Source organism: Anser brachyrhynchus (assembly GCF_964034855.1).
Source record: "Anser brachyrhynchus genome assembly, chromosome: Z".
Taxonomy (NCBI): Eukaryota; Metazoa; Chordata; class Aves; order Anseriformes; family Anatidae; genus Anser; species Anser brachyrhynchus.
The window spans coordinates 61,820,143-61,964,321 of NC_137697.1; the positions used below are offsets into that span (position 1 = coordinate 61,820,143).

The 144,179-nt window shown below is 38.0% G+C and overlaps 1 long non-coding RNA gene across 2 annotated transcripts; it reads right to left on the reverse strand.

The window, feature by feature from the left end:
• Positions 1-28,609: 28,609 nt before the first annotated feature.
• LOC308185463 lies at positions 28,610-101,602 on the reverse strand. 2 transcript variants are annotated; one of them, XR_013943398.1, is made up of 6 exons: positions 101,397-101,602; positions 100,338-100,571; positions 98,479-98,538; positions 58,836-58,882; positions 42,533-42,637; positions 28,610-31,817 (listed from the first exon to the last, which is right to left on the reverse strand). It is a non-coding gene; the product is annotated as an uncharacterized lncRNA (long non-coding RNA). The 2 variants fall into 2 exon arrangements; XR_013943399.1 differs by lacking the exons at positions 28,610-31,817; positions 42,533-42,637 and adding an exon at positions 56,689-57,868.
• Between the last annotated feature and the right edge of the window lie 42,577 nt (positions 101,603-144,179).

The window sequence follows — 144,179 nt, forward strand, 5'->3', positions numbered from 1 at the left end:
TGCAAGCTGTTCTTTTGGTGACTTCTCTAACTGTCTTTGTTATCCCATGGGAAAATCCAGTTCAGGTGTTCTGCTGAAAAGAAGTGGTGCAAAACTTATGGCCAATGCAACAGCTGTGTACATCTGTCAGTCATGAAGGTTTTTCCCCAGATAAATCTGAAACACACTTATTCATTTAAGGTTTCATTTTTCAAATTATATATTCTAATGAATAAAATAAGGCATGTAAAACATGATTTTCTAAACAAGAAGAAATGGTACACCGTTGTTTATCTGCATTTAGTGGTAAAACTTTTCCAAGATTTGATAGGGGTAAAAGTTTGAATGTCACCAAATGTTTGTTTGTTTTGTTTTATTTTTTATTTTTTGACAAACATACAAACATAATTTACAGTCTAAAATAAACACTGAATGAAAACACCCCAGCAATATAGAGCATTTTGGGAAAATGTTTGAATATTATAATAACAAATGTATTATGAGAATGCATCTGAGACTTAAAGGTTAGAAAGTGAATCATCTCTTTTACTGAAATTATCTAGAATTTGGCTCCGACTTGGCTGCCACAATGACTCCCAGTGTAACAGCCAAGATGTCCATGTCTTCACATGTTTAAATCATTGAGCTCCTTTTAGACAAAGCTGAAACTAGAAATGTTTACGAATTTCTCCAGCATTGTGGATTTGTCCATCAATCTGAAATGGCAAAAAGCATTGTGAATTTATAAAACAAACTGCTGAGGTCTTCACTCATCTATTACTCAAGGATTATGAGGATCTGAGATGATAATGTTTAGTTGGTTACACTCAAGAAAGATGACCTTGAAAAACTTTGGTTTTAAAAGAAGGTAATGAAACTAGAAGAATTGTTGTCCATAGGTTCATGCCTGGTGCACTCTGCCAATAAGCACACAGAGTCGGAATCCACACAAAGGCCTTTTAATTAATAATTAAATATATAACTCTTCTGAGTCAGGTGCTTGGTGATCTTTCGCAAAGCAAGCACACCTCTGTCTTGAATCACCATTGTTTATATATAGCAAACTTGTGAAAACTAATTCTGTGGCTGCTTAAGATTGGCTGTTAGAGCTCACCTAACTTATCTCTACCAAGTTTGCACATTACAAAGGACCGGGGGGGGGTGGGGGGGTGGAGGAGAGCAGGGTGGGGCAACAAATCTGACATTAGCATACATTAGCATTTTAATGGGTGTGATTTTTAATATTTTAATGACCCTTAATGAGCAAAAGGTTACCATAAGCCAGTCTGGAATCTTCCTGCAGCTGTTTTCTCCTTGTTTCTTACCTTTCATCCCTTATCTTCCTTGCTTCTGCTTGCTCAAGGCTACCAGTCCCTCCATTTCCTTTAACATTTCCTTATTTTCTCAGCTAAAGGCTACACAAGATACAAGCCTCCTTATTTTATTCAAGGTTTCCTTGCTTTTTTGTAGCATCATCATGAAAGGAAGTACATAGGCTGATAAAATCACAGGTCAGCTATTAAAGAGGAACAGATGAAATTTTGATGTTTAAATTTTAATGCTTCCTCTGAAATCATGAAGCAATTTTTAATGTTCTTAATCCATAAATATAGAGGAGAGATATTTTAAGTCCAAGGAAATGTTACTTCCTGTGTTGCTTTTGTTTCCAAATAGATAAACATGACACAAATTCAGCAAAACAGCTGCATGAGTCATGAGCCTACTTTGTAGTTTGTCTCTTTGCACTAAAAATTTCTACCTTGTCATTAAATTGAAAAAAGAAAGATAGATGTGGTAGAAAGAAGAGCACTAAAGTTTGGGACTTTATTTAATTATAGCTGAACAAAAACAGGTCAATGCTTGAGAGGTAGGCCTGTGTGAACATAATGGAATTCAATAAGGCCAAGTGCAAACTCCTGCATCTGGGTCAGGGCAGTCCCAAGCACAAATACAGTCAGGGGGGTGGGGGAGAATGGATTGAGAGCAGCTCTGAGGAGAAGGACTTGGGGGTGCTGGTTGATGAGAAACTTAACATGAGCTGTCAATTTGTGCTTGCAGCCCAGAAAGCCAACTTTATCCTGGGCTGCATCAAAAGCAGCGTGGCCAGCAGGTCAAGGGAGGTGATTGTCCTCCTCTGCTCTGCTCTTGTGAGCACTATGTTCAGCTCTGGAGCCCCCAACACAAGGATACGGACCTGTTGGAGAGGTCCAGAGGAGGGCCACATAAATGGTCTGAGGAGCACCTACCCTGTGAAGACAGGCTGAGAGAGCTGGGGTTGTTCAGCCTGGAAAAGAGAAGGCTGTAGGGAGACATAGCAGTCTTCCAGTACATATAGAGGGCCTACAGGAAAGCTGGGGAGGGACTCTTTGTCAGGGGGTGTAGTGATAGGACAAAGAGTAATGTTTTAAACTGGAAAAGTGTAGAGTTAAATTAGGTATAAGGAAGAAAATCTTTACTCAGATGGCAGTGAGGCACTGGACCAGGTTGCCCAGAGAAGTTGTGGATGCCCCATCCCTGGGAATGTTTAAGGAGAGGTTGGATGGGGTTTTAAGCAAACTGATCTAGAGGAAGGTGTCCCTGCCTACGGCAGTAGGGTTGGAATTAGATTATTTTTAAGGTCTCTTTCAACGCAAATTATTCTATGATTCTATAATAATTTCTCTGTAGGATCTACTACCTCCTGTGACTGTCAAACTTCATCAGCAAACTGAAAACCAAAGAAAGGGTATTCTACTTTTATTTTTCCCACTAAATTATCCACCAGACCAATTTGTAACTCCCAAAACATCGGTGCAAGTGTTTCAGTAAACCTCATAAGGATCAGCATGATGTATTTCATTCAGTAGTTAATCTCTGTACTTGATGAAGAAATGTCATTGTGAAAATGATGGCAGAGCCTTGGGAATTTGACAGTGAAAGTATTAGGTGAGAAAAATTCCCCTTATTACAAGAAATATAAATGGATGAAGAACCTTGGTTATAAAATTAAAGAAAATAAATAAATAAATTTAGAAAATACATTCTATGTTATATTTATTTCCTCCCCATCCTTTATACTGGAGAGGCTGTAGTGTAATATGGTGGTCTGTAAGTAGTTTCAGTTGTATCAGTGCTGAGGAATTTTGTTCTCCTTTTGACAAATGCTTTCTTATCCTTTTTGACCACATTTATTAAAATCACAACACATGGGGATTAGGATGAAGAAAATGTGTGGGATCTGAAACCACATCACATTCATCAAGGAAATAAAAACATTTCCTTGCTCAGTTCCAGAGTATTAAAGAGCCAGACAATATCTGGGAGAAAAGGAACAGTGGAATTGTTTAGAGAAACATTTAATTTATTAGAACCAACATAAAGCAGGCAAGAAAAGAAAAGAAAAGAGAAGAAAAGAGAAGAAAAGAGAAGAAAAGAGAAGAAAAGAGAAGAAAAGAGAAGAAAAGAGAAGAAAAGAAAAAAAGAAAAGAAAAGAAAAGAAAAGAAAAGAAAAGAAAAGAAAAGAAAAGAAAAGAAAAGAAAAGAAAAGAAAAGAAAAGAAAAGAAAAGAAAAGAAAAGAAAAGAAAAGAAAAGAAAAGAAAAGAAAAGAAAAGAAAAGAAAAGAAAAGAAAAGAAAAGAAAAGAAAAGAAAAGAAAAGAAAAGAAAAGAAAAGAAAAGAAAAGAAAAGAAAAGAAAAGAAAAGAAAAGAAAAGAAAAGAAAAGAAAAGAAAAGAAAAGAAAAGAAAAGAAAAGAAAAGAAAAGAAAAGAAAAGAAAAGAAAAGAAAAGAAAAGAAAAGAAAAGAAAAGAAAAGAAAAGAAAAGAAAAGAAAAGAAAAGAAAAGAAAAGAAAAGAAAAGAAAAGAAAAGAAAAGAAAAGAAAAGAAAAGAAAAGAAAAGAAAAGAAAAGAAAAGAAAAGAAAAGAAAAGAAAAGAAAAGAAAAGAAAAGAAAAGAAAAGAAAAGAAAAGAAAAGAAAAGAAAAGAAAAGAAAAGAAAAGAAAAGAAAAGAAAAGAAAAGAAAAGAAAAGAAAAGAAAAGAAAAAAAGAAAAGAAAAGAAGAAAGATTCCAGAGAGATTCATGTTACCAAATCAGAAAGAGACATGATTTTATTGTGGATAGGTTTACCAGGTATACTAGCCTGTTGAAAATTAACTCTATCCCTTAAAACAGGACATAGCTCAACTGCAAACAATAATAAACAAACAAACCAATAAATAAATAAATATATTTTTTATAAATTGAATTTAGAGTAATTTTGATTGTCACTTACTACACTATCTGTTTAAGGCATTTTCAGTCTGGATTCAAAGGCTATATCTGATTAAATAGAATGAAGAAATTATCTGGGGCAACAGATCTGGTTTAAGTATCACCATTTCTAGTTTGTGATTTTCACCTGCTGAGTCCCTCCTTGGTACTGCTCTCCTTTCTAGGGCCTTTCTAGGAAGAATATTAGGGACCAGATGAAATAGGAGTATCCCTTTCGTTGTTTTCCTCCTTTTCTGTCCAGGTTGTTTTTCAGGTGTAGTAATCCTAAAGCTGAGTGACCACGGGGGTCCTGCAAAGAACTGTGTAGAAGACAATGATCAAAGTTTCTTTTAAACTAGGAGGACTAGGAAATGTGGACTGTTATCCTGAGACCCAGGAAGTAGCTACAATCTGCTTCTGTGTTTATTGAATTTGTCAAGCTGGTACTTGAGTGTGTCTAGGGATGAGGAATGAAGATGCAAGTATTCTGATGTCCACTGAGCTAAGGTGCTGGTCTTGAGGGAACTACTGCTTCTGCTTCCTGGTGTTAAATATTCATGTCTTTGATCTCAGCTAATGGCAACTGCAGAAAGTCACTGAAGGTGGAAAGCAGATAGTATTGCAAGTTCAGTAGCAAAAAAGGCACAGAAAGCAAGTGAATGATTTTTTTAAAAAAAGAATCATGACTCAACACTTGCTGTTCTTGTCTGTGATTAATAAAACAACACTATTGAGCTTAATAATTGCCTTTATATTAAAAAAAAAAAATCAGACCCCTCAGCAGCATGTATTTTCCTTTTCATAAAGAAATGCTGTGCATTGCTAAAAACATCAACTTGAGTAGCTCTGTTTTGTTTCCATTAAGCACTATATATACTTTAAAGGAAACAAACAGAAGATATTGCCAAAGTTATTTCTTAAATGTCAGTAATCTGAAAATTCAACTGTACCTTGCTCCAAGTTTTCTCAAGTCTGAGAAGATAAATAGTTTTTGTAACAGTACTCATATTGTACCCCATAGAAATGAATTTCAGTTGCTTACGTTCATGATCCCATTCCAATACTAGAACTACACTAAAACAGTTCTTGGAAGGCTACATAACATATATTGCTTTTGTGATGAGAGCTGAGCATCTAGTTCTTCAAAGAGAAAATTAAAGTAGTTTTGAACACAGTGCTTAGACACAGAACTGTAAAAATGTTATCCTTTTCTCATATATGTTAGCTCAGAATAATATGCAGTCATACTACTTAAGTGTCTTTGAATTTTTCCAAGATTACTGACAAGGCCTTGAATACCTCAGATTTACTCAAAGTAAATATCTTTTGTTGTTGTTTTTTGGTTTTGTTTTATTTTTTTGTTTCCAAATCTAATGCTCATAAAGCCTCTTATAATAAACATTACATGATGTCTGAATATCCTTATGGGATTATTGTAGATAAAAATCAACTATCAAGATGGAAACTTTTAAGCAATAATTCCATGGAGAGCTCTTCACTGGTATGTAATCTATATTGAGGTATTTGGGATGTCATGATTTGGGAAGTTTAAAAAGTTAGCAAAATGTTAAAATTAGTGAAGAATATTGATCTGTAATTTCCAGAAGCTGGCTACTAGACAGAAAGACAGAGATATTTTGAGACTGCCAGTCAAACTTTTCTTTTTTTTTTTCTTTTTTCCCCCAACATCAAGTTGTGCAAAAAAGCGTGATGATGCTTTGATATCTCAGGGCTTACTGTGTTTCTGCATAGGTAGTGACTGCTGGTAAACCCCAAAGATGATGTGTGCAATGTGAGGTATTATGTAAAAAAGATATAAACTCTCTTCTCCCACATGACTGTAGCTAGGAAGACCTTGGATAGTCTGAACTGTTTCAATTGATTTGTCCTGGTTTTGAGCTTTTGGTTTTGATTTTGCTTTGCTTTTGTGTTTGTTGTTCGTTTGTTTGGAATGAAATACGACTTGAAGAAAAGAGTCTACCGTGGCCTGTTTCTGGGAGTTGTAATTTTTCTTCTCTGGTTCTTGGTTTTACATGAAAACCTTGAAATTCATTCAAGCGGAATGCATAGATCATTATTTTCATTATTAACAAAGTGTTCACATATATGAAATCATAGCCACTTACCTTGTTATTAAGTTCTTAATAAACTTCATATAACAAATGAAAGTTTTATACATTTATATAAAATCGTTGTCTTCCAGTAAGTCCTTGAAGGAATCGATATAACATTTTCTAAACCTCTAAGTTGCATTTAAAATTGTGATCTACTAGGTGGAAGGACTTGGTTTCCAGAGAATGACAGAAAATGCACTGAGTTTGACAAAGATATAGTTCTTATTGTAATTTATTGACTATTATGCTAACTAATTCTTCTGAAGATCATGTAATCAAACATATAATCAAAATTAGAAATTTAAAAAAAAAAAACATCATTTCCTCCAGCAACTGTCTTACAAAGCTGAAAATACAGATTAAATTGAGCGTCACCAGAACCCTTGCTTTAAAGCTGCATATTACTTACCCAATGACTAAATTGGAAGCCATAAAAATAGCCAAACTGTACCAAAACAAAGATTCATTTAGCCTAAGTATGTCTACAAAAGCAGGTCAGGTAAGTAACTGTGGTAAGCTCCAAATCTATACTATTTCTTTCTCAGCAGATTTCCTCATCTGAGCATAGGTTCTATCCATTAACATTATCTATTAAAAGCAGGTTACTTTTCCAAGAGTCCAATCTTTCCTCAATGTTCCATAATATTCTTTGACATTTAATTACATAGATATTCAGAGAATCATAGAACATTTTGCATTGAAAGAGACCTTAAAAATCATATTGACTCACCATGTCCCTGGCCGGATTTACTTCTAACAGGGCTTTAGCTTTCCTCACCTGATCGCTGGCTGCTCAGACAATGTCTCTGTATCCCTCCCAGGCTTGGGAGTCCTTGCTTCTACTCTCTGAAGGCTTCCTTCTTCTGTCTGAATTTGTCCAGGAGCTCTTTGTTCATCCATGCAGGCCTCCTTGCATTATTGCCCAACTTACTCTTTGTTGGGATGCAGAGTTCCTGAGATTGGAGGAGGTGATCCTAGAATATTTACTATCTTTTCTTGGGCACCTTTTCCCACCAGGGCTTTGTCCCATGGTACTCTACCAAGAAGATCCCTGAAGAGGCCAAAGTCTGCTCTCCCAAAATCCAGGGTAATGAGGTTGCTGTGCTCCTTGATCACTGCCCTCTGGATCCTAAACTGCACCATTTTGTGGTCAGTTTTATATTGAGTCATCTTATTTTGATTCAATAAAAAGAAAAACTGTGATGTCATAGTGGAATCATTCCTTGAATTTATAAATACTGTTATTTTTATCTCAAACCAGTCAAATAAAAAAGAAAAAAGAAAAGGTCAATTAAAACAAAGTGAAACAAACAAGTTTCAAGTTAGCATCTGCTTCTAAAGTAAGGATGTATTTTTTATGTGTATTTATGTTTGTACTTTAATAGATTGATACCTTCTTAGCGTGCTCAGTTGCTGAAAAATAAAAACTTTCTTTCTGACTCAGTATGTCATCTGTATTTCAAGATTTTGCAAGATCTTCATTGCCATATATGGAAATTTCAGCACAGCTGTTACAGTAGCAAAATCACCTGTAAGACATATATCTCCAAGCAGTCTCCTGGCATTTCTTCACAAGTATAAGTTAAATTATACAACTAGAGAATTTGGCCCAGCCTACAGCTGTCAAATCAGTATTTATTTATTTATTTATTTATTTATTTTCCAGATTCCTTGTTGTTTCCTGTATTTGGTTCAGGGAAAAAATAAATAAATAAATGAGAAATCCTAGAACAATTAGGTATGATCTACCAGAAACAGATGAGATCTGTTTTAAGGTCACAAAGAGACACAGAGAAAAGAAACAGCCGCCTGCCATTATCTTCATTTTGCAACATTCCATTTTGTTCTGCAAGTCTTGCATGCATCAAAATGAGGTGAATCTGCAGTTTACCACCTGGGTATATAATGTGTACACAACACATGTAGAGGGCATGTAGCATGCATCCAATATGCTGATCAGTCTAAAAGTGATAACAAATTAAATGTTTCCTTTTCAAATGATTTCACTTATTCAGCAGTTTAAGGTGCTAAACGTCCTCATTGTTTCAAAGCTTGACTGCAGTAAAAATCACATTGTTAATGTCAGATTGGTTTATGGGTACTTTTTGATAGTTGTCTCACCTTTACAGAAATACTAAATTATTTTTAATTAAGATACAAAGTACATCAGTAGAAATATCAACCATTACTTCATGGTTCTTTTTTTTTTTTTTTTTCCTATCACACATACTTTGCTGATTACAAACCTTCTTCTTTGTAAAACTATACTGTGTAGCTTTCAACAGTGTACACTTTTGTCAGCTATTTCAGTGAAATGTGAAGTTAAGAAATAATGTTCAAATTAATTTTTCTGGAAATGAGACTAGAAGATGATTACAGCAAATAGTATTTTAAACAACAAAACAGAATATTTAGTGTTGCACAGAATATACTGCCATTCATAAGTATGCTTTCTGAATTGCCTAAATCTGGCTTCAAAACTTACCATTCACATGAAATGTGCCAAAAAATCTCTTACCTACAAGTTTATATGAATAGAGACTTTTAATGTAGACAAAGCCAGTGAGCCTATTAGCTCTGAGCCACCTAAAGAGAATCCCTACATTTTCGACTCCTCGTCCATCATAAAAAGTACACATCATACATCCATTTGAAAGAAAGTTTCTTTTGCTATTTTGTGTCCTTTTCAACTTACAGCCTAAGAATATTGTCAAAGACTATCTGCCAGGAGATCTCTGCAAAGGTTGCCTGTATGGAGATGCTTATACAGAATGCTATTTACTTTGTGAGCAAATGATCAGTACAATCTTATTAACATAAATTTACTAAAATAAAGTATAAAAATAATGACTACACAGAGGAGAAAAGCATCATAACTAGCTCTAATTTAGCTGGTATAAATTATTCTGTATGGCTTTTGGGTATGTTCACGAGTCTCCAAATATCTTTCTATATTTCCCTTTCCCATTGCTATGATGTAAAATGGACTAGCAATTTGATTTAAAATTTATTGCAAGCCCAAAAAGGTCCATGAAAGATGGTGATGTATGGATGATGATGTCTCAAAAACAGATAAAACCTTATCACTTCTACTATTTCATTTCCTTTTAACTCTGTCATCATATGTTTGACATCCATATTGCTTGCATGGTAACAGACAGCAAAATTTTACCCATGGTTTACACAACAGATACTAAAAGAGCAAAAGAACAGATTATTACTTTTCATAGGACCAGCAGTTACCCACAAAAAGCTAGTAATAAAGAAGAGAACTTTAAATGTAACTCTCCAGCACGCCATCAGAGTAGTGAAGTCTTTAAAAAAATGAAGTATAAATAAAACATGCAGAATGCAGAGATAAAGAACTGGCATTTGACTTTGAGACCACATTGTTGTTGTTTAGCAGAGACAATTTCAAAAAGAGCATCATAAAATAAGTATCTAAACTGTAAAAGTTTCTACCACATGTAAAGTTGTTTAAAAGGGCTGGTATTATTGCTATTTTGTTTTTATTTTTTAATCATATGTTATTGCTTAAAGAAGCGCTCCTTCACTTCCTGCAGGAAGTAACCTAATCCAAGTGCAAAAGCACATTCATCAACTTGTGATCATCAATAGAGGGGAGGCAGATAGTTTTCATTAGATCACCACTACTGGTCTGCCAACACTCTCTTTTCTAGGCAATTTATTACAGTACTCAGTGGAAGATGTGTTATTTTTTTTCCTTCTGTTTTGTGGAATATTCAGTATTCTCAGACTGCATACAGGTCAGATGAATTCAAGTCTTCTTTCTTAGAGCTCTATTTGAGAGTTTTTTTAACACTAAGCAATCACTGCCAAATTTTTCTGAATACACAGTATTTGTAATGAGTCATTTTGCTCAACTGGGATCAGAAATGTCAAAAGGTACATCTGGACAACAGCAAGATTATTGGACGCAGTATTAAAATATATATTTCTTTGAATTGTAATGTGTAACACACCATCTGACTTCTGCACAGATCAGTACACCGTATTACTGAATTGTACAGTTTAACTCTTTCTGAAAGCAAGCACAGAATACACCATAATTGACCAATGCAAAACACCAGTTATATCTACAGAACTGAAAAAAATATTACGCGAGGCATAATTTACTCCATGTTAACATTTTAACAATTTTATTACTTCTTCTAAGAATTATGAGAATAGGTATTGTTTATGGACAGTATTCTACTCTAATGTACTTCAATCATTTTGGAGAAGTTTTGAACAGTTCTCTATAAACACATTTCAAGTCTTCATTGTTAGTTGTTGACTATTATCTGCAAGCTCAGGAGGGCAGGGGGCAGCTATCATTGATTCAGTCCAATTATACGAGAAGTGAGAAAAGTGGGATAAAAAGTTACCAATAAAGATGAGATAATTTGTCCTTTGACTGTGATGTGGTAGTTTTTGAAAGTATTTCCACAGTGGTGCAAAGGAGTACATGAATATCAACTGCTGCAAGAACATGGCATATATAACAACTTTGTTGTTCAGGGATTTGAGCAAGGCACACAACCCTAGACCCTCAGGATAGTACCAGATAGAACCAGAAGTCCAGAGATTACTTGGTGAGTGAAAGAGACTTCATAGTGCTTTTTCTTCAAAGCTCTGTCAGTGTGTAGTTCAGAGTGGAATGAGAAAGAACAAAGTGACTGTACATATTATTAATAGGAAACCTGAATTTGCTTCAGCAACTGAACCAAACAGGCTTTATCAGGACATGTTGTGCAGGAACGATGCTAAATAAAGCTACATATATGACGTGGATCAGCAAACATATGATTAAAGAGACAGGAAAAAAAAAAAACAAAAAAAGCTGTCAGATATGCTAAACAAGGAAAGATAATGGCCTGAAAAACATCAGTGAAACAGAAATATTTGCAAACATTCTGTTTTACTGTATCTTTTTGTTTCTCATGCATGCAATTTCATACAAAAAAAAAAAAAGCTTGTTTAAAAGCTGAAGCAATGATAACTGAAATAGACTCTAGTCTTTCTGATTTGCTCATTATAATTTTGAAAACTCTTAGCAAAGATTTTATTGTACAAAAACAATTATCTGCTATAATTTCTAGATTTGAGTTATGTAACTGGAACAATGCTACAAAGACCATCATTTAAACTAAACATGCAAGTAAAATAAGGAGTGGGATGAAAAATTACAAAAAAATAAAATAAAAAATAAGTCAATAATGGCTTACCATATAATTTTTTTTTATTATATCCTTTATAAATTCCTGGAAAAAGTACCTAAGAAAATGTAAAATGATATGCTGAGAGACAGCACAGCATAACAATTATTCTGATTTAGAGAGCCTGTCATGCAAAAAGGGCGTAATGTAAGCCATGGAGAGCCATGGAAAACAACTCTCCTAAAATGCCCCAGACTTCTATATATTTGATTTTTACATATGATATCTATGACTGAGGTTGTGTTCTGCTGTAGGAGTTTTCTTTTTTTTTTCAAATAAAGCCTTTTCCTTTTAAGTCTTCCATTTTAAACGGAAGTAGTGATGTTTATAGTACATTAAAACTCAAGTGATTTCCCTTCATTTGTGGAAACGTTATGTAACAAGGGATAACTACTAATTTGATTATCAAATAAATTAGGATAGATTGGTTTGTATTACCCAAAACTACAACCAACAATCATCAGTCATATAAGTACGAAATCATTCAGATAAGGTCATAGAAAAAGGACAGTTGTTTTTGTTTTTGTTTGTTTGTTTTTTACTTAGAGAAATATGGATAAAATATGAAAATAATATATGAAATATAACATAAAATATGGAAATATGTCAACTTGTAATGCTCACTTAGACTCTCACAGGTTTATTGAAGCTTTCTGAAATAATGTTTATGTAGCATCTTTCTGAGTAGAGTTCTCTCTTGCATCTTAAATAACATGTTTATTTCTACACCTCCAAAATATTTGATGCTTCTTCTGCATACCAGACCATGGACACAACATTACTACATTATTTTCCCCCTCTTTTCCTGGAGCAATTCAACAATCCTGCCTCTGACTTCTTCTTGAACTACCCTGACATGGAGAGAAAAACATTTGAAGTAGCTTCAAGCAACACCCATATTCTGAAAACGTTAACAGATTTAATAGTATGAACTCTGTCAGAAAATTCAGCAACAGGAAGCAGTTGATCTGAAAGTCCTAAAGCCAGAACCAAATGTAACAGGTAGCGCTGGCCGAAAAGATGAGGTCAGTAGACTCCTTCAGACAATTCAACAATAGCAAGGTCACCTAAAACATGAAGGTGCAGAACTACAAAGCATTTTTCTGTAAGTGTTTTTATGAAAACACTGTTTAAGAGAAGATCAATGTAACGTTTCCAACAAATTAGAAGAAATCTGTTTTGAATGTTTATTTTAAAAAGGAAATATTGCTACTGCGTCTAGACTTCATCCATCCCAGTAAATTGATTTGAAATTACCAAGTTATATCATCATGAAAAAATATTTTCTAGTCATTCTCCAACAGCAGAAGTAAGACTTTATCATTGCAAGATCTTTTTTAATCCAGATCATTCTTCATCTGTTTTATAATTTAACTCCAGAAGCAGTGGAAGCACAAGTGGAAGAATAGGAAGTTCATGCAGCTGTCTTAAAAACACCTTCACTGAGTTACATTCTTCAGCAGGTAAAACTTCAACACTGAATGTATAAGACAGTATTTCAAAGGTAGATTCACTTTGGTGGAGGTTTAGGTTGGATATTAGGAGAAATTTATTTTCTGAAAAGGTTGAGCAGCACTGGAATAGGCTGCCAGGGAAGCGATTGAGTCACCGTCCCTGGAAGTCTTCAAGAAACATGTAGATTTAAAACTTAGCAGTGTGGATTAATGGTGGACTTTAGAACTATGTTATTTTGGACTCTATGATTTTAGAGGTCTTTTCCAACCTGAATGATTCTATGATTCTATGAAATGTGCATTTACCTTTGAGTTACAGATGTGGGAAAGCAGCAAGAGTGGGGCCTGTGTTTCTGATCCTTCTGTGCCTTGGCAAGGTTATCTCACCATGTGAAGGGGGCAGAACAACATGCTCTGAGTGGAACAGTGCAATAGTCACAAAGATATTCCTGAGACCTGCTCCTGGTGTGATCAGGGACAGGGAAAAATGGGCTACCAAATTCCTTTGGGATAGGACTATCCACCTATAATAATAGCTCACAATTTCACACAAGGCCATAAGTTCCACTGTGCTGTAAATTATTACTATTCTCAGTGGTAAATTTTACCTCTGTAACAGTCAAATAGTAAATGACTGTTATATAACAACAAAATGTTAACACAAAAGATACATTCTTCATATCCTTAAATTCTGTGGTCTGTTAGAACACCAACAGTTCAAAACATTGAAGGGGTCCAAATCAAAAGCATTGTACTGGGGACAATGAAACAGCCTGTGTGATAGCTATGAGGGAAAATGTTTATATTGCACAGGTAAATAAAAACATGTTTTATGGGCATTTATTGTCAAATAATTCCATTCAGAGTCCTTTAGCCTTCATCATCCCAAATCAAGCCTACAGAACAGATAGGAAGAAGACCTGCCACAGACAGCAGACATAATATACCACATTATATTAACATTAGAAAAAGCGAAGTGAACCTGCAGCTGTTGAAAAACATAGGCAGCAATGCAGAACACAAGATATTCAACAATTTCTAATAACAAGAATGAAAAAAGGCATTTAGCTAGTGCTAGAGTGACAAATAGGTACTGCTGAGGCAAACACAAATGAAAACATGTCAGAAAAGTGCCTAAAGCATCTGTATTATGCTTCAAGTATTACCAAAGAATATGAAAACCCAGAGTGTCAAAGATGGATGAAAATCAAGGAGGATCAGAATTAGAATTTCTAGTACATTAAAATGCATTTAGTTTTACATAGGAAAGTCATCTTTTAATAAGAAATAACTTTCATCAAAATGGTCTCACAATGTCAGCATTAAGCCCAGTTCTTGGTATTTAAAAGATGAAAAATGTTTGGAGTTAAGTTTGTAATGCTTTTGTATGTTTTTATTTTCTGTTTCTGTTCTGAACTATCCCAGCAACACAGGGGTATCCTAAGTGAGACAGACGACCAGACACTCAGTAACTCCAGTTAAGGTGCCTGGTCACTTGCTATCTATTCAAAGAGAAATTGGTTGCCAACAGCTGTCACAACTTTCTCACATTGACACTGGTAACACCCACTTGAAAGACAGAGTTGCATTACTGCTATCAACACATCCCTAGAGCTGAAATTTCCAAGGAAGGCAGAAAAAGGAATGCATTTGAAACTGATTTGCAGTATCTTGTCAGCAGTTCTATGAATGCATTTATTATTAAATGAGAAAAAAAAATATTAGTGTTGGATTAAATCCTGACACACTCACACAATCCAATTTTCAGCAGCAATTCTGATTTCAAGTTCTCCCTAGAGACATCTTAATTCTGTCTTCTGCAGTGTGTGTATTTTTGATAGGACCAGCACATGTTCTGAGGCACCGATCTGAGAGGCAAACACCTGAAAAGGTGTTTTTTTTTCCAGACTGTGATTAAATTCTAATCTAATAAAATAGATGAGCCTGAGTAGTCCTATTGACTTCAGACTGCCCACCTACTCAGGGAAGTAAGTATTTCCTACTCTAAGGAAATACTCAGATATCAAAGAAAATAGATTATGGAGTGGTTTGCAAATATGGTAACAAGTTCAGTGTGCTACAAATTAAAGTGCAGCACACACTGAATATTTTGTCTTTGATCTGCACAAGTAGAATAGGAGTAGATTAAAACTTTCACTAAGATTAGCACAATGAAATATGCTCACATAGTTTACATCTTCATTCATTCTAACCATGGATTTCCATTTAGTTTTTGTTGTAGATGCTTTGTAATGTTTGGCTAATTCTTAGCATCTGAAAGCCCAGAATATTACATAAAGATACTACTATGGATTGAAAACTTTAATTGTCATTAGGTGACTATTCCAGAATCCAGTTTATTAGGTTGGAGAGCTCTATAAATGGATTCCTTAAACATGCTGGAAAGTATTCCTAAAAGACACTGACCCAGAAAATAAGAGCAATGTTGGATCAACTGAATAAATAAATAAATAAATAAAACTTTTTGGGGGGTAACCTGTATGCCAATGATGAAATCCAATCTGTTACTGTACTGCAAAAACAATTTCGAAGTATTGTGGTAAATGTCTGTGTATATGAACCCATACAAAGAAATTTTTAAAACGTCTTATTAATCTGATACCCTTTTCTTCCATGACACCAGTTTATCAAATGAATTATACTATACAATGGAGCATATAAATAGCATGATATACACAGAGGTGAATAATGTTCAGTCTTTATGAATCTTTGCTAGTGCCAATCATGTATATAGTCTTGCTTTGCTTTTTTACTATCTTTTTATATATATATATAAGATTGCTGTATCAATTTTACTGTTAGCTAAATGTTGATTAGTTCTTTCACTACTTTGTTTTGACATGTTAAAATCTGTCTGTAAATCTGGCATTTGTAAATTCACATTTCATTGATAAACTACTGGTAGGATATAGAAATTTTCTTCTAGACTAATTATGTCACCTGAAGAAAGCAGAGGAGGAGCTCATCTTGAAACCCCAATGTTCTTGAATTAATATAATGCCATCTACTTTCTGTGGGACTTAAGAATGATAATAAATGGATTATATTGCTTGTAGAAACAGGGCTTTTTTTTTCCCCATTTATGTGTTCAACTATAGTTTTCAATTGGTTTATGTCACACATCTAATGCTTTTCTATGGAAAAAGGCTGAATAAATCTGATCAGAGATTTCTACAGGCTTTTCTAAATACACCTATAAAACAACAAAAAAGAATAAAATTCAAACATAAATTTTAAGAGGGTGATTTCCTTAGCAAATGAGTTGCTCTAAACTGAAGGCATCATATCCCAATTGTCTTAGTTTCTGTAGCATTTACTTTTAATAAATTAACTAGATTAGGTAAATTCACCTTCCACTGATAAAATCCTAAGATGCTTCAGTACATAAAACTGTTTCCTGAATAGATGCTTGATGTAAAGTCATTTCTTTACCCATGCAGAGTGATTCAGCTATCAAATTTCTTTTGCTGCAATTTGTCAAATTGCTGAAAGATAACTCCTACTATTCTTGAGAGTAACATAATAATAACTGTTGTCCCAATACAGATTGCAGGACTGTAGTTGGAAAGTTCTCTCCTGTTTTATTATTGAGGGATGTCTTTGAAAGTCAGGAGGAAGAAGACAGACAAGAAAATATACGAAATTTTAAATTCTTGCAGGTTTAAAATCTGGTACAATGCTATTGGCTGTAACAAAGGCTATGTCAACATGCTTGTAACTAATTAAAAGGTTATATACTTTGTATACTATTCACCAAATGCATACATCCCATTAATTCAATGGAGGGATTTTTCAGAAGTGCATCTAGGAAAGAGTGATCTTGGTTCTGAGACTAATTATCTTCATATGATTTTCTGGACCTTGCTGAGACAACAGGATGATTACCCCAGCACAGGTGACAAAGAATCATACCTATATTAAGAAAAAGAATGAAGAAAAAAAAAAAAGCAAGAGGAAGTGATTCAAATGGATTATATAATCAAGTAATCAAGGCCAACTTAGCATAAAGACTAAGCTTCATCAATAATTTGAATTTAGACCTTCTAGCAACAAACTTTGTTTTTGCTTTTACCCCATACCTGGCATCACTGATATAAATAAACAATACTTTCAAGTTGACAAATTCACAGTTTTTCAGAGGGAAAGACCACATGTATGATCAGTATCAAGCCATCTGGTTATCAAGAGGAATGATGCAGTGGAGGCCCGTCTCCTGGTACACCATGCAAGTTTTGGCAAGAAGGACAAGAAGCACTGAGAGACACCTGGAAAATTCAGAAAGAGATGGGTGGATACAGAACTATATATTACAATATGCTTATTTCAAAGACTTTAAAATATTTGCCCACAGAGTTACTATTGTGAAGTTTTATTAAGACAAGGCAAAAACAAAAGCCTAGGTTAGAAGTAGAAATCCAAAATAAATAAAATGGTAAAAGAGACCTCTCAAAAGGTATTGATTTATTCCACATATGTAATAGCCACCAAGGCAGTAATAGTAAATTAAATAGTAAAGTAATTTTTAAATAGTAAAGTAATTGTGTCTTTTATTAAATATCATGAGTGAAGGTAAATTAGGAGAGGTCTATTCACACAGAATTAATTCCACCGTAGAAGGTATCACTTTGGATGGTTTTACTTTGTTTTGAGATTTTATTATTATCTTACTTAGCTCTTGATGTAATTAATAAAGCAGAGCAAACTATCTTCTCTCTATTGTGAATGATTTCTTCTTAAGTTAGTGGCAAAAGTGGGCTCATACAGGTCCAAAACTTCATATTATCCTCAGAATCACAACTCCACTGCCAAAGAGTCTTGCTTTCTTGTTACAAACATTTCATGCTAATATATAAACTGACACCTCTCTCTCTCTCTCTCTCTCTCTCTCTCTCTCCCTCTTTTACTTCTGTTGATTTCTAGACAGATGCACGCTGCTGCTTTCAGTATGTTACCATGGGTTGAGAAAGATGAACTTGCAGCAAATGTTTAAACTGCTTAATCTAACAGATATCCAGCTCAACAATTTCCTTAGACATAACCACTGGTCCTTTTGGAAATGAACAAATTTTGCTTCCCTAACAATCCTCGTCTCTTGCTGCTTATATGGCATATACAGCCATATTCCATATATATATGTAGCACACACCTATATTGCTGTTGTGCTCAGGAGCACAATGAACAATTCATACTACTTTCAGCTGTTTCAGTTCTGTCAGTGTAGCTGTAACTATGTCAGGTATGCTGAATACTTCCCACGCATCTGCGAGAGAGAAAAGATGAAACTTCGCAAGGAAGCAATTTAGTGAGATCACTTGCTAGCACAGATATTTCTTGATATAGTTCAAGAACTACAAAAGACTGGTGCATTAGTCAGTAGGACAGCACTTTTCACTGATACAAAGATGCACATAAAATTTAAGTATTTGGTTTAATTATTTTACATTTATTTCTGAGGTAGGATGTTTTACAGACACTTCACTGGACATTGGACACTAAATCAATATGATCACAATAAAGTTGCTTCTGCTTTCAAAGTACTAGACTACAGATAGAACAGATTGAGTCGGCCTGTAGCTGTTCTTTGGAAATAATTGACCTCTGCTGTTCAGGAGAAGATGAACAATATATAGTTAAATCTTGTGGATAGGGGGAAAATAGAATCTGCACTTACAGCGCATTGCCTTAAATTTGTTCAACATCTTCTTTATAAAAATAAAATAAAATAAAATAAAATAAAATAAAATAAAATAAAATAAAATAAAATAAAATAAAATAAAATAAATAAAATAAAATAATAAAATTCAATTCAATTCAATTCAATTCAATTCAATACAAGAAATGTTATTTTTCATCTACACAGTCCTGTTCTTTTAATAACGAATCAGAGCCAGGAAGGACAAACCATAGTGAACACCCTGTTTCAACTTCTGTTTTCATCCTTATACCATCAAAGCCAAAACATTCTGTAAGTTTTGAAAATAAATCCCAGTAAAGTCTGCCATATCTCCCTCTGAGGAAAAGGACCTAATAATTAGCTTTCATGTAGTGGTAAACTCTGTCTCTCCTGTCTCTCCCAGAGTGCTTATAAACAAAAAGAAGCATCAATATCTTTACCCTGAGAACAAAGACACAGAAGACTATTTACTTTTCTGCAAGCTAGTGACAGATCAGGAACAAATCTTTCACCTTCAAGTATAAGGTTTTATCCATCCAAAATGATAAAGTTTAGACAGCAGAAAATTTCAGAAGGGCTCTCCTGCTATGACTCACCTATTCTATAGCAATTCTTGTAGACAAATAAAAAGGGCAAGAATTCAAAAGCTGTTCCTTGGAACAGCCTTAATCCTACTTACTGTTAAATCATTTTCGTCACATCACAAACTTATTATTGTCTTGGTCCCACCCTCAAATACTCCATTTTATATTCCAGTTACAGTCTCATTCAAGAAAAGTATATTTTGACCATTGCCACCAAGTTACAAGGTTACCTTTATAACATAGAACAGTTCTCAGAACAGTTAAGTATTTACCTGTGAGACATATTTCTGAGAGGGTGTGTTTCATGTTTCTGAGAGGTTATATTTCTTAATCTAAATGTCTTGTCATCCCTCTCTTTCATTAGAGCCCAGGGCATTTTTTATTTTTTTTTTAATTAGGAAGCATGAACAGCAAGGAATTTCATTAGTTTCTTCTAAGGACCACTGCTCTGGTTAATTGTCTGGAGACAATTTGCAATCCCAGGTCCTTATATGTAACTAGTGAAATATTTTTCTGTGTAGCGAGGTGCTCTTGAGTCATCACTGGAAATTTAGTAAAAACTAAATGCCTACAGTGAATAAGTCCTGCTATAAGAATTATGGTATCTTTTGGTACTATGCACAATATCCATTCACCACATATTGTGAATGGATGCAGTAGAAGTTTACAGTCATTTTCACCTATCATTAAAAATGATATAAGCAGGTTAACCACACATCAAAACAACCTTGCTAGAATAGGCAATATCAAATTTATCTGAAATGAGCAGAGGACATTTCAGCTCCTTCCAAGTTGTTCCTCAGTTATGCATTGCAAGTAGCAGTGTATTTAATGCTTAATCCCTGTAAGAGCAATTATTGGAAAAAAAATACTGTTTAGAATATCAAGCTTTTTGTTGAACTGCCTGAGATTATTTCAAATTGTACACACGCAACCTGGGTCCGACAGATTATATATATATATAATCATTTAATTACTTTATAATCACAGAAGAAAATCCTTGGCAATCACAAAACTATTTTTGTATTTAAACAGTGACTAGACACTGCACCCCCAAAATGTCTCAGAAAATACTCAATAGAGATGGATGATCTCCAATATTTCAATGGATTACAGCTCTGCTTATAGTCCTGACACTATAGAAAATGTCTGAGAACTTCAGACTCTTGACAGATGCTGAAAATTCCTTCATCTTGTCTTGGGATCTTTATAAATATATAAGTGAAGGTTCTAACATCAGATAGCAATGTAGATTCCCTTGACATTATATGAAGAAGCTTCAGTAGGCAACGAATTCCATTCCTCTTAAATGTCTAGTTTAGGACAAAAGAAAGGTTCTTTGGAGACTATACTTCCTTTCCAAGATCTAGCAAGAAACTCTAAATCACAAGATCAGATTAAATACCTCTCTTTGTTAAAAATGGCTGAAGATAGATGTCATGATTCACAACCAGCATTTACAAGATATGAAACAGAATTTATTTCCTGAAGTTCTTTTTTCCCTTAAATTATACTCTCAAGTCATGTTCCTCTGATAATCAGTAACTCTTTGGGAGAGGTGAATTGTTTTTGAAATGGTCATCTATTTGAAAAAAAAAATGCTATATAGAAGCTATCACAACTGTCATTCTTTTCTCTTCCTTCTTTTATCCCCTTCACAATTCTCATTTTATTAGTTCTTTCAGTCATCTGCTATTTCTAATCGCAGTTTAACCCTGATGGTGCAAAAAAGACCTCTAAGTAATTTAATCTCTTTCCAAATGGGACTGGTCATATATTTTCAATTTAAGTATCTAGCATTAATGATTGACAATGATTGAGGAGAGAACTACGATTTTCTAGACATTTATTAGAGAAAAAGTGCTCTGATTCTTGCCTTCAGTGATGGAAACTGTTTAGTACAGCTAGCAACAGGTGTTTTAAATAAACATGTAAGTAGGAGTAGTTAGGTATTTAGGTTGTCTGAGTGTGACAGGAAAACATCACAATTAAGATTTTCATTTAAAATATGCTTTCATGCATTGATATGGTTGGTTAGATCCTTGGCTGCATTTATGCTCCACTTCTACAGACAATTGGGGATATTCAGTGTGTATGAAATAAAGATGTTAATGTAGAATGAGGACAGACATCCTCACAGCCAAGTAAAATTACAGAAAATAAACATATCTTTTGGCAAACAGATAATCTGCTAACAAGATCTGTTTCTGGCTTGTGATGGCTGCAAACCACCTAGTCAACCTACTACAAAGACAATGACAGATGGTAGGAAATATATGCCCTCGAAGTCAGAGCATTTGGCAAACATTTTGGCAGAACAGAAACTGCTAGGCAATCTACCAAACAAAAAGAGAAGTTCCTTCCCTGTACATGTGAATGAAACTAATGAAATTGGTTTTTGTTTGTGTGGTGGTTTTACTTGGCTGGGCAGCTGAGCTCCACCACAACCACCCTCTCGTTCCCCCTCCTCAAAGGGAAAGAGAGAGTAAATATGATGGAAAGGGCACTCAAGAATTGAGATAAGGCCAGAGATATCACTCAACAATTATCATCACAGGCAAAACAGATAGCATAGAAAGATTAATATAATTTATTATATAACGAGCTAGAGCAGTGAGAAACTAAAAACAAACTAAAACCACCTTCCCCCATCCATCCTCTTCCACCTCCTCCCCCAGAGCAGCGCAGGGGAACTGGGAATGGGGGCTGCGGTCAGCCCACAGTGCTTTGTCTCCGTTGCTCCTTCACAGTTCCTCTTTGCCTCTGCTCCAACATGGGGTCCCTCCCAAGGGATGCCGTCCTTCCCGAACTGAGCCTGCGGGGGCTGCCCACAGGCAGCAGCTCTTCAAGAACTGCTCCCACACGGCTCCGTACCACGGGGTCCATCCATCCCCCAGGAGCAAACTGCTCCAGCACGGGTCCCCCACGGGTGGGCGGCAGCTCCCCCCAGACCCCCTGCTCCTGCATGGGCTCCTGTCCACGGGCTGCAGCTCCGGCCCGGGGCCTGCTCCTGCGGGGGCTCTCCATGGGCCGCAGCCTCCTCCAGGCCACATCCACCTGCTCCACCGGGGGCTCCTCCACGGGGGGGCTGCAGCGTGGAGATCTGCTCCGTGTGGGACCCATGGGCTGCAGGGGGACAGCCTGCTCCACCAGGGGCCTCTTCACATGCTGCAGGGGAACTGCTGCTGCGTGCCTGGAGCACCGCCTGCCCTTCTTCTGCACTGGGCTGGTTCTCCTCTCTTTCCCAACTGCTGTTGTGAAGCAGTTTTTTCCCCTTTCTTAAACCTGCTCTCCCAGAGGTGCAAGCAATATCACTTATGGGCTCGGTCCTGGGCAGTAGTGGGTCCCTTTAGAGCTGGCTGAAACTGGTCCTTATCTAACATGAGGCAGCTTCTGGACAGTGCTCACAGAGGCCACCCCTCCAATGTCCCTCTACCAAAACCTTGCCCGGTTAAAACCACTACAGTTTGTTTTTCTAAGCCATGGTCAGTCGCAAGAGGAGTCTGTAATAAGCACTACATGAAGAGGACTAACATATTGGCAATTAATCCAGCTGTATGCTGTCATATTTATATATCAACTGACAGAAGCATAAATCTGATTTTTTTAGAGTGCTTGTACTCAGACATCAACACCATCTTCATATGTTCAGGTATCATGCAGGAACATGTAATCCTACTAAAAATATGACAGCAGACCAGAAGGGGTGGCTTTGTCAGATTCTGGACATCCCTGGAAAAGCCAATGTAGGAAGTGGCCATGAAGGACACCCAGTAACCCCAGTGTCTACAAAGGCATATAGTGTTGGAGCAGGCAGAGAGACCAACTGAACATGGGAGTTTCTTTGAGTAGCAATATCTTCCTCAACAGAGTATTTTGCTGCAATCATCATCATCATCATTATATGCAGCTCATGTTCTATATAGCTATGAACATCACCAACTATGAATTTCTTTGGAAAGTGAGAGTACATACCTCTCCCTGAGAAACATGCCATCAGTAGTCTCAGAGAGACCAGTCTAATAGTTGGAATCCATGAACAAACAGGTCTTATAGAAGCTGACTTGGGGATCCACGGAGCATTGAGTAACGCCTGTTTTTATGATCTGCAGGGCATTTCAATATCCAGGATACAGAAACATAATTGCAAGTGAAAGTGACAGCTGCTTCATCTGCAACACATCAATACCAACTGCCCATGATGAAATAACTTCCGAGCAGCAGGACCTTTGAAGTAAAACCATGTTTTATTAGCATATGCTGGATCAACAGGATGAAAAAATGTATTAGATTCTCAGTCACTCAATATAGAGTCACGGAGTCATAGAATAGTTTGGTCTAGTCCAACCCACCTGAAATGGGCAGAGATATCTCTCACTAGATCAGGTTGTTTATAGTCCCATTCAGCTTGATCTTGAACCCTTCCAGCGACGGGACATCCACAACCTCTCTGGGCAATGTGTTCCAGTGTCTCACCATGCTCATCATGAACATTTCTTCCTTATACCCAGTATAAATGTACCCTCTTTCAGTTTAAAACAATTACCACTTGTCCTGTCACTATAGACCCTGACAAATATATATATATATATTTCTCTCTTTTTCTTATAAACCTCCTGTAAGTATTGAAAGGCTACAATAAGCTGTCCCCAGAACCTTCTCTTTTCCAGGCTGAACAACCCCAACTCTCTCAGCCTGTCTTCATAGGAGAGGCTTTCCAGCCCTCAGATCATTTATGTGGCCCTCTCCTACAGGTCCATGCCTTTTTTGTGCTAGAGGTCCCAGAACTGGGTGTATTACTCCAGAGACTGGAGTAGAGGGGGAGAATCACCTCCATAGACCTGTTGGCCATGCTTCTTTTGATGCAGCCCAGGATAAGGTCGGTTTTCTGGGCTGCAGGCACACATTGTCAGTGCATATCCCACTTTTCATCCACCAGTACCCCCAGGCCCTTCTCTCTGGGGCTGCTTTCAATCATTTCATCCCCTCGACTCTACTGATATCGGTGACTACCCTGACTCAGGTGCACCACCTTGTACTTGGCCTTGTTGAACTTCATGAGGTTCACATGGGCCCACCACTCAAGCCCATCAAGGTTCCCATGGATGGCACTCCTTCCTTCTATCATATCAATTGCACCACTCAACTTGGTGTCATCCACAAACTTTCTGAAGGTGTACTCAATCCCCCTATCTATGTCACTGATGAAGGTATTAAATATTGTTGGTCCCAGTACAGACCCTTGAGGGATGCTTCTTGATTTCCATTTGGACATTGGACAGCTGAATACAACACTTTGGATGTGGCCATCTAGCCAATTCCTTATCCATCTAACAAATCCATATCTTTCCAATTTAGTGTTAAGAATGTTGTGTGGGACATTTTAAAAGGCTTTACAGAAGTCTAAGTAGATGACAACAGTTCTTCCTTGTCCCCTGATGCAGTCACTGCATCACAGAAGGCACAATTAGTCAGGCATAATTTGCACGAGGTGAAGCTATGGTAGCTATTTCTAATCACCTCTCTGTCTTCCATATGTTTTGACAAAACTTCCAGGAGGATCTGTTCCATATTCTTATGGGGTTCTGAGTTGAGGCTGGCTGGTCAGTACTTCCTAGGATCTTCCTTACTACCCTTTTTAAAAATGGGATCAACATTTCTTTTTCTCCAGTGACTTGGGTCTTCACCATGACTTTTCAAATATGATGGAGAGTGGTTTAAAGACTACATCAGCCAATTACCTGAGGACCTGGGTATATCTCATTGGGTCCCGTGGACCTGTGTATGTTAACGTTCCTCAAGTGTTCTCAAATCAGATCTTCTCTTATAAGGGGAAGAACATCTTTCTCCATCTCTTAAGTCCCTGCTTTAATTTTCAGGGACTTGAGAGCTGTTGTAAACTTCATTGGATTACCAGTGAAATGTAGGGCATATGAGTACTTAAGCCTTCTCCATGTCCTTTGTCATGTTCTCCCCTCTTATTTGTGGGGGAGAGGTGCGTTTTCTTTAATATTCCTTTTTTTTTTCAGCAACATACCTGTAGATATCTTTTTTACTATTTTTCGTATTTCTTGCCAAATTCAGCTCCAACTATGTCTTAACTTTCCTGACCTCATCCACAAACATCCAGGCAGAATCTCTACATTCCTCCAGGATACACATCCCTGCTTCCATGGCCTACGCATTTCTTTTTTACGCTTTAGTTTGATGAGGAGCTCCTTACACAGCTACGCTGGTGTCCTGCTTTCCTTACTTGTTTTTTTGTTTGTTTGTTTGTTTTTGTTTTTGTTTAAATGAGAATCAAAAGCTCTCATGCTCTTAGAAAAATGTCTTTAAAGAACTGCCATCTCTGTTCTGCTCCGTTATCCCTAAGGACAATTTTCCAGAAGGTCATAATCATGTTAAACAACTGGAATTTTACTCTTAAAATTCAGGGTCTTGATTTTATTTTTCACATGGTCCATATTCCTCAAGATCATGAATTTCCTGGGGACATGATCACTGCAATCCAGGGCATCACCAATCTGGGCCTCTCCAATTAGTTCATTCAATTAGTTCCAGTAATGCTTCTCTTCTGTCTAGATTATCATGTGGATTAATAAATAATATTTGATGCATTCAAAGAGTCTTCTGGACTGCTTACAGCATACAGTGCTGCTTTCCAATAGATGCCAGTGTGACTGAAGTTCCCCAGCAGGATCAGAGCCTGCAACTGTGATGCTTCCTGTAGTAAAAGTAAGAACACTTCATCAGCAGGCTCTCCTTGATCAGGCAGCCTGTAGTAAAAACCAACCACAAGGCTTCCTTTGTTGGCTTGAAACTTAATTTTTACCCATAAGATCTCAACCTGTTCATTGTTTTTTATCAAAGACAGTTTTGTGCAAACAATCCATTTTTTTTACATTGAGATCAGCCCTTCTGCCCCTTCCTCCTAGCCTGTCCCTTCTGAACAGTTTATAGCCACTGACTAAAGCAGGCAGGATTACAGACTGGGAGAAGAACTCATTGAGAGCGGCCCTGCAGAGAGAGACTTGGGGGTTCTGGTAGACGAAACACTCAACATGAGCCAGCAGTGTGCGCTTGTAGCCCAGAAGGCCAACTGCATCCTGGCTGCATCAACAGAGGGATGGGCAGCAGGTCAAGGGATGGGATTGTTGCCCTCTGCTCTGCCCTCCTGAGGCCCCACCTGGAGTATTGCATCCAGGTCTGGGGCCCCCAGCACAACAAAGGTGTGGACCTGTTAGAGCAAGTCCAGAGGAGAGCTACAAAGATGATCAGAGGGCTGGAGCACCTCTCCTGTGAAGAAAGGTTGAGAGAGCTGGGGATGTTCAGCCTGGAGAAGAGAAGGCTCCAGGGAGACCACATTGCAACCTTTCAGTACTTGAAGGGGGTTTATAAAAAATGTGGAGAAGGACTCTTTACTTGGGTGGGTAATGATAAGACAAGGGGGAATGGTCTTAAACTAAAAGAGGATAGATTTAGACTAGACATTAGGAGGAAATTCTTCACTGTAAGGGTAGTGAGGCGAGTTGCCCAGAGAAGCTGTGGATTCCCCATCCTTTGAGGTGTTCAAGACCAAGTTGGACAGGGCCTTGGCCAACCTGTTCTAGTGGGTGGCATCCCTACCTATGGCCCAGGGGGTTGGAGTTAGATGATCTTTAAGATCCCTTCCAAACCAAGACATTCTATGATTCTATGGCTCTACCACTCCAGTTTTGTGATTTGTCCCACTACGTTCCAGTGACAGCAATTAGATCATAGCTTTCTAGCTGCACAATAGCTTCCAAATTCTGTTTTTTACCCATGCTAGGTGCATTGGTATAGAGACACTTCAGCTGATCTACTGACCATATCTAGTGGTTAGAGGAACACACCCTAATTACTTTAAGACAATTCACAAGTGTTTGCCTGTTAGCTCCTAGTACATCAGCAGCCCCTGGCCTCTGTTACTCAGAACTCTAGCCCCTTCCCCATCTAGGTCTAGTTTAAAGCTCTCCTTATAAGTCTGTCCAGCTTGTTTGCAAAGACATACTTTCTCCAGTTCACCAAGTGAAACCTATCAGCTCCCAACAAACCTGGCTTTGCAAAGTTAGATCCATGATCACAGAAGACAAAACATTGAGTATGGCACCAGCCACACAGCCAGGCACTCAACTGATCGATTCATCTCCTGCTTCCTGAACTCATTCCTCTGGCTAGGAGGACAGAGAACACCATCTGTACTTCTGATCCTTTTAGCAATGCTTCAGGGGACATATGGTAGCTTTTGATGGTTCTAAGCTGTCTTGTCACAGTATCATTAGAATCTACATGGAAAAGTAGGAGCAGATGAAAATCTGTAGGATTAACCAGGATGGGCAGCCTGTCAGTGACATCATGAATATTAGCTCCTGGTAGGCAGCAAGCTTCTCTAGAGAAATTTACTAGACAATATGAAAGATCACGTACTAGAAAAACAGCAAGATAAAGCCATCCCTTGGCCTCACCTTTTCAAAGGTGTCTATTTTTCATGACAAATTCTGAATGCTCAAATTAAGTCACTGAAGACCCTGTTGTCAGAAGTGCTCATCTTCAGTTCTTACTGGAGCAAAAAATCAATCCAAATTTCAACCTCTGTAAAAGTCAGGACTATGTTTTAGAGCACAGGAAATGAAGGGTAGACCACTGTTGAATATCTGCCAAATAAGAATAATTCAGAAGTATATACATAAAACCAGCCTTGATTCCTTTTGGCAAAGTGAAGCTAAACATCATTGCTGAAGAGTCAAAAGAAGTAAAAGGACAAGAATTTTGAAAAAAAGTTTGTGACTGAACTACACTCCACAAGAGCCTCACGGATCTCACTGCTTGTGTAGACACTTGCATTCTCTGATGTTACCATAAACTGTTTGTTTGTTGGGGGGGGGGGGGGGGGGAAGCTAAGCCCATTGTATTATCTGTTTGTTTCTTTGGCCAGAAAGATATCAGGACTTCTACTGCATAGTGGAGATTTGTTTGGAGTCTTCCTAGCAGTAAAAATGACATATAGAAGCTTGAAACGGTGGACACACTTTTCACATGAGCTGTTCACATCATCACTGGCTGAGTTTCAAATTATTCATGCTGTGCAGATAAGTCTAACCCTTGTATAAATCTGTTGCTGCTGCTTTCCAACTTCATATGCTGTCATTTGAAAACCTAATGGTGTTGCTTGAATACCATTTAATTCAGGCAGTTTTAAAAGTCAGCAATGTGGAGAGTGAAATGGTGCCAGCAAGCTAGAGGAAACCAAATAACTCACAAGAAGATATTTTAGTACATTATTTAAATATATTCAGCATCCATAGAAATGTCACATTATTCCATGAGAAATTACTATGGTGATGTGAAAGAAAAAGGGACAAAAAGGATCACTTTATGTATACACGCAATTAATTCAAATCTTATGATACGCTTTAGGAAATGAACCTAAAATGTTGGAAAAAAAAAAAGGGAACATGAGCCCATATTTCCTTCTCTTTACTTAATATCTGTAATCCTATAAAATGTACAATAACAGCAAGAGAAGAGGTTATCTGTCTATAAAATAGCCTCTTTACTCATAGGAGAAAAAAGTACGTATCACTGTGTGCAATTTCAACCAAGATTTCACAAAGGGCTTCCATGATGGATTGAGCTGCTTTTATAAAGAGAATAAAGCTTTCTGAGTGCATGTTTCTTTCTAATAGATGGTTTAGAAATACATATGTTCTATATACTTCAGTAGCAGTATATGTAGTTTTGTTAACAACAGTTTTAAGTATTCATCCTCTCCCAAGAAAAATATATATTGTCATTCTCCTTTTTTTTTTTCTCTGTAAATTCTTTGATCTCTAAGGACTGTAAGAACAATGTATTGCTCATAAATTAAAATACACCCTTAAATGTATTTACAAATATGATCACTTGATCCTAAATATATTTATGATTTCATATTAAATACTTCACAGAGGTAAATTCAGTTGTAGAAGATGAGTCTATCCTTTATTTCATTTCATTTCATTTCATTTTTAACCTCAATTTCCAACTGAGAAATAATCTGAAAAAGCAAAGATCAAAGTATTCTCTTTACTTTTTCTCAAGAAAAAAATTGCCAGTTTGACTAAGTAACTGTTTCTCAGTCTTTGCAGGTTCAATCATAAGAAAATGAAATGTGGGTAATGACTATATTCTATCCTTAATTACTAAAAGACAAGTGTTTAACCAAGTGTGAGAAAACTAATATTCCTCCTTTCAAGAAATCTTAAGAATGGGATCCATAACAGCCTTCCTATTAATCTCTCTCTTTTTATTGCCATGAAAGGGCTTTTCACCCATGTTGCTATTATTTACATTCTGGGTTCTTAAGATCAGGGCTGGCTTTTATTTTATGTTGGAACTTTAAAAAATACAACAGAACCTTACTCATCTTAGTAATATTGGGTATCGGTGATATACATGTGCTATAAAGAAAGAAAAAGTGTTTAAATGCATAAGATATATATTTTCATAAATTAATATGTTATTAAATTCATTTATGGAAACAATGACTTGACCCAAAGCATATTTATGATTTAACATTATGACTTTCAGAGGGAAGTATAAGTAAATTGCAATATTTTTTACATATGTACCAGCCCATCAAAACATCCTTTTATATACCAGTGAAGTGAAAATCAACATATTCCACTAAAAAAATTGTGTGCCAGTAAAAGAGTTTCTTAAGCTTTTCTTAGCTCCATTTCCTTTTATATGATGTCAGTTTTTCTTTGAAACCTATGTGATTTTTTTTACATACTTTTGAATTAAATAACCAATTAAGGACAAAACTGTTCCTCTGCTTTCCCTCAAGCATGTTTTATGGCTTTGGCATAGCTCAGACAGATAAATAAAAGGAAAAAATAATGTATTATTATTATGTTAAGAAGTTAGTTTGAGTACAATGTATTTTTTACTAACTAAAACCTTGTTCAAAACTTGAGTGTAACAAAACAGAACATTTACTCAGTCGAAAAGATACAATGTTAAATATTTCAGAATTCCTCTGGATCAAGGATCTTGTCTGCCATATTGCACAACAGTCAGATTTTTCCCTTTTACATTGCATCATTATACTTCAGACACAAATTAAAGGAGCTGATTAACTTTGACTTCATACACTGAACTCCACTTAATCTTCACAGTACACTTTTCTCGAATCAAAGCCATATTCTAAGCTAGGATACTTGAATCTAAAGAAAATAAAACTGTTTTAACATGGTTTAGGCATCAATTCAATTATGTTTTAAAATCAGGGTCTATAAACTTGATCACAAAGCCAAAGAACCAATGGCATGTTACTTTGATTTAAATGGCCTTTGATCCAGACCAATTTTATTACATTAACTCAAATATGATTTTATACTCTTTGGTTAAATTTCTATAGATCAGAAAGCTTAAAAATGGAAGAGGAGAAATTGTATCATTCAGTATAGTGAATATTTCTTCAGAGTTAACCAAAAGCATAAAAAGATTTACCACAAATATTTATAGAGGCAAATGTAATTTTACTGTAGATGCAGTTAACAGCTTTAAAACCATGACCTGGATATTATTAACATCTCCCCAGGATTCCTGTCCACAAAGATGGTTTTTCCTCATATGAGTCATAGTTGAGTCCAAACTCAAAATAACCTGTCATTTTCTCTGCCATTGTTTGTGCACATGTAAATTCACCTCTCCACGACAAGAAAGCTGCTCCTGAGTAACTTTTTCCTGCTACGGTCTTCCCTGCAGACTCTGTAGGGAGGCTTGCTGTCTGACCAGTTTACTTCAGTATCAATCTACCTTAGGCATGATGGAATTTTCTAATGGAGCCTGTGATCTTTACCTTTCTGTGGAGCCAGAAGGTGATGCTTAATCTCAGTGTGCCAGATGACAAGACAGTTTTCTGGGTCATGTCATATTAGAAACAGAGGAAGGATATTGCTGCTGGCATGGCAAAAACAGAAGCTAATAAAACACTTTTCCTTCTGAACCACAAGATTTTTAAAAATGCTTAACTTGTAAGTAACTAGTTATACTTTCAATATGTGGGAAAAACTACATACCCTTAAAATTACAGGAGGAAGCACATTTATTGTTACGGTGGGAAACTGTGGCCCATTACATCTTCCTTGAAGCCCACGATCCATTGAGTCCATACACAGAGGAGATAAAATACAAAATACCATGTCCCTCCAGCTGGGAGAAATCACAGCTTTATGTTTTGTAACAAGGGTCTGCATTACCCTGGAAAACAAGATACTGTCTGGCAGATAAAATCTGTAGCATCTTTGCAATTTTTACTTATTTTGCGTTCACAGAGAACCAAGTTCCCTCCTAAATGAAGAGATGAGGGCAGATGTTACACATTGACATGTCAATGATACACATTGACAACTGTCAATGTGTAACTGTCTGAACAGGCCAGCTAGGTTCAACATGGAAAATGTCAGTTCATGAAGAAAGTTTTCTTCTACATTGATTTGTCCCTCTGGTTGCTCTTCATTTTCATCTTCCTGAGTTCTCTGGAAGAGAGAGAAAAAAATATTTTTAAACATGCTTTAAATCCCTTGTAATTTAGCAATTTTCTTCAAATAGATACAAACCTGATATGAAAGTTCAAGTACACTGAACAGTTGCATGTCAGTGATGCCTGAAGAGCTTTACACCTGTAACTATCTCATTTGCTTGAAAAACAGAAATATAGCTATGCTTAACAAGTTAAAAGCATGTGTCTCAGTATCTAAAAAAACAGCTAGGACTTCCATCCTTTCATTAAGTACATGGGTGCTCAAGAGTGCTGGAGAGAAGACAAAGCTTTTGTTCAGTGACAAGAAATTAAATACTGTAATGAACAAATAATTTGCTGCAAACAGCTGTTCCCATGTATGCAATTTTAAAGCTTGTGTGATTTATATATTACAAAAACATTTAAAGCCTACATAACCTCAGATCACATTCCCCAATTTGTGCAATGGGACATTCATCTTCTTCTTATGATCATGAATTTACAGATAATATTTCCCATCCTTTTTCATAACATAACAAAGAAGGAAACCAAAAAGCTCCCACTTCTTATAAACAATTCCCAGTTTTTCCACAATTTCTGCACAGTTCAATGTCTAAACCAAAAAAGTGTTCTCTCAGCAAACAGAAGTAAAAGGGTTTTTATAGGCAGGCAGACCTTGCAGATATTTTTTACTTATTCAATATTAGAGAATTATGCATTATGGTTTGATATTTGGGTGGTCCTGTGTGGAGCCAGCAGTTGGACTTGATGATCTTTGTGCATTCTTTACAACTCAGGATGTTCTATGATTCTATTATTCTATGTAATGCGAACACTTAAAATTCATTTTTTTCAGCCTATTTCCCTTCACAGTTTTACAGATAGCTGCCTGAGAACAGGAAATACTGATGTGCTAATATCCTGATCAAATGTAACTGAAGTCTTTTCTCAGAATGAGCTGTTGGCTGAATTATTGATTAAGAACTCCTCAGATTAAGAATCTTGGAGAAAACATCAGGTCAAGATAACATAGTAAGGACCCTTGCACTTGTCTCTTTAGCATCTATGAGTCAATGAATAACATTAATAAGCCACAGAAAGTCACAATCTTGTGACAGCCAAATCTTAAACAGAATAAAAAGCATGCACAGTTCTGGAGTGCAAGCTTTTCTCCTGGGGCCAGACAAATTATCATTTACAACTGGCAAGCAATTGCGAGGCACAGAAACCCTAGATTAGATTTACTAGTTTATTTACCTCATCAAAGACAGGAAAGTTTCATGATCTATAGGCTAATAATTATCATGCAACTAAATGTTCATTTGCTCAACCATTTTGCAAACATTTCTCATGAGGCAGATTACCAGCACAGTTTTTTCATAAGTTACCATGTCAATACACACAAATCAAGAACATGAAAGAACCCTGTCTAACACCTACTGCACTTAATTTGGCAATCTAACTTAACCACAGACTCACTGGAAATTTTGATACCTAGAAAAAAGCCTGGATATTATTGTTTTTTTTTTTTTTTTCAAATACAGCCACTTATGTTTTCTCTGCCCACAGTGACAGGTGCACATCCTTGAAAAGCATCAGAGGCAGCTCTGTACTGTTCAGCCTTGGCACTTCCCTCAGTCAGTCTCTTCCTTCCTCCTCTATACCCTGTACCATCCTTCCCATTACACATTTTAAGAGAAAAGCCAAGGCACTGAATTTAGCTGTCTTTCACACAGGAGAATTTAGGCTTCTTCAGCTGTTCGCAAGGCATCAAGCTTAATACAATGGTATGGTAATCATAGAATCATGGAATATGCTGAATGGGAAGGGATCCACGAGGATCATGAAGTCCAACTGATGTCTTCACACAGGGCCACCTAAAAGTTAAACAATACACCTAAGGGCATTGTCCAATCACTGCCTGAACACCAGCAGGCTCTGTGCTGTGACCCCTGCCCTGGGGAGCCTGTCCCAGTGCCCAACCACCCTCTGGGTGCAGAACCTTTCCCTAACACCCAGCCTGACCCTCCCCTGTCCCAGCTCCATGCCGTTCCCTCGGGTCCTGTCACTGTCCCCAGAGAGCAGAGCTCAGCGCCTGCCCCTCCGCTCCCCTCGTGAGGGAGCTGCAGGCCACCATGAGGCCTCCCCTCAGCCTGCTCTGCTATGGCCTGAACAAACCATGTGATTGTAGCCACTCCTGATAAGCCACGCTGTCCAGTGATTTCACCATCTTTGTTGCCCTCCTTTGAACACATCCTAATAGTTTTATGTCCTTATATTGTGTCACCCTAAACTGCACACAGTGCTCTCTCATTGCACTCACAGCACCCCTGCACCATGCAAGCTTCTGAGGTAGATGACCTGCCCAGATTGAAGAGGTCTCCACCCACAGAAACCTAGCTCCATGATATATCCTGAAAGATTGTATTTCCTTCTGAAGTTAAACTGCCAGGCAGCCAGAAAAAGGGAAATAGTCGGCCCTTCTTCCAGAAGGAAGAGAAACTTTGAGTACATTTAAAAGAGGACAGAACAGAGAATCTGGTTTCTGCTCCTATTATTTTGGGGGTAATGATATAGCCTAATGTGTCTTCTGTGCTCGTGCTGTTACCATCAGCACTCATTCCTTAGGGAAGTACTTCTCACTTAGACTGCCCTCTAGAAGTGACCATTATCACTTTTCATATACCTTCAGAACAACTACCTTTGCACCTGTCCCCCCCACACACTTTTTTTCTTTTCCTCTGAACAAGCAGTTGAGAGAAAGTATGAACAACTGAAGTGATAAATTAGAAGACAATCAAATCTCAGTTTTATACATACATTACATTCATATTGTTATATGTTGACCCATGTTTTTTATAGACTCATAGAGTCATTGAATATATCGAGTTGGTAGGGATCCACAAGGATCATCAAGTCCAACATGTAATTAATTTGATTCCTCTTGAGCTTAAGCAATTACCCAGTACTGATATTTCCTGTCTTACTTCCAGCTGTTGCAATTTTCATGTGAGATAGTGTAAATGGGATCTGTTAACTTTCCAGATTAATTCTCACCCATCACAATTTCACTATAGTATTGTACCTAAATGATGTTCTACAGCACTTCCTGATGCTTTAAGGACCATTGTCTTTTCGATAATATGGAATTAAGTCACTTGAAGAATGTCAAGCATCGTTGCTTTTATTCAGAATTTTGTGCTTGTTAAGAACTCTTTTCCTTTTTTTTTTTTCCCCCTCTGAAGACAATTTCAACTCATTCAGTCCAGAATGTTAATCTTAGTGCAATATTTCTTTAAAACAAGAGAGTTTAGTGAGAGTTTCTTGTTTCATCCTTTTTTTATTATATTCCTCTTTCATACATTTATCATTCAATTAGCAATGTGCGAAGACAATTAAACTATGATGAGTAATTTTTAATTCCAAAAAAGTGCTAGTTTTTGAAAGGAAAACTGTCAAAAGCTCATTCAAATATGTCTTAGACTGTCAGTAATCATCCATCACTATGAATCCTTGATTATGAGTATAGAATTTATATATATTTATGTATGTATATACATGTATTCTCAATAAAAACAGGAACTCATATTATTCAGATTGTTGATTACACATGTAGTTTAAGAAAAACTGAGCATATGCAAATTTAAATTTGCACAAATTTTGCTACATTTTGCGTAAATTTTACTACATCAGCTCTCAAAAAAGAAACAAAGGTTATTGTCATGGGGACTCCCTTTTGAAAGGGACAGAGGGCCCAATATGCTGACTGGACCCTACCCACAGGGAAGTCTGTTGCCTCCCTGGGGCTCGGGTGAGAGACTTCGCTAGGAAAGTCAAGTGCCTGGTATGGCCCACCGACTACTACCCGCTCTTGGTCTTTCAGGCTGGTAATGACGAGGTAGCAACGAGAAGTCTGAGAGCAATCAAAAGGGACTTTAGGGCTTTGGGGCGACTACTTAAAGGATCAGGGGCACAGGTTGTGTTTGCCTCTGTGCTTCCGATAGGAGGGATCGAAGCTGATAAGCAGACTTGTCACATTAACGCGTGGCTTCGGGACTGGTGCAACCGGCAGAATTTTGGGTTTTTCTGTCACGGGAAGGTGTACGCGACCCTGGGCCTGCTGGCACCAGATGGGATGTGCCTCTCTCAGAGAGGGGTGAGGATTTTTGCTCAGGAGTTGTCTGGGCTGATAGATAGGGCTTTAAACTAGAGTCGAAGGGGGAAGGGGATAGAACCAGGCACGCCGGTGACAAGCTAAGGGATGGTGTGCTAGAATCAGAGGGACTGTGTCCTAGTGAGGCCCTTCGGTCAGATACACAAGGTGCTGCATGTAGGGAGGTACATCTGAAGTGCTTCTACACAAACGCACACAGTATGAGGAATAAAATGGATGAGCTGGAAGTCTTGGCCGAATCCCACAGCTACGACATCATAGGCATAAGCGAAACCTGGTGGGATGAGTCCTGTGGCTGGTGTGTTGCAATAGATGGTTACAGGCTCTTCAGGAGGGACAGGCAGGGTAGGCGAGGTAGTGGGGTGGCGATGTATGTGAAGAATGGGCTGGACTGTGTGGAACTTCAAGTTGGCGATGGCAAAGTTGAGAGCCTCTGGATAAGGATTAAGGGACGAACAAATAAAGGGGATGTTGTTGTGGGAGTCTATTACAGACCACCTGGCCAGGACGACAATGCTGATGAATTATTCTTTGCAGAACTAAGAGATGCCTCAAGATCGACTCCTCTCGTACTAATGGGGGATTTTAACTTGCCAGACGTCAACTGGGATCACCACACGGCTGACACAAGCAAGTCCAGAAGGTTCATAAAGCACCTAGATGATAACTTCTTGGTGCAGGTGCTAAGTGAGCCAACTAGGAAAGGCGCCCTGCTAGATCTGTTGCTGGAGAACAGAGAGGGTCTTGTGGGAGATGTGGCAATTGGCAGCCGTCTCAGTCATAGTGACCATGAAGTGGTTGAGTTTAGAATTTATGGTGACAGAAGGAAAACAGCCACCAAAACTTCAGCCCTGGATGTGGGGAAAGCAGACTTCAGGCTGTTCAGGGAATTAGTCAGCAAGGTCCCCTGGGAAACTGCTTTTAAAGGCATTGGTGTCCATCAGTGCTGATCCATCTTTAAGCACTGCCTCCTAAAAGCTCAAGATCAGGCGATTCCAAAATATCGGAAGTCAGGCAAGTGGGGCAGAAGGCCAGCCTGGCTGACCAGGGATCTTCTACTGGAGCTAAGGCAAAAAAAGAAAGTGTACGGCTGCTGGAAGGAGGGTCAGTCAATGATGAAGGACTATAGGGATGCTGTTTGTGTTTGAAGGGAGAAAATTCGTGTGGCCAAAGCCCAACTAGAGTTGAAGCTGGCCATGTCTGTGGGAGACAATAAAAAAGGTTTGTTTAGATATGTGAACAGAAAAAGGAGAACCAAAGAAAACATAGGTCCGCTACTAGATGGGGAGGGTCTCCTCACAGACAATGACATAGGCAAAGCAGAGACGTTTAATGCCTTCTTCGCCTCTGTCTTCAATGCTGATGATGGGCTTCGGGACCCAGGGTACCCTGAGCTGGAGGACCATGACGGTGGGAAGGACAAACTCCCAACCGACCCTGAACGTGTGTGGGATTTGCTGCTCCACCTGGATCCATACAAGTCCATGGGTCCAGATGGGATTCATCCCACGGTGCTTAAAGAGCTGGCAGACATCATCGCGGGACCTCTCTCAATTATTTTTCAATGATCTTGGGAATCTGGTGAGGTCCCAGTGGACTGGAAGCTGGTAAATGTTGTGCCAATTTTCAAGAAGTTTAAGAAAGAAGACCCTAGCAATTACAGGCCTGTCAGTCTCACGTCAGTGCTTGGTAAAATTATGGAAAGGATGATCCTTGAAGTTATTGAAGCGCACCTGAGGGGCAATGCAGTCATTGGTCCCAGCCAACATGGGTTCATGAGGGGTAGGTCCTGCCTAACAAATTTGATTTCCTTTTATGATAAGATCACCCATCTAGTCGATCAAGGGAAACCAGCTGATGTGATCTTTTTGGACTTCAGCAAAGCTTTTGACACGGTTTCCCATAGGATCCTACTGGACAAAATGTCCAGCATACAGCTAAACAAAAACATCATACGGTAGGTGAGCAATTGGCTGACGGGCAGGGCTCAAAGGGTTATGGTAAATGGGGCCACATCTGGCTGGTGGATGGTCACTAGTGGGGTCCCCCAAGGCTCCATTTTAGGGCCAGTCCTCTTCAATGTTTTTATAAATGATTTGGATGTAGGACTAGAAGGTGTTCTGAGCAAATTTGCCGACGACACTAAACTTGGAGGAGTTGTGGACTCGGATGAGGGTGGAAAGGTCTTGCAGAGAGATCTGGACAGATTGCAGAGCTGGGCAATCTGGACAGATTGCAGAACTGGGCGATCACCAACCACATGAAGTTTAACAAAAGCAAGTGCCAGGTCCTGCACCTGGGACGGGGCAACCCTGGCTATACGTACAGACTGGGCAACTGGGCAGACGCTGGAGAGCAGCCCCGCAGAGAGGGATCTGGGGGTTGTGGTTGACAGCAAGTTGAATATGAGCCAGCAGTGTGCCCTGGCAGCCAGGAAGGCCAACCACATCCTGGGATGCATCAAGCACGACATTGCTAGTCGGTCGAGGGAAGTGATTGTCCTGCTCTACTCTGTGCTGGTGTGGCCTCACCTCGAGTACTGTGTGCAGTTCTGGGCACCACAGTACAAAAAGGACATTAAACTGTTGGAGAGTGTCCAGAGGAGGGCGACGAAGATGGTGAAGGGCCTAGAGGGGAAGACATATGAGGAGCGGCTGAGGTCACTTGGCCTGTTCAGCCTGGAGAAGAGGAGTCTGAGGGGGGGACCTCATCGCAGTCTACAACTTCCTCACGAGGGGGAGTGGAGAGGCAGGTGACCTATTCTCTGTTATCACCAGTGGCAGGACCCGTGGGAATGGTGTGAAGCTGAGGCAGGGGAAGTTTAGGCTGGACACAAGGAAGAGGTTCTTCACCGAAAGGGTGGTTGCACACTGGAACAGGCTCCCCAGTGAAGTAGTCACTGCACCAAGCCTGTCTGAATTTAAGAAGAGATTGGACTGTGCAATTAGTCACATGGTCTAAACTTTTGGGCAGACCTGTGCGGTGCCAGGAGTTGGACTTGATGATCCTTATGGGTCCCTTCCAACTCGGGATATTCTATGATTCTATGAATATGTATGTTCCTTATTATCTATGCATAAAGATCTTCACAGAAAGATACAAATCTTAACTTCGTGTATTTCAAAAAATGCTTGCGTTCGTAACTGATTGTGTGCAACAGTAATTCTGATCCATGAAATGATGTCTCCATAAACATGAAAGACAAAGTGAAAAATATATTTATTTGTAACTAAGAAAAACATCACTAGTGAAATTCACAACATGCCCAAGAATAATTGAAAAAGTCCATAATAAGGTCACAGAAATTTGCAGGGAGAAGTTGTTCATGATTTGGTTTGGCTTTTCTGGTTTCATCCAACAGCTTGAGAATTAGAGAACATCACTAAGACTGGTCTATTTCAAACACAGCTCTATAACAGAATTTTGAACCTGCTCTGAAGTAGCATACTTTCTCTAGTAAACTGCCCTCTTGTTCATATAGCAAATGGCATTCCTACCTCCCCAGTAATTTTTCTTATTCCTGGGCTTAGTCATTGTAATTTGCTATCTCAGCCTCGATGTTTGTCTGACTGTCTTTCTCAAATGTTGGAACAGCACCAAATAGTAATAATAAAGTATTGCATTAGCACATTTATATCAACAGATGGTTAACATATTTTGAAAGGCCTCAATACAAATCACTGTCATACCAGAAACAGAAAGGAACTGAGGAGGAATACTTGGGAATGTGTTGTCTGAGCAATGAGCACCCTACTAGCTGTATAGAAGATGCCCCTTTTTCTTTCAGAAATGTGACCCTTCGTAATAAAAGCAACTGAAATTTCCTCTTGAGGAAGAGAATTTGTGTAAACTAAAAAAATGTAAGAGCTACTTTTCAATGTCAGCCCTCGTGCCTATTTATCAGTCTGCATTAAAATAAACAGGTAGAGTGAGGAGAGTTTTTGTAAGAGAATCCACAACTGTTCTTACAAAACTTATGATTTTCCTTCAGCAGAAATCACAGAGATAGATGTGATGAAAAGATTTCCACATTAAAGAGCCAAACTGAAATCTTACTGACAACCATCGTACTTAAGAAAATAAAAATACTGTAATATAAAATAAAATAATGACCCCTGGTATGGAAATGAAGGTTCAGAAAATAGAGTATTCGTATTTAATGCAAGTATTTTCTATGGCTGTTCACTAGACTTCCATCACATGAGATTTAAAGGGTGCTTTTTTTCTTTACAAAAGGATGATAGGAGCATGATACAAAACAGAAGGAAAATTTCCAAGAACTATAAAATTCTGAAATCTGACCACCTTTTTGATATCACTGCTTATATGCTTAATGAAACTCACACAGTATAAAAGGGCCTCGTCAAATTAAATGACTTGCTTCCATCCCACACAATTCTTTTCTACAGATAAGGAAATTGTGTGCATGAAGAGAGTTAGCAGGGTAGGGGGTTAATAGGAGTCCATACACCATCTGCTTAATCAAACGAACACATAACGACACCCTTTAAAAGACTGGGGGGAGGGGGGGTGTTTGTTTTTATTTTTGTTTTAAACTGCAGAAACACTGTGATATGAATCACTTTGCTTAACTTCTGGCCTTTGCAAAGGATACCATGAAGGAAAAGTTGCGTGTAGCTTTTAATTGGAAATAGAAGCCTACCAAGGAAACTGCAAAACATTTTCATAGATTTTTTGAATACCAGGTTTTGTAAATTACAAGAAACATTACAAGATACTAAGAGGAATGAATCCTTCCTATGGCTAATGTAATGAAAGTTAAAATCGTGTTCAATTTATTCTCCCATTATAAACAAATTTTATGTAAGGGAAACTTCAGGTCACATTAGATGTGATGTTAAAAAAATATATCAGAGTATTTCAAAGTAATTATAGGATTTCAGAGGCTATTCTGCACAGCTCCACTCTATAGTTCTTCCTCCAAAATAAATTGATTTGGAAAGAAAACCTTGCACTGTGACTTCAGATTCCCTAAGAAATTAAGTGAGAAGGTGTCAGAGAAACCCAGAATTTTACTAAGAGAAGACTCAGAAAACCCAGCAACTGGTGAAAGGGGACAAAATGGGCATGAGGGGGATTTCATCCTTATGTCTTGAAAAGATATTTGAAATGCATTACAGCTGGCATGTCAAAAGCAGATTTCTCAAACTGAGAAACAATGACAGAGACATCTAGAAAAGTGGCCAGCTCTATAGACTTGAAACTTTGATTATCAGAATTTTTAAAAGTCTAAGTCAGGGTTTCTTGAGTTTGACTGTTCCTATGAGATGTAATGAAATCAACATGAGTGTATTAATTTAGCTGTAATGTATGTAAATTAAAATATTATCAGCAGATTCCCTGCTTACTGATGTCCTCAGCAAACATATCCTGGAGTCAAAGGTGTAATTGTGTTGTTAGAGTGATACAACTGAGAGAGTAATCAGGCATATGTTTTTCTAGCTCTCTTCAAATTTGCCATCAACATTCTTTCAGTTCCATTTTTCTAAAAGTAGAACCAATTCAGCCAAAACTATGGTACTGCACAGATTTAGATGTAATGGTATAGATTCATATGTGTAAACCGGTTTTTAAGAAGTTTCTTTCTTTATTTTTCATATAATTTTGGTAAAATGGAATACATCAGATTTCAACTGGTAAGGATGATCTAAATAGATATAATCTTCTCTTTAGTTTTATCAGTACTTTAGTAATTGAAAATTACTGTGAAAAATGTGTCGAGATTTTCATATGGTTACACTACCTAATAGATAAATGTATTCCAGTCCTCACAATAGAAGCATTTCAGAAATTATAATTAAATGACCTTAAAGTCTCAAAGACATGCCAAAGTTAGATCACCTGTTTTAACCCCCTGATTTATCATTTGCAGATTTACTTCTCTTTAAACAGAAGTTGTTTCTACAAGATATTGTCTTAGGATAAAATCCTAAATGTAATTTAACACTAGTCTGAATTATCACTGAAGAAATCATCATCCAATTAAGAGATTTATTTAATTTTTGTTAATGTGAAGCTTACTTTGAAAATATTTAAAGTAGCAGAACTGAGAAGAAAAATTACTGCAACAGATTTTTATTCTTGATTTTGAATTAGTGAAATGGTCAAAGGGAAAAAAAAAAAAAAGGTAGATTTTTATGTGGATCTTGTGACGTGCAGTACAAACTGCTGGTACTGCTGCTGAAAACTGAATGACAATGCACAATTTCAAAGAATGGGTTATAAATGTGCCTGAAGACTATAGGCATTGACCAACAATAGAGATACTTTGACTGGTGTGATCATGAAGTTATTTTGTTTGCAAATAACAAACCAGTTGTTACAATCATAATTTCTGCAGCATCAGAAGACTCTCCCTTTTAAAATCAAAGCAGAGAAATATAGTCAGTAAAAGGTACTTTCTTTAAATATTAAATATTAAAACATTCTGATTTGAGTGAGATTAAACGAGTGCCCAAAATTAAGAGTTTCCAAGCAAAACCAAACTTTTTCACATCCTTTTGAGATGACAAGTTTCAACACATTCTATAACTCACTTGATTTAGAAGAACTTCTTTTTCATTTTCTGGGCTTTTCTTTTAAATGTGGAACATCTCTGAAGAATTAACACCACAGTCTTCTCTTTTCCAGTACAACATTATCTATAAAAATAATTACATGCTAAAACAATATTAGTTCTGTTGAATGATAAGGATATGTTCTTCTGAGGTAATTTATACACCAAAGATCTTGCAAAATGTGAATACAGCAATATTTTATCCTGAATCCATAATCAAATAATTTTTATTTTGTTTTCAGTAATATAATAAAGTTTTGGATGCTCTAATGAGAAGCAAAAATATACAAGAAAGGAGAAAAACATCTATATTTCATCTAGACTATCTGAGCCCCAACATCAGGATTTTATCTTGCACACGTATGTACATAAGTGTTCTCTGAAGTTGCACTCCCACTGTAGTTACACATAAATAAGTTATCCCTGTCAGTGCCTATCCTTGTCCCTAATTTAAGGGTTCTGCAAAGAAAATTTTACTTTTTACACGGCCTTCTCTTATCACACAGTATCACAGATTTCTAGGTTGGAAGAGACCTCAAGATCATCGAGTCCAACCTCCGACCTAACACTAAGTACTCCACTAAACCATATCGCTAAGCTCTACATCTAAACGTCTTTTAAAGACCTCCAGGGATGGTGACTCCACCACCTCCCTGGGCAGCCCATTCCAATGCTTAATAACCCTTTCGGTAAAGAAGTACTTCCTAACATCCAACCTAAAACTCCCCTGTCCAACTTTCGCCCATTCCCCCTCGTCCTGTCACCAGGCACATAGGAGAACAGACCAACCCCCACCTCTTTACAGCCTCCTTTAAGGTAACTGTAGAGAGCGATAAGGTCACCCCTGAGCCTCCTCTTCTCCAGGCTGAACAAGCCCAGCTCCCTCAGCCGCTCCTCGTAAGACTTGTTCTCCAGACCCCTCACCAGCTTGGTCGCCCTTCTCTGGACTCGCTCGAGCACGTCCATGTCCTTCCTGTAGCAAGGGGCCCAAAACTGAACACAGTACTCGAGGTGCGGCCTCACCAGAGCCGAGTAAAGGGGCACAATCACTTCCCTAGACCTGCTGGCCACACTGCTTCTTATGCAGGCCAGGATGCTGTTGGCCTTCTTGGCCACCTGGGCACACTGCTGGCTCATATTCAGCCGACTATCAACCAATACTCCCAGGTCCCTCTCGGCCAGGCAGCTTTCCAGCCACTCATCTCCCAGCCTGTAGCTCTGCTTGGGGTTGTTGCGCCCCAGGTGCAGGACCCGGCACTTGGCCTTGTTGAACTTCATACAGTTGACCTCAGCCCATCGCTCCAGCCTATCCAGATCATCCTGCAGAGCCTTCCTGCCCTCGAGCAGATCGACACACGCACTTAGCTTGGTGTCATCTGCAAACTTACTGAGGGTGCACTAGACGCCCTCATCCAGATCATCGATAAAGATATTAAAGAGGACCGGCCCCAGTACCGAGCCCTGGGGGACACCACTAGTGACCGGCCTCCAACCAGATTTGACTCCATTCACCACAACTCTCTGAGCCCGGCTATCCAGCCAGTTTCTAACCCAGCGAAGCGTACGCCAGTCCAAGCCCCGAGCAGCCAGTTTCTTGAGGAGAATGTTGTGGGGAACTGTGTCAAAAGCCTTACTGAGGTCAAGGTAAACCACATCCACAGCCTTTCCCTCATCCACCAAGCGCGTCACTTGGTCATAGAAGGAGATCAGGTTCGTCAAGCAGGACCTGCCTTTCATAAACCCATGCTGACTGGGCCTGATCGCCTGCTTGCCCTGCAAGTGCCGCGTGATGACCCTCAAGATAATCTGCTCCATGAGCTTTCCTGGCACTGAGGTCAAACTGACAGGCCTATAGTTCCCCGGGTCTGCCCTGCGGCCCTTCTTATAGATGGGCGTCACATTGGCTAGCCGCCAGTCAACTGGGACCTCCCCCGATAGCCAGGACTTCCGATAAATGATGGAAAGCGGCTCGGCCAGCTCCTCCGCCAGTTCTTTCAGTACCCTCGGGTGCATCCCATCCGGCCCCATCGACTTGCGCACATCCAAGCTCCGTAGCAGGTCGCCAACCATTTCCTCATGGATAGCGAAGGCCACGTCCTGCTCCCCGTCCCCTTCCACCAGCTCAAGGCACTGGGTATCCAGAGAACAACCGGTATTGCCGCTAAAGACTGAGGCAAAGGCGGCATTAAGCACCTCAGCCTTTTCCTCATCCTTAGTAACTAGGTTTCCCTTCGCATCCAGTAAAGGATGGAGATTCTCCTTAGTCCTCCGTTTCGCGTTGATATATTTGTAAAAGGATTTTTTGTTGTCTTTAACGGCAGTAGCCAGGTTGAGCTCCAGATGAGCTTTGGCCTTTCTAATTTTCTCCCTGCACAGCCTCGCTACATCCTTGTAGTCCTCCTCAGTGGCCCGCCCTTTTTTCCAAAGATTATAAACCCTCTTTTTTCTGCTAAGCACAAGCCGCAACTCTCTGTTGAGCCAGGCCGGTCTTCTTCCACGCCGGCTCGTCTTTGGACACGTGGGGACGGACCGCTCCTGTGCCATCACGATTTCCTTCTTGAGGAGCGCCCAGCCTTCCTGGACTCCTCTGCCCTTCAGAACCGCCTCCCAAGGGACTCGGCCAACCAGCGTCCTGAGCAGCTCAAAGTCAGCCCTCCGGAAGTCCAATACAGCAGTTTTACTGGTCCCCTTCCCGGCCTCGCCAAGAATAGAGAACTCTACCATTTCGTGGTCACTCTGCCCAAGACAGTTTCTGACCACCACATCTCCCACCAGTCCTTCTCTGTTTGTGAAGAGAAGGTCTAGCGGGGCACCACCCCTGGTAGGTTCGCTGACCAGCTGCGTCAGGAAGCTATCTCCCACGCTCTCCAGAAACCTCCTAGACTGCTTTCTCTGTGCCGTGTTGTGTTTCCAGGATATGTCCGGGAAGTTGAAGTCCCCCACGAGGACAAGCGCCGACGATTTTGCAACTTCTGTCAGTTGCCTATAAAACTCCTCATCCGTCTCCTCATCCTGGTTCGGCGGTCTATAACAGACCCCGACGAGGAAGTTAGCCTTGCCGGCCTTCCCGCGGATCCTAACCCACAGGGATTCAACCTTATCATTCCCAGCCTGGAGTTCCACAACATCAACATCAAAAGATTCTCTAATGTAGAGAGCCACGCCACCACCCCCTCTGTGCTGCCTGTCCCTCCTGAAGAGCCGATAGCCAGGCATTGCAGCACTCCAGTCGTGGGAGCGGTCCCACCACGTCTCCGTGATGGCAACCAAGTCATAGCCTGCCTGCTGCACGATGGCTTCCAGCTCCTCCTGTTTGTTACCCATGCTGCGTGCATTAGTGTAGATGCACTTCAGCTGGGCCATCGCCTTCTTCCCCGGCCTAGCCATTGTTTCCCCCGGCACAGCTCCAACAAGCCTTGTTTGAGCCCCGTCCCCCTTCTTACCTAGTTTAAAGCGCTCTCTATGAGTCCCACCAGCTCCTGGCCTAGGATCCGTTTTCCCCTTGGAGATAGGGACCCGTCTGGGGCCATCAGGCCGGGTGCCGAGTAAAGCTCCCCATGGTGAAAAACCCAAAATTTTTGTGCTGGCACCAGCCTCTGAGCCACCTATTAACCACGTGAGCTTTCCATGTCCTCTCCGTGCCTCTCCCTTCCCCCGTAGGGATGGACGAAAACACCACCTGCACTCCCGCTCCCTCCACCAATCGTCCCAGCCCCCTATAGTCCTGTTTGATAGCCTTGAGGCTTCTCTTTTCAACATTGTCACTGCCAGCCTGGACTATCAAAAGCGGGTAATAGTCAGAGGGGCGAACCAGGTTTGGAAGCTTCCTGGTAATGTCTCTGACCCTGGCCCCAGGGAGGCAGCAGACTTCCCTATGTGTGGGGGCAGGCCGACAAATAGGGCCCTCCGTTCCCCTGAGGAGGGAGTCGCCCACAACAATCACCCTTCTTTCCTTCTTGGTGGAGGCAGTCCTGAGGCGTGGAGTCAACTTCCTCACCTCAGGCATCCTCCTGGGTAGGCTTCCTACCTCATCCTCACCCGCCGGTCTCTCCAGCTCCAGGGCCTCAAACCTATTGTTCAAGGGCACCTGGGAAGGGGGCACCGGAAGGGGAGGGCATCTCCTGCGAGGTCGAGCAGGGACCTGTCTCCATTCCTCCTCAACTCGCAGGTCCCCTCCCTCTGCCCGATGGCGACAGGGCAGGGGGTCCACCCCCCTTTGGAGCGTCTCACCCTGGTCCCTCTCCCTCCGGTCCTGCAGGGAGTCGCTCCACCAGTCTATCTCCCGCTCGCACTCCCTGATATCCCTCAACCTCTGCACCTCCTCCTGGAGCTCCGCCACCATGCGGACCAGGTCGTCCACCTGCTCGCACCTCACGCAAGCAGTCTCTCTGCCCCCCGCCGATGGCAGCAAGAGGCTCAGACACTCCCCGCATCCGGAGACCTGAACTGCCGCACGTCTGGGCGGGCAGTCGGTCTGGGTGTGCACTGACTTCCTAGAGAAAGCACCGTGCCTGATGGAGACCATCGCAGCCCAGCTGACGGGAGAGTGCCGTTGGAGGAGTTGTCCCTATGGGCGGGTGTGAGCGCTCCGCCTCTTAATTGTCAGCTGGTTCACTATATCCCATGGAATGCAACTAGTGTTTTTATAACACAAAGTATCTGCATGGATGCTATGAGGAAAATGAACGATATGAGGAGAGGCTGGGCTGAAGACAATTGGTTTATCTAGGCTGGAGAAAAGGAGACCAAGAAGTGACCTCATTGCTCTCCAGAGCTTCCTGAGGAGGAGGAAGCAAAGAGGGAGGTGGCAGTCTCTTCTCACTAGTACGCGATGACAGGATATGATAGAAGTGCACAAAGCTTCACCTTCGGAAAAATGTCTTTACTGTGAAGGTGGTTGAACACTGCAACAGGCTTCCTAGTGAGGTGGTTGATGCAACAGGCTTCCTAGTGAGGTGGTTGATATCCTGTGCCCATCTGTGCTCAAGAGGCATTTGGATAATATGTTTAATAATATGCCTGAAGTGGTCAGGCAGTTGGACTAGACAACCTTTGAATGTCCCTCCCATCTGAGCTGTTCTATTCTATTCTATTCTATTCTATTCTATTCTATTCTATTCTATTCTATTCTATTCTATTCTATTCTATTCTATTCTATTCTATTCTATTCTATTCTATTCTATTCTATTCTATTCTATTCTATTCTATTCTATTCTATTCTATTCTATTCTATTCTATTCTATTCTATTCTATTCTATTCTATTCTATTCTATTCTATTCTATTCTATTCTATTCTACTTTGAAGAATAAAACAGGGCTTTCTGCACCCTGAGTAAAAAATCATGAAAGTGAGTTAATTGGATATAAAGCCTTCTGAACATTTCACCATGAGCAGATGAGAGTAAATTAAGCAGAAGTGAATGTTTTTTTCTGCACAATGTCCCATATGTTCATTACATACAAATTTCAATCTGGTATATGGGCATTTCTCTAAAAAGTAAAAGAATTAGGGGCATAAAAATGTATGTCCCCAGATGTAATACATCTGGCCAAATAAAATAAAATAAATAAAATAGGACATGGAGACTCTAATTTTAATCATTTTAATGCAAGATCTTCTTAGAATTGCAGAGCTTTATTTTCTCCTGGCATTTATGTTTGTCATCCAAGATATAATTTTGTATTGAATTCAGGAGGCTAAAAAATGTAACTTACTTATCATAGCAGGATTAATTTTCCTTAATATAGAAAGAGGTATAAATAAATAAAACTTCCTTAATAAAGAAAGAGATATAAACAATTAGTCTTTTAATATCAGATTCCAGGCAATGTATTTATAAAATATGTATTATCAAAAAACAATTAACAGGTTGATACATATTTTCCTGATAAAAGTAAACAAAATGTGTGGAAATCATACTGAGAAATGTTAGATTAAGATGTCGTATTGTCACGTTTCAACATTTCATACACACTATACAAAGTCATACAAAGTTGCACAATAGTATCTCATAAAACTATAATATTTTACAAAGCCAGTTATTTCAGGAAACAGTCTTAAGATAGGATTTAGCTGTATGAACAAAAAATAAACTACAGGCTAAGGAAACATTGAGAAGGGCAGACCTAATCTACATTTACGTCTGAAACTTTAATTTAAAAATCAAGCTGCTATGTCTATCTTGGCATACTCTGGCAAATTTAATGGTCTTACATTGTAAATCATTCAGTAAAATATACTTGTGTTTCAGAAAAATCATGGAATAAATATGTGTTGATACCAGCATTGTGTCATTCTATGTTATTTGGATTGGTAAAATACATAGCTGACAGCCAAATTTTACAAAAGGACAAAAATTACACCTGGAACCCAGATGAGTTTCTTAATTGCCTAACAAAATAATCTTTAATTTTGATGTGACAAGACTATCTGTCCTCTCTATGTGCACACATCTGATTTTTTCAATGAGACAGGGCATAAGATGAGGCATGGATTTAAAAACAGGCCACAGCATTAAGAGGAGTTATTTTTGCCGTCCCACTCCTATGTCCCCTGTGTAGACTGAAATTTTGAGTGGTGAATGTGAGGCTGGGGCCCCATAGCTTTACCCTACAATGCCATGTACTAGAGTGGGAAGGAAGCATGATTTTGCTCCCAAGTTTTTTTCCATATCCCTGGTCTGGCAGAAAATGCATACATTTGAATCACATACTTTCAGAGTTTAGGGCACGTTGCTGGCAAGAATATTGTTTTATTTATAAACTGAATATTTTTAGCATAAATGTTATTAACCAGGAATAAATAGAAAAGACAAACACATAAAATTTATGGATGTGGGTAACAAACAGTTATGAGTACAAGGCATATCTCTAGAAGTTGAAAGCTGGTCTATTGAGTGTAGCTCAAAAAAAATAGCACTCTAATTAAAAGTTTAGGTCTTTGTATATTCAATAACATAGAAAATCACCACAACCAAACAAGATTGTTTTATGTTATGGTATGTTATGTTATGGTTATTACCAGCACTCTGACTGTTCTGTTTAATGGGAATTATGACACTGATTCTTTTTGTTGAATGCTTTAAAGATCTGTAGAACAAAAAGAAAAAAAGAAAAAGAAACTAAGCTTTATTGTAGAAGTAGATATCACAAATCTGCAAAATAAGCCCCAAGAGAATTAGACCTAAGAACATTGCCAAAAAAAGGTTCAGATCAACCTGAACCTACAATACATAGCAGTCCAAACCCGCAGAATTACTGAGGTTCAAAGGAAGTGACAGCTTGCTTTGTCAAACTGCACTATATTTCCCAGATCAACAAAGCTCCAGCTGACAGTTTGTCATTCCCAAACTCAGCAGCTGGAGAGCACCAAGGAGTACACAGCTTGAGTGGGGCAGCAGCTGAGTGTAAAAGAGCACAAGTTCAGTGCTGGAATAATATCAAAATCATGACACATCAGCATGCCATTTATCTGAGATTAAAGGTAACTCTTACGGAATATAATTAATGTACTTTTTTTTTTTTTTTTCAGACAGTTTTCCATTATTCTTGTAAACACTAAGCACCAGCAATTTAGGAAAAAGCCAAAAGCTTTATCGCTTCTTCCCTTCTTCTGTGTCAGTTAGCTGACCTTTCCCAAGAAGGCACCACTATGTATGAGATTGTTCTATTAGCAGAAGTTGAAGCAATACTGATTACTGAATATCCAAAGGCTGGAAATAGCAGTGAAGTTTTTCATGGACATTTGTAAGGATTTTCCAAGATGCATTGTGTATGAGACAGGTATTTCTCTCTTCACTGTACAGATTATGTGGCCTTCCTTACAGACCCTACATTGTCTATGCTGGCATTTTTGGTCAGAACCCACTTCTATTCCTTTTCTACAGCTTGTCTAAAAAGGCCACCCAAACTTCTGACTGTTGTCTGATAAACTACTAAAAATAAAGTAATCACATTGGGGGTCTTTTCTTCCTTTGAAACTGAGTTTGCAAAGATTTAGACATTGAATTTACTTTAGCATCTGTACTAATAGTCCTAAATAAAATAAATACCTGTATTTTATGAAACACCTTTGAAGACCAGCAACTTGGTTTGTGATCTGAAATGTTAGCTGAACTGAAACAAGACCTTACCAAACCACAAAAAAGAAATGTGTGAAAAGAGAGCTTGAGGCTGACACACGAGCAAATACATTCACTGAAAAAAAAAGTGAATTAAGTCTTAAAAAAACATCAGTCTGAAAACTAGGACCAGTGATGAAATTTTACTGATGGGTCAAACTGCTTTCATTTTCTCCTAGAAGTAAGTTGGTAAAGTACAAAAACAGGGTGAAAAAGTGAAGTGAAAAAAGTCACCAGACTGAAACAGGAAGGTGACAGATTTTGGGGGAAAAAACAAAATAAAAATAAATGAATAAAAATAATAAAAATAAATAAATAAATAAAATAAAACAAACACGTGCCAAAAAAAAAAAAATTAAGTGAGGATTTGTTGGAGAAGGCATGAATTAGAAGCTTTTTAGTCCACCACTGACATCAACAGAAATGTCCATGAAATCGTCGTAGCATAGCAAAAATTGGACTTTTAAAGGAGAAACTGAAAACAATAAAATAACTGATAAAAATTAAAAAAAAAATGCACATAAACTCAAACATTGGCAGAGATAACAGCTGGTCAATCAATTAATGATGAACTGAGCTGTTTATAGTAAATATAACCACAAACACAAAGCCACACTCATAAAGCCACAAACACAAAGTGAAAATTTCCTCTTGGCATGGGTGAGAAGGCTCATGAGTTTAAAAAAAAAAAGACAAAAAAAAAAAAAGTCTTTTGGCAAAGAAATCATAACAACACAAAACACAGACACAAAACACTTTAGAACAGTTATGGTAGGTTCTGCTGCTGAATAAGAACATAAATCCTGCCAGATTTTTAAAGTTTTGTAGGCACCTAGAGACTGAGGTAGAGATATGGGGAATGCTCAGAGGTGCTGAGTGTTGACATAAACCCCCCATTAAAACTGACAAAATAGCTTTTTAAATCTACCTGTTATCAGTATATCAAAATAGCTTTTTTAATCTACCTGTAATCAGTATATTTCTGCATTCAGAGGGTGACCATGAAATCAGAGAAAGTGTATCTTCCTCTACATTTGTATAAAACATAAAATTACTTGTTACAAACCTTCATAAGAAGCTGTTTTATAACAGAGTGTGGCCACATGGACTCAATCAACAGTAGGAAACCAAACACTACCATGACTTCAACATACAAATGCACATGGATCTAACTAAATATTTGTAGGGGCATTTTGCGTACTATAACAACAAGTCCTCAGCAAAGTGACCATTTTTCTCGTTTTCATCTCAGATTTACCTTTTCTTGGGTCATTTCAGTGTTAGGTCTGATGTACTTGCCCAGATTGGAAGAGTTTATGAAAACAAAAGGAACAATTGGAAACGCACCAACACCAGATCCTGCTGGATTCATGCCTTATTCTCATGAAAAACATGAGCTCTCATCTTTGTATCTTATTTACTGTCTCCTGTTTATAATAGTAGAGCTACTCATAGAAAAATCATAGTTTTTGGCTCTCAGGTTACTGTACAAGACAGTGTCAATGTCTCTGCCATGTATTATTTCTAAATCAATGTGACAAGTCAGAATATAAATGGAGTTACTCACATGGGATAAATAAAATTGGCAGAGTCAGGTGCTGTAAAACTAACCTGGAGAGGAATAGGGTAAGTGCCAAGCTGCAGCTCACTTACAGGACAAGATTTTCAATAGTTCTGAGTTCCTAAGGGAGCCTGTTATATTCAAATAGGTGTTAAAAAGAACTGAATGGTCTTGAATAACCTATTCCATATTGATTATATCAGCCAGGAGGGAAAGATAATTGATCTTCTCAAATGCCGTGCAGCTCCAGATAACAAGATTACTGAAACACGAGCCAAACTCATATAAAATCAAACCAGGGCAAACAAAATGATGCCTGCCTTCAAATGCTTATAAAACAAAAAGCTGTCTCTCTGGGAAGATGACTAGTAAAAGAAAATCAACTCTAACTGAAGACAAACAAAAGCATATTTATTCGGGTATCAGAATATTAAGTGTTAAAGAACTAGCCTGGGGATGACTTCTCAGCTTCTGCTGTGTGTCTGTAAGACTCCTGGTGGGTAGCCTGGGCCAAATTTTGGAGTTCTATAAGTACACTGTATCACACTCTTATATTATTCTTCATATAAGCATTCATACTAGCCTTAGTAATTACTGTGCAGCATTATGGTGAGTTCAGTGGCTTTGAAACTGATCAGATAACCAAGTTAATTAACTGCTTCACAACATTTTTGAAAAACCAAACACACACCGCTCCCATGTGCTGTTCCTTTCTGAATTTCAAGCTTAGCAGCATCCAACAAGCAAACAGGATGTATGATAAACTGGAAGTTTATGCTACTCTTCTCTTCCTGCATAAATTATCACAATTAATATATTAATTTCAAATCATTGTGCTAATATCTGTTTTTATTATGGCATGAATTAACCTAACTTTACACGAACAAGAAAAGCAAGCAACATCCATTACCCTCTATACATCTAAAACTGCACTGGAAGAGTGCCAGACCTACCCTTTCTCTCTGTAAACCAAATTTACATTTGTACTTGAAATATTGAAGTAATTGTTTAGACTTTATAAGGACTTGTAACTAAACCAGAATTTCAGTGATTGCAGATCAGATGCATGTTCATGATGGTACCGTTAGTTTCTCAGCATGAAATATCCATCTTGTATCTAAATGATGCTAATGTGAAGGATTATAGATTCATGATATCAGAAGGTTATTGTGCCCTTGGATTAAAAGCTCATTTTTGAATATCATTGAAGATCCAGAAGTTTTTTCTTCAATCATGATGACACTTTTTAGTTGAGAAGTGGACTTAGCCCATTAGCTCTTTCCATCTTGAGGTAGTCAGGATATAAAAGATTTCTGCTCTCTAGTCCAAAATTGACAACATTACATCCAGTATTCCAGAAGAAGAATATTCTGATATCTTTTCAATTGCCTTATATCTCCTGACAACACTTGTCAAATTTCCGTGGTCATTTCAGTTGCAGAGATTTTAAATAAGAGTAAAGACTCAAAGAAAAATAAACTTCAGGACAATGTTTATTGTGGTATAAAATAAATGAAAGAAAGATACCAATCCAGGCCAGGAAATACTCTAACAATTCAAACTGCTGGGTGGATTGACATTTACATTTGTAAAAAGCTTTATAAATGGAGATTCATTGATTTTTTTTTTTTTTATCTGTAACCTGTATAATAATCTTGCACATTTCTGTCATGTATATGATAATACATGTAATAAATTCTGCAAAAATAACCAGAGATAAAAGCAAATTTCTCTGTCTCATTAAATTTATATTATGTTTTTGGTTTTTTTTTCAGTTTAATCAGGTTTCACTATTTTTATTTGGTACGTGTCAAAAACGGTGGGTCTTCTGATTTACAGTTCTGTTTGTTGTTGCAAAGCATCTTACAGTACCTCCAGTGTAATATATGCATAGTAGAGTGTGATGTAATTGTATGTAAAATTTCTCTCTCTAACTTTCTAGAAGTGATAAAAAACATTTTAAGATCAAAGCTAGCTCAGTTAGTCTATAATAAAGTATACTTAGAATTAATATTGTTAGTCTTTTTTGCAGTTGAAAGAGTTTATAAAATAGCTATTCATAAAGACATGGAGACACTGAGATTAGTAATACCTGAGAAAAAGCAAAAATTTGGCACCCTTAATCATTAGTGTCATTAGCCTGTATAATAGATTAATTTGTTGCAAATAGGTCGTGATCCTGACTTTTCAATTACCTTTACAAAAGGCCAAATCTATTTCAGAGTTTAATTTTTCTTTTTTCTGTTCTACATGAAAAAAAGAAAAAAATCTTTTTAACTTCTGTTAATACTGGCCTTACCTGTACCAGAGTCACCCCAACTAATTCTATTGATTATATGAATTTACTCCTGATTTACAATTACTTCACAGAACAACAAAAAAAGGTTGGCATTCCTTGCTGTGGATGTGCCCATTGTAATGTTGTGCATTACATTACATTGTTCAAAAAACAGATGAAAACAAGAACGAGAAGGGAAAAACCCTAGCCAATATTTCCAAATTTTTCTTCAGGAAGATAGAAATAATTTAAATCGGTTTTACTCCATACGTAGCAACAATAATGGTTTAATACTTCTTCAGCTTCTAAGCTATCTCCATCAGGTAAAGCATATCAAGTTCAGGACCTGTTCCTGAGTGCAGTAAATTATCTGTAACACTTCCAACTCAGGAGGTAGGTGTTGGCCAACAGTTTCCAGTAATGAGTGACAAAACCAGTCCATGTTGATTTCTCATTTGTCATTGGACTCTGATGAACAATTACAGAGTCCCTTAAGGCCTCTGCTTTGTGGAACTCATTTCCTACCCAACTTATTTGTGTTTACAGATTTCAGGCAGCAGCTTTTGACACTCACTGTCTTCAAGCACTGTTCTCACTGCAGGGACAATTTTGCATCACGACAGAAAAAATAATTATATTCAATTAAAATAGTCGACGTTTGTATTTTTTTTTTAATGGAGTTTATACAGTTGTAGGAAATGCAGCTTTTACAAAAAGAAGTTGATTTTTTTTTTCAAGGCTTGTCAAAAGCTCACAGTTTCCCAATCTTTTCTTCTTTTTTTTTTTTCTTAAAAACAGAATACTTTTAAGCAAATATACATATCCTTTTGAAATTTAAATGTAGTATGAAGAGAGAATGGAAAATACTAAATAGCTCATTTTTGTAGAGATGGGACTACTGTTTTCTATTTAGGTCCTGTTGATGTAGCAAAATTCTTTCCTGAAATTTTTCCAAATTTACTTTTCTCTCTCCCTACAAAATCAGACAGAAGAACATCTCCCCATATTTCTTCATTTCACTTGTTTAAATTAAAAATAATTTTCTGCATCTTTGAAGTAGAAAATCATGGGATCTAGGTTTCATGATCAAATTTCATGTCGAAATAAGCTTTTTGCATTAGCTGGTTTTGTTTAGTGACTCACTGAACATTCATCTTTGTAATATTTACCTTTCTGTTGCGAAGAGAGCAAATTATTTTCCTTTGTTTTAACCAAGATATGGTTTTCATCTTTCATAAGTTCAATGAATTGACTGAAAACAGTTTCTTGATAACTTCCCATAAGGAGTTCCACTATTCATGTCACAAGGACCATAAGTATCTACTGTTATATCTATCCAAGGGAAATAAACAATGTTCAGGAATATTTTCATGTACCAGAATGCAGTTTTCTCTACAAGTGCAGGAAGAGTCCCTGGTATACTCTTGCTTGTGACAACTTACACACTAAAAAGTAATTTCTAAGAATGATTTGGGAGTTAGGTGTCCTGGTGACTTTCCAGCAGACAGCTGGTGCTCATCCACACTGTTTTGGGGCCTAAGAGCCCTTCCATGAATTCAGCCTCTCTGTAGGGAGCATCTTAAATTAATTTAAACATTAGTTTGCACTATGTCTGATTTTTTATTTAGGTAGATACTGTCAAGAAAACTGAGTCTGTACACTGGTGTGCTTTGTGAGCTACACGTGATGAAGTAAGATGGCTGTGTTTATGTTAAGTAGTATCCATTTCTGTCTCATAGAAAGCAATGTCTGACCAGATAAATACAGATAAATATCTATTCTTTCAAGGTAGGAAAGCTTTTTCTTTTTTCTTTTCTTTTCTTTTCTTTTCTTTTCTTTTCTTTTCTTTTCTTTTCTTTTCTTTTCTTTTCTTTTCTTTTCTTTTCTTTTCTTTTCTTTTCTTTTCTTTTCTTTTCTTTTCTTTTCTTTTCTTTTCTTTTCTTTTCTTTTCTTTCTTTTCTTTTCTTTTCTTTTCTTTTCTTTTCTTTTCTTTTCTTTTCTTTTCTTTTCTTTTCTTTTCTTTTCTTTTCTTTTCTTTTCTTTTCTTTTCTTTTCTTTTCTTTTCTTTTCTTTTCTTTTCTTTTCTTTTCTTTTCTTTTCTTTTCTTTTCTTTTCTTTTCTTTTCTTTTCTTTTCTTTTCTTTTCTTTTCTTTTCTTTATTGCAATTACACCATATTAATTTGTTTAATCTGTTTTTCTGTCTTCAGCTATTTCTTCCTTTTGAGATGGTTTATTTTAAATTTTTTTTCAGAAATCTTTCATGAGCTTTGGAGATGACCAGGACTGGCAGAAACAATGTTATAACCCATATGAACAGATACACGTCCTTTTCAGTTGTACTATATGCATACACGTTTTCACAGTGTATGGAGTTAGCCAGTATTCGTGGGTCTTCAAAGTATACCAGGTGTTTAGAAGCTATTCACAATGAGTTACAGCTTGGTTCTGCTTTTGAAAAGATGTAAGGGTAGTTTTAACTTAATTTTTTAGAAAAATGCTGTTATAACGATTATATCAGTTCTTTTACCTGCTTTCTTATCAAGGTAATTTGTTCAAGCACATTTCATGCTTGAGATTACTAAATTGTTTACCACTTTCATAATCTCTTCTGAGCATTCCATCCATCAAGTTTTTTAATACCCAATGTTTCTATTTCTGACTGCTGTAACTGGAATTTGATTTCAGTTTCATAGTTACTTTTTTTGCATTAAAAAATGTGCATATAATCAATGTAACAGTTCCTTTGTTTATGGAACTGTAAAGTAAGCAATGAAGCCAGAGCAAACTGTTGTTTTAGAGAACCATCCCAACAAAATGGATTAAGATTACCCAAATAACCTTTGTATATTTTGAGGTTGAGTTATGTTCCATGGTCCCTACTGGAACATGTAACACCACTGTTGTGGTTTAACCCAGCAGGCAGCTAACTACAACATAGCCATTTACTTGCTCCCCCACAGTGGATGGGGGAGAAAACTGGAATAAAAAAAAAAAAAAAGTAAAACTCATATGTTGAGATAAAGACAGCTTCATAGGACAGTAAAGGAAGAAAAAAAATAATACAGATAATAATAATAATTGTATATATTTATACACACACACAAAACAAGTCATACAAAATGCTCACCACCCACTGACTGATGCCAAGCCTGCTCTCAAGCAGCATTACGCACACCCCAACCAACCACCCTGTTTTTTATTGTTCTGCCTGACCCCCATATGGTATGGAACATCCCTTTGGCTAGTTTGGGTCAGCTCTCCTGGTTCTGTCCTTCCCCCAGCTTCTTGTGCATAGTCTCCTCACTGGCAGGGCAGTATGAGAATCTGAAAAGTTCTTGACTTAATGTAAGCACTCCTCTGTAAAAATTAAAACATCAGTGTGTTATCAAAATTATTTTTCTCCTAAATCAAAACCAAAGCACCATACCAGCTATTATGAAGAAAAATAACTCTATATCAGCTGAAACCAGGACAACCACACAGCAGAGAACTCAAATCTCTTTGTACAAGAGAGAAGCTTTGTATACAAAGAAGCTTCACTCTGTCTTCTCCTCAGAAAAAAAATGGCCTAATATTTCAAGGTACAGTTTCAAGAAGTAAAATCTTAACATAGTATCTAGATCCAGGGCAGCATAAGGAACAGATTTAGTTGCCTTTCTAACATCACTATTTTTTTACCAATATCATATATATCTTGGCTGAAATCATTTTTTACTAAATTCTGCATAAAGTACCAGGCAGAGAAAAAACTGAACACTGCAGAATCTGCAAGCAAGATTTAACATTGCACCCAAGTGTTGCAGGGACATTTCTTTTGTCAGGTGAATTGTACATTTCATGTTTAAAAAAAAAAAAAAAATAAGCTTTTGTGTCAAAAATTAAATTAAGAAATAAGACAAAGAGAATGGAAAAAGTCAGGGCCTTAGTGATAATTGTTTTGTTATGTGGTTGAGACTTAATAGCAGGATATGAAAGAAATATAATTTTTGTCATGTTTGACTGTAAAAGTGAAATACTCAAAGTGTATTTTCCTGTTTTTGTGGCTTCATGATAAATAAACCAATATTTGCCAACTGACTCCAAAGCCACTCCACAAAATACCTTCATGCCTATCTCAAAAATTATTCCCTTTATACCAAAGATAAAAATATTTAGAAGTGTGCTACAGAGTAGATTCTAGAAACTAATAAAAACCTGAGATGTCCCATTTAACAGTTTCACGGATACACAATCTGTGGGGTCAGAGTTATTGCTTCTCTTCTTCACCAACAGTAAATACACACGTTTTCCCACACATTACACATGCAAAGCATTAATAATTTACCTGCTTCTGGTCCTTTGCTTTCATTATTTACTTTCACTCTCTGAAACCTGTTTTAGAAAGATAAACAAAAGTATTGTTTTAAATAACAGATCAAGAAGTACTGCATACCATGCAGCTCAAACATGCCATTTATCTCTTTATCCAATAGTGGCCAAATGCCCATCAACTGGGTTGTAAGAAATTTTTTAAAACTACCAATTTCAAACTTAATATATGTGAAATCCACTAAGTATAATTTAAATTATCTTTTTAGTTAAATGCACAACTCCAAGTATTTTCTCCACCTTACATGGAAGAGAAATATTTTGTATGATAGTAACTCTGAATTCCAAAGAAACAAACCCACAGCTAAAGATAGTTCTGGAAATAGTAATCTTTCAACAAGCAGGTGGAAGCTCTCACTCTGTTCACTCTCGTAAAAGCAAATATCCATTAATATTTAAAATTTCAAAAAATATCAATGATTTATTGGGTGAGGAAGAAAGAGAATGATTCCAAAGCTTGATGGTTACAGTATTATCTGGGAGTCACAGCTGCAGTCCCAGCTCCAATAAATAAGTCAAGATTTTATAGCAGGTAGAAGCAGGTCAAGAAAAGAAAGCGACAGCCATTTTCCTGAGCACATTGTAATTCCCTGTGTTATGAAACTCCTCCACATGATAGGAGACTTTAGTTTAAAGCCCAAGAGAGACGGAAGAAGACAGAAGAGATCTGAAGTCAGGGTGTTAGAAAATAACAGGATAATTTGGGGAAACATTACTCCATTAAATAACCAAATATCACACACACAGATATATATATATATAGTCACACAACCCTATAACATATATAGATGATTCACACACAAATTTAGTTTATATACATTTATATTTTACATTTTATATATAAGTTATTTAAAATAATTCATTTATTTTTTATTATTTTATGTGATGTGCCAAGATGAGCAAACAAGATGAGAGACTTTGGCAAGAAAACTGCAGTGAAAAACAAAAGTTGAAAATGAACAGATCTCGGGTTGGGGTGAAAAGTAGTTGACAAAAGAGAACATTGATCTTTTGAGCATATTCAGTACTGGCTTCAGTCTCCTGTACTCCAGTGATCTTCATAGGGTGGTACACAGCTGTACATAGAAACATACAAACAAAAGTAATATTTCTCAGCTACAGTCTGCTATACAAAGACAAGTCAAACTCTATCCAAGGGCCCATAACTTAATGACCTAATGAACCTAAATCAAGTAACTTGACAGAAACCAAAGAAAAAGTGAACTGACCATATATGTTTTCACAAAGAACACAGTTTACTAAATCCACTTTTGAATGGAAAAGGAAAGCAGTCTGAAATACATTTGCATTCTCCAGTACCAAGCAAACTAAATTGAGTATGTATGATATGCTGTATAAGTTTATAATTGTTACTAGAAAGAGAAAGATGGGCAAGTCTAGAGATGCTACAGACCTGCTACAGACCTGAACATGCAGCAAGGACCATACCACTTGGCTGGTAAGCTTGTTGGATTTCTAAAAGTGACTGTTTTAAGAAATGTCAAATGCAGAAGAGAAGTATCATTCCCCAAAACATGAATCTATTTGCAGTATTACTTCTTTCTGACTTATTTTGTTTTTAATTTTTCCAAGCATTGCAAACATTGTTTTGCAGATATGCATTTAACTTGCATTGCAAATGGTTTAATGAACACAAAACCTAGCAAATGAACCCAGATTTTTTTTTCTCAAACACACAAATATTTGTTATTTTAAATTAAAAGTGTTGACTGTTATGTCTTAGCATCTTTTTCTCTGTTCTCTAGGCTGACTGTACTTTAAAGAAGCATGGTAAGGTACAGAAGTAGCCCTGGTAACAGAAACTGGTTGCAGGAGTAGCTGAATGAGGATACACTCATCAACATGGTTTGGACCTCACTGTTGACAAATCAATGGCAATATGGTGTGGAAGACCAGGCCAAGAGAACAAACTTATGGTAATATTTCATACCAAATCTTGCCAAGGAAGCAGAACGGCTAAGTTTCCCCCCTCTCCTAAGCCTAAACACCATAGTTGTGGCTCTTCTTGATGGGAGTGATCTCTGCCTCTTCTCTGAGAGCTATTCATCTTTACATTAGCGAATCTCAAAGTGAGGGGCTGGGGAAGACAGCACAATCTCTTGCTAGCCCTTTTAGGCAGCTAATAGTTAGCTAAATGTTTCTAACCAATCATTTTAGTTACACATACAAAAACTGATTTACACTATCTGATATAAATGGAAGTTTTTATATTATTTGATCACTAATGAATCAAAATATTCCATTTCTCCAAGTAAACATTCTCCAAATGCCTGTTAGGGTTCCCAGAAAAAAAAAAAAAAAAAAAGCAGTGTTCAGCATCTACTCCTGTATCATTGAGATAAGTAGGCCGAGCAAAATAGATGAGCAGTAGTCATCTAGCCAGCCAAAAGAGGAAGACAGATCATTAATGTAAAGTGAGCAGTGCTGTCAGAACCACAACAGGAGAACTAACTCAAGTGATATTGAAATTATGTGACTGAATGAAGGATTACATAAAAAAGCATTGCTGTGTAAGGATCGCACAAAAACACAAACCATTTTTACAAACCATTTTCTGTAGTAACAAAGCTGAAACTCCAATACTAGTTAAAGTTGGAAAACAGAAGGCAATTTTTTCATTTGAAGATGACAGAAATTTCTTCAAAGTCTATTTCAATTCTTTACAAACCAAATCCAACTGAACAAGAAAAGACTAAAAGCATGTATTTAATCAACAGCTTTCTTGTCTTTTTCAGATTTTCCTCATCTTTTTTAATATGCAAGAATCTTGTGTGTGTTTTTTTTTCCTCTAAAACCTTAATTTGTGAAAAAGGCACATATAAAAAAAATCAGAAAAAAAAGAAATATTTATTACTTGTGACAGTATTTTCCTGCCCCATTCTGTAATAACTTACAGAATAATAATATTCTTTATAAAAGAGAATAAGGGTTTAAAAACATATTTATAATATACTGCATCAATTGCAAGCCTGGAAACAATTTGTTGGGCTGAAAGCTGTTTCAGACTTGAAAACATAGATTGATAAACAGAAAACACTCTCAACATTTATCCAGAACATTTCATCCTTTGAAGGTCTTCTTACATTTCTTTGAATACAACTATAATTTTTTACACACATTCATCTTTTTTTTTTTTTCTTTTTTTCCCCAAACAAGATGAGCATTACAATTACGATTACAAATAAGTTTTAGAAGAATTATTTTCAGTTGTTACTAATATCCAAAAATAGAGTTCTAATATCATGCAGCATTAGGTCTAGAAACTGGAGAAAAACACTGATAGGTCTAATGAACAGCTAGCCTTATTACCCAAATTTTTGTCATGTATACAGTTTACCTGAAAAGACTGCCTGTCCGACTAAACTTCTGAGATGATCTGTCTTTAGCCAAGACAAGAACAAAATCAGACTATCCTTTCTAACAGCATTTGCATACAAGCATGAATTCAGAGCAGTACAACTATACACACAAATGAGAAACCAGTTGAGAATTTCCCTTCTGAGACATGTTGCCGGTGAAACAGGAGGCATCCCCAGAGGGCAGTTTGAAGCAGTACGTATAACCACTGTTTAAGTAGTACTCCCAAAACCTGGCCATGCGCTCTACAAGCAGAACAGTCCAATATTCTGTGTGTTAGGGAACAGAAAGGTATGGTGTGAATAAAAGCAGCTGAGATACATCAGGAAACATCCTCTACTCTCTACTTCAGCAGGTAATGCTGGGCATGCAGCTACATAGAGTGCACTTCCAGCTCTGGCTCTTTTTCTCCCACAGATAGTTGGGGATACACACTGTGGTGCCAGCCTGAGGATGCTTTGAATATGTGACCTTATGACAGTATTCATAAACTTTGTGGTTGAAAAAATATTTTCATTTTAAAAGTTCTGTGTCATTACTTCCATTACAGGGAAAAAAAAAAGGCAAATTATAACTATATTTAAGCATTTATAGACATATATGCATTCTGCAAATTTCAAGTTAATTTTAATTCACCTTGAGTTCAACTACCTAGGTTATTATCTTCCCATAATCTTTCTGCCAGTCTCTATCAGATAACGAAGTAATGAAGAAATGCCTGCAAACCTGTGTGTTAATCAATCACTGCAGTCTTAGTTTAAGAAACAATTTTCAACTCAATTCTTTTGCTAAGTTTCCAGCTGAGCCTCAGATTTTTGCTAATAGAAAATTTCCAGGCAATATTTGTAATATTGCCTTGAACAAATACCTGTGTCAAATCTTAGGCAGTACTTATCACTACAATATATATTACTTCTCCACAAAGAAAAGACTGACAGAAAGAAAATATAACTATTGCCCACCCTTATGTTTTTCCTGCTGAAAGAAGCTTGCTCTTTTTAGGGGTCATGAATACATACGATGCATATCAAGTATGGTGTACCCCTATTTGAGCTGTTTGATCTGCATTTCCATAACTTTTATCCTGTTTATTTTTGTTTAGGTTGAACAGATTTAAAACTGAATGGTGCTAAGCTGAATGCTGTAAGAGCCTCCAGCACTGTGTAAGTACTATGAAACAATGAAAGAAGCAACTACAGCCACCTATATTTAAGCAAACAACTTATTTGCCAAAGAATACAGCTTGATTACAACAGCTTGATAACAGCAGCCCTAAAATAGTTTTCTCCAGAAAGTCTTGAGATAAATTTGCTAAACTGGGATAGCAGGATTAACTCTTCTCTGGAGTGCTCCTGACTAACCACTCAGCATAGGAATAAGTAATGCAGGTTAAGTTCCAGTCTGCCATGCCATACTTAATGCCCCATAGTGCCATGAGGAATCCATAAAGGTAGGGTTCTCCTTCCCTTTCTCAGAGATGGTGCTCTGCCTCGTGCATAAAACTGGACTTTCATCATAGCAGGACTCAGAGCTTTAAAAAATGTGAGCATCCAGACTAGAGACCTCAAGCTTTATTTAACACTTTTTCCGTTTTCTTAATATATTGCTTCTCAGCATTACCCAAATTGAGTATTTTTATTTCTTTTATTACCATGGATCTGGGAAACAGAAACGTCCCAAAGCAAAGAATTTTCAAAAAGAACATTAGGTAAGAGCAAGGGCATTAGAAAATTCATAGTCTGAGTGACGCTGCAGATCTTATCTATGGCAATGTGCCATGGTGGAATACTTTCTGGTATGACGGTATCATCCCATTAAAGATTTTATAAGTCAATACCACTACCACATACAGAGATTTTAGTTTCCAACATAGATCATGCATACTTATCAGATACACCTTCAGTAAAATGTTAAACTAAGTGACAGAGCAACTGAATTCATGGCAGTTTTTAATGGATTTAATGTCATCAAAAGCAGATCATGTGCACAATCTACTTTCAAGATGCTGAACTGTAGCAATGCAAAGAAAAGCCTGCAATCTCCAAGCAAGCAGAAGAAATTAAAAAGAGCTCATTTAACAGTACTGCTATAACTCAGAACAGCTTAGAGTAGTGAAGGTCATTGTATCCTGAGGCATTTGCCAACAGAAATAGTAACTTTCTTTCTGTTTCTTCAACAAATATTGTCTTTGTTTACCAAGGGCTTTATGTGCCAGAAACAAAAGGCTTAAAATATGAAACTTCCCTGCATGCAATCAGTTAACTCAGTTACATTCTGAAAAGTATAAAAACCTTAATTGTTATTTATTAATAATTAATTAATATTGATCCTGAGAAGATAAACTTTTCTAGTATTTGTTTAAAATGTCTTGGTTAATTTTACAATATTCAGAAACACTTATATTGATCACTTCAGAAACACAAATAATTCAATTGAATTATTTGTGAATCTGAGCTAGAAATCAGGAAAAGCTGCATCAGAGAAAAAAAAAAAATCGTACTCAGATATGGAAGATATGCAAAACCTGTAAGTTGTCATATTCCTCTGAGATTTGCTCCTACATGTAAAACTGAATTTCTTGCAACTATTCTGTCTATGCATAAATTTTTAATTCCCATTACTTTTTTTTTACTTTATCTAAATGATAATAGATTTACCATTTCTTCTTTTTATCTGCATGTGGTATTCACCATAATTTTTATTCATTAAATTGCTCATTTTCAGTCATCTTTTATAGTTCCAATGATTTCTCACATGAAACAAACTTTATTTCTTCAAGATCTTTGTAAATGTATACTGTTTCTTACTTCTCTCTTGTAATATACTGGCTTCATAACAACGTATTCAACAATTCCTTGATATCCAAATTTTATTACCCAAGTAGTAACTAGCACTGGAATATTCGATATTTCTTGAAGACTACTGGCTAGAAAAGACAACACTAAAAGCATAAGATTGTTCATTTCTGTTAACTATTAAACCTCTCCCCCACCTCCCTAAAGAAAAAAAAATTAAGATAATTACTTTAATACATTTAAAATCATTAGTAAACTTTCGTAAGAATTCTTCTTAGCTATGTTTGTTTTGGGGAGGTTGCAAACATTGACTTTCATAGTAAAGCTTCTTGAAAAAGGCAGGGAAATAATTTGAATCACAGCAGGCAGTTAAAAAATTGCATTATCCTTGAGAGTTATATAACAACTGATAGTCAGAACCCTAGGTTTCTCCCTCACTATGTTTTATTATAGATTTTGACTGAATAAATTTATGATATACACCATCTGAAATAAAATGTCTAGGAGGGGTTAATTGAATTAATCTCTCATTATTCCAGGAGGGAAGATCACCCATATGGAAAGTCTCCTTTGGATGTCTGCCACAAAGCTGTTCTTTCAGAGTTCTCTGCAGCGTCAACAGCACATAATATCCTACACAATTTCTACAGAATCTAAAATGACAATAGCAAAGCCGGGGACAGAAGAGCTAATAAGTCAAGTGAACACCCCAAGAGTTTTAGAGATCAAAAGGTAACTGAAAACAGGTTTAATTAATTTGCAATTCTATTTGTCTTTAACAAAAATGTAGCTTACATAGAAAGGCTTCTCAGAAATTACAGCTAAAATCTTAAAAAGTGCTTCTTTCAATTGAATTTATATTCTGATACTAAATTTTATAGTTTCACAAATCAGCAATTTATTAATTTTTAGACCATTGTCAGATACTTATTTAAAAATAAAATGCTAGTGTATTTTTTAAAAAAAGAATATCAGAAATATATTTTCAAAATCTTAGTTGTAAATACAGGGCCTTCTACTATTTTATAAACATAAGACAAGTGGCACACTTTCAAATTATTCAGATATGACATAATTGAGAACTTTTGCATGCTAATTCCTTGATCTTTAACTCTTTTAACCACTTGAATTAACAGCACATACTTAACTGAGAAATATACTGTATGGAATTCTGCTCTTTTTTTATAACAAGATGGATTACATTTTCTTGTTAAACACAGAGAGGACAACAAATTTTCTTGCCTAGGGCATGTTATACACACAAAGTAGTTTAACACATGTTTGGCTGGTAGTCCCAATATACTTTTGTCTCAAGATCAGTCTAGATGTTTCAAGATGGAGCAAGACTAGCATGAATTGAGTCTGTTCTGTCGGATTTTTATTCAAGATGAAACAGACTACGTTTTCATACTTATTCATTTATTGTTTACGGTAAGCATGGGTTAGAAGGCTGTTGTTGAATGGATGGAAGAAGAAGACATTCCATTTCCTTTAAGTTTCATTTTAGGTGGAAGAATCATACCTGTAAAGAAACAAGATTTATTTTAATTAATTTAGTTTGTAAGGCTGAAGGGGTTTGTGTGTTTACTTGGAACCTGTCATCAAGACTTCAAAACAAAGCTTTGGAACATGTTAAGCCTTAGCAAACTGCTATATGTTCTGTAGCATTCATATATCCTATGAAAAGATCTATATATAATTGAAATAAGCTAAGTCACATGTTTACTAAACCAGCAGTTTTTGTGCTTGTGAAACCACCATCCCAAAAACTATTAGAGTATTCAGGGGTCAATACTTGGTCCAATCCATCTAACATCTTCTTTAATGACCTGAATGATGAGGCAGAATGTACCCTCAGCAAGTCTGCAGATGACACAAAACTGGGAGGAGCAGCTGATACAGCAGAAGGTCATGCTGCCATTCAAAGGAACCTAGAAAGGCTGGAGAAATGGGCTGACAGGAACTTCATGAGGTTCAACCAGGGCAAGTGAAGAGTCCTGCGCCTGGGGAAGAGCAACCCCAGGCACCAGCACATGCTGTGGGCAATACTTTGCCTAATGCAGCCCAGAATGCCTTTAGCCTTCTTTGTGGCAAGAGCACACTGTTAATTCGTGTTCAACTTGGTATCTACCAGGAATCTTGGGTCCTTTTTTTTTCAACTGAGGGTGAAAGTGCCTGTAAAAGGACATAAATATGTACCTGACGGTTGAGAAAAAAAATGCAGGCAAGTGGAAAAACAGAAATGAGCCCTTTCTGATCTCTATTTTAAAGTAAAACAGCAATTCCTGAAAGTGCTTCTGTTTGTGTGTATGTCAAAGATAGGACAAAACATGCACGGTGTCCTGGCTTTCACTAGGATAGATTAATTTTATTCCTAGTAGCTCACATGGTGCTGTATTTTGGTTTTAGGATGAAAATAACACTGATAACACACCAATGTTTTAGTTGTTACTGAGTAGAGCTTACACTAAGTGCTTACTGTGAGTCAAGGACAGCTTCTCATACTGCCCTTCCAGTGAGTAAGCTGATCCAAACTGACCAAAGAAATATTCCATAGCATATAACAGCATGTTGAACAATAACAACATTGTGGAGCTGGCCAGGGCAGGGCTGCCATTGCTCAGGGACTGACAGGGCACTGGTCTCTTGGTGGTGAGCAATTGTGTGCTTCATCCCTTCTTTTTTATTCTTGTTTATGTTGTTGTTTGTTGTTTTTTCTCCTTTCTTATTAAACTGTCCTTATCTCAACCCACGAGTTCTTGTACTTTTTACTTTTTTGATTCTCTCCCCCATACCAGTGTGGGGGAGTGAGCAAGCAGCTGTGTGGTACTTAGCTGCCTGTCAGGTTAAATAAACCACAACACACACAGTTTGTTAAAAAATCATTTTTCTACAGGTGTGGAGAACAAAGTTTATCATTACTTAAGGGTAGAAACTGCTAATAACAATCTGTGTATGACACTGGTGTCAGACATAAAATAGCCAGAACCAGGAGCAAGAAATAAGTCTTCTATAAACTGAAACTAAAAGTACAGTGTCTCTTGAGAATTTGATGGAGCAGCAGAATGAGTGAAGCATGAACTGCATACAATGTGCATTTCCAGAGACAGCGACAGTACTGTCAAGGTCCAGCTTAGCTGAAGTGGTTCTATCCCATTAGGCATGTGCAGGACACTCTTGACATGGGCTGTTTCCCCAGCTGCAAATAAGATGGCCTTCCCCAATAGCAGTAGAAGGTAAGGCTGTTTTTTGATTTGTAATTGCTCTGGCAGCATATGAGTCAGCTGATGATGACCCTAATATCGTTGCTGTGTAAAGGGAAAATGGCCTATACATTTATGAGATGAAGTGATGTCTAAAATGGGGGGGGGGGGGGGGGGGGGGAACGGACAACAGATGCCTCCAATTGGACAGATAAAGACTGCTTCCTGCTTGTGGAGGCTCTCTCCACAAGTCTCCTCAACAACAATCACAGAAAAGCAAAGAGACATAATAAGAATATGGAAGACAGTTCCCTCTAAGAAAAAATGCATGAAAATGCAAATTTTTCCCATTTTTCTGTTACTAGAAGGTCCCTGTTCAAGGCTGTAACAGCAACAAGAGAAACAATTGCAAAGCTTTCTAGCCAAGGTCCCTAAAATATGACAATGACTAATTCCTCCAGCTCCCTCACTCTCTGATGTGCCACGAGGGAGACAGTGAAGCTGGCTGTTGGTGTTCTGAATATTGCTTCACGCCAGAAAAGTAGGCATCTGCAGCTTTTATTGTCCCACATGCTTTATGCTACAAAAGATACTCTCAGAACATAAAGAACATACACACATCTTGTCTTTTGATACTAGTAACATCCCTTTAACCCTCATACTTTAAAAAAAAGGATCAGTAGATCTGTTAGAAAAACTGAAGTGTCATGAAAATTACAACAGCAGAAACAGTCAAGTTACCTCATAGCAGCTGAAACTGATATTAGACCTTATAAAAATTAAACATTACTGTTGATATTTCAGGGAAAAAGCTAGCTATTTTCTCCTAGTTCTGCTCACTTCAGGATTTACTTGCAATAAGCTTTTGGAAAAAAATCCCAATACTGCTTGTACTAGACCACACAGAATGCTCTCAGTCACAGCAACTTCTCTACATATCTTATCATTAAGTCACTTAAAGAGTGAACAGTCCAAAAGACTTTAAAAAAATGAAGAGAACTGCCAAAGGATTATAGGCTTACTGAAAAAAAAAAAAAAAGAAAGAAAAAACAAACAAACAAAACAAACAAACAAAAGAAATGTAAGTATCATTTGCTAGATCTATCTCTAGCTAGAGATTTCTGTGAAACTGAATATTTACATTCATGGGACAGCAGGAAGTAAAAGTAGAAATAGGACAAAACAAATACTTGAAATAAAAGGCAAAAAAATATATACACACAAAAGAGAGAACAGGTAGAAAAAATTGGACCGTGGGATCATAAAAAAAATTTCAAAGGTACAAATATGAACACTTACAAAGAATATATTCAAGACCAGAGGAAATTATAAATATGTAAACAGGAGCATGGAGTTTTCTCATCTGCTTAAGTATTGTTTAGAATCTAGTAATATCACAGAACCACAGAGTCACAGGATGGCCAAGGATGGAAGGGACTTCTGAAGATCATCTAATCCAACTCCCCTGCCGAGCAGAATCACCTAGAGCACATTGCACAGGATGACATCTGGGTGGGTTTTGAATATCTCCAGAGAAAGAGACTCCACAACCTCTCTGGGCAACCTGTTCCAGTGCTCTGTCACCCTCACAGTAAAGAAGTGCCCACTCCTGCACTTCAGTTTATGCCTGTTGCCTCTCGTCCTGTCTCTGGGCATAACTGAAAAGAGACTGGCTCCATCCTCTTGACATTCTCCCCTCAGATATGTATACACATTTATGAGGTCTCCCCTCAGAATTCCCTTTTCCAAGCCGAACAGGCCCAGTTCTCTCAGCCTGCCAACATATGGAGAGAAAAAATCAGGAAGCTCAAAGCCCAGCATGAGTTCAACCTGGACGCTATGGTTAAGGATAACAAAAAATGTTTTTATAAATATATTAATGTCAAGAAGAGAGCCAAGAGGAATCTCCATCCTTTACTGGACACAGGGGTGAACATGGCTACTGAGCATAAGGAAAAGACCAAGGTTCTTAATGCCTTATTTACATCTGCCATTATTAAATGTAAATAATGCCATTATTTACATCTAGCTAGACCACTTAAGTACCACTTGGGGTACTCAGCCTCCCAACCTGGAAGTCTCAGACAGGGAGCAGATGAAACCCCACACAGTTCAGGTAGAAACAGAGACCTGGTGCTCCAACTGGACTGTCACAAATCCATGGGGCCAGATGGGATCCACCTGAGGGTGCTAAGGGAGTTAACAGATGTGATTGTTGGGCCGCTTTCCATCATCTATCAGCGGTCATGGTCATCCAAAGAGGTCCCAGATGACTGGAGACTTGCTAATGTGATGCCCATCTATAAGAAGGGTTGTAAGGAGGACCCAGGGAACTACAGGCCTGTGTTGCGGTTTAACCCGGCCAGCAGCTAAACACCACACAGCTCACCCTCCCCCCTCCCTCTCTGGGATGGGGGAGAGAAATGGGAAAGTCAAGCCTGTGAGTTGAGATAAAGACAGTTTATTAAGACAGGAAAATAATAACAACAACTACAATAATAATAATGATAATAGTATTACTACTAATAATGTGTACGAAACAAGTGATGCACAATGCAATTGCTCACCACCCATCAACCGATGCCCAGCCTATCTCCAAGCAGCCGGACCCCCCTCCCCGACTAGCCACCCCTATATATTGTTTAGCATGACGTCAGATGGTATGGAATACCCCTTTGGCCAGTTTGGGTCAGCTGTCCTGGGTCTGTCCCCTCCCAGCTCCTGCTGCACCCCCAGCCTGCCCTCTGGCAGGACAGAGCGAGAAGCTGAAAAGTCCTTGGCTTGGTGTAAGCACTGCTCTGCAACAATTAAAACATCAGCATGTTATCAGCGCTCTTCTCATCCTAATCCAAAACATAGCACCCTACCAGCTACTAGGAGGAAAATTAACTCTGTCCTAACTGAAACCAGGACAGCCTGTCAGCCTGACCTTGGTGCCAGGAGAAGTGATGGAACAGGTCATCTTGAATGCAATCACACAATGTACGTAGGACCACTGGGGGATCAGACCAAGACAACATGAGTTCATGAAAGGCAAGTCCTGCCTGAGCAACCTTATCTGCTTCTATGGCCAGTTGACCTGCCTGGTGAATGTGGGAAAGGCTGTTGACGTAGTCTACCTAGACTTCAGCAAGGCCTTTGACACGGTCTCCCAGAGTACTTTCCTGGAGAAGCTGGCAGCCCATGGTTTGGACAGGTACACTCTTTGCTGGGTTAAAAACTGGATGGATGACCAGTCCCAGAGAGTAGTGGTGAATGGAGTGTAATCCAGCTGGTGACTGGTCACCAGTGGTATTCCCCAGGGGTCGGTGTTGGGGCCCATCCTCTTTAATATCTTTATTGATGACTTGGATGAGGGAATTGAGTGCACCCTCAGTAAGTTTGCAGATGACACCAAGTTGGGGGGAAGCGTCTATCTGCTGGAGGGTAGGAAGGCCCTGCAGAGGGACCTGGAGAAGATGGGTTGATGGGCAGAGGCCAGTGGGTTGAGGTTTAACACAGCTAAGTGCCGGGTCCAGCACTTGGGGCACAACAACCCCATGCAGTGCTACAGGCTTGGGGCAGAGTGGCTCAAAAGCTGTGCAGAGGAAAAGGATGTGTGGGGTCGATGCTCACCTGAACATGAGTCAGCAGTGTGCCCAGGTGGCCAAGAAGGCCAACGGCATCCTGGCTTGTATCAGGAATAGTGTAGCCATAGTGTAGGGAGGTGATTGTTCCCCTGTACTCTGCTGTGGTGAGGCCACACCTCGAGTACCGTGTTCAGGTTTGGGCCCCTCATTACAAGGACATCGAGGCCTTGGAGTATGAACTGAGCGTAGAAAGGCTACAAAGCTGGTGAAGGGCCTGGAACACAAGTCCTATGAGGAGCAGCTGAGGGAACTGGGGTTGTTTAGTCTGGAGAAGAGGAGGCTCAGGGGAGACCTTATTGCTCTCTACTACCTTCTACTGATAAGAAGTTGTGGAGAGCTGGGGGTCAGCCTCTTCTCACAGATAACTTGCAATAGTAGGACTAGGGGGAATGGCCTCAAGTTGCACCAGGGCCAGGTTGCACCAGGGGAGGTTTAGGTTGGAAATTAGGAGATATTTCTTCTCAGAAAGTGGTGGTCAGGCATTGGAATGGTTTGCTCAGGGAGGTGGTGGAGTCACCATCCCTGAGGGTGTTTAAGAAAAGGTTGGATGTGGTGCTTAGGGACCAGGTTTAGTGGGTAACATTAGTAATAGGGTGATGGTTGGACCAGATAATCTTGGAGGTCTTTTCCAACCTTAATGACTCTATGATTCTGTGATCTTCTGTCCACAAAACGAGCCTTCAGTAATTTGTTTGGTATATCCTGAGACCAAGTCTGACTACTTTTAAGCTTAGCTATTAACAGACCAAATGGCTATGATGCATCAGATACTGATGGTATCTGTTTAATAATCTGAATTATCTGAATAATCTGAATGATTCTGTCCTTATAGGACAGATGCTTCAGTCCTCTAATCATCTTAGTAGCCCTCCTCTGAACTCACTCCAGTAGTCCTATGTCCCTCTTGTACTGGGGAGCCCAGAATGGACACAATATGCCAGGTGTGGCCTCACGAGTGCTGAGTAGAGGGACAGGATCACCTCCCTTGACCTGCTGGCAACACTCTTCCAAATGCAGCCCAGGATATTGTTGGCCTTCTTGGCCACAAGGGCACATTGCTGGCTCATGGTCAGCCTGCTGTCCACCAGCACTCCCAGGTCCCTCTCTGCAGAGCTGCTCTCCAGCAGGTCAGCCCCCAGCCTGTACTGGTGCTTGGGGTTATTCCTCCCTGGGTGCAGGACCCTGCACTTGCCCTTGTTGAACTTCATGAGGTTCCTCTTGGCCCAGCCCTCCAGGCTGTCAAGGTCCCTCTGAATGGCAGCACAGTCCTCTGGGGTATCAGCCACCCCTCCCAGCTTTGTGTCATCAGCAAACTTGCTGAGGGTGCACTTCGTTCCATTGTCCAGGTCACTGATGAACAAGTTGAACAAGACTGGATGCAGTACTGACCTCTGGGGGACACCGCTAGCTACAGGCCTCCAATTAGGCTCCTCACGACTAAGCACAACCCTCTGAGCTCTGCCATCCAGCCAATTATTAATCCCCCTCACTGTCCACTCATCTAGGCCGCACTTCCTGAGCTTGTCTATGAGGATGTTATGGGACACAGTGTCAAAAGCCTTGCTGAAGTCAAGGTAGACTACATCTACCACTCTCCCCTCATCTACCCAGCCTGTCATCTCATCACAGAAGGCTTTCAGATTGGTTGAGCATGATTTCCCCGTGGTGAATCCATGCTGACTACTCCTGATCACTTTCTTATCCTCCACATGCTTGGAGATGACCTCCAGTACAAGCTGTTCCATCACTTTTCCAGGGATGGAGGCGAGGCTGAGTGACCTGGGTCCTCCTTCTTGCCCTTTTTGAAGACTGTAGTGACATTGACATTCTTCCGGTCCTCAGGAACCTCTCCTGTTCTCCAGGACCTTTCAAAGATGATGGAGGGTGGCCTAGCAATAACATCAGCCAGCTCCCTCAACACCTGTGAGTGCATTCCATCAGGGCCCATGGATATGTGGATGTCAAGTTTGCTTAAATGATCTCTGACACAATCCTCTTCAACCAAGGGAAAGTCCTCCTTTCTCTGGACTTCTTCCTTTGTCTCCCATGTCTGAGATTCCTGAGGGCTGATCTTAGCAGTAAAGATTGAATCAAAAAAAGGCATTCTACAATGCTGCTTTCTCTCTATCTTTTGTCACCAGGGCATCTGTCCCATTCAGCAGCGGGACGACATTTTCCCCAGTCTTCTTTTATCTATTGACGTATTTGAAGAAGCCCTTCTTGTTGTCCTTGACATCCCTTGACAGATTTAATTCCAAATGAGCCTTGGCCTTCCTTGTCACATCCCTGCATACTTTGGCACACACAGATCTCCAGTTCTTCCTGCTTCCCACACTACGTGCATTAGTATACAAGCATTTCAGGGATCTGAAATGCTTGTTTCTTGTGCTGCATGTGTATGTATAGAAACACTTCATGCAACTCAGCCCCTCGTGGGGCATATGGAAGGGCCTCACTAGCATGTAGTTCCTCAAAAATTGGCATGCAGTCCTATATCATTGATGGGCCTGGTTTTGTCTCTTTCCCACTTCAAATGTAGTTTAAAGCCCTATCAATCAGCCCTTCTAACTCCTGGGCAAAAATCCTTTTCCCCCTCAGAGAAAGGTGCTCCCCTCAGTCAGTAGGTCCGGTGTCAAGTAGACCTTCCCATGATCAAGAAACCTGAAACTGTGTCAGTGGCATCAGTCTTGGAGCCACGTATTGATCAGCTGGGTCTGCCTGTTCCCTTCAATATTGATCTGCACTACTGGAAGGATGGAAGAAAACACTACCTGTATATGTAGCCACGTGCCACTGGAGATGCCGGGGATTGAACCCAGGACCTCATACATGCGAAGCATGCGCTCTACCACTGAGCTACATCCCCTCTAATATATATATGTATATATATATATTTATATATATATATATATAAATATAAATCTGAAGTGTTTTTTGTTGCTGTTCTTTTTTTGTTTTGTTTCATTTTTTTTAAAAAAAGGTCCTTTAATAGGATGTATTTAAAGGTTCACTAGAATCTTAGCTGTTAGAAGCAAGCTTTTTTCAAACAGCTTTGTTGAGAGCAGTATTATGGCACGGTCCTGTACTATACTGTATATGGTATAGTAGACATTCAAAGAGGTATTTTAATCACAGAACCACAGAATCACAGAATTGTCTAGGTTAGAAGAGACCTCCAAGATCACCGAGTTCAACCTCTGACCTAACACTAACAAGTCCTCCACTAAACCACATCACTAAGTTCAACATCTAAACGTCTCTTAAAGACCTCCAGGGATGGTAACTCAACCACTTGCCTGGGCAGCCCATTCCAATGCCTAACAACCCTTTCAGTAAAGAAGTTCTTCCTAACATCCAACCTAAACCTCCCCTGGCGCAACTTTAGCCCATTCCCCCTCATCCTGTCACCAGGCACGTGGGAGAACAGACCAACCCCATCCTCGCTACAGCCTTCTTTAAGGTACCTATAGAGAGCGAATGATATGTAACATGCATGAATGGAGGTAAAATATGGCAGATCAGGTCCACAATAACAAATATAATTATTAAAACACACACTTTAATTCTAAAAGCTTTTGGAAGCAAACATTAAAATACTTTTAATCCAAATATATTAACTTTTTGCTTGTTAAGTGAAATCAGTTGTTCAAAGAAAACATCATTGTGAATCCTATAAATACAACATTACCAAGATGATGTTTAATATGGAAATATCAGTAAAAGTGTGCATCGTGCAATCTTACTTTTGTACATATTGTCATATCATAGTCATATCACAGAAAATCCATAGTCATTTCCTCTGGTGACATAAAAATAGGAGGAATCTAGCAGAATCTCCTAAATTATAAAAACCTTAACAGATATTTTATGAGCCTTTTACAATAATACACCTTTTCAATAAATTAAACATAAATGCCATGTGCCATGTAAGTACACTATATAACCTTCCCTTTTGTGAATCCTGTAAAAAAGACTCCAGAAAAACACACAGGGTCTGCATTAATTTTCTGTCTTTACCAGTGATAAGTGTATAGTTGGGAAAAGGTGCAGGGAAGATAATAAACCTAATTGATACTGTCCAAATAATAAATACAATCAACTTACTGAATGTTTTAAATTGTCCTGATTGTCTAGTATAGTGAAGAACAAAATCATATTACAGAATGAATCACTGAATCATAGAATAGGTTTGGGTTGGATGGAACAATAAAGATCATCTAATTCCCACCCCCCTGCCATGGACAGGGTCACCTCCCACAAGACCAGGTTGCTCAAAGCCCCATCCAACCTGGCCTTGAACACTTCCTGGGAGGGGGCACCCACAACTTCTCTGAACAACCCGGTCCAGTGCCTCACCACTCTCTGATTGAAGAATTTCTTCCTAATGTCTAATCTAAATCTGCCCTCTTTTAGTTTAAAACCATTTCCCTTTGTCCTATCTCTACAACCCCAACTCCCTCAGCCTGTCTTCATAGGAAAGGTGCTCCAGCACCCTGTGGCCCTCTTCCAGACTCACTCAAATAGGTTCATGTCCTTCTAATATTGGCAGGTCAAGGGCTGAATGCAGTACTCTAGACAGGGTCCCAGAAGAACTAAGTAGAGGGAGAGAATCACCTCTCTCGATCTGCTGGCCACACTGCTTTTGATGCAGCCCAGGACTGCATCTCTACTGGGCTCCAAGCTCATATTGCCAGCTCATGTTGAGCTTCTCATCAATCAGCACCCCCAGATCCTTCTCCTCCGAGCTGCTCTCAATCCATTCTTCCCCTCAGCCTGTACTTGTCCTTGGGATTGCCCTGACCCAGCTGCAGGACCTTGCACTTGGCCTTGCTGAACTCCATGATGTTTGCACAGGCCTACCTCGCAAGACTGTCCAGGTCCCTCTGGATGGCAGCACTTCCTGCCAGTATGTCAACCACACCACACAGCTTGGTTTCATTGGCAAATTTGCTGAAGTTGCACTCAATCCTACTGTCCATGTCACCAAGAAAGATGTTAAACAGCAACAGACCCAATAATGGTGTTCCCCTGAGGAACTGATCTCCCACATTGTAACTGATCTCCACTTGGACATTGCGCTGTTGACCACAACTCTTCAAGTGCAACCATCCAGCCAATTCCTTACCCACTGAGTGGTCTAACCATCATATCCATGTATCTCCAATTTAGAGACAAGATACCATGGGAGACAGTGTCAAATACTTTGCACACCCAGGTAGATGACATGTGTTACACTTCCCCTATCCACCAATGCTGTGACTCTGTCATATAGAAGGCCACCAGATTTGTCAGGCACCATCTTCTCTTAGTGAAGCCATGTTGGCTGCCACTAATCACCTTCTTATTTTCCATGTGCATTAGCAAAGTTTCCATGAGGATCTGCTCCATGATTCTGTATCCCTCCCAGGCTTGGAAGTCCTTGCTTCCACTCTCTGAAGGCTTCCTTTTCTGTCTGAGTTTGGCCAGGAGCTCTTTGTTCATCCATGTAGGCCTACTCGCTTTTTAGCCCAACTTGCTCTTTACTGGGATGCATAGTTCCTGAGCTTCCTTACTAACCATCTTCCTTGGACACCTCTTCCCTCCAGGGCTCTGTCCCATGGTACTCTATCAAGAAGATCCCTGACGAGGCCAAAGTCTGCTCTCCCAAAAACCAGGGTAGTGAGGTTGATGTGCTCCTTGCTGCCCTCGGGATCCTAAACTGCACCATTTCATGGTCACTGCAGCCAAGGCTGCCCTTGAGCTTCACATTCCCTACCAGCCCCTCTTTATTTGTGAGAACGAGGTCCAGCATAGCATCTCTCCTCGTTGGTTTCTCTATCACTTAGATGGAGAAGGAATTTATCAGTGCATTCCAGGAACCTCCTGGATTTCCTGTGCCCTGCTGTGCTGTCCCTCCAACAGATATCAGGGTGGTTGAAGTCCCTCAGGAGGACCAGGGCTTGTGAATGTGAGGCTGCTCCTATCTGCCTATAGAGGGCCTCATCTGCTTCATCTTCCTGATCCTGTGCCCCGTAGCATACCCCCACTATATTGTCACCTGTCTCTGCCCTCCCTTTAATCCTGATCCATAAACTCTCTCAGCTCCTCATCCACTCCCAGGCAGAGCTCCATGCACTACAGCTGCACACTGACGTAAAGAGTCATGCCCCCTCCTTGTCTCCCCTTCCTGTCCTTCTTAAAAAGCCTGTTGACTTCCATTCCAACACTCCAGTCACTCCAGCCATCTCACCACCTCTGTTATGTCAATGAGGTCTTAGCCCTGCAGGTACGAGTACATCTCTACTTCCTCTTGTTTATTCCTCATGCTATGAGCATTAGCCTAGAAACATTTAAGTTGGGCCACTGATGAAACTGACTTCTCAGCTGTAGTGGCTGGGATTCCTTTGTGCTGCTTGGAGTCTTTTTTGCACTGGACAGAATTATAGCACAAATCTTTTATTCACAGACAGATTGCCTAGAAAAATCTCTTCACATTACTTAGGTCTTGGTCTTTCAGAGTGGATTTGTGATGTGATTTGAATGACAATTGCATCTTTTTTCTTTTTTTTTTTTCAATAGAACAGATCATACTATAATGACAATTAACATTCAACAGTAATATCCATAGACTTTCTAACAAGATGGTAATGCGTCACCATCATGTAGAAATGCCTTAATTTCTACCAATCTTGTCTTTCTCTCTAAAGTTTGAAGCTATTTGACCTGTCTGCACTAGCTGTCAGGAAAACAAGAAAGGCCATGGTTTAGAAGCTGGCATGTGAGAGTTCAAACATGAAAGTGTAGAACTGGGGAAAATTGAAAACACAGCATAGGAAAAGCAACTGTATTCCCCTGGAGGTTTAATGGAAAACATTTGCCAGGTTGTGCCAAAAAGAGCACAGGAGAAAAGTACAAGAAAGTAGATGATAATGGCCATTCCTGTGTTCATTTCTCCAAAACTCACATCCTGTTTACAAGTTGTGCTGTAACATTTTTTTAACCTAGAGCATAATCATGACTTCATTCGGATTCTGTAAAACAAAATACAGAACAGATGTATGTTCCTAGGTAGGTGAAACTGTTAGTCTAGCATGGGCATATGGTTGGCAGCAAAGACTTAATACATTTTTCCTGACAATTAATACATTCTCTCTGTGTTTGCCACTTTCCCCTTTGATTAAATATCCTCCTGAAAATATTGCTTCAAGACATGAGGAACACAATCTGTTCCTTAAACAAAAGCAAGGTCTTAACCAGTTATATAAAAGGATGTTCAGGAAGCTAAGCTGCAAAATAAATGCACTGAGTCCTGCAAAACCTCCACCACTGTCCCAAATGTTCTATCATTTTACATATTTTCTCATACTTTGCTTTCTTGCCTACTTTTTCCTCTGTTCTCTTTCTGTGACAGTGCTTCTCACAGTAAAGACACAGGGATTCAGGACTGTTATTATGCCTCCAGCTTCATGTAAAACCCTTACACACATTGATAATTTTTGATGCACACTGAATAATGCACAGTTCACCACAGACCACCGATAAAAATCCAGTCCTATTCATTGTCATGATCACTAAAACACACAAACCACAAACTTTCAGTGGCACCATCTTCTAACTTCCAGTAAAATGAAAGGAAGTTGGGTGCTTAAAATCCCATTGGATACTATTAATATAAGTTCATTAATTCAAGCTGAATTCTAATGTTTCTTGGCAATTCCAGAAAAAAAAATCTTTAAGAAATATAAAAAGATACAAAAAAGGTATGATAATGAAATCAGGAAAGAAAAACATGGTATTCTATCTATAACAAATAATGAACTGTATTTAAATATGTAGTTATCCCGCAGTGCAAGAGACTACCTAGCACTAGAATGAAAATGGAATATGGTGGTTTGGTCATCACTTCAGTCACTTTCAAAGTCTATGTCCTTTTCATAGACTACTAGAATAATCATCTCTCTTAATTTTTCTTTCAAGAAATGTAGCTAAGAAACTTATGTCATTTGCAGTGCAGTACATCACTTTCAATCTATAGCTAATATGTTCTTCCAGTAGGGTGCCCATGAAGGATGTCAAACTCCAAGGAAGTGTTCATTTAACATCATTCATTTTTCAGGAAAAATGTATGATGATTATATAAGCTGCTATCAGTGCTAATAGCCAGATGGATAAATGTATTTTAAAAAGAGGTTAGAAGTTCTCATTTTCCTGTTTGCAGTTGTTGATTAATGTGGAATTTCTGTGCCTCAAATCTTCATTCTTGTTATTTTAAAATTATCTCTTGCCACTTTTAAGATTCAGAAACATTCAGACTTCTATATATGAATGAGTCTAATGCTCTCTCTCTCTCTCTCTCTTATGTAAAGGTTGACAGCTCATGGGGAAAAAAAGGTTACTAAGAATAAGCTACACCTTAGAGTGTCTTTAATGTGCTGTGGCTAGATCCATTTCTGTTTTGAAATGCCCTTTAAACACTGACAGCCAAGACCTTCCAGGCTTGCAAGAAGAGTCAAATCATTCATATCCCCATTGAAGTTAAGATTTCTATTTAAATGCGTATCTGTAAAACTCAATGAGTTGGCCAATTTTGTCTGGAAAATACCAGGTTTTTCAGACTATCACCAAACAGCGCTCTCCCATTGTATCACTCTCTCACTTTGAATGTGGCACAATTAACTTTTGGAGGACAAACACTTCCAAGGATTAGATTTTGACACTGTGACTCTCTCTCACTGCACTTTGGTAGCTCTACATCTCCTCATTTCAAATCTAGATGCACAAAGCTTAAGCAATTCCATGATTACATTGGTCCAGTGTACTAACCATAGTAGCAGCTAAAAAGCAGTACTTATCATTAAATTTAGATGCAAGGATACATCTAATGATCCATCTAAATACATCTAATTTTGAGATATACCACAAAAGTAAGAAAGGCTGGAATTAATATAATTGTAATTGTTTTTACCCTTTAGGTCAAAGCTTTATTTACTATCAATTCCATGATTTTTTGATGGAGATAATATGGTGACCAGATAAGAAAGACCCCAATGCATCTGTATAGCTATCCTAATGCTGCAAGGTCCACTCCTGGCCTTGTAGAATTTTTGAAGTCTAAAATAGTTCAGCATGGAAATGTGGGCCTGGAGAAAGAGAAGCCTTAAGAGCACATCCCTAAAAAGGGAAAAATAGTGCTGTAGAGAGTTGCGGTAGCACAGACATAGGAAGAAAAGAGCATCAATTTTAAATGGGAGATTCCACTTTTGACAGGAAGGTTAATAGTTTCACAGGGGAATCTCTTCTCTCAACATTTTCAGTTTTAGGGAGTGAGGGTTTAGACAATAGTCAAAATGAGGGTTTATTAATTCAATCTGAATTCTAAATCTTAGACAAGTCACCTACAACTTTGACACTTATCTTATTTGTATTCATTTCATATTCAGATTAACATGAAAAAAACTTACAACCATCCTACCTTATCTAAGTTTTTTTGTATTATGCTATTTAAACACGTAAGATTTACATTTGGATTAACACATGTTTCAGAAACAACATGCTTGTGCTTATGATTTTAGAAACCACTTGTCACTGAGAAAAATAGGTTATAATCAGAGAAAGATGAGTAACAAAAATATATTGACCATCTGTAGTGGGTGTACATGGCAAGGTTTGGGTAGCAGGGAGCCATAGAGGTGGCTACTGTGTGAAGGATCCGGAAGCTGCCGCATGTTAGATAAGGGCCCCAATGGTGGCCAGAGCCGAGCCAATAAGCAATGTTGTTTGTGCCTCTGTGAGAGCAGATTTAAGAAAGGTGGAAAAAAAAAAAACTGCTGGGAACAACAGCTGGGAGAGAGAGAGGGGTGAGAAACAGCCCTGCAGACGCCAAGATCACTGCAGAAGAAGGGTGAGGGCAGGAGGTGCTCCAGGCACGCAGCAGCAGATCCCCTGCGGCCTGTGGAGAGGCCCCTGGTGGAGCAGGCTGTCCCCCTGCAGCCCATGGGTCCCACACGGAGCAGATCTCCACGCTGCAGCCCGTGGAGGAGCCCCCGGTGGAGCAGGTGGATGTGGCCTGGAGGAGGCTGCGGCCCATGGAGAGCCCCCGCAGGAGCAGGCCCCGGGCCGGAGCTGCAGCCCGTGGAGAGGAGCCCACGCAGGAGCAGGGGGTCTGGGGGGAGCTGCCGCCCATGGGGGACCCGTGCTGGAGCAGTTTGCTCCTGGGGGATGGATGGACCCCGTGGTACGGAGCCATGTGGGAGCAGTTCTTGAAGAGCTGCTGCCTGTGAGCAGTCCCTGCAGGCTCAGTTCAGGAAGGACGGCATCCCGTGGGAGGGACCCCATGTTGGAGCAAAGGCAGAGAGTGACTGAGAAGGAGCAGTGGAGATGAAGTTATATAGACTGACTGCAATCCCCATTCCCCTGTTCCCCTGTGCTGCTCAGTGGGGAGGAGGTGGAAGAGGATGGATGGGGACAAGGTGTTTTTGTTTTCTTTCCTTTGTTTCTCACTTCTCTAGCTTGGCACTCTTTCATTTCCCAAAACTTTTTCACCTTTGTCTTCCTGCACTTTATTGCCTAGAACAAGCCTACTTCCTAACAGACTTTCTACTCCTTTTACCTCTGCTTTCCCCAAGCTTTTAGGAAGCACTTGGCATTTCTTTATTACAGGAATGATGAAGGAGGACTTTCTTCCTGCTTTTCTTCATCTTTGAAGACCTCAGGTATTCCCAGCTTCTGTAGGACAGTCAGAAGCTTCCTGTTCAATTTCTATTGAGTCATCCAATAGCTAAGATCTCAAACACGATGTTTGTTTTAGCCTTATGCTGCTGCTTTCACCAACAGAGTAACTAGGCCTATGAACGACATTATTATTTTTTTTATCATGAGGCAGGATTGGCTTATGCTGCTGAACCTTTAACTGGCAGTTTTATATCTGATGGGTTAAGCTACTAAAAGTATGTTCTTTGATAGTTCCTTTTTAAACTTTCATAAAAGAACTGTCCCAAACATATCCTCAAGTTCTAACATCATGTATCTGTTGTTAAACTGTTCAGAATATAGATACATTCTCACAGGGCTTGTTTCTTCTCCTACTTCAGTTTTTTCCAATGGGGACATGTATGGGGCACAATGTAGTTTCTTCCTAATCATTTATGTCTTATTATCATTTGGCATTATTAATAGTAGCAAATATAATTGTATTCAAATCATTCCGCGTGGTGTCTGAAGATTACATTGAAATAGTCTTCCTAAATTAGGTGATTTCTATTCCATACATTTTTTTTTTTCCAGTGATAAAAGATATCTCAGAACTTAATTTAACAATATGTTAAACATAATGGAAAGATACAGTAGGAGCACTCTTCCATGTAATTAAACAATAATGCCAATAATTAGATTTCATTTTGATGCTAAGAGAATTATCACATTTGCTTAGGCAGAAAAATGCAAAGCTCATTTGAATCCTGATACAATATTCTGCAAATATAAAAAGAAGTAAGATGACGTATTCAAAAAAATATGAAATATTCAATGTAATAAAACTGAAAGGAAAAACTCTTCTGTTGTGTCACGTTTTGCAATTTCTCATCAGTTCATCAAGTTGAGTAATAGAGGAAAATTACAGCAGAATATCTATTAAAATACTTAAGAAGTCAGTGGGAAAATATCATTATACTAAGCATAAGACTGAATGCCTTTTTTACACACACTGACAAGGTACAAATAGTAGAATAGAATTCTGCATAGAGACTGACATACACATTTCAGATCTAAGTATATAATACAAATCATAAGGAAGACTTGACTACACAAATGTAGTCCACGTAGATGACTGTATCTTGAAAGTATCATGAATCTTTCCTCAATAAATAAATAAATAAATAAATAAAATTAATAATAATAATAATAATAAAAATAAAAGAAATATTCCCTAAACCTCATTTTAATATTATGTGGTAAGGGTTCACATCCCTCTCCAATGCTGAGTCTGTTACTCACAGTCCAGCAGGAGGATAAGCTATTTAACTACCCTGAGAAACGCTTTATAATATTTTTCAGACTGATACTAGGGCATGATTTATGTAATGAAGTATATCTGCCTGGTAATTGTGGAGGGGGAGATTCAGGATCAATTACCATAATTTAAGCAGAAGAAGAATGAATTAAAAAGAGAGAAGAACAATGGCAGCAGAGAAAAAGTATCAAGAATTTCAATAGTGAACCAAACTGTATTTTTACATTTATATATTTAGATTAAAGGAAACTAAAATGTGCTAAACCAGCCACAGAAGTCTTGAAATACCATTTCAATGCTAGTTTGCTGAATGATATGTGAACAATGCTGGGAATATCAGAATGCAAACTGAGATGGGTTTGTTGTAATTATAGGGAAGTTAAGTAAATTGTTTGCTTTAGTTGATAATTACAGACTCTTTGAGTGTCTATGTACATTGCCTTACTTCTCATGTTATTGACTACTAACATGACTTCTGTACCTAGTTGCATGATTAATTTTTCCCAGGATTCATAGTACACAGAAAAGCTACATTCCTGTGACGATCAATGTCACTTATGTGCTCCAGTGATGGCAAATACTGCTAATATGGAGAGGGAGAGAGAAAAGGAGAGGAGAAGAGAAGAGAGGACAGGACCGGACAGGACAGGACAGGACAGGACAGGTCAGAAATAACAGTACTGCAGCCTAATGATTTCTCAATCTAAAACTGCCTGTCTTACAGCGAGATGGGATCTGCAAAGAAGACGGAGTTCAGCATGAGAAATTTCCATTGAGGAATAAGTAGAAGTTAAAAACCAAATTCAAAGGTGCTGGATCTAGCACTGGGAGAACAAGCACATCAGCTGTGCAGTTTGCAGGGAGGGAGAAAATCAGCAGTACAACCAGGAACATTTGAAGGAAAACAAGAGTCTGGAAGGGAGACTGCATGGGAAAATTTCATGTGGAGCTGCCTGCAGAGAAGCAGAAATGCACTCATGGATAAGGAATTAGAAGAGTATGATGAAGACAAATAAAATGTGAGGAACTAGAAAAATGAGTGTCAAGAGAATAATTAGCTCCTCGGGAGACATGTTGAAACAAAAGCAGCTGCAGAAAAAATATATATGTTTATTTATTTATTTATTTTTCTTTGAAAAGGGTGGGATGGAGTCTTCAGGCTCAGCCACTGCAGAGAAATCTGTGCTCAGCAGCAAAGAGCTGGGCAACACAGAACCACCACCATGGCAGGTTACTTCCAGCCAGGGTCTGAGCTGACACATATTGTTCAAAGGTGCTTGCACAGCTTTGTAGGAATGGGCCATGGCCCTCCGTCATTACTAAAACTGGTAACCTCTGCATCATCCTCTCCTAAGCACCCTGTAGATGCCTACTTTAATTGCTTTATTCTCCACTTTCTGGAATATCCCAGCCTCATGACAACAGATAATGAAGTGATGACAATGAAGTTCTGTTAAATCAGGTCAGCCTCCAAAATAAGAAAGAACAAACGCTTTGAGCCTATAGAAGGTGACCTTGATTTCGTGTGGCTTGTGAATCAAAGTACCTCCTGACATCACCACAAGAGATGCCTTAGGTACAGAAAGTATTATGCATTCTGTAGAATAATAAGAAATAATTGTGTAACTATGAGAGGAATTAAATTTCTGGAGTTGCATAACAGCAATCATTAAAGAACTTTCATAGTCAATATCTAAGCTTCAGTGTTAGGTTTTCCATGTCTACTCTGGATGCACAATGTTTTGGTACATTAGACAGGAGGAAGTGTTTAGATGTTTTATGTGACATTCATTTTACTTTATATTGCCTTTAATCCAATCTTTTGGAGTGTCTTATAGCACAAAAAGAGAATAGCGTATCAAATCAAATTACAACAATATTAATTAAATTCCCCATCAAAGAAAGATTTAAAAAAAAAGGCCAAACTTTTCACTTCTTAGTCATTCATTACCTAAGCAAAATATTTATAGCATCAATATGAATTGTTTGGCTAAACAACTCAAGATATGACACAAACAACGAAAATGAAAGTTAGACTTTCACTGTATTTTCTCCTGTAAAGCATTTTATCCAAATTAATTATTTACATTGTGAACACTTTTGGTGTAATGCTAAGATTTTTCACAACTCAGTGCAACACCTAACAGCTACACTACTTTCTAATATGGAAGAGAGCTTCCAGAGATGCTGTATGAAACAGCTAATAAAAAACATTATTTACAAACTAGAAGTTTTCCTGTGATGTAGTCAAGGCCCTGAGCTACAAGAGAGATCTTCATTTCTAGGAGAGGTCCCAGATGACTGGAAACTGGAAAATGTTGTTCCAGTTTTCAAGAAAAGCGAGAAAGAAGACCCTGGTGATTCCACACCTATTAGTGTTACTTTAGTGCCTGGTAAAAGCATGGAGAAGATTGTTGTGGGAGTTATTGAAAAACACATTCATTGTTCATAGCCAACACCAGTTCATGAGGGGAAAGTCTTATTTAACTAAGTTAATTTCCTTTAATTACAAGATTACCCATCTAGTTGACTAAAGGAAGCCAGCTGATGTAATCTTTTTGGATTTCAGAAAAGCTTTCAATACTGTTTCTCACAGTATCCTTATGGACAAAATGTCCAGCATACAGCTAGACAAATACATAATATGATGGGTAAACAATTGTCTGACGGGTCATGCTCAAAGGGTTATAGTAAATGGGGTTAAAACTGGGTGGTGGCCAGTTATGAGTGATGTTCTCCAGGGCTCCATTTTATGGCCAGTTCTCTTCAATGTTTTTATAAATGTCTTGGATACAGAACTCAAATGGATACTAAATGAGTTTGTGAGTGACACTAAATTAGGAGCAGCTGTTGACTCCCTCAAGAGTAGAGGAGAGCCTTGCAGAAAGTACTAGATAGAGTAGAGGGCTGGGCAATCATAAACTGAATAAAATTTAACAAAAGGAAGTGTCAGATTCTGCACCTGGGCAGCGGCAACCCTGGCTATACTTAAGGACCAGGGGACAAGAGGCTGGAAAGCAGACCTGTGGAAAGGGATATGGGGGTTTTGGCTGATAATAAGTTGAATATGAGTCAACAGTGTGCCCTTGCAGCCAGGATGGCCAACCATAAATTGACGTGCATCAGGTATGGCACTGCCAGCTGGTCAAGGGAAGGGATTGCCCGGCTCTACTCTGCACTGCTGCAGCCTCACCTTGGGTACTGTGGGTAGTTTGGGGCATCGTAATAAAATGAGGATATGAAACTATTAAAGTGTCCAAAGGAGGGCAGGAGGGCAGCAAAGATGTTGAAGAGTCTAGAGAGCAAGATTTATAAGGAGTCATTTGGTTTGTTCAGCCCAGAGCAGAGCAGGCTGAGGGGAGGCCTCATGGCAGCCTACAGCTTCCCCACGAGGGGAGCGGAGGGACAGGCGCTGAGCTCTGCTCTCTGGGGACAGCGACAGGACCCGAGGGAACAGCATGAAGATGTGTCAGGAGAGGTTCAGGTGTGGTATAAGAAACAGGTTCTTCACTGGGAGGGTGGTTGTGCACTGGAACATGCTCCCCAGGGAAATGGTCACAGCATAGAGCCTGCTGGTGTTTGTACAATGCTCTTAGACATGCAGTTTAATTTTTATGTTTTCCTGGAGCATGAAGACACAAGTTGTACTCAATGATCCTTGAGGGTCCCTTCCAACTTGGGATATTCTGTCCTGTTCTATTATAGAGCTTCACTGAAGAGCAGGCAGAAACAACATCAGGCAGTGAAAGGTATTTATAAAACTACTCGGTAGCTCACAGCTATCTGTTTCCAAAGCGGGAAACATGATAAAGTGCCACACTATTGGGTGCAGCTCTTTGAAGTGTGTAGGACTGCTATAGAGTTTAGGGTAGTTTTTGTTCTGCTATCATGCTTTAATGGTCTCCAGCACTAGAAAAGTCACAAAAGCCACTGGAATACGACCGTAGTAGGATTTTTCTATTATTATTAATTGTATTCACTATTATATCCAGCTAAAGAGATATTTATCAAAATCTCTTAGGTGTTCTGTCAACCTACTAGACTGACTAACATGCAACAGGAATAAATTTTAGATTCACTGAATAACTGGAACTTCTTTTTAAAGTTTATTTTGATCTGGAAAAAAAAAAAAAGTTGTCCAACTTACAAGAGTTTTAAAAGTCAACCAAGAATATGCCTAATTATTGAAGTACACAAGGAATACAAAGCTTTGCAGAAAAGTTTCAATTTTTTTCTTCACTTAAACCCTTCACTTTATTTTTTGCCCTGAAATTGTCACTGAGAATTTCACAGATTTCTTTTCCTGACTGATTACAAGTGATTCAAACCTAAGAAACTTGGAAGAATCATTGTTTTCCCTCATCTACATGCAAGAGGTATTTGCTAGTGATAGATTTCATTTGCTACAGTTAGTAATAACTTTGAACTTTTGTGTGTGTGTGTGTGCTGATTTTTTTGTGTATTGTTTAGCTGAATAATAAAACAAATCAACTGGCAAAAATTCCCAGTGTGGAAGCATTAAAACAAAAATGCTCAGGAGCCAGAATGTGTTCATAACCAAAGTATGGTTAACTTCTACCAAGAATCAATACAATGACAAAGCACAGACACTAAAGAATCAACATGGTATGACCATACTCAGATTACAAATAAAAAACTTAGTAATTACAAAGAACAATACATTAAAATAAATCATCTCTTCACCTGAGGGGCGAAAAAAAAAATCCCATCAAAACTAATATCCTTCGATGGTACAAATTATTTCTTAATGTAATTGGTACAATAGAATTCTGTCAGTATGTATCTGTTCACTCCAACTTAAAAAAAAAAAAAAGTTTATTAGAAAATGCTTTTTATACAAATTTGTTTCCTGTATCTATGGAGAAGTACAGCATTTTCGTTCTCTGAAAATGCTTTAACTGTTAACAGCTATTGGAGTTTAATTAACAAATCCTTACATTGTAACAGCTAAGAAGCAAAGGAATGAAAATGTTTTGGGGGGCAGTAACTGGTGTCCCAAAGTAAGTCATCTTCCAGTTCTCCATGGTTTTGTCAGCAGCCTCAGATATGCAGCTACACTTGTAGCCCATAGCATTGTCATCTTACCAGGTTGTGCCTACTTCTCTCCCTGTATTACAGTGCGGCAAGCACACAAAGAAAATGATACTCTCTGACAGCCTGGTCAAGGAAAACCTTCTTCATGACCCTATTGCTCCATTGTGGTACTATTATGTCAACTTCTAGCAAATTACATAATGGAAAAAGAGTGTTACGCTATAGCAATCCAATAAGCAGTCCAATAATAAATTGTTATTCTTTGGGTCCAAAAAAGCCTGTTCAACAATCATCCCTGGAAACCATACAAAGAATTAGTCAGAAGCTTAAATATTAACATTCTTCCTTATCAGAAAAAGTAATAATTCGTATGCTGTTAGGAGTTACGCATTGACAAAGAGGAGCACTAAATGTAGATTTTTTCCATATTTGTTACTGTTTTTTTTTCTTTGTACTAAATGAAAACTTTGAAACACAAGCAGTCACCCAGAACCTAAGAAAGCACCACCACCTAAGCATCAATACCAGTTTTTGTCAAAATTAATTTAATCTTACATCTCATTTACTGAAAGCTAGTCAATAGCTAGTTGTCACACATATTCAAAAAATACAAATTGTTTCATGCAATCATAATGAGTCACGTGAGTGAAAACTGCCATTTTCACATGTAGCTGAAAAAATGTAAAAGGTTGCAGGGAAGAAATCATGTGGCATTTTATACCCATCATCTGAAAGGCACTAACGATCCTTGTGGTTATTGCATAACCAGGGCTCATCAACCCTAATCAACTTCAGTTCTAAAAACCCTTCAGGACTAAACTGATGAGAGCAAGGTAAGCTTGGCTCAGAAGGAAGATTTCACAGGGAAAAGAGTCTGAGCAGCTGTACTTGAAGAGCAGTGCTACACTGGTGTGCTATAAGCTATTATACAGACTGAGAAATATGTAATCAGGAGACTCATGTTTGGCATAGCCTAGAGGGTTCACATTGCAGGAATGTAGGTAAAGGGATCCTCTTCCATGCCCACATGAAATGTGCAATTGCTAAACAAAAATGCCCTAGAACAGGCAGCAGAGCACTAGCCAGCAGGCTAGAGTAGTTAGCTGTGTTTTGCAAAACGAAGAAGCATTGGGGCTGCTTCCTTCTGCCTGGGAGTGCTGGCAGCCACTATTTATGTGTCTCCCTTTTTGTCCTAAGGCAAAGTGTCTCTGAACAGCTCCTGAGCTCAACATGGCATAGCTAAGGTCAGGATTTTAAAAGGTCATGTTTAATAGAATTTGAAATGTACATAGCATTCAACACTAGCACAATTAAAAAGTGTTCGGTTCTAGGCATGTTTCTGACACAGCATCCAGAGGAACGACGCCATCAAAGAGAGTGAACAGGTCTAATAGTCAAGGGTATTTTGCAGAACTCTTACTGCTGGGGACACAAGAGAGAAATTGTCTTTGAAAGTTTGGGGATTTTTAAAATAACCTAACATACTCATTTTAAATCATTTCTTAAAAATGTTCATATTTTACAAACCATATCTAAAGCTAAAAAAAAAAAAAAAAAAAAAAAGCTTGCACTCAAAGTGAGCCTTTATTTTTAGAGGCAGTGCAGGGAGAAAAAGTGAGAGGCAGTACCATTCCACATTCCTTTTTTTTTTTCTTTTTTTTTTCTTTTTTAAGCTTGGAGGGCTATTTTCTTTGTCATGTTTTCATAACATTGCGACTTTGTTCACTTTCAGAGAGTTATGCTAATGTTCAAATGAAACTATAGACTAGAAAATCAGACCCCTCTTCAATGTAAATGACTTGAATGAAAAGAAAGATACTCATTTTTTTTCATTTCACGCTCATTTCTGAAATTTACTTTCAGACCGGCAAGTCTAAAAAGGTTACAAAGTGATAAGCATTTCTTGCCAGTTAGAAACCATGAAAAATATTTAGAAAATTAGATTTAGTTTTCAGTTAAAGCTGGCGTTTTGTAGCATACTGTGGCTAACGTTCATCTTGCTGAACAGTGTAACTCAGAGTAACATATTTATTATGAATAAAGGCTCACCCTTCTTTCATTTTCTTTTTTCTTTTTTTTTTTTTTGGCAGAGTGGGAGTGGTTGTTCACATGCTGTCATTATCTGCAGAGAAGTATATAATTTTCAGTATTTTTATTATACTACTTTAATTATTTATTAATTAAATGTTTACTACTTTAATTATTAATTAAATGTTTTATTATTAATAATTGTATTTTTTCATATAAAATGACAGTTTGCTCTGATTATCAGTCAAAAGTGTTTGGTCATTTTTTACTTTGACACATCTCTGGAGCTGCACAGACATTTCAACCAAGACTCATTTTCTGCAAGTGTTCTAATGCAAACAGTATTTCAGGTAGATTGCAACTCCTTGTAATTCCGTAAGTCACACACTTCTTGGATAGTTGATTGTGTACACACTTAAGGCACAGGGATTTTAGCATATGCATATAAACATGCTTTTCTCCTTTCATGTATGTGGGCATAAGTGTAAACATTTGTTTGTAAATATACAGTGCTAAGCTATGTAAGAGATGGGAATTCTGGTGGATTTGGATGCATATAGGACAACACCAGACAGTAGGCATCCCTATAGATATCTACCCTTAGTATGGGGCCAGGGAAATTTGGTCAAAATTCCAGACATTTCTAGATCTGATACTTTAAGGATGATGCAGGCACATTTGGCTACAGCTTCGCCATGGGTACAGGGATGGCTCTTTGCTTTAAAAGTCACAACATAACACATTTCACAGATGAGCAATTGAATCTAGTATGGAGTAGTTTTGGATTTCCATGTCTCTAAACATTTGGCATTCAGAAGAGGAGTGTTAGACTACAGACTGTATCTGGAGACCCACTGTTAGAGCCTTCTTTTTGCCCTCAGAAGCACTGGCATCATAGTCCTCAGACATAACGGCATGGTTCTCCCAACCAGCCCAGTTCAGCTGGTCATCATTCTCCTTGACTGACAGGATAACACTGAGCGTTGACCTCTGTGCAGAGATATGGTGCTGATTGCATCCCTCTGCCCACTCTGATGTTCAGCAACACATTATAAACAGATGGCATATGCTATATGGCATAATTACAGATTCATTTCTTTCAGGACTTTTTATTTTTATTAGCTGTTTCATGACTTATTTTGCAAAATGCAAGAATCAATAACCACAATGCTAATTCTTCTGGTCCTCACTACAGTCTCTAATGATTAATGTATGATTTAGCTAATGTGCATTATAACATAAGATGATAAAATAAAACTGTAACATAATTCATAAAAACCTGGGTAAGAGAAGTCATTTTGATCAGTTATTTCTACCCATAAACTACCCTAAAAACTCTGTCCTAATTTGGTCAACCGCTGTTGAAAAGCTGTTCATGCAAAAGGCATAAAAAATCTGAAATGTGCTGTTACATTTCTTCTTTGAACTGATTGCCGCATTAGTTTATTTTGAAATCATTCAGACTATCCACCTTCATGAAAACATTTGCAGCACCGAGAAAATAAAAATGTTGGGATATATACCTTTTATATTCAGTAAGCAAAAGGTATTATTGATTCATTTAAAAATCGAGTATAAATTCTCTCTTCTTTCAATATCTGAAAGGATTGTTATAAACCTTTACTTAGAGCATCAGCTATGAAAAGCCTTCAGAATCCATTTTTAAACTGTAAGTGCTATAAAAACCCAGCATGTTTAAACACAATTAAACAGTACCCTGCCAATAGCTTGAAATAAAACATGGTTATTATTTACTGCTGTTTTGAAAGCTGTTCATTTTCTCGAGAAGAATGCACCATGTGTTTACAGTCAGAAACATATATTAGAATGTTTTATGCTAAAAAGTGTGTAGATTGCACTAAACAATAATCATAACTGATTTAGCAATTAACATCTAAGTTGCTAATTATATGACAACACATTTGCATAGAAATTTTAGCTGCATTACTACAAAGACTGACTGGGCCAATTTCCCCCCTCAGATTTCATCCATTCTTTCACATTCACTGTAGGCATTAGCTTAACCCTATAAAGACTATCAAGATAGTCTATCTTGACTATCTGTAAGACATGAACAGTATTCTTACACAAGGCTTTGTTTGACTTATTTGTTCACGTAGTAATAGCCGTAATGACATTATGTACTCTAAACAGGAAAACTGATTCCAATTTCATACATGAAGAAAAGATTAAGCTAAGTTAGCTATGTGTACAAAAATTTGTCTTTCAGATGGGGTACTGGAATCAGCAAGGCAAATCTTTTCATTCATTAAGCCCATCTAAGGACAGCTGCACTGTAAGTGAATCTACATGTTCTGCTTTTGTGGGCATATTAAAATGTTTTACAATTCCTGATGATCTTTAAGAAATCAAAGCTATCATACTCACACATAGAGTTTTGAAAGAACAAACTCTTAGCAAAGTCAGAGTTTGTAACATAGGTTATCAACTTGGATTCAAAGGCAAATGTTTTCACACACTTCTTGACCTAATAATAGATACAGTGGGATGCTATTTATGAGCACAGTAGCTCTAGTTAGTGAGAAACAGAATGGCCATGGATGTTTGCCTCATTAACATTTGCTTTAACTGTGCTTTAACTGTGCTTGACCAGAATAACATCCAGTTCAGGACCTGAGTCCTTTTTACCTTACCAAGGCACTGTAAGGAGTGCTAAAACTCTTGACCTTTGGCCATCTGCAAATATTGGGTCAACACCCACAATCAGACACTTCCATTGGTCTAATATTTTCACAGAAGCAGAGATCAAGTTCTGAAACTCTTACAAGCATAAATATTTTGAGGGGCCAAGGGCTATTATGTGGATATTCACTCACTGCTTGGTAGTAACTCAGATATTTACAGACAGAGGAGAAGACCTGCCTTTGTCCTTAGAGCAGTGTTGGTATTTTTTTGTATTTGCTCTGCTAAGATAATTATCTTCCACTGTAACCTTTGGAGACAAGCCTGGCTTGTAGCAATAAAGTTTCATTGGTTCAAACTAGTTTAAAATATTTATAGCTCTTGGAAGCATACAGTTAAGGTGATATAATTGTTTAACAATTCCAGTCTAGGGAGCAACTCATGGTTTCTCATAAACAATGTAAAATTGGAATGAAAACATTTCCACAGAAATCTTTTTCTATTGAAGCCTTTTTTTTTCAGAAAAGGCTAGCAGAGATATTACTAGTTCTGCTATAAACTCCATCACCAGATAAAAGCACACACACAGAAAAAAAAGAAATGCAGTGTATATATCACATACAGAAGCTACTCTTTTAGCATTTTTGTTGATAGCAACATTGCAGTTGCCAAGATCACCCACATTCTTTTTTCCTTTTTCTTTTTTTTTTAACCCATCATTCTACCCCATCAGCTTTCTTTTCACACTTCTAGTTGATTCAGGATTTCTCTCCTCTGCTTTGGGACCCCTTGCATATTTTCTTGATGAAAAATACACTTATTTTTAAAATGGTGTCAGATCAGTCACTCTCTCTTGTGCCACCTCAGTAACTCCAGCTTTCACAGGTTGATACAAGAATGTTTTCAAATGTACTTCTCAGCCTTATGGCGTACTCTCAACAGCCAGTAACCTTTGTGAAAATTGGTATCCCAGATTAACACTTCCCCTTCCCCCTCCCAATACTAAAATGAAACTATACTTTGCTGTGATGTGTAAAAATCCATTCTTAGGGGAGGTTGTTGGGACAAGTTTGTTTTTATTTAGCAATGTGAAAATGCTTCAAATTGATTTATTCTGGTGCATATGGTTTCCTCTACACTGGCCTTTTGTTCCACTCATCCTATCCCACTACTCATTTGCCACAAACTGTTTAAAATTAGATTTAAGTTTCTTGGAGTAGCAAATTTGTCTACCTATATGCTCATTCATATATGCTGTACCTACACGCTCTTTGAAAGGTGACTAAAACTTAGTTTAAGCCTTTAGACATTACTACAATAGAAGCAACGAAAAAGCAGCATGACATCAAAGGTCTGTTTGGTTTTCTTGTGAGAATGATTGTTAAACTGATCACGAAATGGAATGATTTTTTCTGTCTTTCTGGCAACACTATGAGTCATCTGTTCTCTTCCTGTCCCTTTCATTGACAACCTGCCTTGGCCACCATGTATCCAAGAGTAGTAACTCACCCCTGTGAATCACCATTCAGGATTTAGATGTTTCCAATGAGTCATACTTAACCTTATAGAAAGTAGAATACTTAGACTACATAGATTGTGCACTTTAACCATGGTGTGTTTAGAAGTCCCTGACTGGAACACAAAATTACATATTTCATTGACGGAAGCAAAATCAAGTGCTGAACCATTTCCCCTACTTTAAACTCTGCGTAAGCAAATCCAACTTTTTGTATTCGGTTAAATAGTGTTGGTCAAAGTATACATAACAGACAGCTCACTTACAATTTTTTTTCCCTCACTGCAATCAACTGCTTACCAAATTTAAGAACAAATATTCTACCATTGTATTTGCCATCTGAAAAGCCTGATAATATCAAAAAATACCAGCTACAAAACAACAGAATTCACATCCAGAGATTAAAAATTAATTAAGGGACTGCATTTCAGAAACTAGGCACACTGAAATCCACTGTTCGGGAAAATTTATTGCATTACATTTCTTTTTATCTGCTCTTCTTTGCACTGTGTTATTTGATGTTACATTTCTGCCTTCTGTTGCATAAGTTCCCTGTGAGGGAAAGTTATTCGTGATTAGCATTCACTGTTTCCTGCCTGCACAGTGCAGAGCACCTATAGTTAATGAGAAAATGGGGTAGTCTTTTTTTTTTTTTTCCTTCTTCCTTTTTTTTTTTTTTGGTTTAATTTCCATTCTTATTTAAGAAAGGATTTAGCTCTTCAGGACAATGAGTGTCAAAGAGATTGAGACACACACATGGAACAAAATTAGGCAAGATGGTTTGCAAGCTGTGCATTGTCAAAAGAATTTGTTGGCTCCAAATGGCCAATGTTTAAGGGAGATACTAAACTGAAGCTATCCCCATACACAGCAAACTCACCCTCTAAGCAGGAGGACTCTGGCTGTTCTAAACAAAACAGCTCCTGAAATTTGCCATAACTGGCTCCCTGACTGTGGAGAATAGTCAGACTTGTTAACATCACTGATAAGCACCAGCCTTGGGCAAAGGAGAGGGAGCGGTTTGTTCTTGTTTATCTCTTATACAAACTATGTGGATGGAGGCCTTGCAGGCTTGGTGTGAGAGGCTGCCAAAGGAACGAGTCTCGTGTTGGTGGGAATAACCGCATGTATCAGTACAGGCTGGGGGATGACCTGCTGGAGAAGAGCTCTGCGGAGAAGGACCTGGGGGTCCTGGTGGATGACAGGTTGACCATGAGCCAGCAGTGTACCCTGATGGTCAAGAAGGCCAATGGGATCCTGGCATACATAAAAAGAAGCGTGGCCAGCAGGTCAAGGGAGGTGATCCTTCCCCTCTACTCTGCCATGGTCAGGCCTCACCTGGAGTACTGTGTCCAGTTCTGGGCTCCCCGGTACAAAAAAGACAGGAAAGAGTCTAGAGGAGGGCCACAAAGATGACACAGTGCCTGGAGCATCTTCTCTATGAGGAAAGACTGAAAGACCTGGGTCTGTTCAGCCTGGAGAAAAGAAGACTGAGAGGGGATCTTATCAATGTTTATAAATATCTGAAGTGTGGGAGACAAAGGGATATGGCCAACCTCTTTTCAGTGGTTTGTGGGGACAGGACAAGGGGCAATGGCCACAAAATGGAACACAGGAAGTTCCACACCAATATGAAAAAGAACTTCTTCACAGTGAGGGTGACAGAGTACTGGAACAGGCTGCCCAGGGAGGTTGTGGAGTTTCTTCTCTGGAGATATTCAAGACCCATCTGGATGCCTATCTGTGCAACCTGCTCTGGGGAACCTGCTTTGGCAGGGAGGTTGGACCCAATGATCTCTGGAGGTCCCTTCAAACCCCTACAATTCTGTGATATATGACTATAGTACTCAACTCTTCATCCAAATCATGCTAAACATAACCACAGGGAGGGAAGAGATAAGGCTAGGATATAAAAGAATGTTAGGAGTTAGTTGGTGGGGAAAAAAAAAAAAAAGCTAGTGTTTGGAAAAAGATTTAGAAAAATGAGAGACAGCAGGAGAAAAAAGAAATTGGAAACCTAGACAAGGCAGTCAATGGGCTGTGTTCCTTCTCCTCAACCAAGACAGGGAGCCATCTTAGAAAGCTCTGCACCATCATCTCTGCACGGGTTGAGGAATACCCGGGATAGCATTTTGCTAGCACTATTATCATATGTTAGCGATATTGCATTAAGTGAAATTATCAATGGCAATTCTGAATCTGTTATATTTAACAGATTGTTGTAATATTATATATGTTTATATATTGTTAACAGATATATGTTATATGTTCAAGTTTGTGAAACCACCTCAGTGAAAGTCATTGGCAGGGCTCTGAAAGAGGGAAATGTTTGATAAGTCCCCTTTAACATGAGACTGACTAACTCTTCTTCTATAGCAGTGAGCACAGTGATGGCAAGCTCCGTCTATGTCCTCATCCTTTATTACTGAGACAACAAATACTAAGAAAAGTTACTTTTGTGAAAGAGAGAATGCAATAAAAACACAAAACAACAATATATAATACCTGCATCTGTGAGGTGTGCAAGCTTTAGTTTTGTTAGTTGTAATAAAACTTCAAACTGTATTGACAAATTTTATGTAAGATATTACTAACCACAACAATGTACAATGTCACTAAAATTCAGCTGTCTTCCTTTAAATCTCTCCTGAGATGTGAAAAGAGGCCACTGGTTTTTGTGCACATATTGCAGGATATCTGGATTAACAATGTGCAATTTGATAAGGTTTTAACATTCATAAGTGCTTTTCAGATCAAAACATTAAGAATTTATCTTTGCTACTCATGATTTTACTAACATTAAAAATTCTATATTCCTTTTTTAAGACACTGATACTGTAATGTCAAAGTGTTTTAACACCTTGTAGTTCACCCACTCATTTAAATTCCTTATTATGGGTGGAGGAAACTTGATGTATTCATGTTGATGTAAAACTTGCAACTACAAAACGTAACAATGGACAGAGCTTGCAGGTATGCCTGATGCAAAACACCAGTGGTGTACAAACCCTACAAAACCACTTTTTTTGCTCATATGGACTTTAAAATATATATGGACAGAATGAAAAGACAGTATGCTACTCCAAGCTGATGCACAACAGCACGTCTACGTAATGAACACAACAGAAAAAGGAATTAGTAAGTTCCTAGTATTCAAATCCAAGTCTGTAAATAGTTTTAAACATTCAGTAGATCACCATAAGGCAATATTTTATAATGCCACAATATTTCAACATCAAACAAAATACAATCATCCCAAGGTTTCTACAGTCCATTTTCCAAAATTATAAGTCACTACTTACTATGTTATGTATAGCACCTTGTAACTTAAATAGTAAGAGAAAAAAAAAAAAAAAAAGGAGTTACCTTGGATGCAATACTAGCTATCTGGAAATGCTCCTGTTTCTGAATAGATTCCTTAGACTCCTACAAAGAAGCAAGCAAATATTTTCTGTACAGTGAACTTTGTCACACAGGCAATATAGTAATACCACATAATTATAATACATATATTAGCAATTTTTATGTTAGGTTTTGATAGCGTATAGTGATTTCACACTGATGGGCAGCTAAGTTCCTCTGCACCATTCTCTCACCCTCTCTCCTCAAATGAAACGGGGGAGAAAATACGATGAAAAAAGTTTTATGCCTTTAGATAAGGACAGGGAGATGACCCACCAGTAACTGTCAGGGGCAAATCAGACTCAGCATAGGGAGATTAACAGAATTTATTAACTACTACAACTACAAATGCTATTAACTCTACAAGCTACAGCTATGAGAAATAAAATAATAATAATAATAATTAATAATAATAATAATAATAAACTAAAAGCTACTTCCCACCATCTACTCCGTTCTACGTCCTCTCCCCAAGAAGCACAGGGGAATGGGAAATGGAGGCTGTGGCCAGCCCATGATACTTCAGCTCCGCCACTCATTCACGGTCACTCTCTGCCCCTGCTTCACATGGGGTCCCTCCCACGGGATGCCGTCCTTCCCGAGCTGAGCCTGAGGGGGCTGCCCACACGCAGTAGCTCTTCAAGAACTGCTCCCACATGGCTCCATACCACGGGGTCCATCCATCCCCCAGAAGCAAACTGCTCCAGCACGGGTCCCCCCCGGGTGGGCGGCAGCTCCCCCCAGACCCCCTGCTCCTGCGTGGGCTCCTCTCCACGGGCTGCAGCTCCGGCCCGGGGCCTGCTCCTGCGGGGGCTCTCCATGGGCCGCAGCCTCCTCCAGGCAACATCCACCTGCTCCACCGGGGGCTCCTCCACGGGCTGCAGCGTGGAGATCTGCTCCGTGTGGGACCCATGGGCTGCAGGGGGACAGCCTGCTCCACCAGGGGCCTCTCCAGAGGCTGCAGGGGATCTGCTGCTGCGTGCCTGGAGCAGCTCCTGCCCTCCTTCTTCACTGACCTTGGGGGCTGCAGGGCTGGCTCTCACCTGAGCCTCCTCTTTTCCAGGCTGAACAATCCCAGCTCCCTCAGCCGCTCCTCGTAAGACTTGTCTTCCAGACCCTCACCAGCTTCATTGCCCTTCTCTGGAATCGCTCGAGCACCTCAATGTCCTTCTTGTAGAAAGGGGCCCAAAACTGAACACAGTAGTCGAGGTGCGGCCTCACCAGAGCTGAGTACAGGGGGACAATCACTTCCCTAGCCCTGCTGGCCACACTGTTTCTTATGCAAGCCAGGATGCTGTTGGCCTTCTTGGCCACCTGAGCACACTGCTGGCTCATATTCAGCCGACTGTCAACCAATACTCCCAGGTCCTTCTCTGCCAGGCAGCTTTCCAACCACTCATCTCCCAGCCTGTAGCGCTGCTTGGGGTTGTTGTGCCCCAGGTGCAGGACCCAGCATTTGGCCTTGTTGAACTTCACGCAGTTGACCTCAGCCCATCAGTCCAGCCTATCCAGATCCTCCTGCAGAGCCTTCCTACCCTTCCACCTAACTTGATGTCGTCTGCAAACTTACTGAGGGTGCACTCGATCCCCTCATCCGGATCATCAATAAAGATATTAAAGTGAATTGGCCCCAGGCTCAGCTCTGGCCAGCAGCAGGTCCCTTTTAGAGCAGCTGGGGCCAGTTCTGCTCTGACATGGGGCAGCTGCTGGGCCCTGCTCACAGAGGCCACCCCTCTAGCCCTGCCATTACCAAAACCTTGCCACATAAGCCCAATACACAGTGCAAGTCTGTATATTTACAGATCAAAAGGACAAATGCATACCTCTGTTTGTACAGAGTTGTCTGTTATGAAAACCTGACATAGCATATTCCTTTAATAAAAACTTCCTTCATAGCTGGACTGTTGTGGAGTGCTGTTCTCTCTCTGTTTTATGTGGCAAATAAAAGATAGACTCTAAACTATTTGCCAGCAGCCAAACTTGGACTGTGAACTGTCTGAGGGTCTTCCAAGTTGTGTATCAGTTGTACTCAGAACTCGTAGATACTCATTCTCAACCTGCACAATGTGAAAAAAAAAAAATCAGTGATCATCAAATTAATTTTTAAAAGATAAATCACACATAAGTGAGATGCATGACTGTGCTCATTACACTATTTATATAATCATTATGCTATTTATATAATCACACTGTAGTCATAAACTAAATAATTTGGTAAGTATCTCTAGTTGCCTCTTGTGTCAAACCACAACAACAAATCACCACCAACAAAGCAGAGGTTTACTAGTTGTTAGGAAATGGTCTAATGCTCCCCAGTATATTCCTCTTTGGTCTAGCATTTTAGCTTAATTGTCTATTTGTCTATACACCAAGGTTTGTGATGGAGATAAACAGTGTATTCCACTACCATGTGAAACAAAGTAGGACATGCCACTAAGCACAGGATAATAATTCACTTGTCTTCTGCTTCTGGAGGGCAAACCTGGCTCTAGCAAATTCAGCTGTACTGAATTATTTTTCATCTCTTAAAGAAGATCTCACAGGTGAAAGTCTTCTTAAGATACTGCCTTCATTTTCAGGACACTTTTAGGGTCAAATGTAGGACAGAGAAAAGCAACTTTGACCAAATATTCCCTGCAAAACAGTGTTCTGCCCTTGTATAACCAGACCAAATAAATAAATAAATAAATAATATGTCAAAAAGAATAGCATGTAAACATGACATTTAAGTAGAGAAAATAAATTGAAACTTAACAAAAAAATAATAATTCATACAGCATTTCAAACATACTCAGATCTTATTACATACCTACAGCCTATTAAATTCAAAATGTTTTCCAATCAAAAGATAAGAATTAGACAAATTTTAATATGCTACCTACCCTACCATTTCTTCTTATTATTGTTGCTGTAAATAATTTTCTTTTAGCACAACACAGAGATCTTTGTGTTTTCATGACCTTAATTAGAAGCAATGAGATTTGGACAGAAGAAATGACAAAATCTTACTTGTTTCTACAGACTGTAATATAAGAACACCACTATTTTGTGGGGGGTTTTTTGGTTGGTTGATTGCTTATTGTGTGTGTGTGTGTGGTTTGGGATTTGAGGGGTTTTTTTGGTTGGTTGGTTTATTTGGATTGTTTTGTTTTCAACACTCCCCTATGGGCAAAGGGAAAGGAAAAGGAAATGTGAATGCAAAAGCTAAGGTCAAAGCAAGATCAAAAGCTAAAGCAAAAGGAAAGAAAGACTGAGGAGAAAAAAATGAATGAAAAAGAAAACCAACTTGTGCTTTCAGTTTACTTTATCTATTCAACTTGGTGTTTCTCTGTTTTCTTTCTTTCTTTCCCTCACATTCCTAAGCCTTCAAAACAGGGCAGATCGGGTCCAGGTCTCAGTTATCAGTGCTTTCAGGTAGGTCTTCACTGTGACAAGTGTCTGTGCTTATTTATTTATTTATTTTTCCAGTGTACACTAGAACCAAGTTATCATTGAGGACTGGACAAACATAGTTCAAGATGTATCCTGTTTGAGCAGTGCTTTCAGATAGGAGCTTTCAACCCATAGAAAAATCTTTAATGACAATCATAGAATTATAGAATATAATCTAGAATAGAATATTATATAATATAATCTATAGAATATAATCTATAATCTAAAGATCATCTAGTTCCAACCCCCTGCCATGGACAGGGATGCCACCCATGATCTCTCTCTTCTTCAGCTGTACTGAACATTGCAGCTGAAAACCATCTTTCGTTTCCGTCATTTAAACCTGCTTGTTCATCTGTCGTAGACTCCCTAACTAATTTTATTTCCTACATCACAAGCAACTGCTTAACTGTTTTGAAAGAGTGCTTAAGCACCCAATACTGGGAATCAAATCACAGCCATGAATTTCTTTGCTGCCTACTAGTCACATGCCACCATAGGGACTGATTTTGCATTAGTCTCCAAGCTAGTATTTCAGGGTCAGTTCCACACTATGACAACCATTTACATAGCTTCCAGCAGTGTATGAGCTCATTTCCCTGCACCTGAGAGCTTTATGTGTTGTCTTCTGTTGGGCTGCCTAAACTGGAAGGGGCATGGTTTAAGCAATATGCAACACCTGTTGGTAGTTCATGCACAGAGGTCCCCCAAGTGTGACATGAATATAAATTGAAGGATAATACCTTTAGAAAAGAAACCACAGTTTAGTTTTTGTTTTGGGTAGATTAATTTTACTGTTTACTTCAAAAAAAAAAAAAAACTTGGGACTGTGAGTTTCACTAGCTAAACATGCCTCACATTAAGTATTGTCATTCTGCCACTCATAAATCCCTTCATGTTCCTAGTACTTTCTGTTCCCTTGTTCCCATAAAGGCATGCTTCACAGTAATCTCTGCTTTCATTTGTTCTAAGATTTTAAGTGCCTGTAAGGAAACAATTGTTGAAACAGCTATAGAGCTTTCCACCTAAATCTTAGCTCCCATTCTAGCTGACTAATATAAGTTTACTTTCTGTGCATGTATCACTTCTGGTCAAATAATCACAACACAATTTTAAAATACTGTTAGCTGAAGCACTGAATTCCAGCTGCAGCACTTGGAACAATTATAGCCAATTTGAATCCAATAATTTTACCACTGTCTAACTCAATACTCTAAATTGACAAGTATCACTTTGCAAATGCTAATGAAATTCATTTGACTGTGGTTGATAATGTTTAAGTTTGTGTCTAAGTCTGCTAGCAATAATGGCCCAGGCAAATACAGAATGAGGGGCTGTGTGCTTACTGTGAGGTTGTTTTGTTTTGTTTGTTCATTTGTTTGCTTGTTTGAAGGTTATTGTTATACAACTCAAAATCTTTTAGATAAAGATTTCTGATTTTATTTTCCCCAGTTTACATGAATTCTGATGCTCATAAATAGTACTACAAGTAAAGTGATAGAATCTCTATCCTGTTATAAAAAGATATGCAAAGCCGTTAATTTTCTTTTCTATTAAATTGGGTCAAAGGAGGAGCCATCCAAGTTTGAAAGAGGGAATTGCTTATCTACCATATCTGCACACCGTGTGTTTTTTTCCTAAACCTCCCTAAATTCCAAATCAAGCTAAGATTTCGTGAAGATACATACACATACTTTATACGACTCTGCTCAACTCTACCGACTTCTTTCATAATAAGGCATTTGGCATCTGTCAGGAAATGCTGGACAATGGCACTCTGAAATCAGCTTGAACATGAAAAGTTTTCTCATCCCATGGGGATAGTCTTCTGGAACGATTTCCTTGGGATGTGAATACCTTAGATCACCAGGTGGCTGGGATTCTTCATTCAACAACAACTTTCAACTGTCACATATCTGTGCACCATAAAGTGAGCAAATAATATGTTGCACATAGTCATTTCCTGGCTTTCTCTTTAATAGCAGTTTTTCTCACCATGAACTGTATTGGAACATCTAACAGGTGGCATGTTGTATGCAGGTTAAAAAATGGAGATCACTTAACTGCCAGATTTGCTGTGAGCTGAATGTGTTATTTATATGCCAGATTATTGGGAATGTGCACTCAACAGCAATAACATGAATGCTCTTAATCTCCCTGCTTGTTCAAATCTAGACTTAAAACACTTTTTTTTTATCACTAATTTTGAAATATACAATTGACCAACAAAAAAGACACTCTGCCTTTCAGTTATTTAAATTTAAAAATAAAAAGAGAAGGGAAGGGAAGGGAAGGGAAGGGAAGGGAAGGGAAGGGAAGGGAAGGGAAGGGAAGGGAAGGGAAGGGAAGGGAAGGGAAGGGAAGGGAAGGGAAGGGAAGGGAAGGGAAGGGAAGGGAAGGGAAGGGAAGGGAAGGGAAGGGAAGGGAAGGGAAGGGAAGGGAAGGGAAGGGAAGGGAAGGGAAGGGAAGGGAAGGGAAGGGAAGGGAAGGGAAGGGAAGGGAAGGGAAGGGAAGGGAAGGGAAGGGAAGGGAAGGGAAGGGAAGGGAAGGGAAGGGAAGGGAAGGGAAGGGAAGGGAAGGGAAGGGAAGGGAAGGGAAGGGAAGGGAAGGGAAGGGAAGGGAAGGGAAGGGAAGGGAAGGGAAGGGAAGGGAAGGGAAGGGAAGGGAAGGGAGAAGAGAGACTCGAGGAGACTCGAGGAGAGGAGACTCAAGGAGAGGAGACTCGAGGAGACTCGAGGAGAGGAGACTCAAGGAGAGGAGACTCGAGGAGACTCGAGGAGAGGAGACTCAAGGAGAGGAGACTCGAGGAGACTCGAGGAGAGGAGACTCGAGGAGAGGAGACTCGAGGAGAGGAGACTCGAGGAGAGGAGAGGAGACTCGAGGAGAGGAGAGGAGAGGAGAGGAGAGGAGAGGAGAGGAGAGGAGACTCAAGGAGACTCGAGGAGACTCGAGGAGAAGAGAGGAGAAGAGAGGAGAGGAGAGGAGAGGAGAGGAGAGGAGAGGAGAGGAGAGGAGAGGAGAGGAGAGGAGAGGAGAGGAGAGGAGAGGAGAGGAGAGGAGAGGAGAGGAGAGGAGAGGAGAGGAGAGGAGAGGAGAGGAGAGAATAAGAAACGAGAAATTCAAACAGTGGTTAGTTTCAAAAGCCCTTAAAAGAATTCAGGTCTCATCAAAGTAATATTGTTTATACAGCAAGGATTTTGTAAAAAATGTCTACTGTGACAAGAATGTCATGAATAAATTTGTATATCTAAACTCTGATTGCATGCTACCTGCATTCCTGCTACATAATTTTTTGTTATTAAAATCAAATACCTGTGAAACCTATAAACCTAACAAAATAGGACTTATAAGAGTAGATAACATCTAAATGAATAAACCAAGTTCCATACATGTAATTTTATCGACAAACACAGCATTCATAGACCTACATTATAGACTGTCTTCAAATTAATTTAAACACAGATTTTTAATCAATGTCATTTATAATTTTTCCAGATGGTGCCTCCTCTCCTTTTATTACTATGGAAAAAGATTCATAGAAGATCTGGCAGTGTTTAAATATTATGCTAGGAATCAGTCTTCTTTCCAAAAATGTGTATGACAAAATACCTCTCAAAAGCTACACAGTATATATTTGACATACTGCAGTATAGCATTTGCTTAGCAGTTGTTAGCAGCAATCTAAGAACCTCAGATTACCATGGTGATACAGACCTATACATTAGACCACCCTTTACTCCTAGATGCTGACAGCAGAACCATCTGTGTTGTATTTCCAGTACCAGGACCTGCTGTTACCCTTTTGTGGTGTTAAAATATTAAGGCAGGGAACTGCAGTTTCAACAAATCTCCTTACTACCTTTAATCTCCTCAGACTTTGGAAGATATCTGGTGAGCTCCTTGCAGCAGACCATCACCTCTTTCTCCCGGTACAGTCTGTGCTAGGAGATCAACAAGCACCTACACAATCCAGCACAGGGAAACAGGAACACTCATGCTCCAGCTACCCCCTAGCCCTGTTTCTTCATCAGCCAAATTCAGGGAAGATAGCAGCTAGGAATAGCTTCATAATGAGAATTTCAATCTTCTCTTTTTTGAGCCTGGAGAGTATAAACAAGTATATTTCAACAAGCCAGCCATTCAGGGAATTCACACCTGCAGAGAGAAAATACTGGGGGGAAACTTCTCATGGAGAACAAGCCAGTACTTACCTTCCAACTACAGAATTGGAAGAGAATTCCTTAGGAAGCAAATGAAGTGACATAAATCACAGATCATGACCCTGTCCTGAAATTTGGCTAATTTTGAACATGACAGATTCCATTTTAGAGATCCCATTGCAAGCTGCACATTGCTGTTTAGAAATGTATTTTGATTTGGAAGTCCATTAAAAAATCTTAATGTAAAATAAATAAATAAATAAATAAAATAGTTTATTGTCTTAATTTTTTTCTTCACTGGAAGAGGTAAAATATTGCCTGACAAATCATTTCCCTTCTCCCTAAGAACTGAGAAATTAGTGGATGAAAGCAATGCTATAGATTAAATAATTTTGACTTTTAATAGGACAACTATCTTCTGTTAAAAATGTTTTAGAACATAACATAACAAATTCTGACCTGTTTTTGTACACATTATATATTGTATTTATTGTCCAGGCACACCCATTTCTTTGATTTCTCATCTCAGCCTTTACAAATGAAAATTCTTCAGTAAAATTTTCGTGGTCTACGATGCTTCCTCCCACTTACCTCTTCTCCATGTGCTGCATTGCGCTATTGCACTTAGCAACTCTGTAGTCCACTGTTGTGATCCTCACCACAGATCATAATCCAGCTGCAACTTCCTGTTTATGTTAGTCTTCCTCCAGGGATGGCATAACTCCCAAGGTTCAGTTACAGAATTTTCCCTGCACATCAGGCTCTGCAATGGTTTTCTCCTCTAACACAAGATAACAAACTCCTTGGTGACTCACAGTCAACACTATCTGCCCGCAGCATTTTATTTTGTCTCCTTCTGATTTCCAGCTTTCTGGCTGACACATCTATCTTTCTCTTGCTGGACAGGGCAAAGTCTGTCCTGGTGTTGAATCCAGCACATTGCTTGTGCAGTTCCACCAGCCACTCAGGTCCTGACTAGTAATTCTGCTAGATTTTGCCTGCAATACAGGTAAGAAAAGAAACGTAGAAGTAAAAAATAAATAATGTTCCCAAAAGTGAACACTAAGCAGATGAAATGCACAACCAATAAACAACATAGTTGTATTTTGGAAATGACTGTGAATTTCCTCCCTGAACAAAGTCACATCCCAAACTGAACAGCTAAACTCGATAGGTGGCAAATGTACAACCAACCTTATAATCACAAATCTTTATATCAAAGAAATATGAAGAACTGTGAAAAAGTGGGAAGCCATATGCAATATTGCAGCATAAATAAAGCTGTTTAAATGAAGTTTCATGAAAAGCAGGATTAGGACTATGGCTAATTAGTATTTGCTTTAACTATCATAGGGCATAAAGCTTCTCACAAATGAAATATATCAGCAGTTGCATATAAAAATAAAAACAAAAAAAAACAGCAGTCTACAAAGATTGAAAACAATGTGTTGCTACAGGCTGCAATTTGATAACATTAGGGAGCGTGTATATAAAAATAAATGTGTTCTAATCAAGGCAGCACAGCTACAGCAAAATGGTGTGCATGTTTTACTAGTTCTTACACAGGATGAATGTCATTCAGCCTGGAGTCCTCTCCATGACTGCCCAAGACTTTCATTCTTGCACAGTGAAATTCTGACAATGGCTACATTTTCTGGAACAACCAGGAAAGTGATGGAGCAGTTTTAGCTTCATATTCCCACATCTAGCAGCCAAATTAAGGGGAAAGAAGAATAACATATTACTACAACTCAATTTCCCATCATGGGTTGAACTGTCTGGAAATTTCCCTACACAATATTATTCTAATGCTGCTTCTCTGAAATTAATACTTTTTTTTCAGGAAAATGTGGGTTTCATCAAAAGGTTTGGTGAATGATCACTGAAATATTTACCTTTTCACAATAGCACAGTCACTTCAGAATGAAATAACATCAGAACATAATGCTGCTGCCTGTAAATATTTCACATAAAAGAAATAGAATATGAATATTTTGATAGGGTCAAAATTATTTTTGGTACATTTTATTTCATACTGGAAGTCAGAAACTTTCCATTACTACTAAAGAAATAGCTGAGTTATCTTTCTCTCCAGACAACAAAAAATACTCATGGAGTTCATAATGTGGAAGAGTAACAAAAATGTGCAATGCAATACAAGTTTTCTAAACAAAGGCACACCTGTCACAGAATAGGACATAACAGGCACTTTCTGGAAGCTGTTGTGCAGTCTCTTCTGCAAACTATGACAACAAAGGTATCGGGAGAAATGAACTGAGTTATCCCCCTGAGAACAGAAAACCAATGAGGAGAGGGGGAGAATTATGTTACCTGTAGTTGTGCTGATGCTGGTATTAAGCCTTCACTACACCCACATAGGTGAATCAGAGCACACAAGAAAACTTAATGGAAAAGAAGCAGTTTCCTCCAGGGCAATAGAAAGTCAGTTGAGGTGTGACGTGCATCAATATCAAGGCACAAACCTTCTCTGCACTTTTGAGGGACTGAGGAGACCTGGAGCAGTTGTCTGCCCATCCCAATGGAAAGGGATCTATGCCAAGGAATAGTGTGCTGCAAACTCAGACTATATCTGACCTGATGCTCTTCTAAGCTGGTTGTTTTCTCCACTCCCAAGTTGTGTATCCACTTACTTCTTTGTGCTGAGCTCAAAAGAAAGCAACACAAATCTGTACTGGAGACTAAAATGTCCTGCAAGCATCTGTAACAGAACAATGGTAAAAAAAAAATAAATAAATAATAATAATAATAATAAAAAACAGATTTGAACTGTAAAGTTGTAGATATTGTATAAGTAACAACAGATTCGTCAAGAAAGACAACAGTGAAGTTTTTAATTGTGAGGAATGAATATAAATGAATTCTCATTTTAATCCTCCCACTGCTTCTTTGTCTGTGAATTATGAGGGTATGGATGATAACAGAGGAGAAGGGGGAAGGAAGGTAGAGGATGGCATTATATGCACACAGTAATAGGAAATATGTAAATAACATTCTGTTATCTCTTGAATCATCGTCATAAGACTTCATACAGTGATAAATGGGTGATTAGCTCAGAGGAAAAGAAGCTATCAAGGACTGTGGGAAGCAGAAAAATACATGCAAGTGGAATAGGGGGTTGGAAAGCAGAGAGAAATAAAGTCAATATTGAAGGTAATGTAAGAGGAGTCTTTTTCTGATGAAGAGATAGGTTTGCAAAGTTACACCTGAAGGACAGAAACCATTAGAAGAGCCCAGGTAAATAACCTACTTGCAGCTCATATCCATTCTTATATAAATCACATAAAAGAGATTGTTTTCTGGGCATGGTAAAAAATTAATATTGATGATATGTGAAGAAGTATTAATAGAAAAATCAAATATTAATAGCTAGTACTAACCCATGAGGGTAATGTGCATATTTATAATATATACAGCCATAACAACCTAAGACTTTTTAATGATATTCTGAATTAAATATGGTACTTGAATCAGTGCAAATATGTGTTCAGTTGTCATGTTTGCTCTTTGTAGACATTGTAGTACTGAGTTGTCTATAAGACGACAGAGTTCAGGGAAAATAATGCCAAAAAGATATTTTATTATTGAACTGTGATTCTCTCTTGATGTTTTCTATATCTCAGAAAGCAGACAGGTTCCATTTACAGACAGATGCTGCAGATAAAATATGTGTGTTTCCATTCCTGTTCACAGAGTTTTTCTTCAACTGAAGAGCAAAAGTTAACATTTGCAAAGCTTTAGTACAAATAAAAAAATGGCCATACAAAGGGCCAGTACATCAATACATAATAGTATCTCAAGACCTGTGCTCATGCTCTGAAGTTTTTAGTGCCTTTTGGGTTATTTGGGGCCATACATCTCTGGTATTGAGTTTGAGAACAGCCCCAGCTTCCAAGCTCTGAATGTCTGGATCACTCCAGACTCCCGCACCTGGGTGAGACCCAGATTCATGAGAGTATGGTGTTTTGCAGCTCCATAGTCCTTACAGTCATGGAGCCTGGGACTTTTGTGAGGTGCACCCCCCTATGCAGGAAATTACTCTTGTCAGTCAGAGACCCTCCAGAGGCTCAGGCAGCTGCTGGGAGGCAAGATCAGAGCAGGGGACAATTCCAGGCGTGTAGCTCCTGCTTGAGTCTCTAGGGACAGCCCAAACTGAAGAAGCTGCCCAGATAGGTAGGTTTACCCCTAGCAGGGAAGATTCAAGTGGTTGCAGATTTGCTTTATGGGAAATGTATAAATTACCATAAAACCTATTTACCTCTCCATCAGCACAACCTAAACAGCCCCTTAACAGAGACTTTTTATTCCCCTGACTAAATGGAGGTTTGTCCCATGGAGTCATCTGCATCCATCCCAAGTCCTCTTCAGCAGTCAGTGGAGATCTAGTCAGGTTGATCATCAGGGATTGGGGCACTCTTATCTTAGAAGCAGGCATGTAAAATAGATGAGTTAAATAGAACTTACTTCTTTCTATTAATAATGAAGCAAGCAATTATGCAATGACAAGTCTATGTGCAAATATCTGCACAGTACAATTGACTTTGAGTCAGTCTGATGCTCTGAGTTCAATAAAAGGTCAAGTTGTGTTTCAAAACACAGTTTGTGTTGCTTTGGTATCTATCACAGCCAGATATTACAAAAATAGTTCATGTTTCTTTCCCTACCTGATCTCTCTGTTCTGCTCCAGGGCAGACTCCTTCATCAGCAACCCTGTACAGGCTGCTTAGATTGACTGTGACCCTTAAGTATTCCAGAAAGCAGGGTTGAGTCTTTCACCCATCAGCATTGCCTGTATCTTTTCAGCTACAGGTCATTGTCTTTGCAGTCCTTCATAATTTCAAGATTTTTTTCCTGAGCAGTTATGTTTGGCATTTTACTGCTGATGTGTATATATATATATATATATTTACATAATATATAAATATATGTATATAGTCTGTAAGTGTATCTCAACATCTTGCTGTAGTAATTTTGTCAAATTTAACAAGTGGCATAGGTACATATGCAAATGTGCAGGAGAATATCATTAATAAATCCTTCATAATCCAATTTCCAAGGTAAAATATTTGAAATACACAGTAAGGGGGAAAAAAAAAAAAAAAAAAAAAAAGAAAAAAAAGAAAAAAAAAAGGAAACTAGTTAAAACATTAAAAAATGTAATATTATAAATGAAGAAATTAGATCTAGTAACATTTCATTATTAGCATACTAGTGTCACACTTCAGCTGTTCTTGTATTACCATGCAAGCTAATTAAAATTTGACTGCTCCAACTCTTTTTTTTTTACTTTTTTTTTTAACCTTTTCTGCTTTAATACCAATGCCAAATGCCCGTGAATGGAAGAAAAGTTGCAAACTTGTAAGAAAAAGGCTTTTATTCACTACCATTGTACTACCATTCCATGGTAGCGAATAAAAGAGCCTGAGTCAATCACATCATTTTGTTTAGGCCTGTTACTGTAATTTTTTTTTAGATATACCTCAGCTATGCTATTATATCTATACACTTATATTAACATGTTTTATATTAACTTCTAGACAGAAGATGTAGATATAGATTAGATATAGATGTAGATAGATATAGATATGACATACACATATATATACACACATAAATCGATACATATGTCTATGAACACGAATATGGTTGTTTTCAAATACTAGGTATAAATGTCACAGTTTCATATTCAGATTTACAGATACTCATTTTAACAGAAGTGAACAGGGCCAGTCAAGAAAACAAGACCTTATCTCCATGTTTACATCCCCCTCAGAATGTAAGTATGGAGGAGGAGGTAATTATGAAATGTCAGCTGTGCTCAGAAATCCCAGCATACACACAGTCTTTTTTTGATATGAACTTCAAATATAATAAGAGTCGGTTAGTTTTCAAAGGCCATAGGGCTACATTTTCTCCTGTCAACTCTCAGAAGTGTTCCAGGGTATTTGTTGTTGAGATGACTGAATATTTTCCTTTTTGTCAGTTATGGAATGAAAATGACATATACATGTGACCCCTTTGTATACATTCAATATTAACACCTTTAATGCATTACAAGTTGAGGATTTGAATTGGTCTTTATGTATCTCAGTCTCTTATAATCCTTTCTAGGTCTTACATGTAGCAAAATAAAAGTTTATAACATGCTTATAAATATATAATATATATAGACACATCTGTGTTATTGTTTGAACACATACACGCACCTGAAAGTTAAGGAAAAAAAATCTTTGTGAAAGTAAAAGCTTCAGCAAAGTGGTAGTGTAGATCTTAAAGATGATGCCTTTGCTAATAAACTGATTTTTAATCCATGCATGTTTATGTCCTACTGAAAAACGGAAGACTCACATTAGATTTAAGATTGCTTCCTGCACCAAACACCGTGTATTTAGTAATCATGTGAGAGGCATCTGAGTTCTCTATAATTGTATTATAAAGCCACCATACCAAATGATTTATTGTTTCCTTAAGTGAACTGATGAACTTTTTCTTATTTATGAATTAGAAAAACTTGGTATGATAATGGTTAGTTACCTTAATTTCTGCAGGGATGAAAAACCCCCAGAGTCCTGGGCCTTCAAGAATTCTGGTATAACTTCTGGAAACCTCAGCTTAGAAGTGGTGACCAACTTAGTAAATAAAATACATAAATTTCAAGAAATTCCAAGTGTGTTTTTCTCATCCTTGCTTAGGAAAAACTTTGTACATAACTGCTCAGGGAAAATAACACTGTTGAAAATGACATGCCTTCTTCTATATAGCTTGTGTTTTCTCTCAATTATCTAAACAATCCTTCTTTCTTAAACATTTAGGACAACAAACCTCTCCTGATATAACAAAGTTTATCTGAAGGCAAAATTTCATAACTTAAATTCTAATATTCTTCCGTGTTTACAGTTAAGTTTTGTATAACTTATAGCAGTACTATGTTATCAAACACTTCCTTAATTTAGATGATATTTTATCACTTAAACTTATGTTTGCATTAGGTGAGCGAGTCAACCCTGTAGTCATGCTAACAAAGCTGAAACTTCGACATGCATTACAAAGTACTGCAAAAAGTACAAGGTTTACACCTGGCTGAAATTGTTTCAATTGTTTCAATTGTCCTTTTAAGTACTTTGTCTAGATTAGAATTTTTTTTATTACACAGCTAAACAGATAGAAGTGATTTCCAGTTTTTAATATCCTTTGAAGCACACCTATTTTACAAAAAAAGTCAGGATCTATGAGGATTATTGAAAACACTGTCTCATGCAGACCTGGAGAGGGCAAAGGAAATGACCCTCTCCTTCCCTTAGGGCCTTTGTCTGGCTGTAAATTAAAACTTGGGGCATTTTTTCAAGACTCCTACATGTCAGGCAGCTGTCAGAGCAATACTTCCAAACTGAAGAGAAATGCCTAGAAGCAGCACTTCTGCCTCCCCAGCACCCAGCAGCCCACTCTTCTCTACACCCTGATGTTTTCAAAGCCCTCCCTTAACATTTACATCCTTTACAAGATCTTTGCTCTGGAATGATTTGGGGCTGCCCTGGTAAGTATATTGGCAGAAGGCATCTTAGTCTGCCTTAAGGAAGCTAGGAAGCGCTTTGGTCAGTCAGGACGTGCTGGTGATAGACAAATCTCATTATTGTTACCTACTACTCGGTCTTTTTTTATTATTTTCTCCTGAGGTATATTTTAACCTTTAAAAGGAATTTATATTTTTCTTTACTTAGTCATGCAGTAACCTGAGATTATTTTGGGATTTTATTAACCAACTGCTAAATAAAATAATAAAGGAACCTATACACTCTGAGGCTCACTGCCTGCTAAGAGGTTTTATTTTAACCAAAAGGGAGCAGTAAACAAATCATAAATTCCAGTTAAGATTTATTTATAACTTTGGTAGATATCTGTATATATGTTTTGCTATATTTTTCAGATAATACAAAAAAATAACCTCATTACTTTCATGAAACTTAATTTCTCAGTGAAAAAGCCTAGGGGAAATTGTGTACTGAATGGGAATTTGTCATTTTCTAATTATATTATTTTGATGATTCCAGCTAACCAAATTTACAAAATAAGTTACTGTGTTTACTATCATCATCTAAGACACTGCACCCCTGTGAATATGCTCATGTATAAATGCTTTGTAGTGAACATTACATGAACATAGCTCAAGTCTTGGTTCAGACAGTCTACAGGTTATTTCATCAACTTGATAACAATTTACAATTTTAAAAATATGTGTGTATACTTGAATCATATGGATTCCACGTGAACTATCCCTGGGAATATTTCATTGACAAGAAAATACCCAAAAACAAGATAGCTGGTCACTTAATTCAAATTATTTCTTACTGTTTCATGACTGCAGGCCAGGAAAAGTAGCTTAAATTTCATTCCAAATAATCTCTGTCTTTGACCGTTGAATGCAAAGCTCACCACAAAAGACCAGAGTTGTTTAAAATTTGTTAGATGTTTACCTGGCAACCTTGTTACTGTTTTGATGGCATGGTAGTCCCTTTGTTGGCTTCACTCAAATTCAAACTTTGTAGCTTAGTCTCTTTGCCCAGAAGTGGCCTGTACAGCACAGTACTTGCCTTTCTCCATGCCTTGTCTTCACTACACTCCCCAAGAGCTGGTACAACTATGTGCCACTGGCACCCACCAGGGATGGGATGTGTGCTGCATGTACACAGTGCTTGTTTCTCTAATTATACAGTCCTCAAAAGGCTTTGGAGATCAGTACTCCTGTGCTTGCCATGGGTGTTGAGGGAAAGTCTAAGTACATCATAGCCATGCAGGTAGCATTCGGGTATGAGTTTAATATTATCTGCTGTCCATAAAATTGTATTTATTTATATCAATGATAACTATATTCTTTAAATTTTTCTATGAATGGACTCACATTTACTTTTTGATGGCTATCTATTCTGACGTTCAACTAACTTGTCTATTCTTATCTGTATTGTTCCCATAGGTTTGGTTTGTTTTTTTTTTTTAGTATTAACAATCTCACTAGAAAGATAAGCTTTCCAAGTATTCCAAGATTCTGTGAAAACTGGCCAGCCAACTCTTTTAGAGTATCTTGTAAGTTGGTCAAGCTCAGTGAAATAAAAGTTTTGTTCATGTATATTTAAGTACATGCTCTTTAATGACTTCCAGGTTGCAAGGGGCTTAATGTACATTACCGATACCTTCTGATCCTTTTTTCAAGTGAAAAAGACGTATTCAGTGAAAACTTTTACTTTTTTTGTCAAGCAACCTGTAAGGACAAAACTGGTTGTGTTTTATGAGCTTATCAAATCCAACTCAATCCAATTATTAAGGCAAATGCATCTCAATCTTATGTTACAGTTTTTTCAGTTACTTTTCCACACACTTATATCTGTAGATGTTCACAATTCTTGCTGTTTCTATTTGTTTGTTTGTTTGCTTGTTCTTCTTTCCTTCTTCCTTTCTTTCCTGGCCTCTGGTCCTATCCTACCTTGGTGGCCATCTTCTCTTTTCTTATCAGTCTCCTTGAAGCTTTCACTTCTCTCCCTCTTGCTTAGTTCCTTACAGCCACCTCATTTGTTCCTCCTAGTTTCTCTCCCACTTGATGCTTTACTTCTTTCTGTAAGACAAGATTCCCACTGTGTCTTTTTGACTTTTTCCCTTGTCAAATGCCCTCAATGGTTTGGGGATTTCATGTCCTTCTCTGTCATGTGTTTATAAAAGGAAGACTCTGCATGAATTCTCAATATCTTCATGAAAGCAGTCTCAACAAAAACAAATGAGTGAAAATATGAACACAGATTCTTTATTGCCTCAAGTATCATATTTCTCATTCATGAGGGAAATAATATTATTCATTAAAAATATTATTAATTATTAATATAAAACCTGATTACTTAAAGTATATGCACTGTGTAGTCCTTTAATAGCAGAGCTCCTTTTCCCTTTTCCTGAAGATTTTAAAGGATCTGTATAATTATTTGTTATATTTGTATGCTGAACACTCTTTTGTATTAATTAATCTGCTCAGTTTCATTCCCACATAATAGTTCCCTGAAAGAATGTAAACATTAAAACATTAACAAATATTGTGTAGCTACTGTTGTTGAAGGAATTTCTTATCTCTATTTCATTTTTTTGTTTGAGAGTAGGCAGGCCATGGAGGTTCATCTTGCAAGTCTTTCACATTTCTGCTAATGTAAAATGACATAGTCTTTCATATTCCTGCCAAAACTTAAATTCCTTAGTCTATTAAAGACTAGGAGTTTCATCTGTATAAAATGACAAAATATATGACAATGAAATTGTCAGAATAACTATAATGCAAAGGAGATGTGGCTTAATTAGAGCCCTCTCCCTAGATAGACTGAGCTTGCCAATGTAATTTTAATTATTTCTGTCTATTAAATCTATGATCACCTATTACTATTGCTATATATCATATCAGAAAAGTACTTTCTTCAGGAAGACATTGTCATGTTTAACAAGAAAATATTACCATCTTAGTATGAATACCCTTATCATTAAAATTGTTTTCAATAAGTTAAATTCAATGTTAAATTCAAAAACTATTACCAAATAGAAATCTGCACCTGATAGTAAGTCGGGAATGGTTAAAGTATGCATATGGAAATATTGATTTGCTAACCAACCACTAGAAGGGAGAGGTCAGACTCTCCATACTCCAGAGAAACCCTCTGTGTTGCCTGTACTTAAACCAGTGAAGTATCTGAGTCATTGCCTTTGTTTTCTGACTCATCTTTTCTCATACTTCATGTAGAGGCTGACGCTATCTCATTCATTTCCTGTTCTGTTAATTTAATAGACACATTTCAATATCAGTTTACCTGCCGTTTTTATACTTTTACTTCAAAGTGCAAATATTCATACAGTATTAAAATTGATTCATACAACCAGAGCTAATGATTGCTGACAAGGACAAGCAAGAACAGTCAGAATCATTTCAAATGGTTACAACTCACACAGGACTGAGAGAATTTGCCTGTGTTTTCATAAGTGGTTGCTTGGATTTGGGCCCCATACCCAAAGAGTGCTTAAGTGTTATTTCTGTCTTCTGTTTACATAGTCATCAGGTTGTGCCCACCTTTTGTCAAGTAGCTGTTGATTTGTCAAAAATGAGAAGCCAACCAATACAGACAGCTGCTTTTTCATGCATCTTCCTGGGTACAGTGTCTCTTACTTCAACAATTATTTCCTTGAGCATGGAGTCAACTTTCTGCCTCAGATTTGGTGACACTAAGCTCTAACACTGTTGTTTTTAAGTAGTACAGAGAGTAATACCATAATAATAGCAATCATTTACATTATTAGTCCCAGCTCAGAGACCGTAAGTCCTATTATAAATGGATGTTCCAAGCTAGACAGAGAGGAGTATAAATTACAGAGCAATAAACTGAGAAATACTATAAACTGAGATCTGTGTAACTAGGATAAAATAATCACCACTATAAGTCAGATAATTTTTTTCAGAAGAAACACATAAAAAATACCATAGAATTTTTCAATCATTACTACCTGTGAAATATAGGACAGGAGTGAGAAGTAGTATGATCACAAAAAGAAAGCAGGGAAGAGGCATTACCATGGAGTTCCCCACTTGATGAGAATATTTACTTATCAAGGGAGATAACACAAGAAATAGGAACAGAAAATAATGTGGAGAGGAAAATAATTTTTAAAAACACCATTTATTGTGCTGTGGAATCACTTAATACTAGACTTACAAGGGTACTACTGGTTATATAACTCGGAGATTTTTCAGAAAGAGCACAGATGAATGAATGCCTTTAAAACACAGAGGATGATCACAATGTGCTTGCCAAAATCTTGCCACCTTTACTTACCATATCCTCGTGTATCATCCTGTTTTTCTGCATCCACACTGGAGATTCCAGGTAACAGAGAGAAATAATATTGTGTATTCCCATATGCACACATATTTACACCAGGTAATACACTCGTGTTAGAACTGCTGGTCTTTTGAGTCCTACAGAAGGTGGCTCCCCTTCTCCCCTTTCTGCTCCTTCAGCAGAGAAGAGACAAATTTGTTTGGTCAGGTTGAATTCTTTGCTCAAATATTTATCTTCTGAGAGAGAATACATAGGCCTAATCTGAGGTGTTTTGTGGGTTGGATTCGATACACAGATAGATGGTGAGGCCATGCTAGATTGTTTGGTTTAATTGAATTTCAGAGGGACTCTTTATGAAGCCCAGTGCCAGTTCAAGAAGGTGGCTTTATATATTTTTTTTAATTAAAGACTTTTTAAGTAGTAAACATAATATATATCAGAAAGCTTCAATCAAAGCAATTAATATTTTAAGTATTGTCTGACTTTGTTGCTGAATAATGAAATGAAAAACTATAATGTTTATTTCACTAGTTATGGGTATCAAAAGAAGAGGTAATTTGACAGAAGTTATTCAGATTTCATTGAGTGTGAGATTATTAAGCAATTAATAAAAGACAAAGACATAATTTTATGCTTTTGCAGATTAAAAAATGTGTAGTCAGTACAAGTTAACAATAAAACTTGCATAATATAATACTAGTATTTGATTTGAGGGGGAACTGAATAAAAACTTGAGGAATGTTAGAAAGTAAATAAGTAGAGGTCAGTATGACTTTTGCTAGTACTTTTTCATAACAATATTTGCTTTGCACATAAATACATTTCAGTTTTATTTTGACCAGTTAGATTACCTGGCAACACGTCTGACAGTGCAAGAAAGAAATTGAAATTAATGTCCAACGTCAAATAATGCCAGGAGAAATAAAAACAAGAAAGGACATAGCATGATACAGAAAGATTTGGACCACTGAATGGATAATAAATAAGAGTTCTGGTATGTAAGGTTAAACAAATATATTCTTCAGAAAGTTCTGAGATTCATTATTAGCAATGAAAATGATAATGAAAGTTCTCAATAAACAGACTTTACACTACCACCCTTGAATATATTTGACCTTGTGAAAGATTCAACGTCATGCATGTTGCACTTAGGTGACAGTGCTCAGTCTTCTATTCTCTTTCCAAATTTAAACCAATTTTGTAATGAAATGCATTTTCCGTATCTAAGACAATGGGTTACTTTTTTGGTTTTGGTTTGTTTTTTTCATGTGTTTTCCAAATAAGCAAATAATTTCAGGCACTGTGCCTGTTACAGTCTGAATTGGGACAATGATCCAGCAGCAGTGCAACAAGATTATTCTGCTTTTAGTGAGGATCCTCAATCTTCTTACTGATATTTTTCCATTTTGTGTCAATGAAACATGTACCAAAATTCAAATATAAGATAAAGACCCTAATCAATCTTTTGATTATTCTCTAACTCTCAAAGTCAAACAAAATTTCACAATCCTAGGGAAAAAAAGAAAAAAAAAGAAAAAAAAAAGGAAAAGGCAAAGGAAAAGAAACAGATTCACTAATACAATCAGCAAGTTTTCTGTAAGACCACCTCCAAAGGTCTGCATGCAGATTTATCCTAAGATCTAAAAGAGATGAAGTACCCTCAGACTGAGGAGGAAATCAGATCCAGATCTCCTTTACCTTGAGTGAATGTCTTTATGCAATGATTAAAAGCAACACCCCTTCCAGATTTTTGCCTTTTTGGGTTGTATCCATATTTTCTATCTTGTTATGTTTAAAAGCCAGTTTCTATTCAAATAGAATACAGCAACCAAAACCACAGGTTTGTAAATGCTACTGCTTTCTCTCTCTCTCTCTCTCTTTTTTTTTTTTTCAAATGTACCTAGTTACATCAGAAACTGGGAAAATATTACACAGCATACACACAAAACATGTTAATTCTGATAAGACTTCTTCCCAATACTTTATAAATGCCACAGTGAAACTGCGCCCTTCTGCAACCAATAGCATGAATAAAGGTACGATGCTTTGAATCACCCTTTGAGAAAGCAACCCAGAAATAAAAATAGCTGCTAAAAACCACTGGTGTCCAGCATAGAGCTGAGCAGGACATTCCCCCATATTTGTTAGGCTCCTGCTCTCACTATTTTATTATGCCATTATATGTAACTTTGAATTGTGTCATGTTATATTATTATACCCTGGTAATTGCATATAGAATATGTTGTATGTTCTCCATTCTAAAAAATGCATGTCAGTAGCTGAAGCCAACAAGCTCTTATTAACTAGGTGTTGGCACTTTGGTATTGCACTAGCAGCCTGCAATGGGGAGGATGTAGTGACCTCCTGAAGAACACCAGCAGATATGTAGCAATGCACAATTCCCCTGGCCAAAACTGTTGATCTATCTGTTGCTTCCCAACAGATGGGGAAGACTACAGCTCTCCACACTGTCACTTGGGTGACATCTGACAACAGCAATCTCTCCTGGGGTTATATCATGCGAGTCCATTGCCTGTGCAACAGCTTTTCTCCCGCATTAGTCCACACATACATGCTGAGATGTGCTTTACAGTTATAGCAGTAGCATTCACATGATGTGCAGACTTCAGCAGCAGCCTTCCGGGTCTCTGTTATCATGCAGGTCCACCAGCGTAAGGCAGGAAGTCACCCTGCTGGCTGCAGTAACAGTGCAACCTGGGACACTCTTGGAGCAGTGGAAAAGCATCTTGGAAGCAGACAGTGAATGTGCTTGGGGAATTTGACCTGGGATTGCCCCAGAGCACAGCCAAGCATCAAGATAGCTATATCATCAGTAATATGCCTTAAAGATAAATATGCATTACTTGCATTCATCTTTATCTTAAAAAGTACTTTACATTGTCAATTTTAAAAATACTATCAAACGAATGGTAGCCTTAAGCACATACCATTTTATAGGAGGCTGAGTAGACAAAATAGTTAATTTTTTAACGGTCTTCTAAAGACTCTACTAAAATCTAAAAATTCTACTAACATCCACACACTTGCTAAATATTCATCTTCTCCCAGTGGTATTTTTCACTTATCATGTTACAGAATATTTTAGTACAAAAGACAGATAAAGGATATACATCAAACATAAAATAACAACCATCATCTTATTATTTTCACTTGGTAACATTAATTATGGGACCAATAAATTCCATGTAGAAAGAAAAGAAATGTAAATTGCTTAAATTGTCAATCCATGCTACTTAATACACATGTAACAGATATTAGTCTGTAAAATTAAACCCCTTACAAACACAGAAGAAACTGATAGATGTAGTGAAAATGTGTGTAGTGAAAATTTGGTCAACCACATCATATTGATAAATTGCAGGAAAATTCAGCATGCACCATTTAATCTTTTCAGGTGATTTAAAATCCAGGTACGTTTCAAGACAAACAAATCAAGCTGTGTTCTGTATAACAAATTTTGTCACTGGGACACGGAAGTGGGGGGAAAAAGAGCAGAAAAAGCAACTGAGAGTCCAGGCTGGGGAAATATATCAAAGCTGAAGAGAGCCCACATACACCGAAAAGGCAAGTAATATTTGCAGCTAGTATTTCGTAACTTTTAATTGCTAAATCTGGATTTCTGTGAAGGCCTAAATAGAATTTGCACTTGTAAATCTCCTTCTGCTCTTCATAAATTTCCTTCTGCTATTGTATAAAATTGTATCTCAGAGATACTGGGCTTGCTATCATGTACAAATACCACACAATGGTAGCTGATATACCGCAATCAGTTCTTACTACAAGTAACATAAAACAAATGAAACCTAAATACAATTTTATAGTATTCATAAATAGTGAGTTTTGAAGTGGCCTCAACATGCTTTGTGAGCATGTGTATTTTCACGTACAGTTGAACCATTATTTGCAGCATAAATTTTTCTTTTCCAGAAATCCTCATTATCAAGGATTTTGTTTTCTCATATTGCTTCTGGTCAGTACAAGCAGTCCTCAGACCCACAAGGAAAACAGCTTTCTTGCCCTGTCCTGTGCAACAGCACTGCTCAAAAGGTAGGGAAACTACCAGCAGCCTGAGACATCCTTATATTGTTGTTGTTTTTTTAATGATTATGAACTTGCTAAACCAGTTATAGCCTGTGCAAAGCTTTACATCCCTTTTGTCTCTGTCCACCTCTTCCCTGTCTTCTCTTAGACTCCCATGCATTAGTTACAGGTGATTATAGGAGACAGGGTTATGTGTCCATACTTTGGAGATGATATTAGGCTCGGTCAAGTGGAGATATGAGGGACTCTAGCACACAAAGCCTCCTGGGACTAAGCAATGAGCCTTTTTACTGCAGAAGCTACATTATAAACCTTCACAGACACAGGAAGATGAATAGTTTAATTATCATTTAGTTTAGTTTAATTAACATGATACATTTTTAAAGCCTGCTCACATACATCCAGACGTGGCTTCACGAAGAGATAATGCAGAGGGGGTTTTAAAAAAAAAAAAAAAAAAGTACAGTTATTCAGTTATTAAAACCAGAACACTCTGGCTTATCAGCTAATGCAAAAAGGCCACTAAAAGACCTCTCTAAGCCCTGGACTCAGTGAAATTATATCATTTGCAGCTACATATTCCACATTAAGTTTAATTAAATAAATTTAATTAATTAAATAGTTGAATGAATTATATGTTGCTTAAGTGTAATCCTGATTTCCCTATTACATTCACAGTCTGTCAGATGTGGTTCAGATTATTTCATGAAAGTCCAGTATGAATTGTGTAGAAATGCTCTCCATGTTAAATACCTCAGCCAGTGGGGAAATATGCACAGAAAGAAAGATGGCTTGAAACAGCATAAGTTGCTACTGCTGATTATTAGATTTATTTATCCTAATATTCTTTCCTGATAAGAGAGAATTAACAAAATCATGCATTGTGGGTAACTGAATTCTAGCTACAAATACAGAGTACCATAAGGCCATATTTTACAAAATGAGTCTTTGTATAGATATGCAGTGATATGAAGATGAAAAAATAATGAATACTAGAAATGACATATTTATATGCCCACAAATAATTGGAACCAGAAAGCCACAAACACACAAACACGCAAAAATAATTCCAGCCCAACAGTCACATAATTTTCTGCTCAGTAAATATGCAATTATTCATTAATATTCATAAAATATATCTTATGGGTTAACACTTGACACTGTACAAAAAATAACTGTAATACTGTCCATTTGTTATATGGTTTGATGATGTTTTGAAGGTACCTACTTAATGTAATGTAGTTATAGAAATCACAGCAGAAACACTGAGAATGTTGAATCCAATTTCTTTGTGTTGGTGTTGAAATTGTGGAAAAAATTGTTAATTAGGTACTGACTTTTCCCGAGAAGGTGTAAATACATTTGATTCTGATGGCTGGTTGATTTCTGAAACTGGATTTATTCTAGAAAAGCACAATTACGCAGGTAGTAATCGCATTAATACCTGTATGATCTGTACTGTCAGAACAACAGCATAAACTCTTTTAAAATAACGGCATGATAGGTTCACACAGGTAAAACAGTAATTCAATCTTCCCATATGTCTACGCTAAAGAATTAGTTGCATCTCAGAGAAGTTGTACTGACAACAGTAGAGAAAACATTTAATTAAATCATAGCTGTATGTGCACTGTAATGTAATGATAATATTTCAGTTGGCTGTGCTGTTTGTGACTATCAGATGTGGTTGGCAATCACCTTAAATTAAAAAAAAAAAAGTTGAAAATACCTGTTAAAGATTCAGATGTTATCTCTCTCAGACGTTATTGTGGCAAATGATAACAAATATCTGAACTCATATTACCTGAAAATTATGCCCAGAAGTTCACGTACAACAAACTAATTGAGATCAGAACTCAGCCCATGTTTGGTGATTTTAAACAAGTTTTCTCAACTTTGGGAACAGTAAAACCCTAATCAACTTGACTTCACATTCTGTTTTATGTTCCTTTTTAGATATATAAAATACTATAAATTCCAACTGACTTGAAAATTTTCCAGGTCTGCTTTATCCAGCATACTCATTGGTATTTCCCAAATGTCAGAGATAATTGCAGGTATAAATATGTACTTGCAACTCTTTCATTTTTTTTAAGATGCAATTTCATCACTTGCGCAAATCGGAGCTGGGAATTTTCCAAGTGAGAACTCAAAATATTTGCAGATCATGATATTTACAAGACAAACAAAAAAAAAATTGTCCACAGCTATATCACGTACTAGCACCAGTAACCAAATTAACATAGTTGTTAAAATTGCAAGCATAATGCTGACAGCTGGCTGACAGCAGCTACTGATAATTTAGTATATACAGTTGCTGTTAGCTGCCCAAAGCAAAGAAACAGGTTCCACCAAACTTGGTAATAAATGAATGTATATTTAAAAAAAATAAAAATAAAAAATAAAATAAAAATTAACAAGCATTGTGAAATACCTAATAAATGTCTGCAGGCCACATCTTGCAATCAAATTACCATGCGAGGAATGGAGAAAATGTAAATAAGAGAAAGCTTACTGCTGCACAAGTGCAGGTGCTCTCTGCAGCACATGAAACAGTGCACTGCACCAGCAGCGGTCCTGCCCTCTTACATGCTGCACACAAGGGTGAGGTGAGCATGCATGGCTGCTGTAAGGTAGGTGCTGTGAAACGTCAGCTCACCAAGGTAAAAACAGCACATGCTCTCTGCCACCTTAACACCAACACCATGCAATGCAAAGCTTTGTTGGCCACATGTTTGGCAGTGTGGTAATCCCTTCTTGTTGAGTTCCCAGTCAGCACCCTGAAATGAATGCTCCTTCCAGATAGTCTACTGCAGTAATATGGCTAAACGTTTCCTAAAACCCATTTTTTACTACAATACCACTCAGTAAGTTGACAATGCAAAAGGAGGCATTCTTAGGGATCATGGGAGTTTAGCAGTAATTTCTGAAGTACTGTGTACTTACACGTTTGTTTGAAGAATGGTAATAGATTCTTGATGTGGTATATTTACCAAGACCATATAATGGCCAATGGGCATCAGCAATGTACCCACCAGGTAAAGGTCTCAGGCATATAAAAGAGACAACAAGAGATCAGCAGGCAAAGGTTTAAAAAAAAAAAAAGTGTAGAAGCTGACAGGTACTTGAACAGAGCAGCTGGCCTTTGCATCACTTTCTTAACATCTGCACCCAGATTTGCAAAGCTAATTTCATTTTGTGCACAAAAGCTGTTCATAAATGTTGGCAATCCATTTTCTTTCTCATCAGCTCAAATGTTTTTTTCAGTTTCAACAACAACACGGTTGTTCCTGCTTACAGTGCACAGTTAACATGGCACCCTTGTGTACTGTGTAAATTTGAAGACTTCCTTGGCCTGCCTCATGAATTCTGCATTTAGGGACATGCAAAAAAATCTTTCTGGGAGTGCTAACTGACAGCACTGTTAAAAATACTGCGTGAGTCTCTTGCTATAATTTAAGAGCTAAAGAGGTAGCATTGAAGAAATATCTTCTTTTTTCTCACTTTGTCAGCTCTGTAGCTGTCTCCTTCCCCAAGCACAGACCTGATCCTTCGTGCTGTAGCTGCATGATCACAACAGAATAGTAAATCTCCAAACCCTCTGCTTGTAAATGAAGAATGAGGGAACAATTTGCTCTGAATTATGTTTCTGTCTTGAGTTCAACTGCCAAGAACAAACTGGGAAGGTGTTCACTTTACAAAGAATAAAGGAAATTAAAGCAGCAAACATCAGATCATTTGAGAAGTCCACTAAGCCCAAGAAGAAAATAATATATATTCTCTGCTAATCTCATCTGGAGAGTTGTACATAGACATAGGTAGGTATACCAGCTGAAATTGAAAGAAATTCCATAAAAAATTAGTTACCAAAATTGAAGTCCAAAAGAGGTTACCTCAAGAGAGACAGCAATGGCCCAGCCTCTTGCAGTCACTGTTTGACAATTTTTTGTACACACAACTTTCTGAAGCGATTTGCAATTTTGTTGTTTTCTTCTCCTTTTATCTCAATCTTTTGTGAATGGATGCATCAGGAAAAAAAAAATTATTAATGCTTCTGAAAATATTGGGGCAATCTGTTACTTTACATCCATAGCAATACAGAAGACATCCATGGAAATTTTCCCAGGTATGCACATAACAGACAGAACTTTAATTAGTTTAAACTGGTGACAGTCTACTAAATCTATTGAAGCTAAAGTGATTCAACATCAGGCAAAAAGCTTGCAGCCAGGCCTGACACATCAAGTATAGTATGTCACCCATGCAGAGTATAATCCTGTCTCTTCATACTGCTGAATGGAAAATGTGGGATTTACAAAAGCTTTTTCAGGCTATTCTTGTATTCTGAAGGTCAGAAATCACTAATTTCTGATGTACCAACACAAAAGCTGTCTATCGGTGACTATCATATCTTCTGTCCCTCACTGCAGTACCTTATGAATTTCAGCCTTACAGAAAATTATTTCAGTTTCCCCTTATTTTAAATTTGAAACCAAGAAAGTCCTGTTGCTAGTTGCTATACCTTTCTTTCATTCCAGTGGTGTGCTAGAGATGCCAGACATCAGTGCATCTAATTTTCAGCCAGTGACCTTGCTGTTCTTTAGCCTGTACCTGTTCTGAGGACACAATCAGACTGCCAAGAAAAACTTACCTTATTTACCTTATTCTGGTAAGAATTTTACCTTTTCCTGGACCTAGATCCCGTGAAGTTGAAAAAATGTTTGGTGTGGTTTTTTTTTTGTTTGTTTGCTTTTTTGTTTTTTGTGGTTTTTTTTTCAATCTTACTTCTGACTAAAATTAAAAGCATACATGTGTGCATATGTATAGCTGATACTTCAGGCATATTATTCATTTTCCAATGAAAAATAAAACAATAAATAATGGATTACCACAGATCTTATCAGAATAGCTTTAAATAATGCTGAATGACAAAGAAGAACATGTACCTCATGGCATACGTTATCATGAGAAGATAAACATTGTACCACCTTGCCTGAAAAAAATGATTGTCTGTTTCATTTCATCCTTGGGGCACAGTATATTTTCCAGCTTGTTTTCAAAACTATTGGTCCTGAAAGAAAAAAAAAAATCTTCAGCACTAATATATAATATACAATCAATTGTTTTTACTGTATAAAGGAAAAATGTCTTAGCTCTTAGTTCATTAAAGAAGCAACCATGGTCTGACCAAGAATATTACCAAGAACAGCAAACTGTAAGATGCCTACTGATAAAGTATGACTTAAAATAAAGGCAAGAATAATTAATGACTGTGTTTAGTCTCTAGAAATATTTGCATTTACAGCCCAGGTTTTTGTTTTATCTACATGAATACCGTGTAAATACTTGACACATGATTTTAAGATAACCTTTTTTCCAGCACAGATGTTCCTCAATGAAATACTGGGCTATAAGTTCTTTCTTATCTCAAAGTAATCAGAAGCTGCTAATATTTCTCATGCCAAATGAAATCTGGTACAGAAATGTCTAGTTTTGTACTTCATGTCTTTCATACTGCCAGAGCAATTATTGGAGCTAAGAGTTAATCAGCAATGTTCCAGGTGAAAAAGCTGTCATTTCAGTAAAGAGTTCTGGTGACGTAACAAAATGCAAGGCAGTCATTTCATCAGAGAACACCTCTGCAATTCCATCCACTCAGGGTGTCAACTAAAACATTGTTTTACTGAATAACTGACACCAAATTCATAGAAAAGGAACTGTCTGACTTCAGATTCATTCTATTAAAAAATATTACTGGGTGACACTTTAACAAAAGGAATATTCTGGCACCTGTATATTGTCATCTTCAACATCAAATTGCATAATACTGCCACAAAAGTGCTGAAAAGTTCTGGTCACAATAATAGAAAATAGAAAATAGAAAAAACAAGAGCTGCTGGCTGTTTAGTTTAGACATGATTCTTGCACTTGATATATATAATATTGCCTAAAGATAGCTTGAAAGCCCACATTCAATACTTTACTTCCTCACAAGAAACAACCAGTCTGGGAATTTATTAGACTAATCCTGCCCTAAGTTACACAAACCTTCTGTGTGACTTCCCTCTCGGTGAAAAATGCCTGGCTAAGTAAGTTTAGCAATGTCTTTGTCCTCATTTTAACACTTGGGTGGAACAGAAGGTGAGTTGTTTGCAGGTTTGTTAGGATAAATGACCTCCTGTGTCACCTTGTTATGAATCCCAACCATTTGGTCCCAATAGATGTGTCTTCCCCAAATCATTTCAGAAAATAAATAAATAAATAATAATAATAATAATATTGACCAGATTAAGAGAAATCAGATATAAGTCAAGTAATTATAAAATAAACGACAAAATAAAGCCCACATTTTAAAAAGCCCAGCTGTTAAAATTGATCTTGTCTCAGACATAATTTTGAGAATTTATGAATCTGTACCTTTTTAAGATAAACTGTAAAAATGTCATTTTCATCTCTTAAAAATTAGAAAAGGAGCCTTAACATAAAAATGAGGTTTTAATTTCATTTTCTTGGCAATTACTTTTTCCAAATAGACCTAATCCTACATCACAGAAACAAACTGCAACTATTCGTGTTGCCGAATAAGATCATTATAGGCTTGTGTACTGGCAAAAAGAATAATGTTCAGACTATATATTACCATGTGCCCAACTCTTTTGGAAGCATATAGAAGAAAGAAAAAGTATTTTCCTAAATAAACTGCCTTTCTCATGGAATCAAAAGGAGATAAAAAATGTTATATAAGTTTTCAAAAATACACTTGAACGTCTAAAAAAAAAAAAAGAAAAAGAAAAACACAAGTTCTTATACATCCCCAAATAGTTATTTCTTGCAACTTTCAAGTGAAAGATTCATTTTTTTTTATGAAAGTTCCTTGAATCTTAGCTTGTTAGTAAGATTTTGTCCAAGTAACTTAAGCTCATTAATGGCTACTAATGAAGTCATTAACATACATAAAAGTTGTTTAGGTTGTTTAGAGTATGTACCTATGTACCTACCCAGACCTGAGAGTATGCTACAAAAAATAAATAAATAAATAAATAAATAAATAAAAATCTAAACCAAACCCAGTACATGTAAATACAGAAGGCTATTTATCTAATTTGCCACTGTGCTGTGCTGTAGAAAGCTCTCTGGTGAAAGACTAGTCAATGTAGAAAAATATCCCCTAAACCAACAAGGTTTTGATCTAAACAGTGATGAGAAAAGTCGAGATTTATCATTCATTCTGGTTCCTATTCTAAAGGTTTTACTGCAAAAAGTAAAAGCCTGACAATCGCAGAAGGATATGACCTATGAATTTTATCCTGAAGAAATTGTAGAAATGATTCTCATTACAAGACAATAAGACTATTATGCAAGATGGACTTTACATGTGCATAATGTTATAATAAAATTATACATGTGAACAACAAAGAAATCTTTTGGGATGCAAATCAAGAGCTATCCAGTCAATATAACCTAAATTTCAAGGAGGAGAAAAAGGTTTCTAGAACATAAGCCACTGGTGTTTTCTAATAAGAAGTCCAAAAGAATGTAAAGGCACCTTTGAAATACATGAACATCTGGACCTTGCTAATTGAAAACAATGTTACATAAACAAGAAATAAAAGTTTTCCTCTCTATCTCATATGTCTTTACTAAACAGAAATCAATTTTCTTGACACAAGTACATTGATGTAATTGATAAAAGGTTTAGCTCGCGTATTTCACCATATGTGCTTCTTGGATCTGATGAAGTTTCATCTGCAATAAAACAATAAAAGCTACACTCTGCCAAGGCTTTAGAGGGATGGCAAGTTCTAGGGCACTCTGCAGTTTTTTTGGTGAATCTCTGTATATTTGTGAGCCAAAAAATCACAGAGTAATATAGAGTGTTTCCTCTGAGTTCTGTCAGTAGTAGAGCTTGTGATACCCAGCAAAGAACTAGAGAGTGACCTACTCTCACTTCTGAGGCACTAAGTACTGTGAGTGGTGACAAAATAGGATCTTACAGTGAATTTTCTATACAATTTAGGGAAAAGAAAAAAAAGTGTTTCACACTCTGCAATAAGACCTTACAACTATTGCAAACAGATTCAAATTCCAGTCTCGAATGTGCACACTACATTCAAATCAGACATACAGATCTTCTGTACAAGGATTGGTTCCTTACTCTCCCCACTGAGTTGTAGATCTTCCCTGATGTCTTTTTTGCAGCTGTCAATTCTCAGTACATGTCTTTGCCAACTAACAGCCATGACTTGACCATCCCCACCTTCAACTTCTTTGGCCACTATGTCTTCACCATCCCATATTCTGTTAGTTATTCAACATTATAGTGATGGTCATTAACAGAGGTAGGAAAAGAACAACTTGAACAGGAGAATATGGCACGTAGATGCCATACAGGTCATTATCAGTGTATAGTCCATGACTGAAAAGACTGTATAGACTGCAATAAATACCAGTCAGTCTGCCAATGGTAATTAAATATTCATCAAATAAAAAGTACAAAAAAACACACCAATCCAGTACTGTTGAATTAATTTAAAATGTTGACGTGTACCCCTGTGTTGCCATGTAACTGTGGAAACTGAATAGTTTCACAGCATATTCTCCTTCTCAATGTTTTGCTTCTAAAGCAGCTCCCCAGAGTCAGGAGCTCCCACATCCAAGTCAGTTGAGCACCAGGCACAGGCAGAACTCAGTCTTTGGGAAACTGGGTTTGTAGCAAATCCATAAGGTGAAGAGTAAGAACCCACTACTGAAACTTTTCTCTAGGCTTCTCTTGGCCTTGTTTGTCTCAGACTCAATTAGAAGGAAGGAGCTCAACATTCCTGCTTCCTTCCACCAAGTTATCACTCTATTACCCATCTTTTTCACTTTGCAAAGGAGCAATAGCATTTACCTGTTTAGTAATTACATAATCAGAGGATGGCCCTCTGATTTAGCTTACTACTAGACTCTAGCCTGCTTGCTTAAAGGGGGGGGGGGGGGGGGGGGGAGCGGATAGCAACAAAACAGTAATTGTTTCTAATTTCCTTGTTTATGTTTTGAATGAAGACCACTCACAACTCCACCACTTCCTGTCAGCCAGAGAACAAGCCAATAACAAAAACAATGCTCTATTATTAAAAACAATAATCAGCTTTTAACTTTGAGAATCTGAGTAAGATTGTGTTAACAGCACTGTAGCTATGGAAATACACTGCTGTTCTTATTTAAAGATATTAATCTGCCCTAATTTTAAACAAGAGTTTGAATATCTATTTTGAGGAATTTATATAACTTCTGAAGAACAATAAATAACTCAGGTCAAGCAGAACATGTCAACAAGACAGTCAGCTAAGGATGAGTCAAATATCTACTAGTCATATTTGTATCATGGGACATTCCTGACATTATACCAGCTGCCAAAAGTGTATTGTATTTTAATCATAGAATCATAGAATGGCCTGGGTTGGAAGGAACTTCAAAGATCATCTAGTTTAAACTCCCCTGCCACAGGCAGGGATGCCACCCACTAGATCAGATTGCTCAGGGACTCATCTAACCTGGTCTTGAACACCTCCAGGGACAGGCCATCCACAACCTCTCTGGGCAACCTGTTCCAGTGCCTTGCCACCCTCTGAGTGAAGAATTTCCTCCTAACCTCTTATCCAAATCTCCCCTCTTTTATTTTAAAACAATTCCCCTTCATCTTGTCAATATCTGATTGAGCAAAGAGATGCTCTCCATATTTTTTATAAGCCCCCTTGTGAAAGGCCATAATGAGGTCACCCCAGAGACTTTTCTGTAGGCTGAACAGCCAACCGTATTTCCACAACCACGTACACAACTTTGTACCAACCATATTTCCACATATAGAGAACTACTATCATCCTGCAGATAACACCATGCTAAAGACATCAAATGTCATAAATGTTTAGAAATTTTGCTTGACTAGAAAATTAAGCAAAACTGCATCAGTTTTTTGGTTCTCAAATAGTATAATGCAAATTCATTTTTATGAAAGAACACTCCACTGTGAATAAAGAAATAGAATAATATCTAAGAATAAAGTTAAACCTGGTGTCTCACTAAAAAAAAACTTAGAAAAACTCTGTTTAAGCACACTTGCATTGATTTTGATACTCTTATTTATGTGGAATCAATATGAAGCATAGAGAAATATGAGTTTAAAAAAGAAGAATTTAAAATTAAAGGGTGGCTTCTTAATCATAAGATTCAGATAGAATTTAAAAATAAACATATTCTAAGTATTTAATGGAGGCTGAACTACATTTTAATTCTTGTTATATGAATACAAGTATCTTTTTTTTATTGGGATACTTACACAAGGTTTACAACATGTAAAGATGCAGTATTGTGGTTTCATTCAAAAGCAAATGCTGCACAATTCACATCTCAGCATGCATTGTGTATGATGTATAAGTAGTTTGAAGGAGCTGTTTCTAGCTTCAACAGTATGTCCCTATCCCTTTCTTCACTGCAGCTTAGCTCTGCTTCAATGCCAGTGACTGGGTGAAGGAGAAGATAGGCAAGAAGAGCTCTATAGGCTGTGTCTGATCTTATCTCCTTTCCTCATGACATTGCCAGGGGTTGTGTCAGCAGCTCTAGAATCTTCCTAAACACAAACACTGAATCTCAGCCTTTAGTGCAGACTAGAAATGTAAATAGCCTCCTTCGTCTTGGAAGGGGAAATGAAATAAAGATGCTTGCTCTCATACAAACAGAGTAACAAATCCTTTAGAAAAGCATTAGAATGGTGGAAAATTGGTGGAAAAAAAATAGTTTCCTGGTACTTCATACCTTCCTTTTTACTTGTTACTTTTGATCTAACATATTCTAACTTTGTTTTCCTTGTCTAACACTGCTACTGTAAAGGTGAATCTACTGTAAAGTAAATTACTTCTACTGTTTTCTTGTAGTAAGAAAAGTTAGAGTAACTGTACCAGATCAGAGTAAAGACCCAACTAGTGCCTCTCTTAGAAAAAGGATGGATGAAGATTACTAGAACAGCCTATTTCTCTGACTCCAGTCCTTTGATGTTTACAGACTTCCTTAGCTGAAATTCATGTATATTGAATTCAGTAGCTCTCAATGGACTGACATTCCTAACAATAAAAGTAAGTGTGAGTGTTTGTTTTCTTTTGTTTGGTTTGGTTTTGTTGGTTGGTTGGGTTTTGTTGTTGTTCTTGTTTTGGTTTTGTTTTGATTTTTTTTTTTTACTCTTTGTAAATCAACAAAACCCAGCATCCTGATCTTCTAGAATACCTGAAAATGTTATTCTCACACACCACCCAAGGTCTTTCAAAACTTCTGTTTATTTTCTGGTTGCTTTATACTTTATATATATATATATATAATTTCTGTTGTACAGTTTAATTTTGCAAATGGATTGCCAACCAATGACATTGTGGTGGGTTGGCCCAAGCAGGCAGACAAGCACCCACACAGATTCTAGTCACTCTGCCCCAGTGGGACAAGGAAAAAGTAAGAACAGGAACCAAAAAAGGTCATTATGTTTGCAGTCACAGGCAAAACAGACACAATTCCAGGTATTTGACTTAAACATTTAATTACTGAATTGGATATTGTAAACAAAGACAAGCATTTAAACACACCTTTCCTCCACTTTCCCAGGCTCGGCTTCATTCCAGACACCCTTTTCCCCCTTTCTTCATCTCCATAGCCCTTATTATCACCACAGGTTATGCACAGTCCCAGCGGTTATGGGTGACACTGGAGTTTGGGATCAGGGCACAGCAGTTTCTCTCTGCTCCTCTTTGTTTCTCAGTCTCTTTCTTTGTTGCTCGTTCGTTACTCATTTGGTCTTCTCCAGTATGAGTCCACAGGCTGCACAGTTCCTTTGGGTGTGCCTGTTCCACCATGGAGCACTTATTATTTGTCTGGTCTTGCTGTTCCTTTCTCTCAGTGTTTATCACCATTCCTTAGATGTGTTTTGATGCCACAGAGAAAGCTGATGGCCTCAGCTGTGTCCTGCAGTGGGCCTCCTGCAGAGCCAGTTGGAAGTGGCTGTGTGAGAAACACAGAAGATGAGGAAAACATTTCAAAAATGACCCCCAAAGTTCTTAAATTATTTCAGCAACTGCCCACACAGGAATATAGATGTCATTATAATTTGCAGCAGACTATTTCCACTAATTTCCATTCATCATATTTCTATAGCAATTTTTAAATGACACCTTTGAAATCACAGAACGGTTGAAGCTGGCAGGGATCTCTGGAGATCAACAGGTTCAACTACGCTACTCAATACAGATCACCTAGAGCCACTATCCAGAGAGCTTTTAACTCCAAGGATTCACTTCTCTGGGAAACCTGTGCAGAGCTCTGTTAAAATCTTCCAAAATATTGAGAGTTGTTTTTCTTCACGAAAACCCTACAATTTTACTTATTATCTATTCCAAAAATTCTAGAAGGCATTAATTAAGCAGTCCTGAGAGGCTTCTTCTCATCATACCTGTAGTAGCAACAAGTTTCAACTCCACAGCTCAGAACCTGCAATTCCATTGACCAGCCTACATTTCTACATGTGTTTTTGCCTCACATCTTATTTTGTCAATTGATCTGAAAGGACACACTTCTGTTTGGTGCTTTATGCATTGTGTCTATTTGAAGTGAGCTGATCTCTACAAAGAGTGCACTAGTAGTCTTTCTTAGAAGTGTATTATGTGTTTTTTTAACTTTCATCAGACCCTTACATAATAACAAAAAGACAGATGAATCATCTGTTTTCTAAGATTTGTAAGACTCCGAAGAGAGTTAGGGGCAATGACACTTTCTATGTTCTTACACAGCATATAATGCCTGTCAATATCTGTTCATGAACATCACTAATTCTTTTTGACCTTTATATTTGTTTCCTCTTGGCTGGCTCCCTGGAAACTATATGTATTTTTAATTCAAGTGCTGCAAAAGCTTTTGCAGCCACTCTGTTTATCATGATATACTTTATCATCTTAAAGATTTTCAGTTTATGTTGGTTTAACACAATACCTTGATGGTGTTACACCAGGAGACATGCTTTGTGTATTATAAACTTTTGTTTATTTTATCAAGAAGATATGCTGATTTAGCAGTGTTAGCTAGTAAAAATAAACTGAAGGAAATGTATTTTATTGGGGCTGTCAATAGTGAAAAAAATGAAGTCTTCTGAGTAGATCATATATTAATTTAACAGAACAGGGCCCATTAATCTCATAAAGCCACTAAAAGAAACATATTTAAACATACTGGTTCCTTGATACTAAGCCAAACTAATTTGAATATCTTTCTAAGTCACTTCTCTGATACTAGTACAAAAATTAGGTTTTATTGAGATCATATATTTTTGCATGTAATTCTTTAAGAGAACATCATGTATAGTTTAGTCAACACTGGACAGGAATTTTTTTCCAGTATGTTTGCCCTTTACAAGTCTTTAAACTATAAGTTTGGAGCTATGTAAATAATTTCACCTTGTGGTGTCAGGTTGGCAAGCCCAGGCAATACTCACCAAAATTATGAAAACATCCTCATTAATACAATATTTTTATTTTCCCATAATATGTGAACATTTTAAACTATACAAATGAACAAAAAGAAAACATTGGAAATATTGATACTCCCTTTACAGCAATGATCCATAGGACAATTTATCTTCTCAGGTATGCAAACCCAGAGCATGCAAAACGCAGGAGACTACAGATGGAGAAAAAAAATAAAATTACATAAACACATAGTTCAGCAAAATATTTCAGCAAATGCTGGCTTTTTCACAGTACATGTGTATAATACCAGAGAACATGACTGTCAGATTCCCAGCATGCTTACATTCCACACTATACACGACAAGATGTCAAGAGAAAGACTGCATTTTACAACTTGTTGTTTCTTGGATCTTTCAGATCAATTTCATCATACTAGCCCACACTTCCATTAATTCAGATTATTAAATAGATACCATCAGTATCTATTGCATCATAGCCATTTGGCCTGTTAATAGCTAAGCTTAAAGTAGTCAGGCTTGGTCTTAGGATATACCAAACAAATTAATGAAGGCCAATTTTGCAGATGGAAGATCATAAAATCATAGAATCATCAAGGTTGGAAAAGACCTCCAAGATCAGCTGGTCCAACCATCACCCTACCACCAGTATCACCCACTAAAGCAAGTCCCTAAGCACCACGTCCAACCTTTCCTTAAACAACCCTAGGGTCGGTGACTCCAACACCTCCCTGGGCAACACGTTCCAATGCCTGACTACTCTTTCTGAGAAGAAATGTCTCCTCATTTCCAACCTAAACCTCCCCTGGCACAACTTGAGGCCATTCCCTCTTGTCCTATCTCTAGTCATCTGTGAGAAGAGGCTGACCCCCAGCTCCCCACAACTTCTTTTCAGGTGGTTGTAGAGAGCAATGAGGTCTCCCCTGAGCCTCTTCTTCTCCAGACTAAGCAACCCCAGTTCCCTCAGCTGCTCCTCATAGGACTTGTGTTCCAGGCCCCTCATCAGCTTCATTGCCCTTCTCTGTTCAAGCTCCAGAGCCTTGATGTGCTTCTTGTAGTGAGGGGCCCAAATCTGAACACAGTACTTGAGGTGCGGTGTCACAAAAGCGGAGTACAAGCACCTTAGCATCCTCAGGTGGATCCCATCTGGCCCCATGGACTTTTGACAGTCCAGGTGGAGCAGCAGGTCTTTGTTTCCACCTGAACTGTGCGGGGGTTTCTTCTGCTCCCCATCCCAGAATTCCAGGTCAGGAGGCTGAGTACCCTGAGGATAAGTGGTCTGACTAGTAAAGACGGATGTAAAGAAGGCATTAAGAACCTCAGCCTTTTCCTTATCCTCAGTAGTCATGTTCCCCCCAGTGTCCAGCAAAGGATGGAGATTCGCCTTGGCCTTCCTCTTACCATTAATATATTCGTCAAAAGATTTTTTGTTACCTGTAACCATAGTGGCCAGGCTGAGCTCGTGCTGGGCTTTGGCCTTCCTGATTTTTTCTCTGCATATGCTGGCAACTTCCTTCTACTCTCCCCAAGTTGCCTGTCCCTTCTTCCACCAGACATAAATTCTCTTTTTCTCCCAGATATGGGAGAAAAATGGGTAACAAAGTTTTTACGCTTAACCTGATACTCTTCAATGCAGCATAAAACTGAGAGTCTAACTAGCTTATCATTTGTGCCCACTAAAACTTTGCTTTCAGAGGAACTGTATGGTTATTACTGAAGGATTGCTACAGTCCAGCAATGGTTTACATCTTGACAATTTCACATCATGATAATCAGTAACTGGTACTTGCATGACTCAGTATAGAATCGTTATATAATAACAGTTAGTATTTGCTTTTTTCACACACTCTTTATCACCCAAGGGAAACGCAGTCTGTTTTGAGCCTTCTCCCCTCAAGGATGATTCATCTTTTAAAGCAAAAACTGAATAGAATACTGCCACTTTTTCTTGTATATTTATAAACACTGGAATTTCTATTAGCTTATTCTAATCATTTCTTGTCCTATACAGCCATAGCTGGAGGCAAATAGACTACATTGCTGCTAAAGTATAAGGAGGCCAGTGCTTAAGACAACAGGGCCCTTCTACATTGCGAGAATGCAGTGCAATGTTATCTGTTATAAACAAAGTAATTACTGTTCCAGAAATAAATATTCATCTAGTGTTGTATTCTAAAATTTAACATCAGCAGACAGTATTACTGTAAAAAATTTAAAAATATGTAGGGGATAAAAGTTAAAAGACAGATTGTTAACAGTTCCTTTTACAGTTTTAAAATTAAATTACTGTAGTTAAAAACACTGACATTCTAGAAGTCTTCTAAGGGTATAAACACATTTAAACACTAGGATGAGAGTATTTGCTACTTTTTTCCTTTTTTCTGAAGCAAATTTTCCTAGTCCAGTAAATAATTTAAGAAGTATTATCAGCACAAGAAAAACAAATGCAAAATTTATTTGTGGCTTGTAAGATATTCTACTGGGTTTACATGGCAAGGTTTTGGTAGCAGGACACTGCAGGGGTGGCCTCTAAGATGAGCCCAGAAGCTATCCCATGTTAGGTATGAGCCAGTTTCAGCCAGCTCTAAAGGAACCCGCCACTGGCCAGAGCAGAGCCAATAAACAATGTTGGTTGTGTATCTGGGAGAGCAGATTTAAGAGAGGAGGAAAAATAAAAATTAAAAAATAAATAAATGAAAAAAAAAAAAAAACAACTGTCATGCAACAGCAGCTTGGACAGCAAGGAGTGAGGAACAGCCCTGCAGGCACCAAGGTCAGTGCAGCAGGAGGGCAGGAGGTGCTCCAGGCACGCAGCACAAGTTCCCCTGCGGCCTGTGCAGAGGCCCCTGGTGGAGCAGGCTGTCCCCCTGCAGCCCATGGGTCCCACACGGAGCAGATCTCCACGCTGCAGCCCGTGGAGGAGCCCCCGGTGGAGCAGGTGGATGTGGCCTGGAGGAGGCTGCGGCCCATGGAGAGCCCCCGCAGGAGCAGGCCCCGGGCCGGAGCTGCAGCCCGTGGAGAGGAGCCCACGCAGGAGCAGGGGGTCTGGGGGAGCTGCCGCCCACCCGGGGGGGACCCGTGCTGGAGCAGTTTGCTCCTGGGGGATGGATGGACCCCGTGGTACGGAGCCATGTGGGAGCAGTTCTTGAAGAGCTGCTGCCTGTGGGCAGGCCCCGCAGGCTCAGTTCGGGAAGGACGGCATCCCGTGGGAGGGACCCCACGTGGAGCAGGGGCAGAGAGGGACCGTGAAGGAGCGGCGGAGAAGCATCAGGGACTGTCCGCAGCCCACATTCCCCGTTCCCCTGTGCTTCTTGGGGAGAGGATGTAGAAGCGGGTGGATGAGGGGAAGTTTGTTTTAGTTTGTTTGTTGTTGTTGTTGTTGTTGTTTATTTGATTGTTTCTCACTGTTCCAGATTGTTATGAGTAGTTAATAAATTTTATTAATCTCCATATGTTGAGTCTGTTTTGCCCATGATGATAATTGCTGAGCAATCTCCCTGTCCTTATCTCAACCCCTAAGCCCTTTCCATTGTATTTTCTCCCCCTTTCCCTTTGAGGAGGGGGCGTAAAAGAGTGGTTGTGGTGGATCTAAGCTGCCCACCTGAGTAAAACCACCAAAGATATCTAGGTTAGTGGAATGATATAAATATTCACCAGGAAATATATATATATACCGTTTATTATTTAATAAAAAATAATATATATATATGTATTATACATTAGTGCAAGCCAAGAAATTAGAAATTCCAAAATAAACCAATCCAAAATAATTATTTAAGAATAACATTCATAATTAAGAAGATTCTTAATATTGATTAGCATGCAAAATTTCATGTTTTACAAAAGTTGATTTTAGAAATTACAGCAAATGCTTGCATCTTTCTTACGTGCTGCAGGAATTATTCAAGTAACAGAACATGCAATTTTTGAATCATGCAGTTGTCCCCATAGTAACATGCCTATCTTTATAATAAACAAAGTTTTTATGGTACTTACATTTATCAGAAAATGAGCTCTATAAACTTAATTTTAAATGAAAGCATCCCACATCATTTCCATCTTCAATATTTACTGTAGAAATCTTTTTTTTTTTTTTACCTAAAACTGAAGATTGCTTTCATGATATACATCTTGCCTACAGCAAGTTCCTCTTCCACATAGAATATAAAGTTGATTATTTTACTCATGTAGCACCTGGAACATGCTAGACACTTGCAGAATAGCATGTTGGGCCACAAATTTGCATAGTTTAAAGACTGCTCTGAAAGAAAATAGGTATCTTTCTCCTGTCCAGTAAGAAGTCATAGAATCATAGAATCATTTAGGTTGGAAAAGACCTCTAGGATCATCTAGTCCAACCTTTCACCTGCCAAGTTCACCATTAAACCATATCACTAAGCACATCATTATATGTTTTTTGAAGACCTCCATGGATCGTGACTCAACTCCTTCCTTGGGCAGCTTGTTCAAATACTTCACAACCCTTTCATTTTAGATTTTTTTTACTAATATGCAGCCTAAACCTCCCCTGGTGCAACTTGAGGCCATTTACTCTTATCGCTTGGTTCTTGGGAGAACAGACTGATCCCCACTTCTCTATAGCCTTCTTTGAGGTAATTGTAGAGCACAGTAAGGTCTCCCATGAGTCTCCTTTTCTTCGGGCTAAACAACCCCATCTCCCTCAGCCAATCCTCATAAGATCTGTACTCTAAACCCTTCACCAGCTTTGTTGCCCTTCTTTGCACAAGCTCCAGTCCCTTGATGCCCTTCATGTAATGAGGGGCCCAAAACTGAACACACTATTTGAGAAACAGAGCCATGTACAGAGGGACAATCACTTTCTTAGACCTGCTGGTCACAATGTTTCTGGTACATGCCAGGATGCTGTTGGCTTGCTTGGCCACCTGAGCACACTGCTGGCTCATATGCAACCGGCGATCAATCAATAACCCCAGGTTCCTTTCCGACGGATAGCTTTCCAGCCAATCTGCCCCCAGCCTGTAGCATTGCATGGGGTTCTTGTGCCCCAGGTGCAGGACCCGGCACTTAGCCTTGTTCAACCTCATACAGTTAGCCTAGGTCAAGCCTTTACAGAACCCCCTGCAGAGCCTATATAAAAATTTAAAACCTATGTATCTCCTTTGGAAAAATCTTTATTTTCTTGATGAAAATGTAGTTGCCATCTTACTTTTTTTTGCCCAGTTCTTCTGGTTTTCTCAGAGATATTAGCCAACACATCCTCATTTTACTGTTTATGTTTCAGCATCTTTTTTTATTTTGAATTGGTGAAAACTCTGTAACACACAATGACTTTTTTCATTAACTGCTTAAATATTTAGTTAGAGCAAATAACAAAAAAGCAGTCTTAAGTAGGCTGATTAAACACTTCCTCCTTTCTCCATCTCATGGGTCAGCCATGTCAAACTATTAAGGTTCTACAATCCTATAGCTGCCCAATGACTCTGCAAGAAATTTCCAGTCACAGCAATATTTTGCATACTTCTGAAGACATGAGTGTTCAGAGTCCACGAAACCTACATGTAGTAAGTTGGTCAAGTTAGCAAATACAATCAACAATAAGGTACCCGGAAGTCTAAAATAAGTGAAATATATCTGTTTACTCTCTCCTTTAAGATATCTGCTATGGCATCCCAAAGTTTTGGGAAAGTTTTATGAAACCAAACTTCACACTTGAAAGTCAGCTTTTGCAGATAAAAAACACAGTCATAAATGTAGCTAGAGAGTGAAATGATAAACAGGAATCTAACCAAATATATCACAGTTCATGTTCTCACAAGAAACAAAATAGTTCTGAAAAACATGATACATACAAAGAAAGCATATGAATGATTGTTTTAACACAGTTCAATATCTGGCCTACAGACATCATTACAAGAAACACAAGAAGTGAAGGTCATTTTCCTTGAATTAAGTTCTTTTTTTTTTTTTTTTTAATACAAATACATATCTAGGAGTGATTCACAAATGTTTAATTTCACAGTCTACAAATCTCAGAGTGAATTGCTCTGCATTGCTCCTGAAACAAAAAGCATTGAGAAAGTATACACCATTGAATTTTATTGTTCGATTACTGATGATGAACTATCTTTTAAGAATGAGAAACTTTTTGTTGAATCAGTTATATTAAAAGCTTAGAAGTAACATCAGTAAACGGATGCAAGAGCTGGTCTGATTTCATAAACATCAGCAATATACATATACATATAAAAAGTTTTAAATTATAACACTGCATACAAAGATGCTTGGAAAGAAAACTTCATGGCTATTCATGATGACTTTGTGTCATATAAACTTGCTAAATATAATGGATGTTTATAAAGAAAGACTTCCAGAAAACTTGCAGACATTTCTGTAGTTATTTCCCTTCCAACCCCTAAAAAAGTTAATGGTGTTATCCTTTAATTGAAAGCAGTTGAATGCATGTTCCATCTGGAAGGCATAGATGAGATCAGAAAAGATCTAAACTGAATCTCCTGCTTAACACTAGGCCACCCCTAAACATTCAGCTGTCTAATGAAGGACAGAGTGTAGAAGGATTCTACTTTGACCATTGCAAAGAATGCTATTAGAAATGTCCCAAACTGTTTTTGAAATTCCTTTAAATTTTCTTCATAGTTCCATGTTTTGTCATCTTATTTCATTCAAAAAAAAACTTGGAAAAATTAACCTGAATTCCCAGCAGCTGAATTCAGCTGCTACAAAACATATTTTTTTGAGATAAATTATCAATCAAATATAATTTTTCAACTCCATGCAAAGGTGTATTTTGAACCCTATGCTAAGGAAATATTAGCCAACCAGGCTTAAGTACTAACAGATACCATACATTTTAGAACCTCATTAGCCACAGAGGAGTGCTAAATGAATCTGGGATACCCTTTTTTCTCTGAGATGTGGTGGATGACATTTCTGAGAATAGGGGGGAGAATCACTAATACTGTACATAAAACCTCCTTCTGTTTTGTACTGAAATGAGTCTCAATCTCTTTCAATCTGCAGCAGATGTGTCTTATTTTTTTCCAGATGTTTGCCTTTGTACCCATGTACCCCCCACACAAAGAACACTGCATATGCAACACAAAGAGCTGCACAAAATTGCTGTGATATAGAGTATGTCTTCTATGAATTATAGGGTTTGCTTTGATATTAGTCTGCATACTCACTAAGTGGCAATGACTTTCAGATTAAATAATAATAATAATAATAAAAAGTTTTATTTTAAAATTGTATTGTTTTATTCAAAGACCATGATTTTGCCTAATTGAGACAGAGGAACCTTTTTTCAGATTTTTACCAAATTTATGCAGATCTGTGGTTTGCTTTTAAATTCAGATGATACTCCAGATTTGAGGAGAAATTTAGAATTAAGGTTATTCTGGGATAAGATGTCATTTCCAAATTCACTTTATTTAGACTTAATTATCCTGCATTAGTAAAATTACTCTGTATTAGAATTATATAAGTCTTACACATGCTGAAGAGATTTAAAGTATGCACATTTTACCACTGTGAGTGTCCTAAAAATAGGATACCCACTCTACCGCAAAAGAAAACATGAATGAAAAATGTGGCAGTTACCATTCAAAACAAGAGCCTTTTTACCTTGAATTGCTTGAACTCCAAAGACTTTTTTGGTATTAATGTTCTGACATATTTTGCTTGTGGGCAACACAAGCATAAAAAAGAATGTACATATCTGTATGTGTTACATGGAGAGTGTAACAAACTTGCTGAATCTGAGTTATTGCCTGTATTGCCTGTATGTAATACATTCATTGAGTTTTGGCTTGAGTCAGTATGTCACAGATGGCTCTTTGCTGTAAGATTATTATTTTTTTCAGTATCTCACAAATAGATTAAATCATTATCTAAATTAATTTCTAGATCCTACTTTTAATATCCCACATACCCAACTTCTATCAATTCAATTTTAAAACATTTCTTATCATTTAAGTTTTGAAGAATAATATGCTGAGAAATACCCCAGCACATACTGGTGTCCATGTACACAGAGATTTTTATATTTATATTTTATATTTTTTTATATTTTTTTATATTTATATTTTTTATATTTTTATATTTTCAAATAAATATATATATTGAGCATTAGTTTATTATATTTAATTCACTGAAGCCAATTATCACACACGAACCTTTTCTAGCAAAAATTCAATATATAAAGTTACTAAGAGCTCTATACACTGTCTGCTTTCCCAATACTTCGTTCACTTTTCACTGGTCATTGAAAGTCACTTTTAATTGTTATATTAAAAATTCGTATTATGTAATATTTGTAAAATATTAAATTAAAATATCACTCTTTCCAAAGATAGAACATATTAAACATGAATATGAAAGGAGGATGTTTTTCAGAAGGGCATACATGAGCTTTTATTTTACTTACACATCAAATTCTACTTTTAATGTTCTTTATCTTTCTATCTCGTACAATCTTTTGAAACACATACCTAAAATGCTGTCTAACATTTGCAACAATAAGGATAGTAAATTATGATGCCTCAGAATGGTTCTAGATCATAGATTAACAAAATAAACCTAGATTATATGCCAAGGTTATTCATTCAAGTGAATTCTTTCTCGTGAAATCATGTAATAAAAGAA